The sequence below is a fragment of the Natator depressus genome, chromosome 24 (genome assembly GCF_965152275.1).
Source record: "Natator depressus isolate rNatDep1 chromosome 24, rNatDep2.hap1, whole genome shotgun sequence".
In the NCBI taxonomy this organism is placed as follows: domain Eukaryota; kingdom Metazoa; phylum Chordata; order Testudines; family Cheloniidae; genus Natator; species Natator depressus.
Window position 1 is genome coordinate 13,538,310 of NC_134257.1, and position 144,179 is coordinate 13,682,488.

The following is a 144,179-nucleotide window of genomic DNA, read 5'->3' on the forward strand; positions in this document are numbered from 1 at the left end:
GGCCAAGCTGGTGTCCATTAGGGTGTATGGGATCACACTCACCCTACTGCAAAACAAACAAGGGCTCATCATGGTAAGTCCTCCATATTCTCATGGGCAGAGATTTTATTCTATTCTACACAGGTTTGTTTGCAGTGTGGCCATCTCTCGAAGGCCCCCTCGTGGCAAAGGTTGCTCTGCAGGTAGTCTGCCTCAGCTTCCCCTCTTGGGCTCCTCAATAGCTCAGAAGACAAGTCGAATAACAACCGCCCTCCTTAAGGTCTGGATTATTAAATTAGCAAACATGAAAAATAAAGTTTTCAAGTCCATCCATTTTTCTCCATACCAGGTCACTCCGAGTTCTTTCCTGTCTGTAGTCATGCTCCCCAAATTTCAAGTTTCCCTGCTGGAGTCTATTTGCTCCCATCAGCCTCTTGATTCTCTTCTGTTCTCCCTGAGAACTCTCTCTGCAGGGCCAGCCTCCCATCTTCCTCCTGCTGCTCTTATAGGGGAATCAGGTGATTCGTGCTCCTCAGGTGTGCCTCCTTAGTAATCAGGGTTGGCTGGCCCATTGGCCTTAAAGGACAAGCCACCCTCTTACTAATTCTTATAACATGCACATCCATGTAGTATTTCAGCACTTTCCAGCAACACACTAAATAACTTAACCAACACTCTCATCCTATCCCCAGGAGGAGATGTGCGTACAGGGGAGTGTTTTGCATTCGATTTACTTTTAAAAGATATAAGTGTGCACGCATATTACCTTCTATATATATATGTGTGTGTGTGTGTGTGTGTTTGAGACAGCAGGTCAGAGAAATGCACCTTGCACTTGGGGCGGAAGTGGTGAGTTTTGTCAGGGTCCTTTGTTTCTGAGGGAGTTCATTCCTCAGTCTCGAACTGCTCACCAGTAAAGCTCCATCTCCTGCACAGGCAAACTTTACCCTTATTTTCCCAGAAGGTTTAATTGATCTTTTAGATACCCAGGGGTGAAAGCTTGAACTGAATTCAGTGTTCTCTTTGGAAGGCAGAAGAGGGAGCAGAGGACAGTTTTGATGTAATCTCAGTAGCCAGTGCTGGTGAGGAGACGCTTCTGGAGTGCTGAAGGGTTCATGGTATATCACATTACTGTAGTCCAGAAGAGAGGTGATGAAGGCATGAAATAATTGATGCCAGATCATCATCCATCAGGATGGGACAGAGTCTCCTGGCCAACTGGAGATGGTAGGAAGTATAACTCATGGATGCTGCTATGTCAGAGTTTCATTTGAGCAAGCTGAGCATCCTCTTAGCTCAGCTCAATCTTCTTTGCCTCCCTTCTTGGTTTATACACCATGTTTCTTTGAACTCTCTACACATAATTCACATTTTTGCAAACATGGAATAAACTTCCTCTCCATTTTAACTCCTTTGGCTCTGTGTTAAAGAATTTCTCCCATGATGCATTCCCCTGAGAAGCCTGCAGTCTAACTTGGGACAAATACAACATGTGGTAAATTGGTGGAGATAGGAGAAGAAGGCAAGGGGTGAAGGAATGAGGGTCTTTAGGGGAGAAGGGGAGATAGACAAGAAGTAGGAGAGTATTCTGTGTGCAGGAGCTTGCATGAAAAGGAGGTGCAAGCCAAACATGGTTGGAGAAAATAGCAATGGTAAAGAGAGAGAACTGGGAGGGAGCTGAGGTGATGCAGAGAGGAGAGAAGAGATGTAGACGAGGGCGGCAATGTGAAGACCTTGGAAGGTGAGGACAAGTCATCCCAAAGTGAAATCTGGAGTCATTCTGATTTATGCCATGTGTCAGTGAGAGCAGAATCTTGTCTGTGTCCTTGCTTCCCTGTGCTCACAGGGAATGTTCCCTCTCTTCCAGGTGAATGGGGTGTCCCACAACCTCCCAGTGATTGTGGCTGATGGGCAACTTAGAGCATATCAACATGGCACAAACATTCTGGTGCAAACCAACTTCGGCCTCACTGTGAGCTACGACCTAGTTTACCAGGCCAGGGTCACCATCCCAGGAAGCTACGAGGGCCAGACGTGCGGCCTGTGCGGGAACTACAATGGACGGGAAGACGAGGAGTTCCTGCTCCCCAATGGCAGGACAGCCCCTGATGAGGCAGCATTTGGCTCTGCTTGGGAAGTCGAGATCCCAGGAGCATCCTGTACAGACAGATGTGCTGGAAACAGCTGTCCAGTTTGTGAAGAGAAGAAGAAGGAGGTCTTCAAAGGGCGCAACTACTGTGGGCTGCTCACAGACTCCGACGGCCCCTTCGCAGCCTGCCACGGCGCAGTCAGCCCCAGCGTGTATCTGAGCAACTGCCTGTATGATGTGTGCCTGGGAAACGGGGACTCCCAGGTTCTGTGCCAGAGCATCCACAGCTACGTGACAGCCTGCCAAGAGGCCGGGGCCCCCATCCAGCCCTGGAGGAGCGCTTCCTTCTGCCGTAAGTGCGCGGACAATGTAGGAGCTCTGGGACGCACTGGGAGGAGAGGGAGGGGGGGTCAATATTGCTGAGCATCTTGTTCCAGGCCTCTGGGCTTCTTCTGGAACTCTTCTCGGTGGGAACCAACAATCTCATGTTCCCTTCTAAAGGTGCCCTGTTCCTCTCCTCCCTGTCCTGCTGTTCTCTCCTTTTGTGTCTGTCCCTCTATGCTGTGGTGTGAGATCTTTCCAGGCACATTTATTTCTCTCTCTATTTAAGCTGTGAGCTGCCCTGCCAACAGCCACTACGAGGTCTGTGCTGACCTCTGTACCACCACCTGCTCTGGAGACATCATGGACTGCCCAGAGACCTGTGCTGAAGGCTGCCAGTGTGACGAGGGCTTCTTCTTCGATGGCCAGGGCTGTGTGACTCTGCAGAGCTGTGGGTGCATCGAGCGAGGGAGATATTACAAGGTACCGCCCCCTGCTGGAGTGTCTGGTCTGATCTAATTTTTGCTCTATCCACATCTTAATCCCTACACTGGTCAAGAGTATAGGATTTGCTATTCTCGATCAGAACATTGGTCCATCCAGGCTGGCTTCCCTCTCTGCTAGTATCTAATGCTCAAAGTGCCAAAAAAGGCCAGAAGATTTAATGCCCAGATGAGCGCAGTGACTTACTCAAGGCCACCTAGTGAATGAGTAGCAGATGGGAGGTTAAAACCTAGGAATTTGTTCCTGGCCTTAAGCCCAGTCCTTAGCCCATTAGACAGCCTTTCTCTCTAAAGGCAAGAGGAAATAATATTATGACACAATGGACATTTTTATAGATACATAGATTCTAAGGCCAGAAGGGTCCATTGTGATCATCTAGTCTGCCCTCCTGTATAACACAGGCCAGAGAGCTGCCCCGATATCATTCCGAGAGCACATCTGTTAGAAAAAGACATCCACAGCTCTGGGTTTGGTGCTGTCAAAAATTATTTTAAATAATTGTTTCCAGTTACATTCTGTTATTTCCTGTTTTCCAAACTTTCCATCAGCCCAATGAGACGGTCCTGATGAACGAGTGCCAGCAAAGCTGCACGTGTGTTCCTGCCCGAGGGGTGACCTGTAAAGCCCATGGCTGCTCCCGAGAAGAAATCTGCCAGATTAGAGATGGCGTCAGGGCCTGCATCAGCATAGGTACAGGACAGTCACTGTTTGAAACGTGCCCGGAAGGGTTATTGTACAGGAGCGAGTAAGTAGCTGTGGTTGTGTCTCCGCACCCTTCTCACTCTCCCCCTTCATTTAGCCTGGAACTTTGACCCATAATATTGCAGAATTTCGACTGGAAAGATGGGAAGACTTGTTGGGTCTCTCCAGCAGAGCCAGGTGGGCAGCTGTCAGGGATCTGTGCACATTCCATGATTCTCTCTCCTGGAGCAGGCTGGGGGCTGCTATAAACAGAACACCCTGGCTACAGACCCATAGGGACCATCAGTCATCTGGGCAGTGTCAGAGCCCATCACCTCTCAGCCACTCTCCTTGTCTGCTCCACGCTAGAGGTCTGCTTGGGCCTAATTTCTGAGGAGCCCAAGCCCAAGAAGGTCATGTCATTTTCTGACCCAGCCTGACTCTTCCAATGAAAGTGAATGAGTGCCAGGGCCACCTCCCGCCCATGGGGTTGGCATGGCGGTGGCTATGTACCTGTTCCTGCCATCCGCCATCCCTGGCTGCAGTGTCTGCGCTCTGGGGCAGCTCCCTCACTCCACAGTATGCATAATGCAGCCAGGTGGCAGTGCTAGTAGGAGCTGGGCATGCACCTACCTCCGCGCTCACCCCACAGGTAGGGTGGCCAACTGTCTCATTTGTGAAAACTGGACACTGAGCATCGGAACCTCCCCTGCTTCCTGCTCCACCTCTTCTCCCAAGGCCCTGTCCCCTGTTCCTCTTTCCCCACCCACTGTTGCTCACTGCTCTCTCCACCACCCTGCCTCTGACCGCTGAGCAGGGCTCCAGGGGTGGAAGGGTGACTGGAGCAGGATGTTGGAGAGAAAGCAGAGCTCTGAGGTTGATGGGGTGACTGGGGCAGGGTTGGGGAGGGAGAGCCATGCTCAAGGCAGGATGGGGAGCCGCTGGTACGCCGGTACCTTTCTCCGCCGGAGCTGTTGCTGAGTGCTTCTCCAGGCTCCAGCAGTAGCTTCTGCTCTCCCCATTCCCTGGGTGGCGGAGGCTGGTTACTGTAGGTAACTGGACTTTTAGTGTCCGGTCTGCAGTGATGACTGGACACTGCCAGGTTCCCTTTTCGACCAGACTTTCCAGGCAAAAAAAACGGAGACCTGGCAACCCTAGCCACAGGCAGAAGGAGAACAGCTGACTTGACCCAAGCCCAAGAGAGTCCCGTTGATTTCCTACTCAACCTGACCCAGACTTGACACTTGCTGTCGGCTCCCATCAGGTTTGGGTTGCATTGCAGGGCTCTGCTCCATACTGCCTGTCACGTGGCTCTCTGTGTTCAGCAGCTGCACGAGAGGCTGTGGGGAGGGTGATATAGGAGGTGGCTCTGCTGGCTCAAAGACTGCTGTGGTCTCATCCCTGCAGAGAGATTTCCCAGCAGAGGACTTGTGGGAGGTTTGGGAACTGTCCATGGGAAATATGTATGGGGATGGATGGCTAGATAGATAGATAGATAGATCATTTGCTCCATTTCACAAACAGGCTAGATTAAGAAGTAGGATTCCAATGACACTAAATATCATCCCAATTTTCACACCACCCTCAGCCCCCTCTCCGCTCTCATATATAACTGATTAGTCTGGTGTCTCTTGTCTTTCTATTGTCTTTCCCCACTAGTCATTCCAAAGCCATCGTGCAGTGTGGTCCGCTGCAGAGAAGGAACTATTTGCAAGTTGATAAATGGGCAGCCAGAGTGTGTGCCAGTCTCTCAGGCCACGTGCTGGGCTGGGGGTTACTTGCATTACCACACCTTCGATGGACGGGTGTATGATTTCCACGGCACCTGCAACTACACGGTGGCCAAGACCTGCAGGGATGACTCCGTCCTGCCCTCCTTCCACGTCATAGCCGAGAGCGAGAACAGTGGAAACACAGAGGTCTTCTACATTGGGTTGGTGACTGTCCAGGTGGATGGAGTCACCATCACAGCAGCCAGGGCTGAGGTCGGCTTTGTGGGGGTAAGTGCTGGGCATGGTCAGTACTTTGATAGGATACCTTGAAAATATTTACCCAAGCTGTTGCAGGGGGTAGAATTGTTTAAGTAGTAGATGGTGCTCTCCTCCTGAATTGGTGCTGTCCCTGAAGCCATGGCACTGTACTAGGGGGTGCTGTACTACGGTCAGATGTACAGGTATCCCAGTAGGGTGCACTCTCCCCTTGGAGTCAGTGCTGACCCCAATTCCCATCATGGCAATACCAGGTGCTGTGTGTCATAGAATGGGGCAGGTGGCCAGCAGGGGGCACTGACCCAATTCCAAAGCTCTGTGCTTGGGGCTACCGTCAGCAACTGGGACATGGGCGGTCAGACCTCCTGGCTGGAGCTAGTAGCCAGATCTGGAGTCAGGAACCAGGAGTCAGAGACAAGGGTCAAAACTAGGGTGACCAGATGAAACGGACAAATATCGGGACACATGGGAAAAAAAAAAAAAGCGGCCGGAGCAGCCAAAGCCGCAATATCGGGACAAATGGTGTCCTGACTGCGCATCAGTCGGGATGCAGGACAAAGAACTAAAAATAGGGACAGTCCTATCATAGAATCATAGAATCATAGAATATCAGGGTTGGAAGGGACCCCAGAAGGTCATCTAGTCCAACCCCCTGCTCGAAGCAGGACCAATTCCCAGTTAAATCATCCCAGCCAGGGCTTTGTCAAGCCTGACCTTAAAAACCTCTAAGGAAGGAGATTCTACCACCTCCCTAGGTAACGCATTCCAGTGTTTCACCACCCTCTTAGTGAAAAAGTTTTTCCTAATATCCAATCTAAACCTCCCCCATTGCAACTTGAGACCATTACTCCTCGTTCTGTCATCTGCTACCATTGAGAACAGTCTAGAGCCATCCTCTTTGGAACCCTCTTTCAGGTAGTTGAAAGCAGCTATCAAATCCCCCCTCATTCTTCTCTTCTGCAGACTAAACAATCCCAGCTCCCTCAGCCTCTCTTCATAAGTCATGTGCTCTAGACCCCTAATCATTTTTGTTGCCCTTCGCTGGACTCTCTCCAATTTATCCACATCCTTCTTGTAGTGTGGGGCCCAAAACTGGACACAGTACTCCAGATGAGGCCTCACCAGTGTCGAATAGAGGGGAACGATCACGTCCCTCGATCTGCTCGCTATGCCCCTACTTATACATCCCAAAATGCCATTGGCCTTCTTGGCAACAAGGGCACACTGTTGACTCATATCCAGCTTCTCGTCCACTGTCACCCCTAGGTCCTTTTCCGCAGAACTGCTGCCTAGCCATTCGGTCCCTAGTCTGTAGCGGTGCATTGGATTCTTCCATCCTAAGTGCAGGAGCCTGCACTTATCCTTATTGAACCTCATTAGATTTCTTTTGGCCCAATCCTCCAATTTGTCTAGGTCCTTCTGTATCCTATCCCTCCCCTCCAGCGTATCTACCACTCCTCCCAGTTTAGTATCATCTGCAAATTTGCTGAGAGTGCAATCCACACCATCCTCCAGATCATTTATGAAGATATTGAACAAAACCGGCCCCACGACCAACCCCTGGGGCACTCCACTTGACACCGGCTGCCAACTAGACATGGAGCCATTGATCACTACCCGTTGAGCCCGACAATCTAGCCAGCTTTCTACCCACCTTATAGTGCATTCATCCAGCCCATACTTCCTTAACTTGCTGACAAGAATACTGTGGGAGACCGTGTCAAAAGCTTTGCTAAAGTCAAGAAACAATACATCCACTGCTTTCCCTTCATCCACAGAACCAGTAATCTCATCATAAAAGGCGATTAGATTAGTCAGGCATGACCTTCCCTTGGTGAATCCATGCTGACTGTTCCTGATCACTTTCCTCTCATGTAAGTGCTTCAGGATTGATTCTTTGAGGACCTGCTCCATGATTTTTCCAGGGACTGAGGTGAGGCTGACTGGCCTGTAGTTCCCAGGATCCTCCTTCTTCCCTTTTTTAAAGATTGGCACTACATTAGCCTTTTTCCAGTCATCCGGGACTTCCCCCGTTCGCCACGAGTTTTCAAAGATAATGGCCAAAGGCTCTGCAATCACAGCCGCCAATTCCTTCAGCACTCTCGGATGTAACTCGTCCGGCCCCATGGACTTGTGCACGTCCAGCTTTTCTAAATAGTCCCTAACCACCTCTATCTCCACAGAGGGCTGGCCATCTCTTCCCCATTCTGTGATGCCCAGCGCAGCAGTCTGGGAGCTGACCTTGTTAGTGAAAACAGAGGCAAAAAAAGCATTGAGTACATTAGCTTTTTCCACATCCTCTGTCACTAGGTTGCCTCCCTCATTCAGTAAGGGGCCCACACTTTCCTTGGCTTTCTTCTTTTTGCCAACGTACCTGAAGAAACCCTTCTTGTTACTCTTGACATCTCTTGCTAGCTGCAGCTCCAGGTGCGATTTGGCCCTCCTGATATCTTTCCTACATGCCCGAGCAATATTTTTATACTCTTCCCTGGTCATATGTCCAACCTTCCACTTCTTGTAAGCTTCTTTTTTATGTTTAAGATCCGCTAGGATTTCACCATTAAGCCAAGCTGGTCGCCTGCCATATTTACTATTCTTTCGACTCATCGGGATGGTTTGTCCCTGTAACCTCAACAGGGATTCCTTGAAATACAGCCAGCTCTCCTGGACTCCCTTCCCCTTCATGTTAGTCCCCCAGGGGATCCTGGCCATCTGTTCCTGATTTTATCGGGACAGCTGTTCACCCTAATCAAAACAACCTTCCATCACTCCCCGACGGCTCTGTCCCACGCGGCCCCCTCCCCCACAGGAGCCACTCCCTGACGGCTCTGTCCCACGCGGCCCCCTCCCCCCGCGGGAGCCGCTCCCCGACGGCTCTGTCCCACGCGGCCCCCTCCCCCACGGGAGCCACTCCCTGACGGCTCTGTCCCACGCAGCCCCCTCCCCCACGGGAGCCACTCCCTGACGGCTCTGTCCCACGCGGCTTCCTCCCCCCACGGGAGCCGCTCCCCGATGGCTCTGTCCCACGCGGCCCCCTCCCCCACGGGAGCCACTCCCCGATGGCTCTGTCCCACGCAGCCCCCTCCCCCACGGGAGCCGCTCTTCGACGGCTCTAACTGATGCGCTCGGGTTGCCAGGCCTCCGGTTTTCAGTCTGAACACCTGGTCGAAAAGGGACCCTGGCGGCTCTGGTCAGCACAGCTCACTGGACTGCTAAAAGTCTGGTTGGCCGCAGAGGGGCAGGCAGGCACCGTGCCCAGCTCAGCTCAGCTCCTGGGAAGCAGCCGGCATGTCCCTCCGGCTCCTACGCGGAAGGGCAGCAAGGGGGGCTCCGCACACTGCCCCCGCCTGCAGGCGCCGCCCCGAGCACCGGCTCTGTAGCTCCCTTTGACAGAGAACCGTGGCCAATGGGAGCTGCGGGGGCAGCGCCTGCAGGCAGGGGCAGCACACAGAGCCCCGTGACATGCCGCCATTTTCCGGGAGTCATGCGGACTTCCTCCATCCCTGGGAAATGACAGGGCTGCCTGAGGTCAGTGCCGCCCAGAGCCCACACCCCGAACTCCCTCCCACGCTCCAACCCCCTGCCCCAGCCCTGAGCCCCATCCCGCACCCAAACTCCCTCCTGGTACCCGCACCCCGCAACCCCTCCTGCATCCCAACCCCCTGCCCCATCCCTGAGCCCCCTCCTGCACCAAACTCCCTCCTGGGGCCCGCACCCTGCACCCCCTCCCACACCCCAATCCCCTGCCCCAGCCTGGAGCCCCGTCCTGCACCCTGAACCCCTCATTTCTGACCCCACCCCAAAGCCTACACCCCAGACCAGAGCCCGTACCTCCTCCCACACCCCAATCCCCTGCCCCAGACCGGAGCCCCCTCCCACACGCCAGACCCCCCGGTCCCACCCCCAGCCCAGAGCCACCTCCTGCAGCCCAAACCCCTCATCACTGGCCCCACCCCAGAATACTCACTCCCAGCTGGAGTCCTCACCCCCTCCTGCACCCCAACCCCCTGCCCCAGCCCAGAGCCCTCTCCCACACTCCAAACCCCTTGGCCCCAGCCCAGAGCCCCCTCCTGCACCCCAAATCCCTCATCCCCAGACCCACCCCAGAATCCTCACCCCCAGCTGGAGCTCTCACCCCCTCTGCATCCCAACCCCCTTCTGCAGCCCTGAGCCCCTTCCCACACTCCAAACCCCTTGGCCCCAGCCTGGAGCCCGCTCCTACCCCCAAACCCCCAGCCCACAGCCTTCACCCCCTCCTACACCCCAACCCCCTGCCCCAGCCCGATGAAAATGAGTGAGTGAGCGAGGACGGGAGAGAGCAAGCGACAGAGGGAGGGGGGATGGAGTGGAGCGGGGGCGGAGCCTCTGAGAAGGGGTGGGGACTCAGGGCAGGGAGCAGAACAAGGGTGTTTGGTTTTCTGCAATTAGAAAGTTGGCAACCCTAGACGTGGCCCTCTCCCCTGCAGGAGCCTCTCCCTAATGGCTCTAGGTGACATAGCTCCCTCCCTGTAGCCACTTCCTAATGGCTCTAACTGATGCGGCCCCCTCGCCCTCAAAATTCCAACTTTTGAACTGTTTGCTCTGTCGTGGTCGTCATGCTGGTCCCAGGGACAAGGTGGGAGAGGTAATGTCTTTTATTGGACCAACTTCTGCTGGTGAAAGGGACCAGTCATCCAGCTACCCAGAGCTCTTCTTCAGGTCTGGGAAGGGTACTCAGGGCTGGTCTATGCTAGAGAATTAGATCAACCCAGATGTGTCGCTCAGAGGCACATAGGTGCCAACTTTTTGGTTCCCGGGGGGTGCCCCAACCCCTCTACACCCCTTTCCCCAGCTCCCACCCCTGCCCCGCCTCTTTCCGCCTCCCTCTCCACCACTTTCCCCAAGCCCCTGTCCCCTCTGCACCCCTTCTTGCCCCCTCTCCTCCCCCTCACCCCAGCACCTCCTGCACACCGCGGAACAGCTGATGGCACTGGGCAGGAGGCACTGGGAGGGAGGCGGAGGAGCTGATCCACAGGGCTTCCAGAGGGTGCTCAGCACCCACTATTTGTTTTTTTGTATGTGCTCCAGCCCTATTTGGGGGCATGAAAAATCCATACTCCAAGCAATGTAATTAAGTCATCGTAAGGGCTTGTCTACACTTACAGAGCTGCACCAGTGCGGCTGCACAGCTGTAGCACCGAGTGAAGATGTTACCTAGGCCGACAGGACAGCTTCTCTTGTTGGCGTAGGTACTCCACGCAGTCTGCACGACAGTGCTAGGTCAGTGCAAAGCAGTTCACCTCGACCAATAAGTGTCTCCAGTAAAATTTCGCTCTTGAACATAACAGTCCCTGCTACATCGACTTAATAACTCCACCTCCATAAGAGGTTTAGAGTCAATGTTGATGCAGTTAGGTCGACGCCATGTCAATGTAGATACTGCATGGATTACATGGACTGTTACTGGCTTTCAGAAGCCATCCCACAATGCCCCACACTGACAGTACCATCGGTACAAGTGCTCCTGGTGAGGTTGCATATTGCACAGACGCAGGAGCAAAGAGTAGACATGCACAAGCGATGTAATCACTGAGGTGGCTTTATGCTGACGTAAATCAGGTCAACTTAATTTTGTAGTGTGGCCATGCCCTGACGGGTGGTGCCTATGTCAACAGGTGATGCCCGCCTGTCAACACAGCGCTCCCTGCACCAGGGGATAGGTCAGTATAACTGCGTTGCTCAGGGGTGTGGATTTTCCACAGCTGCAGCGTTCCAAATGTAGACGAGCCCAGAGTGTCATAGCTAAATACAAGGTGGAAGAGATTGTTTAGCATAAGTGGTTAAACCCACTGACATCATAGGACAAAAAGGGTGGGTTATTGAGTTACAGATTGCTGTAATAATCTATAACTCCAGTGTCTTTATTAAAACCATGATTTTTACTGTGCAGCAAAGTTAAGAATTTAGGATCCCAGTCTCGACTTTTGAAAGTGTGGTTCCATTATTAAACAACTTTCAAAACATTGAAATCCTCCAAAAAGAATTACATTTCTCCACCCAGCTCTATTTAATCTGATGTTTTAAAGTAATTCTGGTTCAGATTTGGGTCCAGGTTGCACTGCTTGCTAATCTGAGTAGGGGCCACTTTGCAAATGACAGACTAGTGCACTCAATTGTGACCTTTGCCCTTTCTTTCTCACCATGAAGCTGAATAACACCAGGGCCCACTTACCCATCTCCCTGAACAACGGGGCCCTTCGGCTCTATCAGAGCGGCACCTCCCTCATCCTCCGCACCGACTTCAACCTCAGAGTGTCCTATGACTGGAACAACCACCTGAGGATCACTGTTCCCAGGGTCTTTTTGAACAGCCTGTGCGGCCTGTGCGGCAACTATAATGGGGACCCCTCCGATGACTTCAGGACCCCGGATGGGGACCTGGCTCCCAGTGTCACCGCCCTGGGGAAAAGCTGGGCAGTGGAAGATGAGGATCAGTTTTGCTGGCACGATTGCATTGGAGGTTGCAGGCCCTGTGCCGCCAGCATAGCCAGAAAGTACAAGGAGGAGGCCTCGTGCGGCCTGATAGCCAAGGTCTCAGATGGGCCCTTCAGCCAGTGCCACACCAAGGTGGATCCTACAGTCTACTTGGACAACTGCGTGTACGATCTGTGCCACAGCGACGGCTACAGGAAGGCCCTGTGTGAGGCCCTGAAGGCCTACGCGGACGCGTGCCAGCTGGAGGGGGTCAGGATTGGGGAATGGAGGCAGCTGTCCAGATGCCGTGAGTACAGATTTGAATGCCAAGGTCTATGGTCTGCTGGTTAGACCGGGGAGCCTGGGGCTCAGCACTCTTGAGCTTTAGCCCTGGTGTTGGGAGGGGGCGTGATCGAGCGGTTTGGGATTGAGTAGTGATTGGGAAATCAGGACTCCTGGGTTCTGTTGTACCCACAGTACTTGTTTGTCCCTGGAATTGCTAAGGTGCCTGTCACTTGGAGTATCTAACGTCCACTGATAACACATGGATGGTTGGGGTAAAATGATGCCTGTTTTTGAGTCACTCTTCCTACCATGAACCTGATCCTGTAAGGTGCTAATCACCTCCGGCAGTGTGCTGAGCACCCTAACCTCCTGTTCATGTCACTGGGATTTGAGGGCTCTCAGACCCCACAAGCTACATTCCCCTCTGTCTATTTTAAATACGGTTTTTGCATGGAGAGAAACTTGCTGCTAAATCTGTGGGTCCTTCACTCCCCAGCCATGGAGTGCCCTCTGGAGAACAGCCAGTACCAGCTCTGTGAAACAGCCTGCCCAGCCACGTGTGTGGACCAGTCAGCCCCCAGCAGTTGCAAAGACCCCTGCGTGGAAAGTTGTCAGTGCACGGATGGTTTTGTGCTGAGCCAGGGCAAATGCATCCCCAAGGGCAGCTGTGGGTGCCAGTTTGAGGGGCGTCCCTATGCCCCCAATGAGAGTTTCTGGGTCGACGAGGCATGTGGGACACAGTGCGTGTGCGATGCAGCCACTAGACAGGTTGAATGCGCGGCTGCTATGTGCAAACACTCGGAGAGGTGCGGGCTAGTGAACGGCGTACGGGGCTGTTACCCCTCCAGCTATGCCACCTGCTCTGTGACAAGGAATCTGCACTATTCCACCTTTGATGGACGGAGATACAACTTCAAAGGCACCTGCCACTACCAGCTCACAGCCCTGTGCGAGAAGGCAGAGGGACTGGTGGACTTTGAAGTCAACTTCCAGGCTAACAATACCGCTCCTCTACAGATCAAGGTGTATCAGACCAACCTCAGGATCAGCAATCAATTCCCTGGGAAAGTCCTGGTGAGTTTCTCAAATTGTCTCTAATCTCTCTAAAATATTTGTGGAAAGTCACCTGCGTGATCCAGAAAAGTTGCAGACAGTGCATGGAAGGATTTTGAAATATAGGGTGAATTGTAACCAACAGGGAGCCAATGGAGATATTTAAGGATTGGGGTGATGTGGTTACACTTTGGATGTGTGAGAAAGTGTCTGAATCATAGAATTGTAGGGCTGGAAAGTACCTTGAGAGGTCATCTAGTCAAGTCCCCTGCACTCATGGCAAGATTAAGTATTACCTAGAGCATCCCTGACAGGTTTTTGTCTAACCTGCTCTTAAAAATCTCCAATGATGGATATTCCACAACCTCCCTAGGCAATTTATTCCAGTGATTAACTACCCTGACAGTTAGGAAGTTTTTCCTAACGTCCAACCTAAACCTCCCTTGCTGCAATTTAAGCCCATTGCTTTTTGTCCTATCCTCAGAGGTTAAGGAGAAATTTTTTTCACCCTCCTCCTTGTAACAACCTTTTATATACTTGAAAACTGTCATCATGTCCCCTCTCAGTCTTCTCTTCTCCAGACTAAAAGAACCCATTTTTTCAATCTTTTCTCATAGGTCATGTTTTCTAGACCTTTAATCATGTTTGTTGCTCTTCTCTGGACTTTCTCCAATTTGACCACATCTTTCCTGAAATGTGGCACCCAGAACTGGACAAAATACTCCAACTGAGTCCTAATCAGCACAGAGAAGAGCAGAAGAATTACTTCTTGTGCCTTGCTTACAACACTCCTGATAATACATCCCAGAGTGATGTTTGCTTTTTTTGCAACAGTGTTACACTGTTCAGTCATATTTAGCTTGTGATCCATTATGACCCCCAAATCCCTTTGTACAGTACTCCTTCCTAGGCAGTCATTTCCCATTTTCTATGTGTGCAACTGATTGTTCTTTCCTAAATGGAGCACTTTGCATTTGTTACTCCTGGGGAAATTCTCGCATAATTAGAAAAGGAGGATTTGTGGCACCTTAGAGACTAACAAATTTATTTGAGCATAAGCTTTCGTGAACTACAGCTCACTTCATCAGATGCATTCAGTGGAATATTGGTAAAAAAATTATCAAAATAATTGACAGGTTTCAGAGTATAGCAGCCATGTTAGTCTGTATTCGCAAAAAGAAAAGGAGGACTTGTGGTACCTTAGAGACTAACCAATTTATTTGAGCATAAGCTTTCGTGAGCTACAGCTCACTTCATCGTATTTTCTCAATGTATTTTATCAATGTATTTTATGCGGGAAAATACTAAATTCTAAGCCCAGTGCTTCAGAACTGCCCCATGAGCAGAACCTTGCCCATGGAGCCAATTTAGGACAGAGTGGGGCACACAGGGCTGCTGGGGCGCGTCACAGACTGGGGTTCAGAATGACTTGTGGGGGAGACAGACTGGAGCGTGGGCTCAGGAGCTAGTTGAGTGACAGTGTTGAGCCTGGGGTTGTGGGAGGGGGGCTGCAGAGACCCATGGGGATGAGGAGTGTGGGGACAGGGGCAGACATGCCTGACTGAATGAGAGAGGCTTGGGGTCATCCGGGGTCTTCATGGGGGAGGCTTCCCAACACCCTAACAATCTCACCCCCCACAAAGAAAAACCTCCCACCCACACCCAACACCCTCCAGGGTCACTCCTAGGCTCCTTCTCTCTCCCTGAGGTCCTCTGTTACCCCTGACTCCCCCAAGTCTTTGCATTGCTTCTGACAGGTGCAGAAAATACAGTTCTGTATTGTAATTTAAGTGAATTACACAGAGTTCTGTATGAATATGCCTAGTAAGGAATCTATTTGTCAAAAAATAATTTACCAGAATCCTTTTTTAGCACTTTCAATCCCTCCCAACTTGGTATCATGAGAAACTTTATACGTGTAGTCTCTATGCCATTATCTAAATCACTGATGAAGATATTGAATAGAACCAGACCAAAAACTGATCCTTGAAGGATCCCTCTTGATATGCCCTTCCAGCTTGACAGTGATCCACTGATATCTATTCTCTGGGAATGGTTTTCCAACCAGTTATGCACCCACCTTATAGTAGCTCCATCGAGGTAGTATTTTCCTAGTTTGTTTGAGAAGGTCATGTGAGACAGTATCAAAAGACTTACTAAAGTCAAGATATACCACATCTACCTCTTCCCTCCCATCCGCAAGTGTCCACACTTTCACAGTGTGCTCTCATCCCCAATGGGGCACCTCCTTGTGGCCGCAGCCTGGAATTAGCTCTGCCTTTCTGAAGCCCCACCTGCGCGTGCTCACTCTATGATACTCTCTCTCTACCCGGACTCAATGGCACCCTCCTTGTGGCTTGGCTCTCCGGCTAGGTCACGGTAGTTTCTCCTTTCTGGGAGGTTTGTGTACCAAGTGTCCCCAACTGTCCCAGGCAGTCTTCCAATTCACTGCCCCTCAATGGTGCCACATCCCCACTGGCTGGTAGGGGAACGTGGGCTCACCCTCATCTTTGGGTTCCAGCCCATGGACCCTAAAACCAGCAGCTAAGGTCTACCCTGTCCCATGCCTTGTTTCTGTTTCCTTGGATTGCTTCCTATGTTGTCTCTATCAGTCTCCTTCTCTACCCTTCCCTTCCCTCCTGGCCAAGCCCCTGCTCTCCCTAGCCTGAGAGAGTGACTGCAGACCTCCTCTCTGCAGCCCCCTTCTGCCCTCAGCTACCTTGCTTTATACCAGCCCACCTGTTCCTATTCAGGTGAGCTTCAGCCTTTAATTAGTTCTCATTGCTCCCTGGCTCCTCCTCCAGATGCATCTTAGATGCTTAATTGGCCTGTCTAGCCACCTTAACCCTTTCAAGGGCAGGTGTGGGGTGAGCACTCCTTCACAGTGTCAATAGCATCCAGCAGAGGTGTGAACCTGGGGCACTGGGGGACAGAGAGGAGGGAACTGCAATAGCTAATGCCAGGGGAAATACAAGTCTGGTTAGAGCTTGGATTCAGGCCAGCTGTAGGGAAGGAAGCAGGCCAGACTGGATGAAGATTTGAACAGAGGTGGATTATTATTGTAATCATGGGCCAGAGCTCTGTGCTGGGGTGAGAGGTTCCACCACAGGCGAGCAATGTTTCATATCTCATGTGTCTTGCTTTAACAGGTGAACAGTTTTCTGATGAATCTTCCCTTCAACCTCATTGATAAGAAAATCACTGTGTATAGAAAGGGCTGGGCCACAGTAATCCAGGTAGACTTTGGTCTCACTGTTACCTATGCTGGGTGGTCAGGACGCATCACGGTCACTCTGCCAGTCACCTACGCAGGAGCCGTGTGTGGTCTGTGTGGCAACTTCAACACTGACGGGGAGGACGACATGCTCATGAGGGATGGTACGCTGGCACCAAGCCCAGTCAGCTTTGGCCAGAGCTGGAAGGTGGGCGACCTCCCAGGATGCTCTGCAGTAACGATACCCCCATGTGCAAGTGTAGAGGCTATTGAAAAACAACAACGAGGTAGCAGAGGACAGTGTGGGCTCATCCTCCACAAGAGTGGCCCTTTCAGAGGATGTCACAGCAAAGTGGACCCCCATGGATACTTCGTAGACTGCGTGTACGGCTATTGCATCCTCAGTGGGCGGGAGAGTAACATCTGCCAGGCCCTTGCTGGCTATTCCGAGGCATGTCAGGAAGCTGGAGCTGTGGTGCATCCCTGGAGGACGACGAAATTCTGCTGTGAGTCCCCCGTGCTCATCGCTGCCCCTTGGGGATCCCTGTTCCAAGTTGGCTGGTAGATGTTGGTTTAAATGCTGAGCTCATCAAGTGACGTAGAACATTTCTTCATGGTCACAGGAGCCCAAAGTATGGGCACAGCACAGGCACTGGCCCTAGGAGCTGCCCCCTCACCGTGCCCCTACCCACGTGCTGCACCCCAGGCCAGAGAGGCGCTGTCCGGGGATGTAGTGGTGCCCTTCATAGCCCATCTAGTTCTTGGCTTATCTGCTGAGACTGGGACATAATTAGAGCTGGGACATGGTGGTGACTCACTAATTGAGATGTCTGTCCACTAGGAACAGGTCTGGGAACCCACCGACTCATCTCCCATAAACCGTCATCTGGGAAGGAGTTTTAGGCACGACTGACCTGTATTCTAAACAAAAAGCTCGTGGTGAAAAGCTCTGCAGAACACTCCCAGGTCCGTGGGCCCTCCACTTCCTACACCTTGACCTTGGTCCAAATTGGAAGGCTAGCTTTAGGAAAGAGATTATCTGTATCCCACTGCCTGGTTTCTTTGGAGCAACCAGTTAACCAGACCTGGAACTGGATTACACATGCTGCCTTTTATTAATTAACCAAACCAAGGAAATAGAAAATTAGGAGCTTAAATGAAATTGCATGTTCTGTGATGGTTCGTTGTGCACATTGCCAATGCACGATGTGAGCTAACTCTTTGTTCTAATTACAGATCCGTCCTGTCCCCTGAACAGTCACTATGAATTCTGCAGCAGCAGCTGCGATCTGACATGCAGCAACCTCTATGCCCCGGTGCAATGCACAACCCAGTGTAAGGAAGGCTGCGTGTGTGATGAGGGCTTTGTTCTCAGTGGCGAGCTCTGCATCCCCATTTCCCAGTGCGGATGCCTCCACAGGGGACTTTACTACCAGGCCGGGGAGACCTTCCACCCGAGCGGTTCATGCAAGGAGCAGTGTGTGTGTCAGGCGGGTGGGGAAGTTGTATGTAAGGCTTTCTCCTGCGGCGCTGGTGAGGAATGCGGGGTGGTGGACGGCATCCAGAAATGCCACCCATTTGGATTTGCGACCTGTTCTGCCTCTGGCCATCCCCACTACCTCTCTTTCGACGGGGTCCCCTTTGACTTCCAAGGCACCTGCACCTACATCCTGGCCAAGACCTGCACCGATTCCAGCCACCTTACACCATTTACTATCAGCGTAGAGAAAGAATCCTTGGGCAGTGGGAATGTGTCCATGGCCAAGCTGGTGTCCATCCAGGTGTATGGGATCACACTCACCCTGCTGCAGAGCAAACAGGGGCTCATCATGGTAAGTCCTTCTCCAGATCCTCATTTAGATCATTCTGAGTGTCCCTTTGTGGCCCGAGGTTTCTGCATGTGGCCTGCCTCAGCTTCCCCTCTTGGAGTCAACAATTCACAAAATTTTTTTAATAGTCCAATAGCAACAGCCCTCCTAAGGGTCTCATTCAAATAGGAGTTTTCACATACAGCCAGTCACCGCCTTATCTGGTCATTCCCAGGCATTGTCTGACTGCCGTCTCACTCCCCTACTTTCAGGTTTCCGTGCAGGAGCCTACTCACTGCCAGCAGCCTCTCTATTCCCCTCTTTCTCCCTGAGAACTCTCTCTGCTGGACCAGGAACCTGGCTTCTTCCTCCTTTTCTTTCAGGGGACACATATGATTCCTGCTCAGACGTGCCTACTTAGCAATAAGGGTTGGCTGGCCCCAGGCAGCGAGTCACTGAGAGGCAGGCTACCGTGCCAGAAGGTTCATATACCAAGCTCATCCACATGGTATTTGAGCCCCTCCCAGAAATACATTAAGCAACGTGACTAACATCTGCCACATGTTTGTTCTCTTCTCCTCTCCCCAGGAAAGATGTGTGTGCAGTGGGGTGTTTTGTTGTGGATTTTTTTATAATGATAAATGTATACGCATGTTGCCATATATATGTTGGAGAAAGGTGGTCGAAGAACACACCTTACGCTTGGAAAGGAGGGTGGTCAGGTTTGTGAGGGTCCTTACTTCCTGAGACGGTTCATTCCCTAGACTTGGACCAACTCCTAATAAAGCTTCATCTCCAGCAGAGACAAAGTTTATCCTTATTGATGTGATTTCCATTGTGCCAATGGAAAGAAGTTGTCAACCACAGTCTTCTACCTGAAAATTTAAATGATCTTTTAGATAGCCTGGGCCCAGGCCATTGTGCACCTTGGGATAAGGACTGAGGACTTGAACTGGATTCCTTGTTCTATGGAGAACCAGGGTAGGGAGTGGAGGACAGGTTTGATGTGTACAGCAGCCAGTGTTGCTGAGGAGGCATGCTGCAGAGTTGTGTAGCACTTGAATATTCCTAAGTGCTGAATGCTTCATGCCCGGGTATACCACCTTGCAATATAGTCCAGCCGGGAAGCGACAAAGCCGTGAATGGTTGAAGCCAGGTCATCTTCTGTCAGAATGGGTAGAAATGGTAGAAAGTGCTACTCATGGATGCTGCTATGTCAAAGCTTCTCTTGGGTGAGATGAGCATCCTCCAGCATGCCTCCCTTGTTGATTATACCCCTATTTATGAGTATTAATTATTTGGTGAACCCCCTCCACATACCTCACATTTTGCAAACATAGGGTAAAATTCCTCCCCATTATATCTCCATTGGCCTCTGTGTTGAAGAATCTGTCCCATGGCATAGTGCCCTGTGAAGCCTGCAGTCTAATTTGGGGCAAATTGAACACAATGCATAGGAAATTGTTTGAGATAGCAGAGGGAGGGGAAGGAGGTGTCACCAGGGAAGTAGGTTTTTAGGAGCGGGGGAGATGGAGAAGAAGTGGGAGACTGTTCTGAGTCCAGGAGTTGGCATGAGAAGGAGCAGACCAAATATGGGTTGAGAAGTTGGGGAAGATAGAGAGAGAGGATCAGGAGGGAGGGAGGTGCCTGGGAGATGAGATCAGAAATGTAGGTCAGGGTGACAATGTCAAGAGCTTGGAAGGTGAGGACAAACCATTGCAAAGTGAAATCGGGAGTCATGAGTCATTCTGGATTTAACCCATGGTGTCAGTGAGAACTGAATCTCAAAACTTGTCCATAGCCCCTACCCACAAAGCAGTGTCCATCCTACCTGCTCATAGGGGAATGTGCTGTCTTTTCCAGGTGGACGGGGTATCCCGCAATCTCCCCGTGATAATGGTCAATGGGCAGCTCCGAGCATATCAGCACGGCACTAATGTCCTGGTGCAAACTGACTTTGGCCTCAGTGTGAGCTACGACTTGGTTTACCAGGCCAGAATCACCATCCCAGGGACCTACCAGGGCCAGACGTGTGGCCTGTGCGGGAACTACAATGGACAGCAGGACGAGGAGTTCCTGCTCCCCAGTGGCAGGACAGCCCCTGATGTGGCAGCATTTGGCTCTGCTTGGGAAGTCGAGATCCCAGGAGCATCCTGTACAGACAGATGTGCTGGAAACAGCTGTCCAGTTTGCGAAGAGAAGAAGAAGGACGTCTTCAAAGGGCGCAACTACTGTGGGCTGCTCACAGACCCTGACGGCCCCTTCACGGCCTGCCACGACGTGGTCAGCCCCAGCGTGTATCAGAGCAACTGTCTGTACGATGTGTGCCTGGGAAACGGGGACTCCCAGGTCCTGTGCCAGAGCATCCACAGCTACGTGATGGCCTGCCAAGAGGCTAAGGTGTTCATCGAGCCCTGGAGGAGCGCCTCCTTCTGCGGTAAATGCACTGACAATGTAGGAGCTCTGGGACGCACTGGGGAAGGGAGGGGGTCAGTGTTACCGGGCATCTTGTTCCAGGCCTCTGGGCTTCTTCTGGAACTCTTCTGGGTGGGAGCCAACAATCTCATGTTCTCTTACAAAGGTGCCCTGTTCCTCTCCTCCCTGTCCTGCTGTCCTCTCCTTCATGTCTGTCCCTCTAGGCTGTGGTGTGAGATCTTTCCATCAATCCTTTATTTCTCTCTCTATTTAAGCTGTGAGCTGCCCGGTTAACAGCCACTACGAGGTCTGCTCTGACCTCTGTACCACCACCTGCACTGGAGACATCATGGACTGCCCAGAGACCTGTGCTGAAGGCTGCCAGTGTGATGAGGGCTTCCGCTTCGATGGCCAGGGCTGTGTGACTCCAGAGAACTGCGGGTGCTTTGAACAGGGGAGATACTACAAGGTACAGATTCAAGCAGTCTGGGTCTGATCTAAATTTTTTTCTCACATATCTTAATCCCTACACTAGTCAGGAATAGGGTTTGCTATAGTGGATCAGAGCATTGGCCTATCCAGCCTGGCATTCCGGCTCTGTTAATGCCCAAAGCACCAAGAAAGGCAAGAAGATTTAATTCCCTTTCTCCGTTGTGGGGAAACTGAGGCACAGAGCGGGGCAGTGACTTGCTCAAGACCCACCCAGTGAGTCAGTAGGAGATGGGAGGTTAAAACCTAGGCATTGTCCTGTCCCTCAGCCAAATTCTTAGCTCTTTAGAAAGCCTCTCTCTTTAATGTTAACAGAAATAATATTAGAATCATAGAATCATAGAATATCAGGGTTGGAAGGAACCTCAGGAGGTCATCTAGTCCAATGACACAATAGTTTTTCACACGCCTCACCACACAGCTCTGAGTTTAGCACCGCCAGGAATTATTATAAATCACCATTTCCACTTACGTTGCGTTATTTCCTCCTTCCCAAACATCCCATCAGCCGAGTGAGACGGTCCTGAGAAATGAGTGCCAGCAAAGCTGCACCTGCATTCCTGCCCGAGGGGTGACTTGCAAAGCTCACAGCTGCACCAGTGGAGACACCTGCCAGATCAGAGACGGTCTCATGGACTGCATCGACGAAGGTAAAGGAGAGTCACTGATTGAAACATGTTCTGAGGGGTTATTCCATCAGCAGTGAGTAAAGTCATTTCAATTATGTCTCCTCACCCTTCTCACTCACTCTCTCTCTCCCCTTTTATTTAGCCTGGAACCCTGATCCATAATATTACAGAATTTTGACTTGAAAGATGGAAACACTTGTTGGAAACACTCATCTCTGCTGCATCCATCTTCTGATGTGCACAGCAGAGTCAAGTGGGCAGCTGTCAGGGAGCTGATCACACTCGTAGATCTTCTCCCTGGCTGTAGACTAGGAGCTGCTCTAAATTGGAGCCCACTGGCTGTGGGGGCCATCAGTCAGCTGGGCACTGTCAGTGCCCATCACATCCCAGCCACAATCCTTTGCCTGATCGATGCTGGCAACATGCCCACAGGTGTTGAACCACTTCTGCCGCACATTGCGGGGAAGGAGACATAGGATCCGGTTTTGCTGTTGTCACACACATGCAGAGATTTCCTCAGCATGGGACTCGCGGGAGGTTTGTGAATAATGCAAAGGAAGTGTGTATGGGGATAGGTTTCAGAGTAGCAGCCGTGTTAGTCTGTATTCGCAAAAAGAAAAGGAGTACCTGTGGCACCTTAGAGACTAACAAATTTATTTGAGCATAAGCTTTCGTGAGCTACAGCTCACTTCATCGGATGCATACACAGAGGAAGAGAGACAGAGGAGTGCATGGTGATAGATAGATATAACGATGAGTGTGGGGGGAGAGATAGAAAGATAGATAGATGTTACTGATTAGTCTGCTGTTTCTTGTCTCTCTATTGTCTTTCCCCACTAGTTATTCCAAAGCCATCGTGCAGTGTGGTCCGCTGCAGGGAAGGAACTATTTGTAAGACGATAAATGAGCAGCCAAAGTGTGTGCCAGTCTCTCGGGGCACGTGCAGGGCTGGGGGTTACTTTCATTACCACACCTTCGATGGACGGGCGTATGATTTCCATGGCAACTGCACCTACACCGTGGCCAAGACCTGCAGGGATGCCTCCGGCCTGTCCTCCTTCCATGTCATGGCCAAGAGCGAGAACAGTGGGAACACACAGGTTTTCTATGTTGGGTCGGTGACTGTCCAGGTGGATGGAGTCACTGTCACAGCAGCCAGGGCTGAAGCCGGCTTTGTGTGGGTGAGTGCTGGGCGCGCACGTCCACCCTACTCCTATATCCATCCTGTAGGCTTTGCTAAATAGAGGGCAGGAAACTGCAGCTCACTGATGGGGCATGTTGTGGGTAGGACAGAGCAGGCAAAGGAGAGTGGCTGGGAGGTGATGGGCCCTGACAGTGCCCAGCTGGCCAATGCCCCCTATGGGTCCACAGCCAGTAGGCTCCATTTAAAGCAGCCCCCAGGCTGTGCCCAACGTAGACAAGGCCCAGTGTGGTCAGTAGTTAGATAGGCTGCCTTTTCAATGAAGTAATCCAAGGCATTGCAGTGGGGCGTCTTGCTGAAGTAGTAGGGTGAGCTCTGCTGCTGAGTCAGTGCTGTTCCTTAAGTCCCAACACTGTGTTAGTGGATGGGTAGGCTTCCTAATGGGGGCACCCTGTGCTCGGAGTCAGTGCCGACACCAATGGCCAGCAGCCACTGTGGTGAGCTGCAGGGAGCGGGGTGGGCCACCTAAAAGGGAACATTGTCCCCGCAAGTCATTGCTGACCCCAATACCTATCTAGCAGGTGCTGTGTGGCAGGGAGTGATGTGGGGGGCGGGGGTCAGTCGAGGGCGCTATCCCTCAGGGTCACAGCATGGCGCTACAGGGTGCTGTACTGAAAGGCTTGCCTGACTCAGTGTGAGGAGCTGTCAGCTCTGTCTCAAGCACATGGGATCTGCATGCCAGATAAAGTGTAGACCTGAGCATTTGGTCATTACCTATCCCCAGTGCATCATTCAAGAGCAGGGCCAATATTTCAGCTATTGTGGGCAAATCCCAGCTCCGCTGAGTCCATCCTACCACAAATTCCCCAGCAGTTTCTAATGTAACAGGGATCCCTCTGAGACCCCACCTGAGGAGAATCCCCACTCCTGGATCCGGGAGGACATTGCCTGAACTCTAAGATATGGGGAAACTGAGGCACATCTAGGCAGCTCAGGGTTCTGCCCTACAGAGCCTGCTCCAACCGGAGGAACCTCAGGGGCCCTGGAACATTGTAGTCAGCTCCTTGAGACCTCTTACCCCTCAAGTGCTCCTCCTAAGGGCTCTCACCCATGCAGCACTGTCCCCACAAGAGCCGCTCCCTAATGGTTCTAACCAATGCAGACCCCATCCCCTAGCGTACCTCCCACTCATTCGTCCCCTCACTCCTTTTGTCTACAACAGGCTACAACACAATCATGGATATAATATAGGACCTGGTTAGAAAAATCCTATGAATAGCAATGGGGCCAAATCACAATTTCCAGTGACTCTGGACACAAACTGGAACCAAATTTGAATTAAAACATCACATTAGATAGAGCTGGCCTGAGAAAGCTAATTCCATTGGCAGAAAGATTTCAATATTTTGAAAATTAGCTTCATTCCAATATGGAATGAAACTCATAAATTACTACATTTTCTGTGAAGACGAATGGAGCCCCAGCTCCAGGTCAGTCCGCCCGGCAGGCTGCTGAGGAGCTGGTGGCAGGAAAAAACAGGCAGGTTTTGAAATTGGCCTTGTTTCCATCAGAACTCCTTGGAAAAGGAACAATCTTCTCAAACCCCTTTTGATTTTGATGAATAGGCAAATACTAGTGAAAAACTATATCAGAGTAGAGCTCAGTATGTAAATGACAGACCTGTGCACTCAGTTGTGACCTTTGCCCTTTCTTTCTCACTGCAAAGGTGAATAACACCAGGGCCCACTTACCCATCTCCCTGAACAATGGGACCCTTCGGCTCTATCAGAGCGGCACCTCCCTCGTCCTCCGCACCGACTTCAACCTCAGGGTGTCCTATGACTGGAACAACCACCTGAGGGTCACCGTCCCTAATGACTTCTCCGACAGCCTGTGTGGCCTGTGTGGCAACTATAATGGGGACCCCTCCAATGACTTCCAGACCCCAGACGGGGACCTGGCTCCCAGTGTCACCGCCCTGGGGAAAAGCTGGGCAGTGGAAGATGAGGATCAGTTTTGCTGGCACGATTGCATTGGAGGTTGCAGGCCCTGTGCCGCCAGCATAGCCAGAAAGTACAAGGAAGAGGCCTCGTGCGGCCTGATAGCCAAGGTCTCAGATGGGCCCTTCAGCCAGTGCCACACCAAGGTGGATCCTACAGTCTACTTGGACAACTGCGTGTACGATCTGTGCCACAGCGACGGCTACAGGAAGGCCCTGTGTGAGGCCCTGAAGGCCTACGCGGAGGCCTGCCAGCTGGAGGGGGTCAGGATTGGGGAATGGAGGCAGCTGGCCAGATGCCGTGAGTACAGATTTGTATGCCAAGGTCTATGGTCTGCTGTTTAGACCGGGAAGCCTGGGGCTCAGCACTCTTGAGTTCTAGCCCTGGTGTTGGGAGGGGGCGTGATCGAGTGGTTTGGGATTGAGCAGTGATTGGGAAATCAGGACTCTGGGTTCTATTGTACCCACAGTACTTGTCTGTCTGGAATTGCTAAGGTGCCTGTCACTTGGAGTATCTAACGTCCACTGATAACACATGGGAGCTGGGGTAAGATGGTGACAGTTTAAGACACTCATAGAATCATAGATTCGAAGGCAGTGGTTCTCAACCTATTTACCATTGTGGGCCGCACATGCAGCTCTCTAGTGTTATATGTGCTGCATCCACACAATATATATACTACCTGTATGGCTGAGAGGATGTCACATGGGCCACAATGACCTGTGGACCTTGGGTTGAGAACCACTGCTCTAAGGTCCGAAGGGACCATGATGTTAATCTAGTCTGACCTCTTGCACGTTGCAGCCCACAGAACCTCTCCCACCCACTCCTGTAACCGACTCCTAACCTCTGGCTGAGTTACTGACATCCTCAAAACTTGATTTAAAAACTTCAAATTACAGAGAATCCGCCATTTACACTTGTTTAAACCAGCAAGTGACCTGTCGCTCAAGATGCAGCGGAAGGCAAATAATCTCTAGGGTCTGCCAATCTGACCTGTGGGGAAAATTCCTTCCTGACCTCAAATATGGCAATCAGCTGGACCCTGGTCATGTGGGTGAGACCCATCAGCCAGACACCTGGGAAAGAATTCTCTGTTGTAACTCAGAACCCTCCCCATCGAGTGTCCCATCCCTGGCTGTTGGAGACATTGCTGCTACCACTCACAGATCAGCTACATGCCATTGTGGGCAGTCTCATCACACCATCCCCTCCATAAACTTATCAAGCTCAGTCTGGAAGCCAGTAAGGTGTTTTGTCCTTATTGCTTCCCTTGGAATGCTGTTCCAGAACTTCACTCCTGTGATGGGTATCATCTAATTTCAAGGCTAAACTTGTTGATGACCAGTTGATGTCCATTTGTTTTTGTGTCAACATTGGTGCTTAATTTAAGTAACTCCTCTCCCTCTCTGGTGTTTATCCCTCTTGTGTATTTATAGAGAGCAATCATATCTCCCTTCAGCCTTCTTTTGGTTAGGCTAAACAAGCCACGCTCTTTGAATCTTGTCTCATAAGGTAGGTTTTCCATTCCTTGGATCATCCTAGTCGCCCTTCTCTGCACCTGTTCTAGTTTGAATTAATCTTTCTTAAACATGGGAGACCCGAATGGCACACAGTATTCCAGATGAGGTCTCACCGGTGCCATGTATAATGGTACTAACACTTCCCTGTCTCTACTGGCAATACCTCTCCTGACTGCATTAGCCTTTTTTCACAGCCGCATGACATTGGTGGCTCTTAGCCATCCTGTGCTCAACTAATACACCCAGGTCTTTCTCCTTCTCTGTCACTTCCAACTGATACATCCCCAGTTTATAACAAAAATTCTTGTTGTTAGTTCCTAAATGCATGACCTTGCACTTTGCACTATTAAATTTCATCCCATTTCTATTACTCCAGTTTTCAAGGTCATCTAGATCTTCTCGTATGATATTCCGGTTCTCCTCCATATTGGTAATACCCCCCCAATCTTGTGTCATCTGCAAATTTTGTTACTGCACTCCTACTTTTTGTGCCAAAATGTGGCCAAAATGTAAAATAAGATTGATCCCAAGACCAATCCCTGAGGAACTCCACTATTAACCTTCCTCCAACCTGACAATTCACCTTTCAATATGTCTTGTTGTAGTACCCTCTTTAACCAGTTGCTTATCCACCTTACAATTCTCATATTAATCCCCATCTTCTCCAATTTAACTAATAATTTCCCATATGGAACAGTATCAAATGCCTTACTGAAATTCAGGTACATAAGATCTACTGCATTTCCTTTGGCTAAAAAATCAGTTATCTCAGAGAAGGAGATCAGGTTGGCCAGGCATGATCTACATTTTGTAAAACCATGTTATATTTTATCACAATTACCATTTACCTCTGTTTCCTTACTGCTTTCTTTTTCAAAGACCCGCATACAACTGAGATCAAACAAACGGGCCTGTAGTTTCCTGGATCACTTTTCTCCCTTTCTTAAAAATAGGACCAATATTAGAAATTCTTCCCCAAATTTACAGATTCATTAAAAATCCTTGCCATTGGGCTTGCAATTTCATGTGCGAGTTGCCTTAATATTCTTCGATGGAGATTATCCAGGCCCCCCGATTTAGTCCCATTAAGCTCTTTGAGTTTGACTTCGACCTCAGATACCATAATTTCTACTTCCATATACTTGTTCGCATTAGCTACCCTGCCACTACCCCAAAACTCTTCATTACCCTTATTAAAAACTGAGGCAAAATATTCGTTTAGGTGTTGGGCCATACCTGGATTATCTTTACTCTCCACCCCATCCTCAGTGCTTAGTGGTCCCACTTCTTCTTTCCTTTTTATTTATATGCCTATAGAAAATTTTACTCTTGGTTTTAATTTCGTTTGCGAGGTCCAACTTTGCTTGGCTTTTGGCAATTCTCACTTTATCCCTACACTTTCTGACCCTCAACTAGTAGCTTTCCTTCCTGATCCATCCCTTCTTCCATTCCTTGTAGGCTTTCCGCTTTCTCTTAATCACCTGTTTGAGACTTTTGCTCATCCAGCTTGGTCTGCAATCCTTCCCTATAAATTTTTTCCCCTTGCTTGGAATGCCGACTTCAGATTGTTTCTGAAACTCCAAGCCTCCTCCACATTCAGATCCTTGAGTTCTTCAGTCCAGTCTCCTTCCTGGACCCTAACTAATTCCCTTATTTTTTTAAAGTTTGACCTTTTGAAATCAAGGAACCTAGTTGCAGATCTATTTTTGTTTATCCTTCCATTTAAACTGAATTAGTTCATGATCACTTGAACCCAGGTTGTCCCCTACAACCAGTACTTCTAGGAGGTCCTCACTACTCACCAATACCAAACCTAAAATGGCATCACATCTTGTTGGTTCAGTGAGTGTTTGGTGAAGAACTCTGCCAGCTATCCCATCCAGGAAAATCTGGGCCATGCTGTTTTTGGTAGTACTTTTCCTCCGGTCTATATCTGGGAAGTTAAAATTTCCCATAATCACACAATTCCGAACAGTATTTATTCATTACAGCCCCACAAGATACATCCCCCTCTGTCTATTTTAAATACTGTTTTTGCTTGGAGAGAACTTGCTGCTAAATCTGTGGGTCCTTCACTCTCCAGCCATGGAGTGCCCCCTGGAGAACAGCCAGTACCAGCTCTGTGGAACAGCCTGCCCAGCCACGTGTGTGGACCAGTCAGCCCCCAGCAGCTGCCAAGACCCCTGTGTGGAAAGCTGCCAGTGCAAGGACGGTTTTGTGCTGAGCCAGGGCAAATGCATCCCCAAGAGTGGCTGTGGGTGCCAGTTTGAAGGACGCCCCTATGCCCCCAATGAGAGCTTCTGGGTCGATGAGATATGTGGGACACAGTGCACGTGCAATGCAGCCACTAGACAGGTCGAATGTGTGGCTGCTACGTGCAAACACTCCGAGAAGTGTGGGCTAGTGAATGGCGTACGGGGCTGTTACCCCTCCAGCTATGCCACCTGCTCTGTGACAAGGAATCTGCACTACACCACCTTTGATGGACAGAGATACGACTTCCAAGGCACCTGCCGCTACCAGCTCACGGCCCTGTGCAAGAAGGCGGAGGGACTGGTGGACTTTGAGGTCTACTTCCAGGAGAACAATACCGCTCCTCTACAGATTAAGGTTTATCAGACCAAACTCAGGATCAGCAATCAATTCCCTGGGAAAGTCCTGGTGAGTTTCTCAAATTGTCTCTAGTCTCTCTAAAACATTTCTAGAAAGTCACCTGTGTCATCAACACAGGTTACAGACAGTGCATGGAAGGACTGTGAAATATAGAATGAAAGGGAACTGGATTCTTCTATGAACAGGGAGCTGATGGAGATATTTAAGGATCGGGGTGCTGCCATTTCACTTGAGATGGGTCAGAAAGTGTCAGTAGCATCCAGCGTTTGTGGGAACCTGGGGAGCTGGGGCTCAGGTAGAACAGAGAGGAGGGAACTGCAATAGCCAAAGCCAGAGGTAATGAAAGTCTGGTTGGAGGATCCTGCCCAGTCTGGAGAGCTGAGATTCAGGCAAGTTGTAGGGAAGGGAGCAAGGCAGACTGGACAAAAGTTAAACAGAGGTGGATTTTTATTATAATTATGGGCAGGAGCTCTGTTCCGGAGTGAGAGGCTCCACCATGAGCGAGCGATGTTTCATATCCTGAATGATTTGCTCTTACAGATGAACGGTTTCCTGATTAACCTTCCCTTCAACCTCAATGATAAGAAAATCACTGTGTATAGAAAAGGCTGGGCCACAGTGATCCAGGCAGACTTTGGACTCATTGTTACCTATGCTGGGTGGTCAGGACGCATCACGGTCACTCTGCCAGTCACCTACACGGGAGCCGTGTGTGGTCTGTGTGGCAACTTCAACAGGGACAGGGAGGACGACTTGCTCATGAGGGATGGCACGCTGGCACCAAGCCCAGTCAGCTTTGGCCAGAGCTGGAAGGTGGGCGACCTCCGGGGATGCTCTGCAGTAACGATACCCCCATGCGCAAGTGTAGAGGCTATTGAAAAACAACAACGAGGTAGCAGAGGACAGTGTGGGCTCATCCTAGACAAGAATGGCCCCTTCAGAGGATGTCACAGCAAAGTGGACCCCCATGGATACTTCATAGACTGCGTGTACAGCTACTGCATCCTCAGTGGGCAGGAGAGTAACGTCTGCCAGGCCGTTGCTGACTATTCCGAGGCATGTCAGGAAGCTGGAGCTATGGTGCATCCCTGGAGGATGATGAAGTTCTGCTGTGAGTCGCCTCTGTCCACTACTGATTGCCCCATGGGGCTTGTTAGTTTTTGTTGGCTGGTAGTTGTTGATCTAAATGCTCAGCTTATCCTGTTCTGCAAAATGTTTCTTAAGTGACAAAGAAGCCCTGTCTCCAAACGATGGGTACAGTCATAGGAGCTGCCCCCTCACCATGCCCTATCAATGTGATGCACCCCAGGCCAGAGAGGCACTGTCTGGGAATGTAGTAGTTCCCTCCATGGTCCATCCAGTCCTTGGCTTCCCTGCTGAGACTGGACATAATCAGAGCTGGGAGTCAGTGGAGTCTTAGTAATTGAGATGTCTGTCCATTAGGAACTGGGCTGGGAACCCACCAACTCATCTCCCATAAGCCATCACCTGGGAGTGAGTTTTACGCACTACTGACCTGGACTCAAAGCAAAAAGCTAGTGGTGAAAAGCTCTACAGAACAATTCCAGGCCCATGAGCCCTCCACTCCCTACACCCTGATCTTGGACCAGATTAGAAGCCTAACCCATGGAGAGAGATTGTCTATATCCCATTACCTGGTGTCTCTGGGACACCCAGTCCCCAGACCTGGGACCGAATTAGAGAGGTTGCCCTTTTATTAATTAACCAAACTAAGGAAATAGAAAATTAGGAGCTTGAATGAAATTGCATGTTCTGTGATGGTTCATTGCGCACATTGCTTAGGCACGATGTGAGCTAACTCTTTGTTCTAATTACAGCTCCGTCCTGTCCCCCGAACAGTCACTACGAATTCTGCAGGAGCAGCTGCGATCTGACATGCAGCAACCTCTATGCCCCGGTGCAATGTACGACCCAGTGTAAGGAAGGCTGCGTGTGTGACGAGGGCTTTGTTCTCAGTGGTGACCACTGCGTCCCCTTTTCCCAGTGCGGATGCCTCCACTGGGGACTTTACTACCAGGCCGGGGAGACCTTCCACCCGAGCGGTTCATGCGAGGAGCAGTGCGTGTGTCTGGCTGGTGGGGAGGTTGTGTGTAAGGCATTCTCCTGTGGCACTGGTGAGGAATGCGGGGTCGTGGACGGCATCCAGAAATGTCGCCCATTTGGATCTGCGACCTGTTCTGCCTCTGGCCATCCCCACTACCTCTCTTTCGACGGGGTCCCCTTTGACTTCCAAGGCACCTGCACCTACATCCTGGCCAAGACCTGCACCGATGCCAGTCACCTTACACCGTTCACTATCAGTGTAGAGAAAGAAGATTGGGGCACCAGGAATGTGTCCATGGCCAAGCTGGTATCCATCCAGGTGTATGGCATCACACTCACCCTGCTGCAGAGCAAACAGGGGCTCATCATGGTAAGTCCTTCTTTGCTTACTCTGGCTCATCATGGTAAGTCCTTCTTTGCTTACTCTGGCTCATCATGGTAAGTCCTAGATCGTTCTTGATTCCTTTTGGACAGGAGAGATTCTCTTCTTTTCTATACTGGTTTGTTCTCTCGTGGCCAGAGGTCACTCTATAGGTGGCCTTCCTCAGTTTACCCTCTTGGACCTCTGAATAACTTTTACAACTTTTAATAATAGTAGCCCTCCTAGGGGTCTGGTTTGTTAAATTAACACACATTATGAATAAAGTTTTCACATCCACCCATTTACCTCTTTATCTGGTCACTCCCAGGCTTTTTCTGCCTGTCTTTTCACTTCCCAAGTTGCAGGTTTCCCTGCTGGAGCGTACTGGTCTGCAGCAGCCTCTGCACTCTCTTCTCTTTTCCCTGAGAACTCTTTGTGCTGGGCCATCAGCCTGGCTTCCACCATCTGCTCTTATAGGGGAATCATGTGATTGGTGTGCCTACTTAGTAATAAGGGTTGGCTGACCTCAGGCCACTAGCCCTTAAGGGGCAAGCCACCCTGTTACAAGGTTCTTATTCCATGCTCATCACTGGACTATTTGAGCATCTTCCAGTAATATACTAAGCAATGTGACTCACTTCTGTCTCCTATTTGTTCTCTCCTCCTCTCCCCAGGGGAAGTTGTATGTTCAGTGGGGTGTTTTGTTGTGGATTTTTCTTAATATTCCGCTCCCTCCCCCGAGCGTTCTGCGTCCTTGCTCAGGGCCGGCCTGCAACATTTTGGCACCTGAGGCGGGGAGCTCAAATGACACCCCCATACCCCGTTGCTTGGGCCAAAACTTTGAAAGGTCTCAATTCTGCCCTCTTCCTGTTCTACTCCTCTCATAGTACTGCTCTGCTACCTACCCCAATAAAGGAGAACTAACAACTTAAAATGCCTTGTTCAAAAATGTTAAGTAACACTTAACTTTCAAACGTCTGAACAGCAAACGTCTTGTCTGCATAGTAAACACGGGCATTTTTATCTGTTTGAATAATCAAAGTGGTGCTTTCCGTGCCTTCCTGGTTGCAAAGATTTGAACTGCTTCCTGAAGGTCAACAGTCTGGGCCAGCTCATGCTCTACTGAGATGGTTGCAAGGCTGACCAGCCTCTCCTGTGTCATTGTGGAGCGTAGATGTGTTTTTATGAACTTTAGCTTGGAGAAGCTGAGTTCTTCAGTGGCAACTGTTACAAGAAGTGTTAGAAGTATGCGCAGAGCAACAAAAGCATTTGGAAAGAGGGTGGTCATCTTATTTGTGCACATAGATTCCAGAACAGCCTTTGGAGTTGATCTGCTGAAATGTATCTTTGAAAGGGCTTTCAGTACATCACCTAAATCACTCACATCAATATCACGCCATGTCATCATGTGTCAATGCTGTCTCTAGTGCCCTGCATTGCTGGTGTAGATCTTCTTCAGATATAGTAAGGAGTTTTGGAATATCATGCACCATCCCAAATATACTGCTGTGTTCCTTGAGCTGCATGAAACGTTCTTCAACTGACTGTATTGAACAATCTAGCACCTGTTTAAAGAATTCAACTTTGAATTGTTGTTTGGGGTCTCTTATGGGATTATCCTGTGCCTCGTAATCAAAGTGTCTTTTTCTTCGGTGACTCTTGTGTTCTTGAATGGGTGGGAAAATAGCTTCAGTGTGAAGTTCCTCTGCCAAGTTCTGCGCACTCTTCAGAATGTTTTGAAATCCCTCATCTGACTGGTAAGACTGTAGGTCTGACTTTGCTTTGTCCAGTTGTTCCATTGCTCCAGATATATCAAGGTCAACACCTTGGAGTTTCTTGCTTACAACATTTATTTCAAACAGTTTGTCATGCCACAACACTAAGCCACACAGAAATTTGAAGTTAGGTATGTTTCTGGTGATTCCACTTCCCCCTGCCACTGTTCTCCCATGAACAGTTCCTGTCATAGCATTATCCTCCATAATGGCAACTATGGCATCATCTATCTTCCCAATTTGGTGTTTGATAGGCTTTATCGCCTCCACTCGACTTTCCCATTGTGTTGCACTCAGTGGTTTCAGTGTCAGAGAGGATGTTCCCAGATGTTGCTTCAAAACTTGCCATCGATGAGTTGATGCTGAGAAAAATACACAGGTGCTTTGAATTACATTAAAAAATTCAGCAGCCTCACTAGAAGCTGATGCTGCATCACTGACCACCAAGTTCAGTGAATGAGAACTGCATGGGACAAAAAAAGCTCGAGAGTTTAACTCTCGGATCCGTGTCTGCACTCCTCTGTTCTTTCCTCTCATGTTGGCACCATTGTCGTAGCCCTGACCTCTCATGTCAGCTATCGCAATTCCCATATCTTCCAGCTTTTTCAGAAGCACATTTGTCAAATGTGACATAGAATCATAGAATATCAGGGTTGGAAGGGACCTCAGGAGGTCATCTAGTCCAACCCCCTGCTCAAAGCAGGACCAATCCCCAATTAAATCATCCCAGCCAGGGCTTTGTCAAGCCTGACCTTAAAAACTTCTAAGGAAGGAGATTCTACCACCTCCCTAGGTAACGCATTCCAGTGTTTCACCACCCTCCTAGTGAAAAAGTTTTTCCTAATATCCAACCTAAACCTCCCCCACTGCAACTTGAGACCATTACTCCTTGTCCTGTCATCTTTTACCACTGAGAATAGTCTGGAACCATCCTCTTTGGAACCACCTCTCAGGTAGTTGAAAGCAGCTATCAAATCCCCCCTCATTCTTCTCTTCTGCAGACTAAACAATCCCAGTTCCCTCAGCCTCTCCTCATAAGTCATGTGTTCCAGACCCCTAATCATTTTTGTTGCCCTTCGCTGGACTCTCTCCAATTTATCCACATCCTTCTTGTAGTGTGGGGTCCAAAACTGGACACAGTACTCCAGATGAGGCCTCACCAATGTCGAATAGAGGGGAACGATCACGTCCCTCGATCTGCTCGCTATGCCCCTACTTATACATCCCAAAATGCCATTGGCCTTCTTGGCAACAAGGGCACACTGCTGACTCATATCCAGCTTCTCGTCCACTGTAACCCCTAGGTCCTTTTCCGCAGAACTGCTGCCTAGCCATTCGGTCCCTAGTCTGTAGCTGTGCATTGGGTTCTTCCGTCCTAAGTGCAGGACCCTGCACTTATCCTTATTGAACCTCATCAGGTTTCTTTTGGCCCAATCCTCCAATTTGTCTAGGTCCCTCTGTATCCTATCTCTGCCCTCCAATGTATCGACCACTCCTCCCAGTTTAGTATCATCCGCAAATTTGCTAAGAGTGCAATCCACACCATCCTCCAGATCATTTATGAAGATATTGAACAAAACCGGCCCCAGGACCGACCCCTGGGGCACTCCACTTGACACCGGCTGCCAACTAGACATGAAGCCATTGATCACTACCCGTTGAGCCCGACAATCTAGCCAACTTTCTACCCACCTTATATTACATTCAACCAGCCCATACTTCTTTAACTTGCTGACAAGAATACTGTGGGAGACCGTGTCAAAAGCTTTGCTAAAGTCAAGAAACAATACATCCACTGCTTTCCCTTCATCCACAGAATCAGTAATCTCATCATAGAAGGCGATTAGATTAGTAAGGCATGACCTTCCCTTGGTGAATCCATGCTGACTGTTCCTGATCACTTTCCTCTCATGTAAGTGCTTCAGGATTGATTCCTTGAGGACCTGCTCCATGATTTTTCCAGGGACTGAGGTGAGGCTGACTGGCCTGTAGTTCCCAGGATCCTCCTTCTTCCCTTTTTAAAAGATGGGCACTACATTAGCCTTTTTCCAGTCATCTGGGACTTCCCCCGTTCGCCATGAGTTTTCAAAGATAATGGCCAATGGCTCTGCAATCACATCCGCCAATTCCTTTAGCACTCTCGGATGCAACTCGTCCGGCCCCATGGACTTGTGCACGTCCAGCTTTTCTAAATAGTCCCTAACCACCTCTTTCTCCACAGAGGGCTGGCCATCTACTCCCCATGTTGCGATGCCCAGCGCAGCAGTCTGGGAGCTGTCCTTGTTAGTGAAGACAGAGGCAAAAAAAGCATTGAGCACATTAGCTTTTTCCACATCCTCTGTCACTAGGTTGCCTCCCTCATTCAGTAAGGGGCCCACACTTTCCTTGGCTTTCTTCTTGTTGCCAACATACCTGAAGAAACCCTTCTTGTTACTCTTGACATCTCTTGCTAGCTGCAGCTCCAGGTGCGATTTGGCCCTCCTGATTTCATTCCTACATGCCCGAGCAATATTTTTATACTCTTCCCTGGTCATATGTCCAACCTTCCACTTCTTGTAAGCTTCTTTTTTATGTTTAAGATCCGCTAGGATTTCACCATTAAGCCAAGCTGGTCGCCTGCCATATTTACTATTCTTTCGACTCATCGGGATGGTTTGTCCCTGTAACCTCAACAGGGATTCCTTGAAATACAGCCAGCTCTCCTGGACTCCTTTCCCCTTCATGTTAGTCCCCCAGGGGATCCTACCCATCCGCTCCCTGAGGGAGTCGAAGTCTGCTTTCCTGAAGTCCAGGGTCCGTATCCTGCTGCTTACCTTTCTTCCCTGTGTCAGGATCCTGAACTCGACCATCTCATGGTCACTGCCTCCCAGATTCCCATCCACTTTTGCTTCCCCCACTAATTCTTCCCTGTTTGTGAGCAGCAGGTCAAGAAAAGCTCCCCCCCTAGTTGGCTCATCTAGCACTTGCACCAGGAAATTGTCCCCTACGCTTTCCAAAAACTTCCTGGATTGTCTATGCACCGCTGTATTGCTCTCCCAGCAAATATCAGGAAAATTAAAGTCACCCATGAGAACCAGGGCGTGCGATCTAGTAGCTTCTGCGAGTTGCCGGAAGAAAGCCTCATCCACCTCATCCCCCTGATCCGGTGGTCTATAGCAGACTCCCACCACTACATCACTCTTATTACTCACACTTCTAAACTTAATCCAGAGACACTCAGGTTTTTCTGCAGTTTCGTACCGGAGCTCTGAGCAGTCATACTGCTCCCTTACATACAGTGCTACTCCCCCAACTTTTCTGCCCTGCCTGTCCTTCCTGAACAGTTTATAACCATCCATGACAGTACTTCAGTCATGTGAGTTATCCCACCAAGTCTCTGTTATTCCAATCACGTCACAATTCCCTGACATCACCAGGACCTCCAGTTCTCCCTGCTTGTTTCCAAGGCTTTGTGCATTCGTATATAAGCACTTGAGAGAACCTGCTGATCGCCCCTCATTCTCAGTATGAGGCAGGAGCCCTCCCCTCACAGACGTTCCTGCCTGTCCTTCCTCCCGGTATCCCGTTTTCCCACTTACCTCAGGGCTTTGGTCTCCTTCCCCCCGGTGAACCTAGTTTAAAGCCCTCCTTACTAGGTTAGCCAGCCTGTTCGCAAAGATGCTCTTCCCTCTCTTCGTAAGATGGAGCCCGTCTCTGCCCAGCACTCCTCCTTCATGGAACACCATCCCATGGTCAAAGAATCCAAAGCCTTCTCTCCGACACCACCTGGGTAGCCATTTGTTGACTTCCATGATTCGACGGTCCCTGCCCTGGCCTTTTCCTTCCACGGGGAGGATGGACGAGAACACCACTTGCGCCTCAATCTCCTTTATCCTTCTTCCCAGAGCCACGTAGTCCGCAGTGATCTGCTCAAGGTCATTCTTGGCAGTATCATTGGTGCCCACGTGGAGAAGCAGGAAGGGGTAGCGATCCGAGGGCTTGATGAGTCTCGGCAGTCTCTCCGTCACATCGCGAATCTTAGCCCCTGGCAAGCAGCAGACTTCTCGGTTTTCCCGGTCAGGGCGGCAGATAGATGACTCAGTCCCCTGGAGGAGAGAGTCCCTGACCACCACCACCCGCCTCCTTCTCTTGGGAGTGGTGGTCGTGGAACCCCCAACCTCAGGACATCGCATCTCATGCCTTCCAACCAGCGGAGTCTCCTTCTGCTTTCTCCCCCCAGACGTATCGTCTGGTCCACTCTCCGCAATGGTACCTGTGGAGAGAACATGAAAGCGGTTAGTTACCTGTGTCTGCGTTGCTGGAACCCGGACATTCCCCCTTCTTCTTCTGGAGGTCACATGTTGCCAAGCTTCTTCACTGGCCTCTTGGCTCCGCTGTGCAACCTGCTCTAAATCTTTAGAGCTTTGCGCCCGTAGAAGCATATCCTGACTTTTGTCCAGAAAATCCTCAGATTCTCGTATGCAACGGAGGGTCGTTATCTGTTGCTCCAGACCTTGAACCTTCTCTTCCAATATGGAGACCAGCTTGCACTTTGTACAGACAAAGTCGCTTCTGTCCTGTGGAAGAAAGACAAACATTGCACATCCAGTGCAGGTCACAACAGCTGAACCCCCCCCCCCTTCCATATCACTTTCCTACTATGAGCTTCCTCAGAGAAGTTGACAAGATGTAAGCCTCACTGGGCTCACTCCAGGCGAACTCCCAGGCAAACTCCTGCTGTGTGCTGCTCTGCTGTCCCCCGCTGCTCAGCTGGTTCGCGAAGCTCTGGCTATTTTTAAACAGCCAGGCTTCCCTGAAACAAACAAACAGACAGCCCCAAGGCCCGCCCCCTGCAGGCTACCAGCCAATCAGGCACTCGCTCAGGCTCTCACACTGCCCTCCCAGCAAACACACACACACTCGGATATCAATGTCAATAAATTCTAGAAAATGCTCTCTGACAGTCACCATTGCAGGGACATTTTTACTCGGTTCTGTTGTTGTTACAAAACGCACCATTAATGTCATTTTTTCTGTATGGCTGATGTCAGGTGTACAGTCCAGAATAACAGAGTAATATCTTGCTGACTTCAGATCTGCCACAATCTTCTATTTGACTTTTGTTGCCAGTAACTGGATGATCTCATTTTGAATTGTTTTTCCAAGGTAGTGGTGTGTGTACATTTCTTGGGTGGTGACTCTTCTTAGATGCTCCTGGAGTACAGCATCAAACTCAGGCATCAGCTCCACAATTTTAAGGAAGTTTCCTTTGTTTGGCACACACAGCTGATCTGAAGTGCCACGCAGTGCTAGGTTTTGGGTAGCAAGCATTCTCACAATGGCAATGAGCCTTTTCAGAACATTTTGACAGTAAAGAGACTCTGATGCAATCTTCTCTTGATGCTGATCATCTATGGTGGCCTTTAACCTTAGTCTCATCTCAAGCTCTTTCCACCTATGGAATGCTATCTGGTGATTTCCTGCCTTCTTATGGAATGCCAGATTTCTAGCCAGATTTTTCCAGTCCTTTGTTCCTGTAGAACCCAATGTGGCTGGAACATTAGACTGGAAGAGTTTGCAACAACAACAACAAAAAAATGCAGTATTCTGGGTTTTGGAGTACGTAAGCCATGGCCTGTCCACTTTGTCCCCATTGGGGATTTCACACCAGTAATGTGTGGGATGGAATCTTCTATTTCCATTGTCTTTGGGGAACGTGAAGTTTTTCACTTGCTGTGGCCTATGCAGTCCCTCAGGCTACTGCTCAAGAGTCAAGTGGGTACACAGACCTGGATCATCTAGACTTAAGGAACTAAACTCAGCAGCAGCTGTTTCTTGTACCTCCACCACACTCTTCTCTGATCTACACTTTTCTTCAGGACTGTGCCTGGTTACATCCATTTGAGATGGAGATATGGATGCTGCAGTAGCTGCCAGGTCACCTGCCCTCTGACTAACTGGAAGATCAGGCATCTCCTCACCACTCACATCCTCACTGGGGCCAGAAGGCTCACCCTGAACATTTGTGTCCGTGTATCTCAGGAGAGCTCCTTTCTGCTTAGATAGAAAAGCTTCCTTTGCTTTCTTTCTTTTTCTGAATGCTGCCCCAGAGGGGCGTTTTCTTCTTTCACTCCTGACTGCTGTTCTGTGCCAGCGATAGTTGTTCTCAATGCTCAGTTGAAGGGGACAAATAAGCAGGCTGGTAGCAGGGCCTGAGTGAGGGAAGATATCAGCGTCTTAAGGGCCTAACTGGCTCCTACTACTTCAGTTGACTGCCTGTTCTCCTCAAGTGGGTTCAGGGAAGCAGCAGGAAACCGGAAGCTCCCTGAGAAGCTGGTGTTAACAGTCCAGGCTCCTGGGGGTGCTCGAGAGGTACATAAGAGGCTCCTCCTCCTCTCTTTCCCTGCAGCTCCTGCTGCTTTCTGTTATTCCCGCTCCCCTTTTCTCCTGCCTCCCTGTTATGTCTCTTGTGCCCTCCTTCCTCCAGCACAGCACTCCACCATCTCTGTGCATCTAGAGCAGAGAGAATTCACCAGCAGCAGACACAATTTTCTACACTCTGGATCCTAGTGGCCTCCCCCTCCCCGCCCCCCGCCGCCAGTCTGGCACCTGAGGCGGCCGCCTCAGTTCGCCTCATGGTAAGGCCAGCCCTGTCCTTGCGCCTCCCCACTTCCTCCCAGCCTCCTGCACACTGTGAAACAGCTGTTCGCGGCGGGCGGGTGGCGCGGGGAGAGAGGGGGAGGCACTGATCTGCGGGGCCTGCCAATGGAAGGGAGGCAGTGGGGGAGGGAGGGAATTTGGCTGCCAGTGGGTGCTAAGCACCCACCATTTTTTCCCCATGGGCACTCCAGCCTCGGAGCACCCACGGAGTCGGCACCTATGGTCCCACACCAGATCTAAGGCTCAGCGTCTGGTTACCAGTGATTTCAGCTCTAGAGATGATTGAACAGTACAGCGGAGAGTCAAATGCTGTCTAGGACTCTCACCGTTCTTTCACTGGGATCTGACCTCTCTACCCCCTGCTTAGCAAGTGAGCTTCAGTTTAGGGGAAACTCCTCAATCAGTCAGGCCTGGGTAAGTACCGTTCTGCTCATACAATCAGGATAACATTTCATTACCCCTCCACTCAAATTTAAAAATATTATTAAAGCAGATGTTAAAAAAATTATATAATACACAGGTTAAGAAAAGAGTGTCTGTACAAGTGATTTGTAACCCAACACCAGCAAAATTGAGCACTTTGGCAAAGCAGCCCCCTCTACTGAATACCTAGGCAGAGTAGGTATGTTTATGCAAATACCATGTGTTCCTGGAGTCCTTTCCCCAAGCTCATTCAGACCCTGCTTACACATGATTTTCATCCCCAAAGTGTAGCTGATCTTTTAGATACCCTGGGCTCAGGCCATTGAGTACCTTGAAGATAAGGACAGAGAACTTCAGTGCTCTCTGGAAAGCCATCATAGGGACAGGTTGGATGTCTTCACAGCAGCCGGTGTTGCTGAGGAGATGTGTTGCAGAATTGTGTACCAGCAGAAGTTTTCTAAGTGCTAAGGGCTTCATGTCTGGTTATAGCCTACTGCTGTAATCATGTCAAGAGCTGACAAAAGCATGAGTAACTAAGGACAGGTCATCATCCAGGTGGATGGGACTGAGTCTCATAGCCAACAGGAGATGATGGAGAGCATTACTCATGGATGCTGCTATGTGAGAGCTTCTCGTGGGCACAGGGAGCATCCTCCAGCTCAGCTCCATCTTCTCTGCTTCCATTCCTGGTTCATAACTCATGGGATTTTAGGGGAGGGAGGACCTGGACAAGAAGTAGGAGATAGTTCTGAATGTAGGTGTGGGCATGAAGCAGAGCTACAGGCCAAATGTGGGTGGAGGAGATGGGGATGGTAAAGAGAGAGGATCATAGAATCATAGAATCATAGAATATCAGGGTTGGAAGGGACCCCAGAAGGTCATCTAGTCCAACCCCCTGCTCGAAGCAGGACCAATTCCCAGTTAAATCATCCCAGCCAGGGCTTTGTCAAGCCTGACCTTAAAAACCTCTAAGGAAGGAGATTCTACCACCTCCCTAGGTAACGCATTCCAGTGTTTCACCACCCTCTTAGTGAAAAAGTTTTTCCTAATATCCAACCTAAACCTCCCCCACTGCAACTTGAGACCATTACTCCTTGTCCTGTCATCTGCTACCATTGAGAACAGTCTAGAGCCATCCTCTTTGGAACCACCTCTCAGGTAGTTGAAAGCAGCTATCAAATCCCCCCTCATTCTTCTCTTCTGCAGACTAAACAATCCCAGTTCCCTCAGCCTCTCCTCATAAGTCATGTGTTCCAGACCCCTAATCATTTTTGTTGCCCTTCGCTGGACTCTCTCCAATTTATCCACATCCTTCTTGTAGTGTGGGGTCCAAAACTGGACACAGTACTCCAGATGAGGCCTCACCAATGTCGAATAGAGGGGAACGATCACATCCCTCGATCTGCTCGCTATGCCCCTACTTATACATCCCAAAATGCCATTGGCCTTCTTGGCAACAAGGGCACACTGCTGACTCATATCCAGCTTCTCGTCCACTGTAACCCCTAGGTCCTTTTCCGCAGAACTGCTACCTAGCCATTCGGTCCCTAGTCTGTAGCTGTGCATTGGGTTCTTCCGTCCTAAGTGCAGGACCCTGCACTTATCCTTATTGAACCTCATCAGGTTTCTTTTGGCCCAATCCTCCAATTTGTCTAGGTCCCTCTGTATCCTATCTCTGCCCTCCAATGTATCGACCACTCCTCCCAGTTTAGTATCATCCGCAAATTTGCTAAGAGTGCAATCCACACCATCCTCCAGATCATTTATGAAGATATTGAACAAAACCGACCCCAGGACCGACCCCTGGGGCACTCCACTTGACACCGGCTGCCAACTAGACATGAAGCCATTGATCACTACCCGTTGAGCCCAACAATCTAGCCAACTTTCTACCCACCTTATATTACATTCAACCAGCCCATACTTCTTTAACTTGCGGACAAGAATACTGTGGGAGACCGTGTCAAAAGCTTTGCTAAAGTCAAGAAACAATACATGCACTGCTTTCCCTTCATCCACAGAATCAGTAATCTCATCATAGACGGCGATTAGATTAGTCAGGCATGACCTTCCCTTGGTGAATCCATGCTGACTGTTCCTGATCACTTTCCTCTCATGTAAGTGCTTCAGGATTGATTCCTTGAGGACCTGCTCCATGATTTTTCCAGGGACTGAGGTGAGGCTGACTGGCCTGTAGTTCCCAGGATCCTCCTTCTTCCCTTTTTAAAAGATGGGCACTACATTAGCCTTTTTCCAGTCATCTGGGACTTCCCCCGTTCGCCACGAGTTTTCAAAGATAATGGCCAATGGCTCTGCAATCACATCCGCCAATTCCTTTAGCACTCTCGGATGCAACTCGTCCGGCCCCATGGACTTGTGCACGTCCAGCTTTTCTAAATAGTCCCTAACCACCTCTTTCTCCACAGAGGGCTGGCCATCTACTCCCCATGTTGCGATGCCCAGCGCAGCAGTCTGGGAGCTGTCCTTGTTAGTGAAGACAGAGGCAAAAAAAGCATTGAGCACATTAGCTTTTTCCACATCCTCTGTCACTAGGTTGCCTCCCTCATTCAGTAAGGGGCCCACACTTTCCTTGGCTTTCTTCTTGTTGCCAACATACCTGAAGAAACCCTTCTTGTTACTCTTGACATCTCTTGCTAGCTGCAGCTCCAGGTGCGATTTGGCCCTCCTTATATCTTTCCTACATGCCCGAGCAATATTTTTATACTCTTCCCTGGTCATATGTCCAACCTTCCACTTCTTGTAAGCTTCTTTTTTATGTTTAAGATCCGCTAGGATTTCACCATTAAGCCAAGCTGATCGCTTGCCATGTTTACTATTCTTTCGACTCATCGGGATGGTTTGTCCCTGTAACCTCAACAGGGATTCCTTGAAATACAGCCAGCTCTCCTGGACTCCCTTCCCCTTCATGATAGTCCCCCAGGGGATCCTACCCATCCGTTCCCTGAGGGAGTCGAAGTCTGCTTTCCTGAAGTCCAGGGTCCGTATCCTGCTGCTTACCTTTCTTCCCTGCGTCAGGATCCTGAACTCAACCAACTCATGGTCACTGCCTCCCAGATTCCCATCCACTTTTGCTTCCCCCACTAATTCTACCCGGTTTGTGAGCAGCAGGTCAAGAAAAGCGCCCCCCCTAGTTGGCTCCCCTAGCACTTGCGCCAGGAAATTGCAGGATCAGGGAGGAGGTGGGTGGTTAGCAAAAGGGGAGCAGAGAGATAGGCCAGGGTGACGAGCTTGGAACATATGGACAAGAAGTTTCCCCTTGAAGATTTGTCTCCATTTTTTCTAACCTGGGTATTGACTTTGAACCTGAACTCTCCTTCTCCTCCTAAACCTCCTCTTGTTGCAAATCTGCCTGTCAGCAATGGCATCATTATCCTTCTCTGCCACTGTTTGTACTCAGCCTGTGCTGAAACCCTCCCCTGGCCTCCATCTCCTCTCCCCTTGACTCTGTGGGTCTCATCAGCGCAGCAGGATGGGAACATATCGGTGGGGAGTGATTCGAGTGGGAATAGCGGTGCTGATGATCTCTGAGGACCTAACAAAAATCACATTACACTTGCACAAGGGGAACAGCTGAGATGCGGTGAAGTCAGCTCCCAAACAGGTGCATGTGAAGAGCAGGGTAAGAAGATGGAGGGAGTGGGAAAGAGAAAGATCAGGAGTGAGGTGAGGGGCAGAGGGAGATGTGGGCCAGCGTGATCATGCGATACAGTGATCAGGGCTTTTACTGCCTAATTTATTGCAGGCCTGGAACCAGATTCTGATCTGGCACTGGTGTAAATCTGGAGTTATTCTAAAGTGAGATCTGGAGTCATACTGGATTTACGCTACAGTGTCAGTGAGAACAGAATCTCAAAACTCACTGCCCATAACCCAAACCCTACAGTATCCACTCCCCACAGCTCACACAGGATGCTCTGTCTCTCCCAGGTGGACGGGGTGTCCCACAACCTGCCTGTGATCGTGGCTGATGGGCGGCTCCGGGCATATCAGCACAGCGGGAACGTACTGGTGCAAACTGACTTTGGCCTCACTGTGAGCTTCGACCTGGTTTATCAGGCCAGAGTCACCATCCCAGGGACCTACCAGGGCCAGACGTGTGGCCTGTGCGGGAACTACAATGGACGGGAAGATGAGGAGTTCCTGCTCCCCAATGGCAGGACAGCCCCTGATGTGGCAGCATTTGGCTCTGCTTGGGAAGTCGAGATCCCAGGAGCATCCTGTACAGACAGATGTGCTGGAAACAGCTGTCCAGTTTGCGAAGAGAAGAAGAAGGACGTCTTCAAAGGGCGCAACTACTGTGGGCTGCTCACAGACCCCGACGGCCCCTTCGCGGCCTGCCACGGTGCGGTCAGCCCCAGCGTGTATCAGAGCAACTGCCTGTATGATGTGTGCCTGGGAAACGGGGACTCCCAGGTCCTGTGCCAGAGCATCCACAGCTATGTGACGGCCTGCCAAGAGGCCAAGGTCACCATCCAGCTCTGGAGGAGCGCCTCCTTCTGCCGTAAGTGCTGTGATGCTGATGGAGCTCTGGGACACACTGGGGAGGGTCATAATTTCAAGGCATCTCATTCCAAACCTCTGGGTTTCTTCAGAAACTCTTCTGGATGGAAACTAACCTTAAATAAGTGTCCTTGTCCTCTCCTCCCAGCCCAGCTCTCTTCCCCTTCATATCTCTGTACCTCTGGTTCATGGTGTGAGATCTTTCCTGCCCTAAATTAATTCTCTCTCTATTTAAGCTCTGACCTGCCCAACCAACAGCCACTATGAGGTCTGTGCCAACCTCTGCACCACCACCTGCACTGGAGACATCATGGACTGCCCGGAGACCTGTGCTGAAGGCTGCCAGTGTGACAAGGGCTTCTTCTTCGATGGCCAGGGCTGTGTGACTCTGGAGAGCTGTGGGTGCTTCGAGCATGGGAGATACTACAAGGTACCTCCTCAAGCAGTCTGCGTCTGATCTAATTTTTGCTCTATCCACATCTTAATCCCTACACTAGCCAGGAATAGGGTTAGCTATAGTAGATCAGAGCTTTGGCCTATCTGGCCTGGCACCCCACTCTGCTAGTACCCAATGCCCAAAGTGCCAAGAAAGGCAAGTTTATTTAATTCCCTTTGTCCGTTGTAGGGAAACTGAGGCACAGAGAGAGGCAGTGACTTGCTCACGGCCACATAGTGAGTCACGAACAGATGGGAGGTTAAAACCTAGGCACTATTTCTGGCCCTTGGCTCAGTGCTGAGCCCATGAGACAGCCTTTCTCTTTAACATTAAGAGCAAATAATATGACAACAGAACAGACATTTTCACACACATCACCACACATTTCTGGGTTTAGCAATGTCACGGAGTCACTGGGCGATGCTCTGGAACTACTCTATACAAAGCCAGTCAAGACTCTGGGGGAGACTCCTCTCTCTGAGCTACACTGTCTCCAGGGCAAGAAGCTTACACAGCTTTGACCTTCCTGGGTCTGACCTCGGAGCATTCAGCATCTCCTTCCACACTGTGTGCTTCCTGCAGCGAGTCTGCCAAGGCAGGGCTCCTGGGGAAGCCAGAGAGCCCTGCACCCCAACTCCACAGTCAGACGTGACTCTCAGCCAGCCGGTAAAACAGAAGGTTTAGTAGTAGACAGGAATACAGCATAGAACAGAACTTGCTATTACAGACATCAGTGACTTTCAGCCAAGTCCATCTTGGAAATCCTGGGCCAGACGCCCTGGATTCCCCCTCTTCCAGTCCCCCCACGCAGACTGCCAATCTCCAGTTACCCGACCTCCTATGCCCCCCTTGATGCTCCTCCTCCTTCTCTTTGTCTTGCTCCCTGGGCAAAAGGTGTCAGCTGATCGCATCCCCACTCCTGGGTCTCAGGTTACACAGGTGCAAATAGCTGGGCAGCCTCACCTGCCCTGAGGGCCTCAGCAAAATCATAGAATCATAGAATCATAGAATATCAGGGTTTGGAAGGGACCCCAGAAGGTCATCTAGTCCAACCCCCTGCTTGAAGCAGGACCAATTCCCAGTTAAATCATCCCAGCCAGGGCTTTGTCAAGCCTGACCTTAAAAACCTCTAAGGAAGGAGATTCTACCACCTCCCTAGGTAACGCATTCCAGTGTTTCACCACCCTCTTAGTGAAAAAGTTTTTCCTAATATCCAATCTAAACCTCCCCCATTGCAACTTGAGACCATTACTCCTCGTTCTGTCATCTGCTACCATTGAGAACAGTCTAGAGCCATCCTCTTTGGAACCCCCTTTCAGGTAGTTGAAAGCAGCTATCAAATCCCCCCTCATTCTTCTCTTCTGCAGACTAAACAATCCCAGCTCCCTCAGCCTCTCTTCATAAGTCATGTGCTCTAGACCCCTAATCATTTTTGTTGCCCTTCGCTGGACTCTCTCCAATTTATCCACATCCTTCTTGTAGTGTGGGGCCCAAAACTGGACACAGTACTCCAGATGAGGTCTCACCAGTGTCGAATAGAGGGGAACGATCACGTCCCTCGATCTGCTCGCTATGCCCCTACTTATACATCCCAAAATGCCATTGGCCTTCTTGGCAACAAGGGCACACTGCTGACTCATATCCAGCTTCTCGTCCACTGTCACCCCTAGGTCCTTTTCCGCAGAACTGCTGCCTAGCCATTCGGTCCCTAGTCTGTAGCGGTGCATTGGATTCTTCCATCCTAAGTGCAGGACCCTGCACTTATCCTTATTGAACCTCATCAGATTTCTTTTGGCCCAATCCTCCAATTTGTCTAGGTCCCTCTGTATCCTATCCCTGCCCTCCAGCGTATCTACCACTCCTCCCAGTTTAGTATCATCTGCAAATTTGCTGAGAGTGCAATCCACACCATCCTCCAGATCATTTATGAAGATATTGAACAAAACCGGCCCCACGACCGACCCCTGGGGCACTCCACTTGACACCGGCTGCCAACTAGACATGGAGCCATTGATCACTACCCGTTGAGCCCGACAATCTAGCCAGCTTTCTACCCACCTTATAGTGCATTCATCCAGCCCATAGTTCCTTAACTTGCTGACAAGAATACTGTGGGAGACTGTGTCAAAAGCTTTGCTAAAGTCAAGAAACAATACATCCACTGCTTTCCCTTCATCCACAGAACCAGTAATCTCATCATAAAAGGCGATTAGATTAGTCAGGCATGACCTTCCCTTGGTGAATCCATGCTGACTGTTCCTGATCACTTTCCTCTCATGTAAGTGCTTCAGGATTGATGCCTGACTAATCTAATCGCCTTTTATGATGAGATTACTGGTTCTGTGGATGAAGGGAAAGCAGTGGATGTATTGTTTCTTGACTTTAGCAAAGCTTTTGACACGGTCTCCCACAGTATTCTTGTCAGCAAGTTAAGGAAGTATGGGCTAGATGAATGCACTATAAGGTGGGTAGAAAGCTGGCTAGATTGTCGGGCTCAACGGGTAGTGATAAATGGCTCCATGTCTAGTTGGCAGCCGGTGTCAAGTGGAGTGCCCCAGGGGTCGGTCCTGGGGCCGGTTTTGTTCAATATCTTCATAAATGATCTGGAGGATGGTGTGGATTGCACTCTCAGCAAATTTGCAGATGATACTAAACTGGGAGGAGTGGTAGATACGCTGGAGGGGAGGGATAGGATACAGAAGGACCTAGACAAATTGGAGGATTGGGCCAAAAGAAATCTAATGAGGTTCAATAAGGATAAGTGCAGGCTCCTGCACTTAGGATGGAAGAATCCAATGCACCGCTACAGACTAGGGACCGAATGGCTAGGCAGCAGTTCTGCGGAAAAGGACCTAGGGGTGACAGTGGACGAGAAGCTGGATATGAGTCAACAGTGTGCCCTTGTTGCCAAGAAGGCCAATGGCATTTTGGGATGTATAAGTAGGGGCATAGCGAGCAGATCGAGGGACGTGATCGTTCCCCTCTATTCGACACTGGTGAGGCCTCATCTGGAGTACTGTGTCCAGTTTTGGACCCCACACTACAAGAAGGATGTGGATAAATTGGAGAGAGTCCAGCGAAGGGCAACAAAAATGATTAGGGGTCTAGAGCACATGACTTATGAAGAGAGGCTGAGGGAGCTGGGATTGTTTAGTCTGCAGAAGAGAAGAATGAGGGGGGATTTGATAGCTGCTTTCAACTACCTGAAAGGGGGTTCCAAAGAGGATGGCTCTAGACTGTTCTCAATGGTAGCAGATGACAGAACGAGGAGTAATGGTCTCAAGTTGCAATGGGGGAGGTTTAGATTGGATATTAGGAAAAACTTTTTCACTAAGAGGGTGGTGAAACACTGGAATGCGTTACCTAGGGAGGTGGTAGAATCTCCTTCCTTAGAGGAAGGAATTGCCTTAACTGGGAATTGGTCCTGCTTCGAGCAGGGGGTTGGACTAGATGACCTTCTGGGGTCCCTTCCAACCCTGATATTCTATGATTCTATGATTCTATGATTCTTTGAGGACCTGCTCCATGATTTTTCCAGGGACTGAGGTGAGGCTGACTGGCCTGTAGTTCCCAGGATCCTCCTTCTTCCCTTTTTTAAAGATTGGCACTACATTAGCCTTTTTCCAGTCATCCGGGACTTCCCCCGTTCGCCACGAGTTTTCAAAGATAATGGCCAAGGGCTCTGCAATCACAGCCGCCAATTCCTTCAGCACTCTCGGATGTAACTCGTCCGGCCCCATGGACTTGTGCACGTCCAGCTTTTCTAAATAGTCCCTAACCACCTCTATCTCCACAGAGGGCTGGCCATCTCTTCCCCATTCTGTGATGCCCAGCGCAGCAGTCTGGGAGCTGACCTTGTTAGTGAAAACAGAGGCAAAAAAAGCATTGAGTACATTAGCTTTTTCCACATCCTCTATCACTAGGTTGCCTCCCTCATTCAGTAAGGGGCCCACACTTTCCTTGGCTTTCTTCTTGTTGCCAACATACCTGAAGAAACCCTTCTTGTTACTCACTTCTTGTAAATCACACACCCAATTCCCACCACCGAAGTATTCATGCAGTACACAGGGAAACTAAGGTACACACAGTATTAGTACAGGACACTAAGAATCACATGCAACATAAGAAGATGAATAAAACCCCACTTCATCACAAGCACGGCCAGAAATTATTATAAATAATCTTTTCTTCATTACATTGTGTTATTTCCCCTTTTCCAAACATCCCCTCAGCCCAGAGAGATCATCCTGACGAACAAGTGCCAGCAGAGCTGCATCTGCGTTCCCGCCCGAGGGGTGACCTGCAAAGCCCACAACTGCACCAGAGAAGAAACCTGCCAGATCAGAGCCGGTACCATGGGCTGCATCAGCAAAGGTGAAGGAGAATCACTGATTGAAATATGCCCCGAGGGGTTACTGTGGGAGGAATAACTGAGGTAGGGATGGGAGAAACCAGTTTACCACAGATTATTTATTAAGCTTATTTTCCCTCAAGAAATACCCTTCTGCTAACTAACCAGCCTGATCCTGCTTAGCTAATCATAGACAGAGATAGCCAATTTGCAATTCAGCAAGAAGTCTGATTATTACAGAGGTTCCCAGGGTGCAACCTGGACTGTGGGACTGCTGAGCCCTCTGTCCAACCTGGGGCATAAGCGCTGACTTCATGGGTGCTCTGGGGCTGGAGCACCCACGGGGAAAAATTAGTGGGTGCTCTGCACCCACTGGCAGCCAAGCTCCCCTCACTCCCCACCCCACCTCAGCCTCCTCCTCCCCTGAGCGCGCCGCCTCCCTGCTCCTCCGCCTAACTCCCAGCGCTTCCTGCCCAGCTGCCGCCAAACAGCTGTTTGGCTGTGTAGCAAGCTCCGGGAGGGAGGGGGAGGAGTGGGAACGTGGCACGCTCAGGGGAGGAGGTGGGGAAGAGGCAGGGCCAGGGCGGAAATTTGGGGAAGGGGTTGGAATGGGGGCGGGGAGGGGTGGAAAGGGGCAGGACAGGGGCAGGGCCTCATGGAAAGGGTGGAGTGGGGGCGGGGCTGGGGCTGGGGGTGAAAGGTGAGCACTCAGGGGAAAGTGGGGAAGTCGGTGCCTATGACCTGGAGTATCCCTCTCACTGTGATGCTGTTGGCAAGCTACAACCTCTGGCAGGTACTACACTTACACAGACATCTACAGGCAGGGACACGCCCAACCGAGGTACATGAATGCTTCTCCTAGCCTTTCATGAACCAACAATAGGGAGGCTCCAGCCAATTCCCCCCAGCTCCCCAGCCTTGCACCTAGGATGACCAGATGTCCCGATTTTATAGGGACAGTCCCAATATTTGGGGCTTTTTCTTATATAGACTCCTATTACTCCCCACCCCCATTCCGATTTTTCACACTTGCTGTCTGGTTACCCTACTTGTGCCCCAGAACAGTACCATCTTGCCTTGGTCAGAAGCCTGACCAGTGTAAGTTCATTTCCCAGTCTGTCCCTCCTTTGATGTGGAGAGGACACACACTAGCCTTTATAAAGTGAGCTGGTGGACTTCAGAGTGAAGCAGCACAAGAACTGAACTGTGGGGAGTTAGGAGGGGAGGGATATCTCTGAGATGAACTTTTCCTCCCACGGGAGTCACAGGCGCTTAGCACCTCTTAGCGTTTGACCATTAGCACCTGCAGCTCTCATTGATTTATGGACTGAATTCCCTCTCCCAATGGAATCACTGGGAGTTAGCCAATGACAGGGGTGCTGGAACAGTTTTTACAGTGGGGATGCTGAGAGCCATTGAACCTAACTGTAAACGTTACATACACTGGAATCCACTTCAAGCCAGGAGGTGCAGCAGCACCCCCAGCACTCCCAGTTCCAGCACCTATGACTAATGACTTCCGTGCCATAGCAATGCGTTATTGAGGGTGTGCCGCACTTTGCTGGATCAGAGCCATAGGCATTTGTGCATATGCATAACTTTAAGCATGTGTATAGCCTCACTGATTTCAACTGAACTCACTTGATTAAGTGTTTCGATAGAGTGGAACCAGAGCTTCCAGCAAACCAAGTGTTGTTGAGTATCCCGGACTTCCCAACTTCTCAGTGTCCTCTGGCTAGCTCAGCTGGTTCTGTGTGAATGCTGTGTCCATGTAAGGGCTGGATCTCCCAACCTAGACACTGGACTTGAGTTCCCTACCCTGTTGATAGAACTGGGTTTTCTCCTTTCAGATCCCTGCAAAACCCTGAAATGCCGGATCAAGGAGAGATGCAAAATTGAAGATGGCCAAGAGGCATGTGTTCCTGCCTACACTGGAATCTGCCTGGGCTCAGGGGATGCACAGTACCAAACTTTTGATGGCCTGAAGTTTGACTTGCAGGGCACCTGTAAGTACACCATCGCTAAATACTGTGGCAGTGACCCTACCCTGGAGTCCTTCACTGTTGATGAGAAGAATGACAAAAGGGGGAACCAGGATATCTCCTTTTGGCAGGTGACCAATATCTACGTCTATGGGTACAACATCTCCATCTACAAGAGGGAAGTTGGCAAAGTCCGGGTGAGTTTCCCAGCTCAGGGCTCTGTGCCTTTTCTGCTTATAACAAACAGTATTTTTTGTGTAGTATCTCTCACACAAATGGAATCCTAGATACAGGCGACATGAGCTGAATGTATCATATGGGCAATACAAGTACATAAATGCAACTCGTCTTGTGTGTTTAACATGGTTGTGATAGATAGATAGATAGATAGATAGATAGATAGATAGATAGATAGATAGATAGAGAATTATGCAGACAAATAGAAGCTGGTAGATATCATAGCTAGATAAATACTGTGTTTATTCAGGGAAAGTCACATTGATTTCAGTGATTCTTTTACATGCCACTGGTTAAAGTGACAATGATTTACAGCTGAAATGAGTGGCAAGGTGACAGTTGCAATAAGAACAAGTGAGGATGAAAGAGCAATAACACCTATCATACCTCCCCCGTCCTCTCTGTCTCTAGCTGAACAGTGTGATCACCAGTCTCCCAGTGATGCTGAAAGATGGTAAAATCAGACTGTACCAGAAAGACCTCAGCACCGTCCTGCAGACGGACTTCGGCCTCCAGATCACATATGACAAAAATTGGCATGTAGTGATCACCCTCCCCAGCAGCTATTATGGGGCCACGTGCGGCCTATGTGGGAACTTCAACCAGAATCCAGAAGATGACATGGCATCATCCAATGGCACCAGAGTCTCCTCCATCGTGGGCTGGGCTGCCAGTTGGAAAGTCCAAGACCTGGACCCCTTGTGCTGGGATTATTGCCAAGACACTTGTCCAATGTGTGATGAGAGCAAGAGAGATCTGTATGGGGATGACAGTCACTGTGGGTTGATCAGTAAAGCATCGGGAGGGCCCTTCAGAGAGTGTCAGTCCAGGGTGAGCGCCGATGACTTCTTTGACAGCTGCATCTATGACATGTGTCTGAATGAGGGGGACAAGAGCATTCTGTGTGAGGCGCTGGAGGCCTATGCAAATGCCTGCAGGAAGCATGGGGTCAGTGTTGGTGACTGGAGGACGCCATCCAGTTGTGGTGAGTCTGGCATCTTGGTTTCTTATTGACCGTGGTAGCAGTAGTCAATCTGTTTATCTTGTTGATGAGCATGGGGATGGAAATATCCAGGATCCCTGGGGTACTTGGGTCAGCACTGACTCTTAGGGTAGAGTTCCCTCTAGCAGTCATTGGGCCAAGAGCTAACCCGCCTGGCCCTGTTAGTTAATGAGATCTAAAACAATCACTGATTCAGGTGGCTAGGGTACATGTACACAGCAGCTGGGAGGCATAATTCTCAGCTCAGGTGGACATTCACAAACTCACTCGGCTTGAGATAGATATCTAAAAATATCAGTGTGGATGCAAAGTCACAGGTGACAGTGTAGGCTAGCTGCCCAAGTCTCCTATGTATATATACCCTATAAGTGTGATGTATCTAGCAAGCTGACAATGGTGGAGTTCAGTGTTTCTCAGTGTCCATGGAGTATAGGGGGCTGTGGAAATTTTTTGGTGGTCTTCAGAGTGAAGCAGCTATAGACAATTGTGGAGTTAAGAGGGGAAGCAGCTCCATGAGATGTTCTTCTCCCAGTGAAAGGCATGGGATCTGTAGGTGCTTAAACCTCTCAGAATTTGACTCTTAGCACCTGCAGCCCTTGCTGACTTATGGACTGAAATCCTATTCCCACTGGAGTCAATGGGGATTCACCAATGAATTCAGTGCCACAGAAACAGCTAATTGAGGGTGCTCAGTGTGTTGCTGGATCAGAGACATATGCACTTAGGCACATGAATAACGTTAAGCGTGTGAGTAGCCTCATTGATTTCAATGGAACTACTCACATGGTTAAGTTCTTTGCTGGATTGGGACTATAACTCGCAGCAAGCCAGGTTCTGTTGACTATCATGGACTTGCCACCCACTCAGCATGCAATGGGTGTCTAAGCTGGTTCTGCGTGAAGGTTGTGCTCATGACCAGTCTGGCTCTCCCATGTTATTATTATTGTTATTAATTGATAACCCACAGCTTTGCCACTGACGTTTATTGTTTGAAGGCAAGTCTAAATATAGGTGGGCAAGTGTTTGTGTTGTGCTGAGAAATTTTGGAAGGTGGTAAAAGAGGAGTGTGTGCTGTGGTGAAGAGCTATGTGTTTGGGGTTATCATGTTCTGACTGTGCTGTTGTGTTGGTGGTTGTGTTAATTTGTATCGGGGGACTGGGCTGAAGAATTTTGTGTTGAATTGTGTGGGTGACAAATGAGGGGTGTGTGTCTGGGGGATCATGTTTGGGGATTTTGTGTTGATTTGTTTGGGCATGTGGACTGCAGTGGAGAGTTTGTGTTAAGTTGCACAGGTGGTGAATCAATCTTTAAAGAACTGTGGGACAGTTCCCTTATATCGCTGACTCATTTCAACCAATGAAATTGTTGAATACAAACTAGGGGTAGCGTAAGGGTGGGGTTGGTTGAGATACCTCTAACTCACAATGGTCTAGGAGTCTTGGCATGGCATAGCTACATGCCTTACTGCTTTATTATATATAGATTATTATTGTTATTTTATTTATACTACTGTAGCACTTAGGAGCCTAGATACTGGACTTGAGTTCCCTGCCATGCTGATATGACCAAGAGTTTTTCTTTCAGATCCCTGCGAAGCTCTGAAATGCCGGACCAAAGAGACATGCCGGACTGAGGATGGCCACACAGCGTGTATTCCTGACTACAAGGGAACCTGCTTGGGCTCAGGGAACATGCACTACCAAACTTTTGATGGTCTGAAGTTTGACTTCCAGGGCACCTGCACCTACACCCTGGCCAAATACTGTGGGAGCGATGCCACCCTGGAGCCTTTCACCATTGATGAGAAGAATGACAATAGGGAGAGCCAGGATATCTCCTTTCTGCGGGTGACCAACATCTACATCTATGGGTACAACATCTCCATCTACAAGAGGGAAGTTGGCAAAGTCCGGGTGAGTCTCCCAGCTCAGGGCTCTGGCACTTTTTGACTTACAAGGCACAGTACTTTTGTGTAGTGTCTCGCACAAACAGAATCCCAGACAGATGCCGTCAGCTGAATATGTCCTGTGGGCAATACAAGTACATAAATACCTCTGATCGGTATGATCTGTATGTTTGAAAAACGTATGATAGATAGATAGATAGATAGATAGATAGATAGATAGCAAAAACAAGACTTTGTGGCTAGATTGATAGATATTTCAGGTAGGTAGAATCTATATAGATATATAGGGATTTCTGGAAACAGATACCTTAGGTAGATAGTGAAGCTAGATAAATACTGTGTTTATTCCGGGACTTTGGATTGATTTCAGTTGTTCTTCTTGAGTTAGGAATGGGTAAACAGTGATTTAGGATTTGACCATTATTTTACTTGCTGCTGGTTAGAGTGACAATGAATAACAGCCAAAATGAATGGTGAGGCTACATTTGGAGTAAGAGCAAGTGAGGATGAAAGAAGAATAATGCCCATCGTGTTCCTCCCCTCCTGTCTGTCACTAGCTAAACGGTGTGATCACCAGTCTCCCGGTGATGCTGAAAGATGGTAAAATCAGACTGTACCAGAAAGGCCTCAGCACCGTTATGCAGACGGACATTGGTCTCCGGGTGGGGTATAACAAGAACTGGCATCTGGAAATCACCCTCCCCAGCAGCTATTATGGTGCCATGTGCGGTCTTTGTGGGAACTTCAACCAGAACCCAGAAGACGACATGATGTCCTCCAACGGCATCAACGTCTTCTCCATCATGGGCTGGGCTGCCAGTTGGAAAGTCCAAGACCGGGACCCCTTTTGCTGGGATTATTGCCAAGAGACTTGCCCAATGTGTGATGAGAACAAGAGAGATCTGTATGGGGATGACAGTCACTGTGGGGTGATCAGTAAAGCACCAGGAGGGCCCTTCAGAGAGTGTCACTCCAGGGTGAGCCCCGACGACGTATTTGACAACTGTATTTATGACGTGTGTCTGAATGAGGGGAACAAGACCATTCTGTGTGAGGCGCTGGAGAGCTACGAGGACTCCTGCAGGGACCATGGAGTCACTGTCTATGACTGGAGAACACCGTCCAGTTGTGATGAATCTGGAGGTTGGTATTCTGTTGAAACAGGTGGCAATGGGACTAATCCGACAGTTTACCCTGTTGATGGAGGGGATGGTGAGTGACCTGAGCATGGGGATGGGAATATCCAGGTTCGTGGGGCATTGGGGTCTGCTCTGATTCTTAGGGTTGAGCTCCCCCTATTCTGCAGGGTTTCCTTTGTTTGGTTAAGTGTACCCTAGTAGTCTCCTCCTAAAGAACTCACAATCCTGAAAGAATGCAGAAAACAGTGGACGAGAAGTTGGATATGAGTCAACAGTGTGCCCTTCTTGCCAAGAAGGCCAATGGCATTTTGGGCTGTATAAGTAGGGGCATTGACAGCAGATCAAGGGACGTGATCATTCCCCTCTATTCGACATTGGTGAGGCCTCATCTGGAGTACTGTGTCCAGTTTTGGGCCCCACACTACAAGAAAGATGTGAAAAAACTGGAAAACATCCAGTGGAGAGCAACAAAAATGATTAGGGGACTGGGACACATGACTTATGAGGAGAGGCTGAGGGAACTGGGATTGTTTAGTCTGCAAGAAGAGAAGAGTGAGGGGGGATTTGATAGGTGCTTTGAACTACCTGAAAGGGGGTTCCAAAGAGGATGGCTCTAGACTGTTCTCAGTGGTAGCAGATGACAGAACAAGGAGTAATGGTCTCAAGTTGCAGTGAGGGAGGTTTAGGTTGGATATTAGGAAAAACTTTTTCACTAGGAGGGTGGTGAAGCACTGGAGTGTGTTACCTAGGGAGGTGGTGGAATCTCCTTCCTTAGAAGTTTTTAAGGTCAGGTTTGACAAAGCCCTGGCTGGGATGATTTAGTTGGAGATTGGTCCTGCTTTGAGCAGGGGCTTGGACTAGATGACCTCCTGAGGTCCCTTCCAACCCTGATATTCTGTGTTTCAACCCCCTGCTCAAAGCAGGACCAATCCCCAATTATTTTTGCTCCAGATCCCTAAATGGCCCCCTCAGGGATTGAACTCACAACCCTGGGTTTAGCAGGCGAATGCTCAAACCACTGAGCTATCCCTCCCGCCGAAACAACTGTGGCCCAAACAGGGCTCGAACCCGTGACCTTGGCGTTATTAGCACCACGCTCTAACCAGCTGAGGTAACTAGCCATGTGCTTATCTATGTGATGTTGAGTATCTTCAGAACGCCTTGGTTGGTTCAGTTGGGTCTGCATGAATGCTGTGCTCATGGCAGATCTTGCTCCCCGGCCTAGACATTTGACTTGAGTCCCACACTCTGTTGATGTGACTGGGCTTTCTCCTTTCAGAAACCTGCAAATCCCTGAAATGCCGGACCAAGGAGACGTGCAAGACAGAGGATGGCCACGCAACATGTGTTCCCGACTACGTGGGAATTTGCTGGGGTTGGGGGGACCCGCATTATCACACCTTTGATGGCCTGAAGTTTGACTTCCAGGGCACCTGCACCTACACCATCGCCAAGTACTGTGGCCACGACCACTCCCTGGAACCCTTTACCATCGATGAAAAGAATGATAACAGGGGCAGCCAGGCCATCTCCTTTCTGCGAGTGACTAACATCTATGTCTATGGGTACAACATCTCCATCTACAAGAGGGAAGTTGGCAAAGTCCGGGTAAGTCTCCAATTTCAGGACTGCACCTTTTGGACTTATAACACACAGTGATTTGGCATAGTGTCTATCCCACAGAAATGGTATCCTAGAATCAGGAGATGTGAGAGAGAAAGACACAGGCAACTGGGAAGAAAGGTGTTTTCAGGTGACATTTCTAACCTTGACAAGGTGGGGCTGTTGTTTCAGGTGTTAGAAGATGCATGGGAGAAGGCTCTCCCTCCTATAGAAGGGACAGAGAAAGAAAGGAGTGTTCGATAGGTAGATACTGGAGATGAAATGATGACTCCATTGAAATCAATGGGAGTAGGTGGCATAGATCACACGTCTCAGTAGAGGACTGAATTCTACATTTAGTTATGGTGCATGTGTCAAGTGTAAATTCAGGACTATATACTCCCCAATATGCACAGCAGAATGGCCTGTCAGAAGTTTGCACAGAGATCAAAGGGAGAATATAGTCTCCACACCTGGAATACTGTGTGCAGTTCTGAATGCCCCATCTCAAAGAGTTATATTAGAATTGGAAAAGGTACAGAGAAGGGCAACAAAAATTATTAGAAGTATGGAACAGCTTCCAAATGAGGAGCGATTAAAAAGACTGGGACTTTTCAGCATGGAAAAGAGACGACTAAGGAGGGATATGATGGAGGTCTATAAAATCATGACTGGTGTGGAGAAAGTGAATAAGGAAGTGTTATTTATTCCTTCACATAACACAAGTACCAGAGGTCACCCAATGAAATTAATAGGCAGCAGGTTTAAAACAAACAAAAGGAAATACTTCTTCACACAGCGCACAGTCAACCTGTGGAACTCATTGCCAGAGGATGATGGCCAAAACTATAATGGGGTTCAAAAAAGAGATAGAAAAGTTCCTGGCGTATAGGTCCATCAATGACTATTAGCCAAGATGATCAGGAATGCAACCCCATGCTCTGGGTATCCCTAGTCTCTGACTACCAGAAGTTGGGAGTGGACGATGGGATGGTTCACTCAATGATTGTCCTTTTCTGTTCATTCACTCTGAAGCACCTGTCATTGGCCACTGTGGAAAGAGAGGATATCTGGCTAGATGGACCATTGGTCTGACTCACTATGTCCGTTCTTCTGTTCTTAACCAGAGCTGGGCAATACTTTTCATCCAAAATATTTGTTTGGCGAAAAATGCAGATTCTGTGCACTGAAACCTTTCATGAATTTGCATCTGTTTCAACAACTTATTTTGGCTGAGGAAAAAAAATCTAAAAAAACTGAAAGGTTTTGTTTCAACATTTTTGAAATAAAACGTTTCAGTTTTTTAATTTGAAATGATGTTTTGTTTCAAAACTTCCTTTAATTTTTTTTTTCAAATTGAAAATATTTTAAAAAATGCTTGAAATTGGACTGAAATCGTTTGTTCAACCTGAAACAATTTTCTTTCCACTTTTCACCAAAAAATGTGAATTTTTTTTTCAGTTCAACTGAAACAATTTTTTTCCTACTTTTTTCGTAATTACTAATCTATTATTTGCACATCTCTAGAAGGAACTAAATTTCTATTTATGTATTTATTGTTCATTTCCTTCCTGTTCCGTTCGTTGTACAGTGAGAAAACTTGCTCCATTTGAGGCTCAGATATATTTCTGCCCTTTTTTCCTTTTTTCCTCTATTTTCAGCATTTTCCTTTTTCTGATTCTCTTTTCCTGGCCTGTCTGTGTGAATCTCCTTCATCCTTTTCTTTGTATCTCATTCTCTGTAGCAACCCTCAGTTCTCTACACAAGATGCTTCCGCCCCAGTGCTTGCCCCATTTGGTCTGTTAAAATGACCAGGGTGTGATGGGACGCTTATCCCACACAAAGAATCATAAAGCCATAGAGTTAGAAGGGACCTCAAGGATCATCTAGTCTAACTCCCTGCCATGATGCAGGATTTGTTGGGTCTAAACCATCCAAGAGAGATGAAAACTTTTGAAAACTTTCTGTGAAGGAGATTCCACAACCTTGCTAAACAGTCTGTTGCATTGTCCTACTCTTCTTTCGGTTAGGGAATTTTTCCTGATTTAATCTAAATCTGCTCTGCTGTAGTTTGAACGCATTGCCTCTTGTCCTGCCCTCTGTGGCAAGAAATAACAACTTTTCTCCCTCTTTTTTAGGAAGCCTTTAAAGTATTTGAAGGTGGCTATCATATTCCCCCTTGATCTCCTCTTTTGCAAAGGAAACATACCCAGTTCCTTCAGCCTTTGCTCATATGTAAGACTGCGAATCATTCACGGAGGTCACAGAAGTCATGGCTTCCGTGACTTTCCATGACCTCTGTGAATTTTGCAGGACTGGTGCAGCTGACCCCAGGACCACCCAGCAGCTGGGGAAGCACTGGGGCCAGCCGCACGAGGCGCTGCTCTGGGAGCCCCAGGCAACTGGTCCCCAGTGCTGCCCTGGTGCAGTGGTCCGGGACCAGCGGTGGTGGCAGCGGGGCCCCAGTCCTCCCCCGCTCGGACCAGCAGCGGTGGGACCCCAGGCCGCACCCCCCTCCAGCTGTAGCAGGGCCTTTCTCCACCCCCGAGCCAAAATATTGCCCTGCGCTGCTTCCTCCAGCAGCTCCCCCCAGCTGCAGTCTTCAGGAGCGCCCCCCTCCCAGCAGGTAAGACTTAGTCACAGGTATTTTTTATAAAAGCCATGGACAGGTCAGGGGGCCGTGACTTTTTGTTTATTGCCCATGACCTGTCCATGACTTTTACTAAAAATCCTAAAATGTAGCCTTACTCATATGACTTGCATTCCATCCCTTTGATTATCTTTGTCGCTCGCCTCTGGATCCTTTCCAGTTTCTCTACATCCTTCCTATACAGCAGTGACCAAAATTGGATGCAGTACTCCAGCTGAGGCCTAACCAGTGCCAAGTAGAGTGATACTATCCCCGCCCGGGATTTGCATGCTATGCCTCTGTTAATGCAACCCAAAATTGCATTTGTACATGCCACGATTCACTGCTGCAAAAAAAAGCAAACATTCTAGGATGTATTAGCAGAAGCATTGTAAGCAAGACACAAGAAGTAATTATTTGGCCTTGTCTACACAGGCAAGTTACTGCGCAGTAAAGCAGCTTTCTGCGATGTAACTCCCCAGCTGCACACACGGCCAAGCCTCTTAGTGCGCAGAAACTCCTCAGCTGCAGCATTGCAAAAAAACCGCCTCAACGAGAGTCGTAAGCCTTAAAGCAAAGCAGCTCCAGCGCTGTATGGGCAGTGTAAACACATTACAGCGCAGAAAACAATCGATTGGCCTCTGGAAGTGTCCCATAATCCCTCAAGGGGCTGCTCTCCTCATTGATTTGAACTCGGCTGCCCTGGAGACATGCACCCCTCTCCTTACAAAGCTCCATTTCTGACAGCCCTTGCGTGCTGTGCTGAGCAAACCATTAATGTGGAATGCTCCTGCTGTTGAAGACAGCGGTGTGTGTGTGTGTGTGAGAGAGAGAGAGACAGACAGATTGCGTGCAGAGAGCTGGGGAGGGAGGAAAGGGCTGATGTCAGGGGTTTCCCCCTCCCCCTGCCTCAGGACTGGTTGCTTCCTGCTACTGTCTGAACTTACAAGACAGCATGCTGACACACTCTCTGTCCCCCAAAACACACTGTCCCCCCTCCACACACACACACACACACACACACACACTGCGTCTTCCCCAGTTCAGTTGAAAAGCTGCTGGCAGTGTAGTAGGATGCCCATGGAACAATGGGATTGGGAAACCTGCATCATGTGACGCTGTGCCAGCTGCATGAGGCATTGCAAACCCTTCCCAAAGCACCCTCTGGCCAGTTGCACAGTGGGATATCTACCACAATGCACTGCTCTCTTTGCCATTGCAAGAGCTGCTAATGTGGATGCGCTCCACTGTCCTGAGGAGCACAGTGTGGACACGCAACAGCGGTTTAATTCCAGCACTTTAATAAAAGCGGTATAACTTGTTGCGTAGAAACTTGCCAGTATGGACATTCCCTTACACTCTACTCCGCACTGATTAGGCCTCAACTGGAGTATTGTGTCCAGTTCTGGGCACCACATTTCAGGAAAGATGTGGACAAATTGGAGAAAGCCCACAGAAGAGCAACAAACATGATTAAAGGTCTAGAAAACATGACCTATGAGGGAAGATTTAAAAAATTGGATTTGTTTAGTCTGGAGAAGAGAAGGCTGAGAGGGGACATAACAGTTTTCAAGAATAATAAAAGCTTGTTAGAAGGAGGAGGCAGATAAATTGTTCTCGTTAACATCTGAAGACAGGACAAGAAGCAATGGGTTTCATAGAATCATAGAATCATAGAATATCAGGGTTGGAAGGGACCTCAGGAGGTCATCCAGTCCAACCCTCTGCTCAAAGCAGGACCGATCCCCAATTAAATCATCCCAGCCAGGGCTTTGTCAAGCCTGACCTTAAAAGCTTCTAAGGAAGGAGATTCCACCACCTCCCTAGGTAACGCATTCCAGTGTTTCCACCACCCTCCTAGTGAAAAAGTTTTTCCTAATATCCAACCTAAATCTCCCCCACTGCAACTTGAGACCATTACTCCTTGTTCTGTCATCTGCTACCACTGAGAACAGTCTAGAGCCATCCTCTTTGGAACCCCCTTTCAGGTAGTTCAAAGCAGCAATCAAATCCCCCCTCATTCTTCTCTTCCGCAGACTAAACATCCCCGGTTCCCTCAGCCTCTCCTCATAAGTCATGTGTTCCAGTCCCCTAATCATTTTTGTTGCCCTCTGCTGGACTCTTTCCAATTTTTCCACATCCTTCTTGTAGTGTGGGGCCCAAAACTGGACACAGTACTCCAGATGAGGCCTCACCAGTGTCGAATAGAGGGGAACGATCACGTCCCTCGATCTGCTGTCAATGCCCCTACTTATACATCCCAAAATGCCATTGGCCTTCTTGGCAACAAGGGCGCACTGTTGACTCATATCCAGCTTCTCGTCCACTGTAACCCCTAGGTCCTTTTCTGCAGAACTGATGCCGAGCCATTCGGTCCCTAGTCTGTAGTGCTGCATTGGATTCTTCCGTCCCAAGTGCAGGACTCTGCACTTGTCCCTGTTGAACCTCATCAGATTTCTTTTGGTCCAATCCTCCAATTTGTCTAGGTCCCTCTGTATGCTATCCCTACCCTCCAGCGTATCTACCTCTCCTCCCAGTTTAGTGTCATTTGCAAACTTGCTGAGGGTGCAATCCACACCATCCTCCAGATCATTTATGAAGATATTGAACAAAACCGGCCCCAGGACTGACCCTTGGGCACCCCACTTGGTACCGGCTGCCAACTAGACATGGAGCCATTGATCACTACCTGTTGAGCCCGACAATCTAGCCAGCTTTCTATCCACCTTATAGTCCATTCATCCAGCCCATACTTCTTTAACTTGCTGGCAAGAATACTGTGGGAGACCGTGTCAAAAGCTTTGCTAAAGTCAAGGAACAACACGTCCACTGCTTTCCCTTCATCCACAGAGCCAGTTATCTCGTCATAGAAGGCAATTAGATTAGTCAGGCATGACTTGCCCTTGGTGAATCCATGCTGACTGTTCCTGATCACTTTCCTCTCCTCTAAGTGCTTCAGAATTGATTCCTTGAGGACCTGCTCCATGATTTTCCCAGGGACTGAGGTGAGGCTGACTGGCTTGTAGTTCCCAGGATCCTTCCCTTTTTTAAAGATGGGCACTACATTAGCCTTTTTCCAGTTGTCTGGGACTTCCCCCGATCGCCATGAGTTTTCAAAGATGATGGCCAATGGCTCTGCAATCACATCCGCCAACTCCTTTACCACTCTCGGATGCAACACATCGGGCCCCATGGACTTGTGCACGTCCAGGTTTTCTAAATAGTCCCGAACCACTTCTTTCTCCACAGAGGGCTGGTCATCTCCTCCCCATGCTGTGCTGCCCAGTGCAGCAGTCTGAGAGCTGACCTTGTTCGTGAAGACAGAGGCAAAAAAAGCATTGAGTACATTAGCTTTTTCCACATCCTCTGTCACTAGGTTGCCTCCCTCATTCAGTAAGGGGCCCATACTTTCCTTGACTTTCTTCTTGTTGCTAACATACCTGAAGAAACCCTTCTTGTTACTCTTAACATCTCTTGCTAGCTGCAACTCCAGGTGTGATTTGGCCTTCCTCATTTCACTCCTGTATCCCCGAGCAATATTTTTATACTCATCCCTGGTCATTTGTCCAATCTTCCACTTCTTGTAAGCTTCTTTTTTGTATTTAAGATCAGCAAGGATTTCACTGTTAAGCCAAGCTGGTCGCCTGCCATATTTACTATTCTTTCTACACATCGGGATGGTTTGTCCCTGTAACCTCAATAAGGATTCTTTAAAATACAGCCAGCTCTCCTGGATTCCTTTCCCCCTCATGTTATACTCCCAGGGGATCTTGCCCATCAGTTCCCTGAGGGAGTCAAAGTCTGCTTTTCTGAAGTCCAGGGTCCATATTCTGCTGCTTTCCTTTCTTCCTTGTGTCAGGATCCTGAACTCGACCATCTCATGGTCACTGCCTCCCAGGTTCCCATCCACTTTTGCTTCCCCTACTAATTCTTCCTGGTTTGTGAGCAGCAGGACAAGAAGAGCTCTGCCCCTACTTGGTTCTTCCAGCACTTGCACCAGGAAATTGTCCCCTACATTTTCCAAAAACTTCCTGGATTGTCTGTGCACCGCTGTATTGCTCTCCAGCAGATATCAGGGTAATTGAAGTCTCCCATGAGAACTAGGGCCTGCGATCTAGTAACTTCTGCGAGTTGCTGGAAGAAAGCCTGGTCCACCTCATCCCCCTGGTCTGGTGGTCTATAGTCGACTCCCACCACGACATCACCCTTGTTGCTCACACTTCTAAACTTAATCCAGAGACTCTCAAGTTTTTCTGCAGTTTCATACTTGAGCTCTGAGCAGTCATACTGCTCTCTTACATACAGTGCAACTCCCCCACCTTTTCTGCCCTGCCTGTCCTTCCTGAACAGCTTATATCCATCCATGATAGTACTCCAGTCATGTGAGTTATCCCACCAAGTCTCTGTTATTCCAATCACATCATAATTCCTTGACTTTGCCAGGACTTCCAGTTCTCCCTGCTTGTTTCCCAGGCTTCATGCATTTGTGTATAGGCACTTGAGATAACCTGCTGATCGCCCCTCTTTCTCAGTATGAGGCAGGAGCCCTCCCCTCTCATGCGCTTCTGCTCGTGCTTCCTCCCGGTATCCCACTTCCCCACTTACCTCAGGGCTTTGGTCTCCTTCCCCCGGTGAACCTAGTTTAAAGCCCTCCTCACTAGGTTAGCCAGCCTGCTTGCGAAGATGCTCTTCCCTCTCTTCGTTAGGTGGAGCCCGTCTCTGCCTAGCACTCCTTCTTGGAACACCATCCCATGGTCAAAGAATCCAAAGCCTTCTCTCCGACACCACCTGCATAGCCATTCGTTGACTTCCACGATTCGACGGTTTCTACCCAGGCCTTTTCCTTCCATGGGGAGGATGGACGAGAACACCACTTGCACCTCAAACTCCTTTATCCTTCTTCCCAGAGCCACGTAGTCTGCAGTGATCCGCTCAAGGTCATTCTTGGCAGTATCATTGGTGCCCACGTGGAGAAGCAGGAAGGGATATCGATCCGAGGGCTTGATGAGTCTCGGCAGTCTCTCCGTCACATCTCGAATCTTAGCTCCTGGCAAGCAGCAGACTTCTCGGTTTTCCCGGTCGGGGCGGCAGATAGATGACTCAGTCCCCGTGAGGAGAGAGTCCCCGACCACCACCACCCGCCTCCTTCTCTTGGGAGTGGTGGTCGTAGAACCCCCAACCCTAGGACAGTGCATCTCATGCCTTCCAGTCGGCGGAGTCTCCTTCTGCTCCCTTCCCTCAGATGTATCATCTGGTCCACTCTCGCATTAGTACCTGTGGAGAGAACATGAAAACGGTTACTTACCTGTATCTGCGTTGCTGGTACATGGACGTTCCCCTTTTTTCTTCTGGAGGTCACATGATGCCAAATTTCTTCACCATCCTCCTGTCCCTGATGTGCAGCCTGCTCTGAATCTTCAGAACCTTGTGCCCGTAGAAGCATATCCTGATGTCTGTCCAGGAAATCTTCAGTTTCTCTTATGCAACGCAGGGTCGATACCTGTTGCTCCAGACCTTGAACCTTCTCTTCCAATATGGAGACCAGCTTGCACTTTGTGCAGACAAAGTCGCTTCTGTCCTGTGGAAGACAAACATAGCACATCCAGTGCAGGTCACAACAGCTGAACCCACCCCATCCATATTAAACAAGGGCGGTTTTGGTTGGACATTAGGAAAAACTTCCTAACTGTCAGGGTGGTTAAGTACCGGAATAAATTGCCTAGGGAGGTTGTGGAATCTCGTCATGAGAGATTTTTAAGAGCAGGTTAGACAAACACCTCTCAGGGATGATCTAGATAATACTTAGTCCTGCCATGAGTGCAGGGTACGGGATTAGATGACCTTCGAGGTCCCTTCTAGTCCTATGATTCTATAATTCTGTGGGGGAAGCACTTTTGCCACATAGGACTTAAATAGCTAGTGTTGTCTCTGAAGTGTTATCCATGGGGTTTACAGGTGATGCTCTGATCCACTTAGTATGGGCAGTGCAGTTTACACCATTGGGGGTCATCATTTCAGGCTCTCTGCAGACTCAGGCAGATATTGCCGAACTAGTCACACTTGGGGCACATTTGGAAGGTTTTCCTTGCAGGCATAAAGGCCAAAAAAATTATTTTTAACAAACAAACAAACAATTCAATAAATAAATAAAGAAAGAAAATGAAATTGAAAGCTTAGATTCTGGAGATTCCCAATGTGTCATACAAATATATCAGATGGGTTGCATATTAGACACCTCTAGATAATCAGATATTGTAGGTAGATCCTGTGGGTGGGTATATAATAGAGCTAGATAATGTGGACAGAGAGATCGGTGGGTGGGTCGATTGATTGATGGATGGATGGATGGTTAGATTCTTTGCGTGACTAGTCATATAGCTAGGTAGTGTGGATGGGTAGATAGACATAGAGAATTCTGCAGACAGACAGATACTGTAGGTAGATATTGTAGATAGATAAGTGCTCTATACAGAATTCTAAAAATGTAGGGCCAGAAGGCACCTCCAGAGGTCATCTAAGTCCATCTCCCTGGACTGAGGCAATATTAAGTATAGCGAGACCATCCTTGACAGGTGTTTGTCGAACCTGTTCTTAATATATTCAGGCCAACTCGCATTGATTTCACTGGTTCTTTCTGAGTAAGGAATGGGTAAAAAGTGATGGCTATCAGTCAGGATGAACAGGGAAGGTGTCCTTGCCTCTGTTTGCCAGAAGCTGGGAATGAGCGACTGGGGATGGAGCATTTGATGATTCCCTGTTCTGTTCATTCCCGCTGGGGCACCTGGCATTGGCCACTGTCAGAAGATGGGATACTGGGCTATATGGGCCTTTGGTCTGACCCAGTATGGTCATTCTTATGTTCTTATGATGAAGGATGTGGCTCCCCGTATTGTATATGCCACTGGTTAGAGTGACAATGAGGTACAGTCGCAATGAGTGGTGAGGTGACATATGCAATAAGAACAAGTTAGGATGAAAGAGCAATAACACCCCATCCTGTCCTTGTCTCTAGCTAAACGGCGTGATCACCAGTCTCCCAGTGACACTGTCAGATGGTAAAATCAGAGTGTACCAGAGCGGCTTCCGGGCCGTCCTGCAGACGGACTTTGGTCTCCGGGTGGCGTACAACTGGGACTGGCATCTGATGATCACCCTCCCCAGCAGTTATTATGGGGCCACGTGTGGCCTATGTGGGAACTTCAACCAGAACCCTGAAGATGACATGACGTCAGCCAGCGGCACCAGAGTCTCCTCCATCGTGGGCTGGGCTGCCAGTTGGAAAGTCCAAGACCGGGATCCCTTTTGCTGGGATTCCTGCCAAGAGAACTGCCTGACATGTGATGAGAGCACAAGGGAGCTGTACGGGAGTGACAGTCACTGTGGGTTGATCAGCAAAGCACCGGGAGGGCCCTTCAGAGAGTGTCACTCCAGAGTAAACTCCACTGAGTTCTTTGATAGCTGCATCTATGACGTGTGTCTGAACAGGGGTGCTACAAAAATCTTGTGCCAGGCGCTGGAGGCCTACGCAGCAACCTGCAGAGACCACGGGGTCACCGTCTATGACTGGAGGATGCCATCTGGCTGTGGTGAGTCTGACAGCTTAGTGTTCTTACTGACACAGGCATGATCAGGCTAGAGAAGCCTGGATGTTTTTCATTCCACCAGAGTTTTGAGGAAAAATGTCAAATTCCAAATGTTTAGAAAAAAGTTCAGATTTTGAAAAAATGTAATTTCAAAAAGTGAGACAAAGCGTGTCAACAACATTTCAGGATGGAGCATTTTGATTTTTCATTTTGAAACGACTTTTGACAACAAAATTAATTATTTTTAGATATATAAAACATTTTTTTAAAAGTTTTATCAGGTTGAAACCAGACATTAGTGTTTTGATTTTATCAAAATAAAACACTTTGATCGACCTCCAATAATGTCTGGGACAGGAATTTCATTTCCGTTCCCTTTTGGAACAGAAGAAAATCCAAAATCTTGGTATTTCCCATGAAATGGTAAATCTGGTTTCAGCTCAGTTCCAGAAGCCCATCTGTTCACTCTGTCGGTGGAGGGGATGGTGAATGACCTGAGCATAGAGTTGTGAATGACTGGGTTTCTTGGGCATAGGGATCAACACTGACTCTGAGCACCATCTATTGAGCTCCCTACTCTGCTCCTTGCAGTACAACACCCCCTAGTGTCACCCTTGGGAACTGGGGTCAGCACCGATTCCAAGGAATGAGCATCCCCTACTGAGCCTTCCACCCCACTCCCTGAAGCACAGTGCCCCCTAGTGCAACACTGGAGCATTGGAGTCAGCATGGACTCAAGTGGAGAGCACCTCCTAATCAGACCCGGCTCCTTTGTTTGCAGAACAGTGCCCCCTCGATCCACACTGTGCCATTAAGGTCAGCACTAACTCAAGGGAGAGTACACTTACTGAGCACTCCCTGCAGACCCTAAGTGTTCTTTATACCCAAGAGCTGACCCTGATGATTCACTCATGGCCTGTGAGATTTGGCTGCAGACATATATGGCCTTTTGGTTTCTGAATGCAGAAGTTAATTCTACCGCCCTTTTCCTTATGGCTGTTTCATGCAGGGTGGATAATACACTGCGTGTAAGAATTTGTCTGTAGCTCTCACTGCGTTTAGGCAGGTTGTTTCATTCATTTCCTGTATTTTTAAATCTCCCCTTTCCAAACTTGTCCCAGCCCTGCCCTGCCCTGAGAACAGCCACTATGAGACCTGTGGGAATGCCTGCCCCGCCAGCTGCTCTGACCGAACTGCCCCCTCCTCCTGCCGGGAGCCCTGCGTGGAGACCTGCCAGTGTAATGACGGTTACGTCCTCAGTGCTGACAAGTGCGTCCCCCTGGGGAGCTGCGGCTGTGACTACAACGGCCACTACTACAAACCCAGCGAGGAGTTCTGGGACGATGAGAACTGCCACTCTCGGTGCAGTTGTGACTCCAGCCTGGGCACAGTGGTTTGCAGAAAGACCAGTTGCAAGGCCAAAGAAAGATGCTCCGTGGTCAGTGGGGTCCGTGGCTGCCATACGATCAGCTACTCCACCTGCACAGGTACTGGAGACCCTCACTACACCACCTTTGATGGGAAAAAGTATGATTTCATGGGCACCTGCATCTACCAGTTTGCGGCTCTCTGCTCCGAGGACCCCACACTCATCCCGTTCAATGTCAAAGTGGAGAACAACAACCGAGGCAGTAAGGCCGTGTCCTTCACCAAAAGGGTGACCTTAGAGGTCTACAATGTGACCATCAGCTTGAGCCAGGAGCATCCACGCAAGATCCAGGTAGGGATGCAGGATCACTGGGGAACACAGGAAGTCATTTCAATGATCTCTTGTCTGGGCTCTTTGTTGTCTTCTTAGCTCTGGGAGGCAGCTGGGGTCTAGTGGTTGGAGTAGGGGGTGGGAACCAGGACTCCTGGATTCCATCCCTGGCTCTGTGAAGGAAGTGGGGTCCAGTGGTTGGTGCGGGGGGCTGGGAGCCAGGACTCCAAGGTTCTATCACAGCTGTGGGGACTAGAAGGTTAGAGCAGACGGTGCTAAGAACTAGAGCTCCAGCATTCTGCTCCTGGGAAGTAGGGGAAGTGGTTTGAGCTGAGATTCAGACATTTAGGATTTTATTCCTCTCTCTGCCCCTGACTGGCTTAATAACCTAGGGCAAGTCGCTTCCTGTCTTTGTACCTCTGTGAGCAGGTCTACACTTAAAACACTGCACCGATGCAGCTGCACCGCTGTAGCGCTTCGTGAAGACGCTACTACGTTGATGGGAGGGCTTCTCCTGTCGGCGTAGTTAATCTACCTCCGCAAGAGGCAGTGGCTATGTTGACAGGAGAAGTCCTCCCATTGCCAGAGCAATGTCTACACCGGGGGTTAGGTCAGTGTAACTGCGTTGCTCAGGGGGTGGATTTTTCACACACCGGAGCGACGTAGTTATACCGATGTAAGATTATAGGGTAGACCTGGCCTATTTTCCCAGCTCTAAAGGGGTAATAAGACCTTTTCACTTCACAGGGCTGTTGTGAGTAGAGCTAGGCAAATAACTGGTTCTTTGATGCACTTCCAGTTCCGAAAATATTGACAAAAATTCTGTTTAACCTGAAAGGTAACTTTTTGTTTTGTTTCTAGGCAATAAAAAGCCAAGGAAATGACGGGCTAGGTTCATGCAGTCGCCAGCAGTGCTAATGACTCCCTTTAGGCCAGTGGGTGAGCACTCATCTGGGATGTGGAAGACCTGGATTCCATTCCTCCTTCTGCCTGATGGGGAGAAGGAATTCGAATTTGCTGGAGAGTCCCCTAGCTACTGGACTATGGGATATTCTGGGGGAGGGCTACCCGTAAAATTTAGATCAATCTAAGCTATATCTTTCAGGGATGTGAAAAATCCACCCCCCGTCCCCCCGCCCCGAGCACTGTAGTTAAGCCAACCTAACCCCTGGTGCAGATACAGCTAGGTTGACAGAAGAATTCTTCCATCAACGTAGCTACCGCTGCCCAGGGAGGTGGATTACCTACCTCCATTGGAAAAATCCCTTCCATCAACGTAGGATGTGTTTGGACCTTCACACGACAGCAGCACATAGCATCCGTAGTGTAAATATGCCCTCAGTCTCTCCTCTTGAAGCTGTTCCACTTTGTACAAAATACTTGACTAGTCCCTGGCCCAGAGAGCAAGAATAAGAATGATTCTAAACCTGGCTGTTAAGCACTCGGCTGGGGCAGGGGGAGACCCACATTCAAATTCCTGCTCCATTGACTAGTTAGTTATACAAAGTAGAACAGCTTCAGCAGGAGAGACTGAGAATACCATTTCCCTAGAGTGGCCTAGTAGGCTAAATGTGAGACCAAAATTCAATCCTGCTCTGTATCAGGCAGTGGGGGAATTGAACCCTGGTCTACCACATCCTGGGTGAGTGCCCTAAAGACTGGGCTAACGGTTATAAAGGAAACTGCTCGTGCACATACAGTGCCTTGTGCATCCAGCCTGAAATTGTTTTTGCACCACAGCTATCCCTCCAATTTTTATCAAATATGGAAATCGTTTCTGGTCAACGAAAGCTGCATTTATGAGCAAGTACATTATTTGTGTGAGATTTTTCACCCAGCTCTAGTCTTTAATGCTTCAACTGCATCGCACTCCTTTGCTAGAAGGAGCTTTAGAAAAGGAAAGGGCAATAGTAAGGGGCAACGGGATGACATATTAATGCACTGGGTTACCCTCCACCCAATTCAGAAATAGAAATTCTGGAGCCAGACCATCCATGGCAGCTCCGTGGAAATGGAATTATTTCATGTTGAGTGCACTGCGTGAAATCCTTGACAATCTCTACTGTATGTTTTCCAGGTCAATGGTGTCTTTGTGGACCTGCCCTTTTCCCACCAGCACAAGTTCAAGGCCTACATCAGTGGAGTCCACGGCTTTATCCAGACTGATTTCGACCTGAGAGTGAGCTTTGACTGGTACAGCTACGCCAGGATCATCCTACCCAATACGTACGCCAACGCCGTCTGCGGCCTCTGTGGCAATGCCAATCAGGACCCCAGCGATGATCTGACCATGAAGGATGGAACTCAGACATCTGATGAGATTCAGTTCGCAGAGAGCTGGAAGGTGGGGGAGGTCCCAGGGTGCTCGTCTAGCTGCACCGGGGACTGCTCAGTCTGCAGTGAGGCTCAGAAACAACCCTACAAGGGAGACCAGTACTGCGGGGTCCTCACCCGACAGAAAGGACCATTCAGGCAGTGCCACGGGACCATCGACCCAGCTCCCTTCTTCGATGATTGTCTCTATGACACGTGCCAGTACAAGGGTCACCAGGACACTCTGTGCAGCGCCATCAGCGCCTACGTCACATCCTGCCAGGCCAGGGGCATCCGGATAGGGCAGTGGAGATCGGCCTCATTCTGCCGTGAGTGTTGCCGCGGGACTCTGCTTTAGGGACTGGCGGCTGCCCATGTGCACCAACGCCCTCTGCAGGGTGGGGTCAGAATTGTTCACTCACCCAGTTCTGAGTTTTAATTTACAGTGCGACATCTTTGTTACAGATTCTAGACCTAGAAATTTCCACCATGCAATTAAAATTGTAGTCCCTGAAATATTTTTTTCATTCTGTGTCATGTTACTGTGTGGGTGGGGATTTTACACAACCCTGAGCAATGTACTTACACTGAGATAAGTCTGTAGTGTAGACCAAGCCGTACACTTTGCCTTTCCAGAGTAAATTGAATTAATACTTTGGCATTTAGAGAAGTAGAAACATTTTATAACATTCACTAAGTCTTGTAAGTCACTTGGAGGTAGGTAGGTATTGTTATCCCCATTTGATTGGTTGGGAAAATTAGGAAAAGAGCTGTCAAATTATTTGGCCAAAGGTGTCCTCCATAAATAAGTAGCAGAGCTAGGAAAAGAACCCAGGAGTTCTGAGCCCCCCTGCTTGCAACATAATGCAGGAATGCCGACTCCCGCTATTCTAGTCAAGAGGTGACCCTTCATCCCACAGATGGGAATAGAACCCAAGAGTCCTGATGGCCACTCCCCTAATTTAATCGCTAGACTATACTTTTCCCAGAGATGAAGCTAGGACCAGGAGTCCTGATTCCCAGTTCCCTGCTCTAACCATATCCGAACGGATGTGAAAAGAACATTGACCAAGATGATCTGTTAGTTCAACCACATTTCTCCTCACACACAAATTCAAATTCTCTCTGATCTTTTTTCTTCAGGACCCACCTGCCCCCTTAACTCTCACTATGAACTCTGTGGAATCAGCTGCCCTTCCAACTGCAACGACCTGTGGGCTCTAGATCAGTGTGAGAAGCCCTGTGCTGAAGGGTGTTTCTGTGATGCTGGATTCACCCTGAGTGGTGAGAAGTGCATCCCTGTCGCACAGTGCGGCTGTGTGCACAAGGCCGTGTATTACAGCAAGGGAGAGGAGTTCTACCCCAGCGCCTCCTGCCAGGAGCGCTGCCTATGCAAAGACAATGGGGTCGTCGAGTGCCAGGAGGCCTCCTGTGGAGCCAACGAGGAGTGCAGGGTGGAGAACGGAGTCCTGGGCTGCCACGCCACGGGATATGGAACATGCGTCGCATCTGGTGGACCTCACTACATCTCCTTTGACGGACGGGCCTTTGACTTCCAGGGCTCCTGCACTTACACCTTAGCCAAAGTCTGCAGCAGAGACTCTGGACTAGGGAACTTCTCTGTGGTGGTGGAGAATGAGAGCCCTGGTGGTGGCTACATGGCTGTGACGAGGACAGTGGTGGTGTCGCTGCATGGTTACACCATCGCCATGGAGAGGGGGAGGAAGTGGAAGATTGCGGTAAGTCCCTGTTTGCGATTAGTCTTACATAGCACTAATGGTGTGTGTGTGTGTGTGTAAAAAACACACCAGGACACTGCTGAGTCTCCACCAGTGACGGGTGAATTTCTCTCTCATTGGCACAGGTGGGTGGTGAGCTCTTCACCCTCCCACTGGCTACGGATGATGGAAAGCTTTGGATCAACCAAGAGGGGAACAGCATCATTGTCCAATCAGCCTCTGGCCTCAAAATCTTTTACGACACTGCCTCCTACCTCCTAGTGTCCGTCCCCAGCACCTACAAGGGACATGTGTGCGGCTTGTGTGGCAACTTTAACGATGAGAAGAACGATGATCTCCTGCTGCCCGGTGTGAAGAGTACCCCGAATGTGGACGAATTTGTCACCTCCTGGAAGGTGCCTGTTGATGCTGCCACATGCTCTGATGGCTGTGGTGAGAAGTGCCCCGTCTGTGATGCAGCCCAGACAGCGCCGTACCAGACTGAGAGCTCCTGTGGGCTGATCACAGCCACCTCGGGTCCCTTCAGACACTGTCACTCAATAATCAGTCCTGCTGAGTACTTCAACCACTGTCTCTATGACTTGTGTGCCACCAACGGAAGGGGAGAGACCCTCTGCCAGAGCCTGCAGGCCTATGTGGCTGCATGCCAAGCAGCTGGGGCCAAGATGGAGACCTGGAGAACGGCCTCCTTCTGCCGTAAGTCTACAGGACAATCTACAATCTGTACTTCATTAACCCATAGCTGCTGTAATTTTTGTGCTATCCAACCTCCACAATACCCCTCAGACTTCTAGGCTAAGTAGGAGCCCCTGTTTATTTAGGTGGGAGACCTCAGCTTATCTTGGCTTTCTGTCTGTGATGGTCCTAATTTTTCTTCTGTCCTTCCAGCCCTCGCCTGCCCGGCAAACAGCCACTACGAGCTGTGTACCAGATCCTGCGATTTCACCTGTGCCAGCTTGTTTGCCCCTGCCCAATGCACTGGGAAGTGCTTTGAAGGCTGCTGGTGTGATCCAGAATACGTGTCCGACGGAGAGGCCTGCGTCTCCATGGACAGGTGTGGGTGTGTGCACAACGGACGCTACATCAAGGTGGGTGCTGGATTATTGGTCCCTCCGTTCTCCCCAATTCTGCCATTCTCCTCTGGCAATGGGATTCCCAATGCGGATTAGAGTGACTGTAGAGTGGCATGTTCTGTATCCTACTATGTGGCTATACCTAAAACCTAGAGTCAAATCCTGCCCTCAGAGTCAACCATGCAGCTTCCACTGCAGTAAATGGCAGCTGTGCATACAAAACGTGGGGCCCATCATTTCTATTACAGGGATCATAGAATCATAGATGATCAGGGTTGGAAGAGACCTCAGGAGGTCATCTAATCCAACCCCCTGCTCAAAGCAGGACCAACCTCAACTAAATCATCCCAGTCAGGGCTTTGTCAAGCCAGGCCTTAAAAACCTCTGAGGATGGAGATTCCACGACCTCCCTAGGTAACCCATTCCAGGGCTTCACCACCCTCCTAGTGAAATAGTTTTTCCTAATATCCAACCTAAACCTCCCCCACTGCAATTTGAGACCATTGCTCCTTATTCTGTCATCTGCCACCACTGAGAACAGGGATGGTCTTCTATATTCCAGAACAGGCCTTTGGAATAACCAAAGCAAAGGCTGCTCCCAGAAGATCCTTTCCCAGTTTTACACTGAGCTCAGAGCATCCCATGGGGGTGTCAGGTCTTTGGAAGTTTCATTGGTTCTTCGTAATTGCCCATGCAGAGCAGACTTGATCAATGATGCTCACAGGTTATGGACCTCACTAAGCAGCCTCGGTGGCTCGATCTAAGGAACTGACCAGTACCTGAGATGTAATGTGACTCCCAGAAGGTTCTGAGCATGGGCTCAAATCAGACAGGTATCCAGATAGCCCGGTATTGAGATAAAGCTTGTTTGCAGGAGATTGTAAAACAGAGCTGGAAGGAAATACCACGAGGGAATGAAACTGTCCAGCATGTTGGAGACTGAGCAAGTGTAAAGTAGGGAAGTGTCTAGGGAATGGGAAACGGGCCTTTCCCCTCCAGGGGGTCTAACTCTGTTCCAGACTCAGGCTAGGGGGACTGGCTGGCTTAGGGGGCCAGGGGATGGGACACAGGGCCTCGCTCTTCTAGGGGTGCCAGCTCTGAGCCAGCCCCAGGTCAGAGGGACTGCCTGGCTTAGTGGGTTGGGGAAATGGGACACAGGGCCTTTCTCCTCTAGGGGCCTCTGACTCTGATCCAGCCCAGGGTGGGGGGATTGGTTGGCTTAGGTGGCTGGGCAATGCGAGATGGGGCCTTTCCCCTCCAGGGGACCAGCTCCGATCCAGCCTTAGTTCAGGGGGGCAGCGAGTGGAATATGAGGCTCTTCCCCTCCAGTCTGGCTCCTGGGAAACAAGAGCATTGACTGTGTGTAAAGAAGAGTGTTGGTGGGACTTGGCCTAATTTCTGGTTGGCAAATCTGCCTTTCACATGAAAATCAACACTGCAGCCGCCCCCCTTGTTGTCAGACCTTGGGCAGGGGATGTTGGTAGGTGTTGGGTCTTGATGTTATTAGACCTCAGTGTGGAGACTGGTCAATCCGACACCTTGCTTTCTTTCTCTCTGCTGTATCCACCTGCTCTTTCTCTCTGTCATCAGCCTTGCTAAGCTATTGCTTCTGAAAGGTCCTTGATGCCTTCTCTCTATTGATCCTCTCACGGCGGGGCTTTCCCATAGCTCTATATATTGCTGCTCCCAGTCCCTCCTGCCGAGGGGTGAGTCCCTTTGCATTCACTTAACAAAGTTGTTTGTCTGGGTATTTCCCTGCAGGCCAGGGAGAGCTTTGTCTCCAGCAACTGCTCTGAGAAATGCACCTGCCACGCTTCAGGCGAGGTCATCTGTGAGGAAACAAACTGTACCGAAGAGGAGAAATGCATGCTCAGGAATGGGGTGCGCAGCTGCGTGGAGCAGATGGGCCGGTGCACGCTGGCCCCAGGAATATGGTTCACCTCCTTTGATGGTGTCACGAGGGAAGTCCTCCTTGATGGGGTCTACGAAGTGACTTCCCTCTGCGAAGGGGTCAACCTCCCCTGGTTCCGGATGGTGGTCAGTGTGTTCAGAGAAGGTGGCTTGGCCGTTCCTGAAGGCATCTCCGTTTTCTTTGACGAGGGTCTTATCCATGTCAATAAGAAAAAGGAGATTTGGGTAAGAGGAGGCTGAGTTAGCACACCCTAAACCAAGGGTGAGGGGCAAAAATCTGGGGGAGGGGGTGAGTCACTATTAAGATCCCCGCTTTATTGAAGGGAAGTGATCTGCCCAAAGTCATATGGTGAGTTAGTGACTGAGTTGGGAATAGAGTGCAGGACTCCTGTGAGGACGCTGCTCTAATCACTAGATCCAGGGATAGAACCCAGGAGTCCTGGCTCCCATCTCACTAATCTAATCCCATCTAGACCCCACTCCCCTCCCAGGGGTGGGACTAGAACCCATGAGTTCTGAATCTTAGCCCACTCATCTAACCAGTGAATTAAGCACTACATGGAGCTGGGAGTCCCTAACCTCCTCCTCTAATGGTGAGCTTACGCTGCTACCAATAGCAAGGCTGTTCCTGACATGCCAGCAGTCTCACCTGCAGTAGCTGTAGGAAGCTGTGGTGAGCAAAAGGCCTTCACCAGGGTATTTAACCACGCGACCACTGGGAAGAATGTAGACAGAGGAGACCACTCACCTTCGTAAAATGTGTGAGATCTGTGGATCAGGATGATGGTGATTTGAGTAGATCTAGTCCTGATCCAGCCAGAAACAAGGATGAAAAATGCATATCTGTGCTATGGGCAGGATTTTTGACAAATTGTTTTTTGGACAAAAAATGCCTGTTCGTTGAACCCAAAACTTTTTGTGATACAGGCTTGGGTCTGACGGAGCTCCCAAGTGGAAAAAAACTCTGAAAAAGGAGTTCCAAAATGCTCAAAATGAAACATTTCCATCTTTTCAAAATGAAAAATTCTGGTTTTCCATTTCAGAATAACTTTGTGTTTCAAATTTTAAATGAATTAGTCTAAAAATGAAGTTAAAAGGAAAAAGGTCAAAATAGAAATGACCCAACTGTACTGAAACCAAACATTTCAATTGACCCAAAACAAACAAACAAAAATTCAGATTTTTGGTTTGCGAAGCTTTTGAAGACTTTCCATACTGATTCAGGATGAGAAAAAATTTCAAACTCTCAAAAACTTGTGGCAATACTGGAAAACCATTCCACCCCCCTCCAGCTCTAATCTGTGTATTTACAGACCTTAAAACAAACGTGGTTTGAGTTTGGTTCTAAAGACTGAAGAAATATGTTCCGGGGGAGCTTTATATTCTCTGTACCAGTTATTATTATTATTTCTATTAAAGTACGGGGGTGGGAAACTAGGACTCAGGACACCCAAGTGTGGCAGCACAATGGGCCCCAACTGTGATCAGGGCCCCATTATGCCAGGCCTTGCACAGACACACAGTGAGAAACAGTCCCTGCCCCAGCTGAGATCAGGGCCCCATTGTTCTGGGCGCTGCCCAGACACACAGTGAGAAACAGTCCCTGCCCCAGCTGAGATCAGGGCCCCATTGTTCTGGGCGCTGCCCAGACACACAGCGAGAGACAGTCCCTGCCCACCTGAGATCAGGGTCTCTATCACACAGAAAATACAATTAAAGAGACACAAAGGGAGATAGAAGATACATGGACCAACGTCACACAGGAAGTCAGTAGCAGAGCCATGGACAGAACCCAGGTTTCCTGAGTACCAGTTGAATACTTGTTCTGGGTTGGATCTCCCTGCCTCAGTTGACTGATGGCCCCCATTTATTGCCCTTCACAGTCAATATGATTAGCCCTGACCACATTTCTTTTGGCTGAAAATGAAGCATTAGGCTGTAAGCTCATTGGGGCAAAGACTGTGCTTTTGGTCTGTGTTTGTACAGCACTTGGCACAAAGAGGTCCCGAACCACCCCTGGGATTCCTGGGTGCTGATGCAATCGAAATAATGCCACTAACTGCGGAAACGTGAGCTAACGAAGACCATGTTAGCATCAGAAAAAAAGGAGAACTGACTCCCTTAGTCACCCCATGCAATGAGGAGAAGAAGAACTGGAAAGTGATAGGCTCATCTCCCAGAGTGGAGGGGCAGATCCTGCTCTCAGTTACATGAGTCTCAGTGCAGAGTTACTCTCCTGACTGCAATGGATTTACTCGGTTTTACACTTGTTTGAGAGCAAGATCTGACCTAGCAACTCCAGACCCCATTGCCTTGTACTGGGGTCCATAGACTAGCTCTGTCTCACTCCCTCCCATGGTGCCCAGCTTTTCTCTGACCTCCTTATCTGTGCCTTCCAGGTGAGAGGGCACCAAAGGCGGCTCCCAGTGAAGGTATCCGAAACTTTGTCTGTAAGTGAGTCTCAGGGCACCATCATGATTGTCCAGGGCTCTCGAATAAAGATTCTGTTCAGCCTGAGTGGGGAGGTGACGGTGATAGTCAGCGAGAGCCTGGCTAACAATCTGTGTGCACCTTGCGGGAACTTCAATGGCGACATCTCCGATGAGCTGCAGCTGCCCAGCGGGCAGGTCGTGGGGAACATCACGGACGTGTTTGAAGCTTGGAGGGCGCGAGACCTCTCAAGAAGGTAAGGGGCTCTTCAAAGGGCTGCTCTTTCTAAGACAGCATGGCCATTCACTCTCCACAGGTGTGATCGTGTGGTTGGCCTGGTTCATAGATTCCATACGTTCGAAGGCCAAGAAGGGTCATTGCGACCTGCCTCAGAAGAATTCCTGTTAGAGCAGATCTGTTAGAAAGGCATAGGCTTGATTACAGAATGCTGAGTGCTGGAGGATCCACCACTGGTTTTTGGATTTTTGGTTGTCTGATGAAAAAAAAATCAAAAAAGTTCAAGGAAAGCTGATACTCTCCTTGAAAATGGTCATTTAAAGTGAAAACCCGGTTAGTTGTCTGTTGGCACGACAGCTTTGATGGCAATATTTCAACCAGCCCTACAAAATTGCAGTTCCTCCTGTTGGCCCTGTAGATCCAGTGCGGCAGTGGAAGAGTGAGATGGTCCTGTTCTTGTTCCAACCACTTATGCCTGTGCAACCCCCCTGTACCCAATAGGGTTGAACAGGTTCCCCGAAGATGAAGCCAGCCTTGGTGAACCTGTACTGCTGGTGCAACCCACACACTTCCTCGGTGTGGTGTTCTGTCCCATCTAGTGGCACCGAGACCACTTAGGGAGAGATTAATGAGTCTGCTCTACAGCCTTAGCTGAGGGCCATATGGCTTTTAGCTCATGCAGTAGAAGCTCATGCACCAAGCTCCAGAGATCCTAGGTTCAATACTGCCCACTGGTGACAGGGGTCTGTCGGTGTTACACTGGCATTGGTGTCCAAGAAGGAAAGACCCCAGCTTGACTCTCAGGGTATGTCTACACTGCAGTCAGGCGTGATTGCAGCTCGTTTATATGTACCTGAGCTAGCTTGGATCGACCTAGTTTGCTAAAAAGAGCAGTGACTGTAAAAGTAGCCTGGACTACCTGCTCGAGCACCTGTCTAGGGTCAGAGACAGGCTAATGGTCAGGCAGCTAGCTGGTGCCACCACCTCGATCAAAGCTAGCTCAGATAGCCCTAGCCATGCTGGAGTCACCTCTCCCGATTGCAGTGTAGATGTACCCTTGGATCCCAGAAGGAACTTTCAGGGCTGGCAGCTAGGAACCCCCCACCCCCACCCAGCATTTGTGATACGGAAACCACTGGCCATGGCTACCTGCAGTACCACTTTTGTTGGAGTAAAGACAATGGCTCTGCTTCTGTTCTGTGCCACCTTTGCTCTGCTTCTGCTTCAGCCCCTGGCATATATTAGAGAAGCCATGGGCTGCTTTAGTTTATAACAAGGCTGCTTCACAGTCTAGATCCGCCCAGAATTGCTGCAGGTCTGCAGACTGTGAAGACTACCCCTCTTTCTCCATGACCCATACACTGGGGCTTATGAGGTGGACAGCACAGGTCTGCCTCTGCCAGCACAGGTCTGCCCCTGCCAGCCCTACACTGCTCCGTCCCTGGGGCGATTCTTCTTGTGTAACTTTTATGGCCCCAGAGCGAGGTGCGGGGCTGAGGCAGACGCTCTCAGTCATTGTAAGGACTCTGGGGTTCTTGATGACCCCAGTGTCAGTGGAGTGTGATGGGTTGGATCACAGAAAACCCCTTGGGAACTGCCAACTGATGTGCTGAGACTACTTCTAACTCATTTTCCCTTCCAGCTTGAGCCAGACACACTAGCCTGTTACAAACCCAGACCCAGGTCCGAACCATGTCCCCCAACAGCTGCAGGCTTAACTGAAAATAGGTTAAGAAGTGTTCCTGTCTCTAACACTCAGATGCTCAGCTCCCAATGGGGTCCAAACCCCAAATAAATCTGTTTTACGGATTGTTCGCCCTCTATAACACTGATAGACAGGTATTCACCGCTGTTTGCTGCCCCCCCAGGTAGTAATACATACTCTGGGTTAATTAATAAGTAAAAAGTGATTTTATTGACTACAAAAGTAGGATTTAAGTGGTTCCAAGTAATAACAGACAGACCAAAGTAAATTACCAAACAAACTAAAATAAAACATGGAAGTTGTCAAGCTTCCTCCCCCACTCTGAACTCTAGGGTACAGATGTGGGGACCTGCATGAAAACCTCCTAAGCTTACTTTTACCAGCTTAGGTTAAAACTTCCCCAAGGTACAAATTATTTTACCCTTTGCCCTTGGATTTCCACTGCCACCACCAAACTTTATCTGGGTTCCTGAAAAAACGGAGTTTGGACACGTCTTTCCCCCCAAAATCCTCCCAACCCTTGCACCCCACTTCCTGGGGAAGGTTTGGTAAAAATCCTCACCAATTTGCATAGGTGACCACAGACCCAAACCCTTGGATCTTAGAACAATGAAAAAGCATTCAGTTTCCTTACAAGAAGACTTTTAACAGAAGTAAAAAAAAAAGAATCACCTCTGTAAAATCAGGATGGTGAATACCTTACAGGGTAATTAGATTCAAAACATAGAGAATCCCTCTAGGCAAAACCTTAAGTTACAAAAAAGACACACAGACAGGAATATTCATTCTATTCAGCACAGCTATTTTCTCAGCCATTTAAAGAAATCATAATCTAACACATACCTAGCTAGATTACTTACTAAGTTCTAAGACTCCATTCCTGTTCTGTCTCCGGCAAAAGCATCACACAGACAGACACAGACCCTTTGTTTTTCTCCCTCCTCCCAGCTTTTGAAAGTATCTTGTCTCCTCATTGGTCATTTTGGTCAGGTGCCAACAAGGTTACCTTTAGCTTCTTAACCCTTTACAGGTGAGAGGATTTTTCCTCTGGCCAGGTGGGATTTTAAAGGGGTTTACCCTTCCCTTTGTATTTATGACAGAAGTCTAAACCTAATACAGTAAGAAAGTGATTACAGATGAAATCTCACCCTCAGAGATGTTCCAGTAAGCTTCATTTACATACTAGGCTCCTTCTAGTCTGGGTCCAGCAATCACTCACACCACCGTGGTTACTGTCCTTTGTTCCAGTTTCTTTCAGGTATCCTTTGAGGGTGGAGAGCCTCTCTCTTGAGCCAGCTGAAGACAAAATGGAGGGGTTTCCAAGGGCTTAAATAGACTTCCTCTTGTGGGTGGAGACCCCCTCCTCTCTCCTATGCAGAATCCAGCTCCAAGATGGAGTTTTGGAGTCACATGGGCAAGTCACATGTCCATGCATGACGCAGTTTTTACAGGAAGCGGCCATTGCCCACATGCTATCTTGAATTTCTCCAAGAAGACTTCTTATGTGGATTGGAGTCTTCCAGGATCCATTGTCACTTAAGTGTTTTTTGACTGGGCACTTAATTTGCACATTCCTTTCTCAGGAAGCTGACCAAATGCTTTACTAAGGCTACTTAAACTCAAACAAGTACACAGCCAATATTCATAACTTCGAATACAAAAATGATACGTGCATATAAATAGGATGAATGTATTCAGTAGATTATACCCTTTGCAGAGATATGTTACATGGCGTATGTAGCATAAAACATATTCCAGTTATGTCATATTTACATTCATAAGCATATTTCCATGAAGCATTATGGGGTGCAACGTCACATGGAGTTCACTGGATTTCATTCCAGTTTGCTGGAGGGAGCCTCATAAAATATTTTGAGGTGGTTGGATGAGAAGTGCTGTCAATCTCGATCTGCTCTGTGACCCAGCAGGAGGGACTAATTTTTGTCTTTCTCTTTCTCTCCTAGCGATGTTTAAAAGCCACCTGAGTTGCAATGGACCCCCGCCCCCTTTCCCTTCCCTGCATTGGACTGGGCTGGTTACTCAGTAACAGGTCATAGCTTAGCATACAAACGTGTGTTCCTTCACGTAGGGCGCTGCCTGCAGCATGGATGAGTTCAGTGGCGCTGGGTGCGTGATGGAAAATCTCATCTGGACTTGTCAATAGAGAAGTTTTCAAAGGAGTGTCTGAAGCAGCAGGCTCTGGCATGCCTCGGGAAATGGCTTTCGCATTCCACTTGGATCTGACTGCTAAGGTCCCTTCACAACACCCTTTAAGGCCTCTTTATGCTGCCAAAGTGGAATAAAGGAGCCTCAGCATAATGCGACTCAGGCTATTTGTCTCTCTTCTCAGCACTAGAGTGGTATAAAGAGGGCTGGGTAATTGGGAATTCAGGCCTAGGCCTAGTGCTGATACACTGCAGGGACTATGGGCAAAGGTGCCTAACCACAATCTCCCTCTACGTCAGCACTGTGTGATAGGCGATGCCTTTCCTAATCTGCTCTTCCCCTGCGATCCACATGTGGGTCATGCCCACAAATCATCTCCATCACCTCTGGCTTTCCTCACCAGCGAATTAACAGCACCGTCACAGAAAGGTCAGCTCACGCCTTCTGATCGCTGACCAGGAGGCCAACTGGGTGCTCCATTACACTGTCATAATTCCAGGGTCACTCCTGATTTACACAGAGATGAGGAGGAGAAGAATCAGACCCATTTTCCAGACTAAACAAACCCAATTTTTTCCAATCTTCCCTCATAGGTCTTGTTTTCTAGGCCTTTAATCATTTTTGTTGCTCTTCTCTGGACTTTCTCCAATTTGTCCTCATCTTTCCTGAAATGTGGCACCCAGAACTGAACACAATACTTCAGTTGAGGCCTAATCAACGTGGAGTAGTGCGGAAGAATTACATCTCGTGCCTTGCTTATAACATTCCTGCTAATACATCCTGGAATGATTTCTTTTTTTGCAACAGTTCTCTGAAACCAGCCACTCTGTGTGCCGCAGCAGTCATAAAAAGCTAACGGCATGTTAGGAACCATTAGGAAAGGGATAGATAGTAAGACAGAAAATGTCACAATGCCACTATGTAAATCCATGGTAGCCCACACCTTGAATAGTGTGTGCAGTTCTGGTCGCCCCATCTTATAAAAGACATATTAGAATGAGAAAAAGGACAGAGAAGGGCAACAAAGATGATTGGGGTGTGGAACAGTTTCCATATGAGGAGAGGTTAAAAACGTTGGGACTGTTCATCTTGGAAACCAGATGACTAAGGGGGATATGATGGAGGTGTATAAAATCATTCATGGAGTGGAGAAAGTGACAAGGGAAGTGTCATTTACCCCTTCACAGAACACACGAACCAGGGGTCACCTGAGGAAATTACTAGGCAGCAGGTTTAAGACAAACACAAGGAAGAACTTCTTCTCACAGCGCACAGTCAACCTATGGAACTCACCGGCAGGGGATGTTGTGGAGGCCAAAAGTATAACTGGGTTCAAAAAAGAATGAGATCAGCTCCTGGAGGATAGGTACATCAGCGGCTATCAGCTAAGAAGGCCAGCAATGCAACCCCATGCTCTGGGTGTCCCTAACCTCTGACTGCCGGAAGCTGGGACTGGACAGCGATGGATCACTCAGTAATTGCCCTGTTCTGCTCATTCTCTCTGAAGCATCTGGCACCTGGCCACTGTCAGAGACAGGATACTTGGCTATGGACCATTGGTCTGAGCCAGGATGGCCATTCCCAGGCCTGCTGACAGCCCCAGAGCAGAACAGTCAAATGGCCCCCTTGAAAGGGATGTGCCTGCCTGGCTGCCTTCGGCGCCGCCGGTACCACCCCACACGCACCTAGGAGCCAGGGCCGGATTAACCTTTTGTGGGCCTGGTGCCAAACAGATTTGTGGGCCCCCATGGGGGCAATGGAGCATGATGCGGGGAGGTCAGTACCCGGAACGAGGTGCCGGCCAGGGGCAATGGGGCTTGGCATGGAGGGGACGGCCCTGCTCTGCCCTGCCCAGCAGCTGCCAGACGCACATTGGCCCACCCAGCCCTGTGCTGCCAGCATGCCCCTTCCCCTCTGGGGTGGGCACATACCATACCACACAGCCCCCCAACCAACACCCCGCAACTCCCTATACCCAGCCTCCCCCGGACCCGCTTTGCCGAGCACCCCCCGCCCACAGCCCCACCACAACTGCCGAGCGCCCTGGACACCACCATCCCCTCCCAGCACTCCCCCACACCCAGAGCCCCACCAAAACTGCCCAGCACCCCAACACCCACAGATCTCCCCCACCCAATGCCCTCCCACAGCCCCACCACTACAACTACAGAGCACTCCACACAGACCCCTCACTGCCCAGCACCCCAACACACACAGGCCACCCCCACTGCCCAGCACCCCCCAGCAACCCCTCCCCACTGTCTAGCACTCCAAAATACACAAACCTCCCCCACTGCCCAACACCCCCGACCCCTCACAGCCCAGCACCCCCTCGCAGACTCCCCCAGAGACCCACTCCCCCATGTCCTGCCACCCAGCCGGCGCAGACCAGGGATCCCCCCTCCCAGCACAGTCCTAGGGGGCAGAATAGCTGAAGCTTGGGAGCACAGAGCGGTCCCATCCCCCCAGGGCCCCACCCAGCCCTACTTGCCTCGTGCTGGTGCCTGCAGCAGAGAGGAGGCATTTCCTTGCAGGGGCAGCACGGGGCAGCCACCGACTTCCCCAGCCCGCTGCTTCTGCAGAGCAGGCCCTGAGGCCCGCCCGGGCAATTGCCCCCTTTGCTCCCCAGCCTGGTCAGTGGGCCTGGCCATTCCTATGTTATGTTCCTTGCCCTCCCGCAAACATCTACAACCTTGTGATCCACGAATTGCCCAGAATCCACACACTGTCGACGCAGGCAGGGCACATCTTCCTTTTCCCTCAGTGGTCAAGGTACATGCGCTGTCAGTTCTCAGTCTCCATGCTGAGTCTCGGGAAACACCACGCTCATCTGTCCTGAGAGGCAGAAATAGCCACTTACCCCTCCCCCAGAAGCAAGTAAAATACAGATTTTTCTCAAACAACCAGTCTGAGGATGGCCCTCCTTATTTCCGGCCCCCTCTGCCTTTTTACCCCCTCTCCCTGTGCCCCAGTCTCCTCCCCAGCTGATATAGCAAAAATTTAGGTTAGACAGTAAACCTCCCTATCTAATAAACCCACATTATATTATAACATATATAAAATTATGACTGGTGTAGAGAAAATAGATAAGGAAGTGTTGTTTACTACTTCTCATAACACAAGAACTAGGGGTCACCAAATGAAATTAATAGGCAGCAGGTTTAAAACAAACAAAAGGAAGTATTTCTTCACACAACACACAGTCAACCTGTGGAACTCACTGCCAGAGGATGTTGTGAAGGCCAAGACCATAACAGGGTTCAAAAAAGAACTAGATAAATTCATGGAGGATAGGTCCATCAATGGCTATGAGCCAGGGTGGGTAGGAATGGTGTCCCTAACCTCTATTTGCCAGAAGTTGGGAATGAGCGAAAGGGGATGGATCACTTGATCATTACCTGTTTTGTTCATTCCCTCTGGGGCACCTGGTGCTGGCCACTGTTGAGTGGCTGCCCAGAAATCTTCTCACTGGTTTTATTTTTCTTTATGGGCGCATATGCAGTCATCCTTCTAGCCCACACATCCATGCAAGGGAAGGTGCAAACAAATTCTGAAATACCGCTCACAGTTTGGAGCCCCCAAAGATTTGGTGGGTGCCATGCACAACCTTGCGTAAAACTCAACTTGCTGGGGGCCCTTCTCCTGCAATTCCCCTAATACGTCTCCGCTCACAGGAAGCAGTCACATGTCTAATTCCCTGCCTCCCCCACCCTGCCCCACCGTAAATACTTTGATTACAGTCCTCCCAAAATAAAATTCCCACCCATGAGAGGGACACCATTTAGATAGGGCAGAGGTTTTGAATGACATTGCAACCAGATGCATGGGGCCGCAGCAAGACCCAGATTTGGCCCAGCTTCCTCTCCCTCATACAATGCCTATCTATGGGGCTGCATCCTCCATATCTCCAAATATAGGGGGCTCTTCCCCTTGAGCGCTGCTGAAAATTGTCCCCCCGTTGAAATCTGAAAAGAGACCCTCAACCTGTAACTCACAAATTGTAGCAACCTCTAGCCACTCAGTTAAAAAGCTAGGGTGGTTTGATTAACTTATCCATAGTTATGTTAATTGAAGGGTGAGTTCACACCCATCAATCTTAATGAGGTCTGTGGTCCAGCCAGTCCAGTGGTCCCCAAACTGTGGAGCGTGCCCCTATAGGGGGTGTGGAAGAACGTCCAGTGTGTGTGTGTGTGTGAGTAGGCCTGGTCCAGCCCCTGCGCGGGGTGAGGAGAGAGCACCACACAGCCCTGATCTGCCCCCAGCTCCACTCCAGCCCCGAACCCAGCCCCAGTTCCTGGCTGCAGCTGTGGCCCCAGCTCTGCTCCCAGTCCCTGGCCCCCAACTCCTCTTCCATTCACAGCACCCATCCACAGCTCAGCCCCTTGCCCCCAGCCATGGCTCTGCTCCCAGCCCTGGCTGCGGCCATGACTCTGCTCCCAGCCTGTGGGGGTTGCAGACACATTCCATTACTGGAAAAGTGTGTGGGGGGGCACAAGAGGAAAAGTTTGGGCACCACTGATCCAGTCATAGTACCTCTCAGTTTAACAGTACAAGGCAGCAGAAGAAAACTGGTTTTATGTGGGGAGCAGTAACTCAGGAAGTCCTGGGTCAAATGACCTCAAATTTGGATCACTAATGCTGCCCTGCATCTCCATGAGGTGCACCAAATTTCAGAGCAATCCAAGTCAACATTCAGATTGTAGAGCACTTACAAGAGTTGAGATTTAAAGCATAAAAATGGAGGGAATGGAAACATGCTCGCTGGTTTTCAGAACCAGCCCATGCACACTGTAAAAACGTACATTATCTTAAATAGTGTTCTCAGTTTGGATCCCCTAAAGATTTAGTGGGTGTCATGCACTACCCTGGGTAAAACTCAGCAGACTGAGACCATTTTGACCTGGATGGCATCAGTAGTTTGATCTCTAGCTCTGAGCAAAAAAATTCACCCTCCTAGAAACATTATGAAAAATGGTGATTTTTTCCAGGGCTTTTATCTCCACAACCACTAGGTGAATGGACCCCAAATTTGGATCCCTAACCCTACTCTGCACTCTGCTGAGACACACCACATTTCAAAGGCATCTGATTCAGCTAGTTGATTTAAGAGGACTTAGAAATGTTGAGTTTTCAACAGAACTTGTGATGCAACGGGCTGCACCTCTCTAACGTATGGACCACGCTTCTGCTCCAGTGAAGCAATGACGTTCCTCCAGGTACGTCAACCCCAAATCTCTTATCTTCAGCCCCTCGGTGTTTCAATTTACCTCTGGGAAGCAGCAAGAGAGAGATTTGTCCTGCCTCCCTCTCTCTGTCTCTGCTTCTTTCCTTTGCACCAAGAGCAATTGCCAGGCTCTAGTTCTGCAGGACTCACTAGCTAAACTCCTGTTGACACTAAGCGAGACCAGGGTTCCTAGAGCCAACCTAGATCCGAACAATGGGAGAAGTGAAACCAAGAGTGCCCCGAGCTGTCGCCCCTTGAGTTAACTGGGATCCTGTAGGTTGTGCACACGTTAGATACTGTACAATGTCTAGTCCTCTGCAGGCCAGTGGTAATTTACCAGGCCAGTGAAAATAAGTTATTTCCTTCTCTGGGGTTCCCAAGAACTCAGTATCTCTGGGATTCAACTGGTGAAATGTCTTTTGTAGTTGTTTGGCAAGTGGGGGTCCAAGCCGGGGTGTGTTGGCTAATCAGGACTTGGCAGAATTTACAAAATTTACCAGAAATTAGTCAGCACCTGAGAAGTCATTGGCTTCAATTCAAACAGCACAGCAATTTAGCTGGGTTTGCTAATGTTTCAGATTAGAGTTCAAACATGCAAATATCTGCAAAGAAGAAGCTCTGGGATCCCCTTGTTTGTCTCTTTGGGTATGTCTACACTGTAACAGAACACCCATGGCTGGCCCATCTCAGCTAACGCGGGTTCATGGGGCTATCAAATCGCAGTGTAGATATTTGGGGTCTCGGTCCCCGTGGGGGGGAGGGTCCCAGAGCCCAGGCTCCAGCCCATGCTGGAATGTCTACACTGCAGTTGTACAGCCCTGCAGTCCAAACCCAAGTCAGCTGACCCGGGCCAGCCGCAGGTCTTTTATTGCCACATAGACATGCCCTTTGAGAGAACCAAGGCCTGGCTCCGTCACTAATTAACCGGAGAGCCAAGTACACTCATAGCTTGGCAGGATGGCATGGGGTCTGAATGGAAACATGTTTTCTGAAAACTCAGTGAGAAAAGCAATCACCAGCATCTACGGCCTGGCAGTTGCTCTTGATATAAAGGAAAGAAGCAGAGACAGAGAGAGGGAGATTGGAAAAATCTCTCCCTCGTTGCTTCTCAGAGGTTAATTGGGAAGCACTGAGGGGCGGAAGATAAGAGATTTGGGGTTGTTCTCTGGTATTTCAGTACCTGCTGTTGTTTAATAGCTGGAGGAATGTAATTGTTTCACTGGATCAGAAACATGGTCCATAGAATATAGTGATGCTGCCAAGGTTCAATCACCAGCGCTAACTCTTTCCGAGCCCCATCTGAGGACTCGCTCTGGCTAATCTAGTTTTGGGGCAGAGAGGAGAGTGTGCAGAGTACGGGAAAGAGGGTAGTGGGCCTTTAAATGGCTGGCTAGCCCCACAACAGTGCTCACTGTGTTGTATGATTTGGAAGCTAGCAAAAACCCTATGGAGAAGCCACATAGGCATGGCTAGAGCTCAGGTACTGATGTTCGCTAAATGCACGGTCGAGCTACAGGCACATTGCCGCTCTGGCTGGTTTCTGGCGGCTTCAAACCTCTAGAACGCGGTGAGAGTGTGGTGTTTAGATGTTGCTTGTGTTGTCAGCACCCAGTGCCGAGAGGCTGAACAACAGCTTGAGTGGTTCGTTACCCGCTGTGCTACACCCAATAATCACAACGGGGTGGAGAAGCAGAAAAGTTTATTTGAAGCTTCAAATAGGTACAGGGAGATTTGAATCTCAAATCCTGTACCCAGAGCAGGAAGTTACACAGGCTTTTATACATCCTTTTCCCAGCATACTTATCCAATAGCAAGCTGCCCCAAGTATCCATATAGCCAGCCAATCCAGTTCCCAGCTAGTTCCCTGGTTCTCTGTATCATTTGTTAAACTATACATAAAGCTGCTTTATTCAGCATTGTTCTTCCATATCTGCCCTGTGTGGCCTTGCTTAGTTTCAGGCAGTCTGACTCTGTTGCATATTGTTGCAGATCCTCAGCATAACTGCTGTGTGTGCCTCCAGGCGGGGGGGCCAAGGACACTTGGGCCTAGTACGCAGAGCTGCTGTGAGTGCCTCCAGGCGGGAGGGGGGGCCAAGGACACCTGGGCCTAGTGCGAGGGGGCTTCATCGACACTCGTGGTCTTCCATCCCCTCGAGTTACCTAGTGGCCATGCCCCAGTGTCCCCAACAACTCCCCCCTTTGAGAACACTCAACAGCCTTGGCTCTGAGTTTTCTCACTTGGGCTACTTATTTCTTTACAATAGGACTTTGCCTAAGCACTTTGTGATAGCCCTGAAGAGAATGACTTACTAACTTTTGCAAAAGGGCCCTGACACATGATACTGCACAGCATAATACCAGTAATACAAGCAATACAGGAAAAAGAAGTTTCCATAGCAGGCTAAATAAACCACCAAGCCAAAACGACAACCCCAGCCTGAAAACAAGGTTTGCAACCAATCGCTCTCGGGGGCAGTATAGGGAACCTGTGCTCCGGCTCGGGCATGGGCCTCAGCCTGTACCACCTTGTCATAGATCTCATAACTGCTATCATTTACATATACACAACATCGGGGCCCGACGAGGGTACAAACCCCTCCTTGGGATGCCAAGAGATAGTCCAAAGCCAGCCTGTTTTGGAGGGAAAATGTCCTGAGCTGCTGTACCTCTTTATTTAATGTTTTTACTGCTGATCCTAAATCACTAACCGAGACCTCTAACTCTAAGGCCACCTTCTCAAGTACCATCTGCAGCCTTACAGTATAGCGGCCTATGCATGCCATGGCTGGCCCGGTAAACAGTGGCGCTATTCCCAGTACTGAGCACCCTACAAGCTTCTCGGTTGTGAGGGGATTCTTCATATTGCCCTCCAATGCCGTAGTCAGTCGCCGCAGGATCTTTTCTCGTGACTCAACAGAGGTGTCTCAGGCATTTCTAATCTTTCCTTTGGGCAGTGTGGCAGTTATGGAAAGATGAGGAACTCCATGAGCTATATAACAGCTATCTGTCCAGTTGGCTGGCAGCACCTTGTAAGCCTTTCGTCCACATACGAAATAGTGACCCTGTAGGGCCCACTAAGGACTGTTTCTTAAAGGGATTCCTGGAATATTTAAGGCTGCTTTTCCAAACAGTTCATATGCCCCTGGGGGGGCATCCCATCCTCCTGATTGGGTACAAGTGGGGGCGTTTCTAATTGTGCCGTTCAAATTACACTCGCCATAGGGACCACTACAAACCCACCATTGGCTTGCTACATTGGAGATGTTAACTGGGTGGCAAGTTACATTTCCAAACCCCTCTTTTGTGGTAAGATTATTTGTAAGAGTTTCCCTAAAAGGGGAGGAACCATTACACCCACACTGTTGGCCTCCCCTGTTGGTCTTTATCCAATACCCATCAGCCCACTGTGTAATAACACAGGAGCTTTTTCCCACAGGACGCCCATAGTGATCAGATTGGTTTCGGGTAAAACATAACACTCCCTCAGTGAGTACTGCAACTGAATATTCCTGGTCCTGATAGGTGGCCTGCTGTAAAGAGGTCTTGTTCCAGAACGGCGGGTCCGTTCTTTCCTGCTCTTTGGTGGCGGCTAATTCTGCTAGGGTCAGGGGCAGCATGTCAAGGGGCATTCCCGTTTTGGGGGACAGTGGAGTTGGAGCACATACCCAGCAATCAGTCTGGTTTGTTAAAGTAGCAACATGGTGCGCAAGTGAAACAAAGGAGTTATGCTCCCGATATGCACAGTTTGGAAATACCAATACAGAGAATAACAATGTTACCCAATTAATTATCACCAGAGTCTTCTCAACCCAGGGTCTCCAGTACTTGGGTGGGCCCATTTTAGCATTAAGGTGCCCGCTATTTGTGTCTTTTAAACAGTAGCTTTAGCCCGAGATCGTCACTAGATGAGGAGTCAGCAGGTTGGACGGTCCACTGTTCTGCTGACGAGGGGGCGGGTACTGCCTTCAGACGAGAGTGATGGATCCAGTTTTTGTGTCCAGGTCTTGTGACAAATCGATCTTTGCCGCTGTATGGGAGATCAGCAGGATGGTATAGGGTCCTTTCCACTTTTCCTGGAGAGGCTCGTCTTTCCAGGTACGAACAAGCACAGAGTCACCAGGCTGTAAGGAGTGGACGGGAGTGTCCAAGGGGAGAGGCCGGGAATCCTTGGTATACCTGTGAAGAGACAAGAGAACAGCAGACGGGAAGACATATACTGTGACAAAAAACCATTACCCAACTCCCATTCCCCTGACAGAACCGGGGTGCCATTCATAGGCCATGCCCTTCCAAACATAATTTCAAAGGGACTGAGCCCTAATCTACCCTTTGGGAGAATGCGGATATGGAGTAGGACGAGGAGCAAAGCATCAGTCCATCGCAGTGAGGCTTCTTGGCACACTTTTGAGAGATGCCGTTAAAGGGTCTGATTGGTACGCTCCACTACACCACTGGCTTGCGGTCTCCAGGGCGTATGGAGTTTCCAGGGGATCTGTAAGGCATGTGAGATGCTTTGAATGATTTTTGACGTGAAGTGTGTCCCGTTGTCAGATTCCATCCACAGGGGAAGTCCAAAGCGAGGAATGATCTCCTTAACAAACTTGAGGGCCACTGTTCTGGCAGTGCAATTATGGCATGGGAAGGCTTCTGGCCATCCGCTGAACCGATCCACTATAACAAGGAGATATTTGAACCCTTGGGTCCGGGGAAACTCAGTAAAGTCTATTTGCCACACTTGTCCAGGGCCCGGAGTGGGTTCTAGGGCAGCTGGTGGCACAGGATGTCCCGGTCGGGGGTTATTCTTTTGGCAGACTAAGCAGTCCGCTTGTACCTGGGCAGCCAGGGGTCGGAGTCCGGAAGTGATAAAGTATTTTCCCATTAGCTGGATAAGTGCTTCCCTGCCAGCATGAGTGGTTTGATGTAGTTTCTGCAGCACCGGCTGGATCAGGCCCTTTGGTAAGAGGACCTTCCCTTCTGGGGAATGGAGCCATCCCTCCTTTTCCCGGAGACCGAGTTTGTCAGTTAGCTGTCTCTCCTCCCCAGAGTACTGAGGGGTTGGAAGCTCCCCTACTGATGGGATAAGGGCATGCATATGGGCGTTCTCAGTCTGAGGGGATGGCAGGGTGGCAGCATGCTTAGCCTCTCTATCTGCCTGGGCGTTACCTCTGGCCACATCTTGATCCTCCCTTTGATGGGCTTTACAGTGTACCACCGCCACTTCCGAGGGAAGTTGTACGGCTTCTAGGAGCCGGAGGATTTGGGGCCCGTACTTGACTGGGGAGCCTTGGGCTGTCAGCATTCCCCTTTGCTTCCATAGGCCAGCATGAGCATGTAGCACCCCAAAAGCATACTTTGAATCAGTAAAAATGTTGACCCGCTTTCCTTTTGACAGTTCAAGTGCACGGGTCAGGGCTGTTAGTTCAGCAAGCTGGGCAGAGGTCCCAGCAGGCAAACCTTCAGCTTCCACAGTGTCATGGAGGGTCACAACCTCATAACCCGCCCTCCTTTGCCCATCTATTACAGTACTGCTACCATCAGTGTACCACTCATAATCTGCATTTGGGAGGGGTACATCCTTTAAATCCGGACGGCTGGAGTACTGGGCATCTATGATCTCTAAACAGTCATGTTTCTGTTCCTCTGTTTCTGGCAAGAGGGTGGCTGGGTTAAGGGAGGGGCAAGGCTGTAAGGTGACTTCAGAGTTCTCTAACAGCTTAGCCTGGTACCGAGCAATCCGAGCCTGGGTGAGCCAGAGCCCTCCCTTTGCATCCAATAAGGCTCGGACCATAAGGGGAGTATAGATTTGCATAACCCCTCCCAATGTTAGCTTCTCGGCTTCCTCAAGCACTAGGGCAGTAGCTGCGACCGCCCGTAAACATGCCAGCCAACCCTTTGCAACCTGATCCAATTGCTTAGAAAAATAAGCCACGGGATGTCTCCATGCTCCTAACAGCTGTGTGAGCACTCCTAGGGCCACCCCCCTTCGTTCATGTACATACAACTGAAACGGCTTAGAGAGATCCGGCAGGCCCAGAGCCAGGGCTTCCATCAATTTTCTTTTCAGGATTTTAAATGCCCTGTCAGCCTCTGGGGTCCAATAGAAGGGGTCATGATCAGCTCCTTTTACACAGTCGTACAGGGGTTTAGCCCACAGTCCAAACTCTGGGATCCATATCCTGAAAAAGCCTGCCATACCCAGAAATGCCCTGAGCCGCTTACGGTTACTTGGGGTAGGAACTTGACAGATAGCTTCCTTTCTTTCGCTTGAAAGCTGACGCTCCCCTTGCTGTATGTGAAACCCGAGGTACCGTACCTCTGGGAGGGCAATTTGAGCCTTACTCCATGCTACCTGATATCCCCGGAGTCCAATAAAATTCAGGAGGCTCACGGTAGCTTTAAGGCAGGGGGTTTGGCCCACAGTGGCAATTATCAAATCATCTACATACTGCAGAAGGAGGGCCTCCTCATTATCCCACTCCTCTAGGTCCCTGGCCAGAGCCTGGCCAAAGAGGGTGGGGGAGTTTTTAAATCCCTGGACCAACACTGTCCAGCAAAGTTGCTTTTTAACCCTTTTTCGGTCCTCCCACTCGAAGGAGAAGATCTCTTGTGACGGGGTGGCAACTGGGATGGTAAAGAAAGCATCTTTCAGATCAAAGACTGAAAAATGGGTATACTGTCCCCCTATAGAAGCCAATAAGGTATACAGGTTAGGGACAAGAGGGTGCAGAGTCTTAACCCGTTCATTGACTGCCCTTAGGTCCTTACCAGCCGATACGTGCCATCAGGCTTCTGTACGGGTAGAATGGGAGTGTTCCAGGCTGACTGACATTCCAGGAGAATACCATATATTAGGAATCGATCTATAGTTTCCTGTAAACCTTCTCTGGCTTCCCTCTTGATTGGATACTGTTTTACTTGCACTGGGCCTTTCCCTGGTATGAGCTGAATAGTAATGGGGGTCTGGTGGGTGGCCTTTCCTGGAATCCCTGATGCCCACACGAGGGGGTACACCTGTTCTTCCCACGGGCTCCATTCTGGGGCTTGCATGGCTGAGGGCTCAACTGCAAGGTTGATCCATGCATTCTCAGGGGTAAGGTAAGGGTTATTTCGTCCTCAGTAAAATGCAGGGTGGCACCGAGGTGACAAAGCAGATCCCGTCCCAGCAGAGGTGCTGGACACTCAGGGAGGGATACCAGCTTGTGGGATATAGTCCTGTTTCCCAAAGCGCATTCCGCTGGGGCATACACTGGGCACTTGGTGTCCCTGCCTGTGGCTCCCACCACGGTGAGGGAATCTGCTACTGGCAACTGAAGAGGCTGATTTACGGCAGTTCGGGCCGCTCCAGAGTCCACTAAAAAATCTATTTCTGAGCTTCCCACCCGCATCTTTACTCGGGGTTCCGGGGGTAGGGTGGTCCGTCTCCCCTGACACCCCTATTCCTGCTCCGCCATCGCCATCATAGGAGCACCCCCCTTTTCTTTCCTCTTTGGGCACTCATTTTTCCAGTGTCCCTCCTGTAGACACAGAGCACACTGGTTGCGACCCAATCGTCTCTCCTGCGGGCCCGGACGGTCGCGTCCACGGCCCCTTCTTCCCCGGCCACTTCTCTTAGTGCCGGCCTGTACCGCTGTTACCATCAATCTCACTTGCTTTCTCTCCTTCTCTGTCTCTCTCAGACTATAAGTTTGGTTTGCAGTCTCTAAGATTTGTGCCGTGGTCATGCCCATTAAATCCTCCTTTTTTTGTAACTTTCTCTTAATATCAGGGGCTGGTCTGCTCGTAAAAATTCCCTTAATAATTGACTCAGTTGCCTGATCATCGGGGTCTGCATTAGTGTTCTGTCGAATGGTGTCCCGAATACGCTGTAGAAAGGGCCCTGGGCTTTCTTTTAAATCCTGCATTACTTCATAGGGCTTTGCCCAATTATTATGTTGGACAGCCGAGTGACGGAGTCCATGCAAAAGCAACTCCTTATAGGAGGTAAGGCGGGTCATATCCCCATGATCATTTAGATCCCACCTGGGGTCTGCTCGGGGGACTTGTGCATCCAGGTCAGGGACATTAATACGATCCCGGTCGTACCGTTTCTGTGCCTCCTCCCTTGCCTTGGACACAACCTGTTGTCTTTCAACCTCAGACAATAGGGTTCGCAGGAGGATGTTACAATCATCCCAGTCTGGCTTGTGACTACTGAGGCACCCCTCAAAGACTGATATAAACCTGCTTAGGTTGGTGGAAAACTCTCCTGCCTGTGCTTTGAAAGCAGCCAAATCCACAGGATTAAAGGGCTTATACATGAGTATAAACCTGCATAGTCGTGGCCGGACGCCTGTCCGATCCAGACCGGGAGACTTTAGTTTCGGTGATTAAGGGGTATAGGCCAACCATTGGGGACTTGCAAGGTGTGGGTGTAGGGGCCGAAGGGGACACCGGCTCTGCCATTACAGTGGGGGTGGGGGTCTGGGGACTAACATTAGCTGCTACCGAACCAGTCAGAGTCAGATTACAGTGCTGTAAAATATCTGGTCGAGTACATAAAGTCAGAAACAAATGCGCATACATATGTTCATTCCATTTCCTTGTTCTCTGACAGAACAGGAGTAACTGAAGGATCGTGTTGTAATTAATTGACCCTCCTGGTGGCCACCACTCCTGGTCCCCTAGTTGATATTGAGGCCAGTCAACTGTACAGAATCGTTTTAATTGGCTCTTAGTCATCGGATCTGCACCAAATACCTTCCAGTTTTCTAGAATGCATTCTAGGGGCGTACACCGTGCCCTAACCCCCGAGCTCTGTCCCTGTCCCATACCTACAGGGTAACTCTGGGTATTCCCAGGTTCCAACAGAGCATACAATCTGGATTTCAAAAGGTTCCTACCTTATCCAAGGGACCAGTTCTTCACCGTCGTCCACAACTGCAAGGGACCAGTTCTTCACCGTTGTCTACCACAACTGCTTCTCCACTGCGTTGCACCGTTGTGCCCTCCGGGGTCGATCAAATCGCGTCTCCTCCGAGGCCCTGGTGAACTCACCGGTGCGCACTGGGCGTCGGTTCTTGCCGCAATCCTCGACCTCCAGGAGGGGTCCGGGCAAGGCTAAATTGCAGCCTCGTCGCCCACCGAGGGACGCCAAAAGCTGTTGCCGGCACCCAGTGCCGAGAGGCTGAACAACAGCTTGAGTGGTTCGTTACCCGCTGTGCTACACCCAATAATCACAACGGGGTGGAGAAGCAGAAAAGTTTATTTGAAGCTTCAAATAGGTACAGGGAGATTTGAATCTCAAATCCTGTACCCAGAGCAGGAAGTTACACAGGCTTTTATACATCCTTTTTCCCAGCATACTTATCCAATAGCAAGCTGCCCCAAGTATCCACAGAGCCAGCCAATCCAGTTCCCAGCTAGTTCCCTGGTTCTCTGTATCATTTCTTAAACTATACATAAAGCTGATTTATTCAGCATTGTTCTTCCATATCTGCCCTGTGTGGCCTTGCTTAGTTTCAGGCAGTCTGACTCTGCAGCATATTGTTGCAGATCCTCAGCATAACTGCTGCGAGTGCCTCCAGGCGGGGGGCCAAGGACACTTGGGCCTAGTATGCAGAGCTGCTGCGAGTGCCTCCAGGCGGGAGGGGGGGCCAAGGACACCTGGGCCTAGTGCGAGGGGGCTTCATTGACACTCGTGGTCTTCCATCCCCTCGAGTTACCTAGTGGCCATGCCCCAGTGTCCCCAACACTTGTAATTATTAGACTTGGGAGCACTGGCTGTTGGGAGTCTGAAAGGACAGGAAACAGAAAGGAGTGGGGAGGAGTTGAGAGGCTGGGAGAAAGCTACAGAGGGTGCAGCAGCAGCTTGGTAAAGAGGTTTCCACTTTGAAAATAAAATCCGGTTGAAGCTTGTTAGTACCTTGCCTGGTTGATACAACAGAGCGCTGCTGGAACTATTGCAAGGGCTGCCACCCTATTCCGATACACCACAGTGAATGCTGCTGTTGTTGGGTAAAGAACAATGGACACAACGGTATGACCCACCTGAGGTCGCTGACCCCCTCTGAACCAAATACCAGGCTATTGCAAGAGGGACCCAGGAGTGTAAGCCAGTGGTAGAGTCGACAGACAACAGGAGCATCTGGTCAAAGAGGCAGTGCCGTGTACTAGGCAGCGATGTTGGTTCTGTTCCCAGCCCCAGGAGGGTGGTGTAGGAGAGACTGGTCTAGCGGGTTACAGAAGGAGCTTAAGAAAAAAGACTCCTAGGTTCTGCTTCCGATGGAGAGCTGAGTCACAGTGTGAGGGTAGGAACAGGCCCCTTAGCAGTTCTGTGCCTTAGTTTCCTTTCCTAGGAAATAAGAATATGAGTAGTGCCTTGTGGGAATTGTAGTATCTTGGTCCAGAAGTTCTTTCGAATGGTTAGAGCGGGGGGCTGGGAGCCAGGACTCCTGGGTTCTATCCCCAGCTCTGGGAGGAAAGTGGGGTGTGGTGGTTAGAGCTGGGGGTGGCCTGGACAGCTTTGGGCAGGGGGGCAACTGGGTTGTCAAAAATTCAGGCTCTGCAAAGTTTGCCCCATGCTCCAGGTGTCCCTGGATGACAAGTCAGTAATTTTTGTCTTCCTGCCAGTTAAACCAGGAGGGAAGCTGCCTACGGTGGAGACACAGGTATCAGGAGCTGCCAGCGGAGGCCATGACCCCGAGTTTAGGGGCAGAGATATCCAGACCTCTCAATTGTCAGTGGGGGCTGCAGGCAGGAAGGGCAGAATCTGGCAGGACCGGTGCACTGCCAGGGGATCCTGAGACCCATGAAATAGCTGCTCAGAGATAGCCACTCCCTGTGCATTAGCGAGGAGGCTGCTTTCACAGTGAAAACATGGGTAGAAACTTCCAGCCCTTCACTTCCCTTGGAGCCTGCCTGTGCAGAGCGAGTTGGCCACTGGGGACAGGACCATGTTGCTCCCTTTCCCACTGCAGTGTCCTGCTCTGCGGGCCTTGGGACAGATATTGCAGCCCAATGCAACATCTCTGGGGACCTTATTGTTCCTTGGATGGGTGGGGGAAAGCGTCATTCCGTCTGTGGTCAGTGGGGCCCACCTGCCGACTGATGCCCAGCGCAGTGCTGGAAAGGCCAGCTGTGCCCCGAACTCAATGAACCTCCGGAGGGAGGGAGCCCCACAGCCGGTCCGCCAATGGGTTGTCATGGTTGTGGTGAGCCGTGCACGCCCCAAACCACCAGCCACATGCTGCAGTGCGCACCATTGAGAGCAGACTCATTCGAGCGGAGCGGACAGGGGTAGTTACTGGGAAGATATTCACTGGACGGAGAGACACTGGGACAGCTACGATGTAGTTAAGCCCCATGCCGTGAAACCCCATTAAATGCTTCCGGGTGTGAAATGTGGGTTACAGTCCCTCCGCCTACAGCACAGCGGTCAATGTAGCCCCAGGAGGGGTCAGGGTCCGGCTGTAGGTGCCTTGCCAGGTAGTCCTGATATGTGCTGTTTGGCAATGGGATTATGGCTTTAAGAGCCGAATAGGGCAATCAGACCCCCTCCATTAACCAACATGCAAATGGAATAGCTCACAGAGTTTGGGGGGGTTGCACCCCATAATGCTTTATAGAAATATGCTTATGAATGTAAATATGACATAACTGGAATATGTTTTATGCTACATACGCCATGTAACATATCTCTGCAAAGGTTATGTTCTACTGAATGTATTCTTCCTATTTGTATGCATGAATCATTTTTTATATCTGAACTTATGAGCGTTGGCTCTATGCTTGTATTTAAAGTGTTTGCTGTAGAAAGCACCTAAGGCAGATTTGGTCAACTTAGTGTGAAGGGGTTATTCAAGTAATTGGAAGTACTTGGCCAACAATGGACCTTATAGACGTCAGTAGACATCTGAGCTTTCCTGGAAACGTTCGGGCTAACTTGGCGTCAGTCTGTAAAGAACTGAGTCATGCATGGACATGTGACTTGCCCATGGGACTCCAAAACTCCATTTTGTAGCTGTGATTCTACACAGGGGGAGAGAGGGGTTTCTACCCACAAGAGAGAGACTATATAACCCCTTGGGAAACCCCTCCATTTTGTCTTCAGCTGGCTCAAGAGATAGCCTCTCCACCCCAAGGAGCTGCCTGAAAGAAACTGGAACAAAGGGGTGTGAGTGACTACAGGGGTGTGAGTGATTGCTGGACCCAGACTAGAAGGAAGCTAGTCTGTCAAAGAAGCTTATTGGAACATCTCTGAGGGTGAGATTTACCTGCATTTAGTTTCCTACTGTATTAGGCATAGACTTGCATGTTTTATTTTTATTTTGTTTGGTAATTTACTTTGTTCTGTCTGTTATTACTTGGAACCACTTAAATCCTACTTTTTGTATTTAATAGAATGACTGTTTACTTATTAATTAACCCAGAATAAGTATTAATACCTGGGGGGGAGGGGCAAACAGCTGTGCATATCTCTCTATCAGTGTTATAGAGGGTGAACAATTTATGAGTTTATCTTGTATAAGCTTTATACAGGGTAAAAAGGATTTATTTGGGGGTTGGACCCCATTGGGAGCTGGGTATCTGAGTGCTGGAGACAGGAACACTTAAGCTGTTTTCAGTTAAGCCTGCAGCATGTGGGGGACGTGCTTCAGACTTGGATCTGTTTGCAGCAGGCAAGCGTGTCTGGCTCAAACAAGGCAAGGTACTGAAGTCCCAAGCTGGCAGGGAAAACAGGCTCAGAAGTAGTCTAGGCACATCAGTGGCAGTCCCAAAGGGAGTTTCTGTGACCCAACCCGTCACAGGGGGGCTTTTATGCCCCATATCAGTATCAGAGAGGAGATCCAGGGCCGGCTCCAGGCACCAGCTTTCCAAGCAGGTGCTTGGGGCGGCAATGAGAATGGGGCGGCAGTCCATGTCCCGCAGCGGCAATTCGGTGGCAGCTCGCCCGCTCTTCCGGGGGCGGCGGCAATTCGGCGGTAGTGCCGTCACTGTTGCTGCAGCGGCAATTCGGCGGTGACTGCTTGGGAAGGCAAAATTGGTAGAGCCGCCCCTGACAGGTACCTCCTCAGCTTATGAAACCAAACCCCTGAGACTGAGGGAAGGTGGGGGGCGGGGGGAGAGACAGCAACCTCTGTGGGAGCAAGAAGTCTTACTGACTGGAAGGGGAAGCTTCTCTGAGCCCTGATACTCAGGCCAGGGAAATGGTCTCTCTGCCCTCCCATACCTGGGACCAGAAGCAGGAGAGGTGGGTTAGACACGCACTGGGCACGGCTGGTCAGGATAACACTTAGCCTTGCCTCAGGGCTGAGGACTGGTGTAGATCTGTCAAAGTCCCTTCCAGGCCTGCATTCTTGTGGGTCTGTGGTGATGGCAGTGTGGGGACATGAGGCAGCTGCGGGGCCCTGCCCAATCCCCGGCACCCAGCCAAGGGTGGGAAATGCCCAGTCAAAGAGCAGGATGGCTGCTTGGCAGAGGTAACTACAGCCAGGAAAGAAGGGGGATTTCTCCCCGCAGTCGAAGCCTGCCTGTTGGTCTGTGAAAATGTGAAGGACCCTGAGCCGGGTGGGGGAAGAAATGCTGCTTGTCTTGACCCAACCTGGGGGACTCCAAAGGCCACACCAATGGGGTGGGACATCACCATTCTTCTTCCTCCCCCTAGGTGTGGGAAAGCCAAAGGGGTCCCCAGCCCTGACCTCCAAGGAGGTGGCGCAGAGAAAGTAACTGGACAATGGGGCGGTTGGAAGAATCTTCCTGGCCCAACCCATCTGCTGTTAAAAGCTGGGCATGGCTGAGAAATGTTTTGCAGGGAGCCAGCCCTGCCCTATTTCTCCCTTTGGTCCAAAGCACTGCTTCCTGGGACCCCATCCCTCCAAAGAACCAGATGGGAGAAAGGGTGGGAATGGGGGGATAAGTATAATAGTAAAGAATTAAAGTGAACTAATCTTGGTTAAGAAAATATTTGTGTATTGTAAAGACTGGCGAGTATCAGGAAGGCCTTGAAAATAGTAAGTGGTAAGTCCAGAAGGAATGAGGTATGGAGGATATCTGGTTCAAAGAATAACGAATGAGACCCAGAGGCACCGGAACTGGAGAGATCAGGGGGCCATGGCCCTCCTGCTTTTTCACATGGGCATAGTAGCCTCAGGCAGGCATGGAGTGGCAGTGGCAGAAGATGATAAAGGTGATCATCAGCTTCCCCCACCATGAAGCACAGCCCCTGCCAGCGGCACCAGATTCTTCCTGGTGGGGGGCTGAGGTGGGCTTTAGTCTCCCCCTTGCCATGGGGCCCCACTCCCTGCTCTTCCTCTCCCTTCCGAGGCCCCTCCCCCTGGCCAGACCGGAAGCTGGAGCCAAGCTGTGATAAGAGTCACCCAGGGAGCCCCAGGCCACTGTGGGGAGCCCTGGACCCTCCACCTGCCCTGGGTGATGCACCCTGCGGGGTGGAGACATGGGCCAGGGGCTGCTTTCAGGCTCTCAGGCACTGTGGCCCCTTGCCAAGGGCAGGTGGAGGGTCCAGGGCTCCCCACAACGGCCCGAGCTCATTGGGTGGCTCTTACCATGGTCCAGCTCCGGGTTAGGGGGGCAAGAGGAGGAGGAGCAGGGGGTGGGACCACAGTTCTGGCACCGGTGGCCTGCCCCACTTCTACACAGGTTCCGGTGCTCGTGATGAGATCTGGGGAAGTGTCTAAAAAGACTTTGGCCAATGGGGTGTCTGCAGATGGTTTTAAATAAAACAAAGAGACTCTGTCTTAAAATGAGCCGACACCACCCTTCCCCAACCCATACACCAGTGTTCAAGCCTGTGTGAACCCAGGTACAATGGGAAAACTCTTGAACAGCAAGAAGGCAGGGATGAAAAGCCCTGGGGAGAAAGGACCTTGTAAATCTTATCTGGATTCAAACTGGAAATAGGAGTGAACTGTCTCCAACTGGATTTTAGCTGAAGTCAACAATTGGCAACACATCACTTGTTTGTTAAAAGGTGTAAAAAATAAACACCTAAAGGGTCCATAGCTAATAGAATAATAGAATCATAGAAGATTACGGTTGGAAGAGACCTCAGGAGGACGTCTAGTCCAACCCCCTGTTCAAAGCAATACTTGCCCGACCATGCCGGAGCCGACCAGTATGGATCTAAGTGCCCCTGGGTTTAGCCTGTTTGGAAGCCTCTTGATCAAATGCTTATGTAAGCAGAATCTGGATGAGCTCTCTCCTGACATCTAGTGGTGAGCTGTGGAAAAGGACTTCAGAAGCTGATCTCGTTTGCATGGACAACCCACCCTGCTTTGGTGTTCAGCATGATGGGACTGCTTGCCCGAATGATCACTTGTGGCTGGTGTTGGATCCCCAGTCTCCTTGTTATTGGGGCAGAAGTAATAAAGGGTTGCTATCCTTGTTGTGTGAACCAAGGGCAGCAGAACTGTACCTGGCATACCCCAATGGAGCGACTCACCCTCAACGGAACAGCTCTCTCTAGGCAGGGGATATGGGTTCCAAAGCCCAATGAGTGAAGAGAGGGTGGGGGTACATATGTGTGAACTTGTTTAAGGGTCATAGACACTATTTGACTACCCTTTCTATGGAATAATAAAAGAGCTAACTTGGACTTGCTACAGAGCTGAAATCACTGATACTTTGGTCCAAGTATTAGACCTCCTTTGGGATAGTATCTCTGTTGAAAGAGGCTGCCTCACTAACAGCTGAAATCAGTGAGAACTCTGTGTGTGTGGGCAGCTGGTGGAGAGGCATGGCAAGTGGCTAGTAGCGTGGCTGGTGGAGGGGTGTTGCGGGTGGCTGGCAGAGAGGCTGGTGGAGAGAGCCAGAGTAGAGCCCTGCAGAGTTTTGGCAATTGGCTGCTGTGGCAATGAGTGAGTGCCCAAGCAGTGCAGATGTGAGGTGCCTCCTCACCCCCCCCCCCCCCGCCTTACCCCTCCCTGCCTTCACCCTGGGAGGTGAACTCTGTGGATGAACCACTGAACTCTGGGGCTGTACTGGCCAAGGACAGCAACTGAGAGTGGGGTAGAGAGAAGGGACAAGCACGTTAAAGGACTTTTGGGTTGCTGGACATAAGACCCTGAGGGGAAACGGACACTGCCCAACTTACTTGGGGGTGGGTCTTTTGCTCATGGTTTGTGTTTATGAGCCCTAGTTGTGGTGTTTTCCCAAATTAATGCTGAGTTAATTCCCTCCTTTTATTAAAAGTTTTTGCTACACTCAGACTCTGTGCTTGCGAGTGGGAAGTACTGCCTCTCAGAGGCACCCAGGGGTCGGTGTGTAATTGTCCCAGGTCACTGGGTGGGGGCTCGAGCTTGTTTTGTGTTGTATTGTTGAAAAGATACTGATACTAGATACTGAATCCAGCCCTTGTTGCTGCTGGTTCCACCTGGCAGAAGGGTTACACTTATAAATGTTTTGGTACTCTTTGGGTGCAGTAAATTTCTTCTTAGTTAGGCTTTGTAGGCCTGTATAGAACAATTGTATATGTACCATTTGGCCTTTGGATTTAATAAAGGAATTTATGGTTCAATTAGTGTGTGGTGGTTTCCCATATTAATAATTCCAACAGAGGTCGGGTCTTAAGATCATGCCCGAAGGTTTTGGGCGACAGGGGTAAGAGGGGGCTTGCGAGAGCTCTCCCTCCAGATCTGCCCCCTAGGCTCTAAAGAGAGAAAATACACTGGGGTGCTGCACGGCTTGATGAATGTGGTGTGCCAGCTTGTCAGCAGAATGACTGTTATCTGACGAGCTGAAATGTGAAGTTATGAATGGGCACGGCTGAAACGCCATCCATGGAATAAGAGGTGGGGTCCTCTAGGAGGCTGGCTGGGCACCCTAGGTTCACCCCTCCTTTATGGGGGAGAGGTGACGGATATTGCAGCCCCATACAGCTTCTGAATGACAGTAGTAAGTGTACGATTAGCTCATAAATGACTGTGGGCTGGGGACTGCATGCCACTCCAAGAGGGGAGGGTTACCACAGCTCCCCTGGAACCAAAACAGTGGAGGGATAGTTCAGTGGTTTGAGCATTGGCCTGCTAAACCCAGGGTTGTGAGTTCAATCCTTGAGGGGGCCATTTGGGATCTGGGGCAAAAATTGGGGATTGGTCCTGCTTTGAGCAGGGGGTTGGACTAGATGACCTCCTGAGGTCCCTTCCAACCCTGATATTCTATGATTCTATGAAGGTGAACTACACAGCTTGTAAAACCTTCAGAGAGGTACCGACCGCTAGAGAGGCTTGCACAGACTCTATAAACAGGTTTTATCCTATTAGATAAAATGGCCATAACACTCATCCATTGGTAAATCTGGTTTGTTAGATTTCAGCTTTAAAATCTAACTGGCATGTTGGCAAATTCACAGAATTGATCCCCTTCCACGCTTATGCCACCTCCTTTGATTTAACTCTATGCATTCCAGCAAGCAGCCATACAAAACCAAACAAGGGAAACCAAGTCACACATAATGATCAGAAAAAACAATAGTGATGTTTTCTCAGTCCATCACATCTCTCCTCCCTTTGAAAAAGGACTGTGTTCAGGGGGAAAACATGTATACTCTTCCTGAAAGAATGCGCCATTACTTTATTTTGCTTTATTTCTTAGACTCCACCAACCAATTACAGGGAGACCGAAAGCAGACTGCTCCCTAAGTGAGAGAGGCACAACCCAAACTTCCGCTATTACCCCTTTGATTTCAAACCTCGCCCATTCACACGAGAAGCCTTCTCATCACCCAGCTTCCCCACTTCTCATATCTAATGGAGGATTGGAAGGGACCTTGAGAGGTCATCTAGTTCTTCCCACTGTGCTGAGGCAGGACCAGGAATCAAATCAATGTTCAAAATATGTGACAGAACAGTTTAAAAACCCATCAGCTGTACCTTTCCCTCTGGAGCATACTGTGGCTACGTCTCCACTACATGCCACTTTCGGCAGCATGTTGCACACGTGTAGCTAAACACCACAGTGAAAAGCAGGCTGCGTGTGTCACTACATGTGTCAGGGAAAGACTCTGGCAGAGGGGAGGCAGCAGGGAAAGGTCGAGCCGCTTTCCCTCTGCCTGCCAGTGCTGCTGGGCTCTTCCCCTGCAGCGGGGAGCGGCTCCGGCGGCAGAACGCCACGCTGCCAAAAACAGCAGTGCAGACGGGATGGCACGACCTGGGCCAGTAGCCAACATGTAGGGTCTGTACTCTGGGGGTGCACCCCCACACCCTTCAGGCGTGTCTTTACTCCACAGGCTTACTCCTTGCCTCACTGCCTACGCTGCGATTTATACCCATGCTGGGTGGGGTGGGGAAGAGCTGTATGTAAACTACGCGCCACCGAAAGAACCATGCAGTGTAGACGCACCCTATCAGGGCACAAATGGGGAGTTTTTCGTGTGCCTCTGCCCCCCTTGTCACCCCCAAATCTTTGGGTTTAACCCTGTTATATCATTTCCCAATAATCGATCAAAACGAATACCCTCCAATACTCCCGTGATCAGCATCCCCGAGCCTTCTGTGGTGTCCCTAATGACTCGGGCCCTTAGCTGCGCAGCAGGGCTTGACATCGGCAGCCTTCCCCCATGTGTGTTTCCTGCCAGCCCCTGATGTGGACGCATGGCTTGGTCGAGGGCGTGCAGTTCGGCGTCCTGTCGCGCCACAGATTTGCACCTCCCGCTCCTGTTGGGCATCTGGCTGTTTACTACTCTCAGCTACAGCAAGGCATATGCACAGGGGGGTGGGTCTGCACCCAAAGGGATAGCTTGCTGCCCCTATGAAGCAGTGTTCCAGCCGTCTCTGGCCAGGCTAACACAAAGATAACCTGCGACAGTGCATAGCCAGCTCCCTGGTGTATGGCCACAGAGCACTTTGCATATTGATTCACGCTCCCCTGGCAGGGGTAACGCTGCAGATCCCTGTAATCTTTGCTCAGGAGTTGGCATGGGACTGCCACAACCCCTGGTTTAGTTAATTACCACCAGCCTCCTGATTGCTGTGCTCATGGCCCACACACACAGACATTAGAGAACAGCACAAATGCTCTTGGTGGAAGGTTGCAATGTAACACAACTTTCTCTCTTAGAATTCAGAATGATAGCAGACAAGAAATCAACATCAGAGAGAGAAAAAGCAGGCTGCCCCCTAAAGCAGAGAGGCCCTGCTCCCCACACCTTCCTATAAGCTATCTGTCTGGAGACTGATTGCTGCTCCCCGGCACTTCAGAGCCCCATACCCTGCAAGTAGTATCAGGAAAGTGAGAATTTGCAGTCCCAGCATTGTCCTCCACCCCCACACTGACGAATGGATGTTGCCCAATAGGACCTTCCCCACAACCTTTGAGATAAGAGTTGATACCAGCGATGACAGTGCAGAGTTTTGAGACTGATTCCACCTGTCACATTGTTTGGATCTTGGATGTTAGGAGCTCAAACTTTGGTCAGTGGGAGTTTTGCCAGTGAGTTCTGTGGAACTGGGGCTTGCCAATTGCTCTCTGTATAAAGAGGAGAGGCAGAGACAGTGAAAGACAGAGAGGGGGAGATGCAATGGACAAATCCCTCTCTTGCTGCTTCTCAGAGATAAATCAGCAGCACTGAGAGGGGCTGAAGGTAAGAGATTTTGGGCTGTTCTCTAGTATTTCAATAGCTGCTGCTTATTTAAAGGCCAGAGGAACGTAGGAATTGCTGCGATGATGGCTATGATGGCGGGGTGGCCTTACCATGAGGCGAACTGAGGTGGCCACCTCAGGTGCTAGACTGTGGGGGGTGCCACTAGGACCCAGAGTTTCAAAGTTTTGGTCCAAACGAGGGGGTATGGGGGGCGCCATTTGAGTTCCCCACCTCAGGTGCCAAAATGTTGTGGGCCGGCCCTGCATGATGGACAAATATGTCAAAACTGGCCGTTGGGGGAAATTTCATCCTAGCCCTGGTTAGAGAGTAGCTCCCCCAATAAGGCGCTGGTATACTTTATATAATTATGATCCCAACTAGTTTGACTGTGGAAGGTTTTATTGATATCCAGTACTATTCAATACTTCCCCTTACTGATCTCTCTGTCTTAGGTACATATGTGGCCCCCATTACTACAGTACTGGAGCACCTCATAATGTATTTATCCTCACGACACCTGGGAGGTGGGAAACTGGTATTAGCCCCATTTTACAGATGCCAAACTGCAATCCAGAGAGATTAAGCAGCTGGGCGGTGTGATTCCCAGTTTGGGTTGGCACACCTGCCCTCACTCTGCTTGACCCAGTGTGCCAAAAGCAGCGGTGTGGTCGTGGTCAAGCTGCCCATGTCCAATCCTGCCCAACCCCCCCAGGTCAGTACTCTGGCAGCTAGCCTGTTCCAGCGCCCACCATAAGGAGTTAACATGTGTTGCAAGAAACCACTTGAAATCAAGTAGACAATTACCACCTGGCAGGCATGGGACAAAGGAGGGTTAGTAAGTTACAAATTGTTGTAATGAGCCATACAACCAGTGTCTCTGCTGAGTGTCGAGCACAGGTATGGATTTAAATCTCCAGGCTCACTTTTTGAAGACGTTGTGCGGGTTTGCTTTGAGAACAAGGCCTGAGAGCTCAGTTGGGAGAAATCTTTTGTGAATGGCCTCTTCTGGCCTTCAACCAACTCCCCAGCCTTGTCCAGCTCATCATCAGAAGCAAACTCCCCACGGAGCTGGACACTCCAACTCAACGTGGCACCAGCCCCTGCCAGAATAACAGTTGCAAAACCTGCAGACGTATCTCCACTACTACAATGATCAATAGAGCCCTGAAAATCCACGGATATCTGCTTCATATCCACGGATATCTGCGTCCGTGGATGGGGATAGCCATGGACCATTTTTGTGGAGAGTGGATCGGATGCATACACCACCATGCAGGGCTATACTCACCAGCACTGCCTGGCCCGCGGCGTCCAGCTCGGGCAGCCTGGGGGGGCTCAGTACACTTCTTCCCCCCAATTCCCCTCCGCACTGCCCCTTCTCCTCGGGACCTTGACCCCGCACTGCCCCTTACCTCCAATCCCTAGCTACCCTCATGCTGCCTCTTCCCTGCAAGACCCCGCCCCCCACTCGCTCCCTTCCCTCCTCTCCCTCCTCCTCCCCCTCACTAGCCCTTGTGAGATGGCTTGTTGCTGCGGGTGTACCCAGAGGTGGTGGTGGTGTACCCAGAGGTGGATTAAGATTTATTGGGGCCCTGGACGCAAAGAACATTTGGGCCCCCCACACCATGAGGCCCCGGCCCTTGTCCCTCCCTTACCCCCCAAAGCCCCGCCCCCTGGCCTGGCCGGAAGCCGGGCCACTGTGGGGAGTCTGGGACCCTCCACTTGCCCTGGGTGGCACACTCTGGAGAGCAGGGACATGGGCCAGGGGCAGCTCTTGGGCACCCCCGCCCCCCACCCAGGGCAGATGGTGGGTCCAGGGCTCCCCAAAGCTGCCGGGCTCCCTGGGTGGCTCTTACTACAGCCTAGAGTGACTATGCATCTGGTTTTGGCTGGGACAGTCCCCTTTTTAAGCCCTTCCCCGGACGGGTGGGAGCAGAGCGGGGCTTGGGCCAGCTCTGCATTGGGGAGGGAAGAGGAGCTCAGGCCAGCTCCACGTGGTGGGGGAGAGGGGCTAGGGCCAGCTTCATGGTGGGGGGAAGAAGGGCTCGGGCCAGCTCCATGCAGGGTGGGGGGGAAGAGGGGCTCAGGCCAGCTCCATGGTGCGGGAAAGAGGGGCTCTGGCCAGCTCCATTGGGGGGAAGAGGGGCTTGGGCCAGCTCCATGCAGGGTGGGGGAGAAGAGGGGCTCAGGCCAGCTCCATGGTGCGGGAAAGAGGGGCTCTGGCCAGCTCCATTGTGGGGAAGAGGGGCTTGGGCCAGCTCCATGGTGGGGGGGTGGGAAGAGGGGCTCAGGCCAGCTCCATGGTGAGAGGGGGGGAAGAGGGGCTTGGGCCAGTGGCTTGGCCAGCTCTATGCAGTGGGACAGTGGGGGAATATAGTCACTAGGCTCCGGCTTTCAGACTGGCCAAGGGGTGGAAGAGGGGAAGAGGAGGATCAGGGCAGCAGGGTCCCAGGGGAAAGGCGGAGCAGGGGGTGGAGCCCCCTAAACATAGTATGGTATTGTTATAAGCACCTTGACTCTAAAGTACTTGTAGATGTATCTTAATATTCAGTAAAGGTGCAAACAACCTAAGAAAACAGTTATAAGAATTTTATGAATATCTGTTTGTACCTCTTTTCAGAGTAACAGCCATGTTAGTCTGTATTCGCAAAAAGAAAAGGAGGACTTGTGGCACCTTAGAGACTAGCCAATTTATTTGAGCATAAGCTTTCGTGAGCTACAGCATTGCATCCGATGAAGTGAGCTGTAGCTCACGAAAGCTTATGCTCAAATAAATTGGTTAGTCTCTAAGGTGCTACAAGTCCTCCTTTTCTGTTTGTACCTCCATGTTGAGGTCTCTCCCCTACACCACTAACCTACACTATTGCTGTGTGATATACTTGTCAGAACACTTCTGTCAACATTTCAAATGTGACACAAAATGTGTTTGTGTTCTAAATTAATTGCTTTTAAAAAAACCTAAGGTAATTCCCACCAAAATCTTTGTTAAGCTACTTCAGTGGTTACAGATAGGTAACAAATACATTTAACTAACATTATTGGTGGAGGTGGTTAAAATTATTTTTAAATTCCAAATGTTTATGTATTTGATGATTTTTTCCAACCAACTTCCGTGATTAGAATGTTGTAGTTATGAACAAGCCGGTGAAAGATTTACTCACTCAGAGAGTCACTAGGCTGCACTCTTTGTATATAATGCACAGGCCTGGAAACGTCTGTTCACATTTCCCAACGGTACACAAAACGTAGCTGTGTTCTTAACTAATTTCTGATGTATTTTCATTCTGTTTTTAGCCATGGGGTTCGCAAATATCATCCTGCACCTCTGGGCCTGGATATTCATGCTATGCAGTGAGTATTCAACAATATCACAGATATTTGTACGTCTTTCCATATAAATTATCTCTGCATGAAGCTCAGCCTTTTCATGTCATTTATCCCTCCTGAGTTTTGCGATGAAGCCACTGGAACTAGCAACGAACCCAAATCTTAAAGCAAAGCTCACCCAGAGCCATAGATTTTGCCTTGCCACTTTCCACATGATATCACAAATTGGCTAAAACTCATAGAAATTCATCAGATAGGACTAGACATAAGAACAGCCATACTGGGTTAGATCAGTGGTCCCTCTAGCCCAGTATCCTCTCTTCTGACAGTAGCCGGTGCCAGATGCTTCAGAGGGAGTAAACAGAACAGGGCAATTTACTGAGTGATCCACCCCCTGTCATTCAATCCCAGCTTCTGGCAGTCAGAGGTTTAGGGACACCCAGAGGACAGGGTTGTGTCCCTGATCATCTTGGCCAGTAGGCATTGATGGACCTATTCTCCATGAACTTATCTAGCTCTTTATTGAACCCTGTTATACTTTTGGCCTTCACAACATTCCCTGGCAACAATTTCCACAGGTTGACTGTGCATTGTCTGAAAAAGTATTTCCTTATGTCTGTCTTAAACCCACTGCCTATTAATGTCATTGGGTTGCTTCTGGTTTGTGTATTTTATGAAGGGATCAATAACACTTCCTCCTTCACTTTCTCCACACCACTCATGATTTTATAGACCTCTATCATATCCCCCCCAGAGTCGTCTCTTTTCCAAGCTGAAAAGTCCCAGTTTATTACTCTCTCCTCATCTGGAAGTTGTTCCATACACCTCATCATTTTTGTTGCTTTTCTCTGTACTTTTAGCAATTCTCATATACCATTTTTGGAATGGGATGAACAGAACTGCACACAGTATTCAAGGTGTGGGCATACCATGGCTTTATATAGTGGCATTATGTTATTTTCTGTCTTGCTATCTATTCCTCTCCTAATGGCTTCTAACATTCTGTTAGCTTTTTTGACTGCTGCTGCACATTGACTAGACATTTTCAGAGAATTATTCACAATGACTCCAACATCTCTTTCTTGAGTGGTAACAGCTAACTTAGACCCCATCATTTTATATATTTAACTGGGACTATGTTTTACATTTGCGCATTACTTTCCATTTTTCAACATTGAATTTCATCTGCATTTTCTTGTCCAGTCACCCAGTTTTGTGAGATCCCTTTGTAACTCTTTGCAGTCAGCTTTGAACTTAACTATTTTGAGTAATCTTCAAACGTTGCTACCTCGCTGTTTACTCCTTCTTCCAGATCATTTATGAACATGTTGAACAGCACAATACAGATCCTTGGGGAACCCCGCTATTCACCTCTCTCCACTATGAAAACTGTTTATTCCTATCCTTTGTTTCCTATCTTTTAACCATTTACTGATCCATGAGAGGACCTCCCCTTTTATCCCATGACTGCTTACTTTGCTTAAGAGCTTTTGGTGAGAGACCTTGTCAAAGGCTTTCTGAATGTCCAAGTACGCTGTATCCACTTGATCACCCTTGTCCACATGTTTGTTGACCCTCTCAAAAAATTGAATAGATTGATGAGGCATGATTTCCTTTGTAAAAAGCTGTGTCACTCTTCCCCAACATATAATGTTCATCTATGTATGTGATAATTCTGTTCTTTACTATAGTTTCAACCAATTTTCCCAGTACTGAAGTTAGTCTCACCAGGATGTAATTGCCAGGGTTGCCTCTGGAGCCTTTTTAAAAAATTGGCATCACATTGGCTATCTGCCAGTAATCTTGTATAGAGGCTACTTTAAGCTATAGGTTAGTAGTTCTGCAGTTTCATATTCAAGTTCCTTCAGAACTCTGGGGTGAATACCATCTGGTCCTGGTGACTTATTATTGTTTGATTTATCAATTTGTTCCAAAACCTCTGTAACCTCCTGGGTGTGGTGTTATGTCCCAGCCAGTGGCGCCCTGGCTATTTAGAGATTAATGAGTCTGCTCTACAGCCTGGGCTAAGAGGCAGGTGGCTTTTAGCTCATGCAGTAGAGGCTCATGTCTTTAGCTCCAGAGGTCCAGGGTTCAATCCCACCTGCCACCAACTGGGGTCTGTGGGCGTTACACCTTCTCTAGTGACACCTCAATCTGGGAGAGTTCCTCAGATTTATCAGCTAAAAAGAATGGCTCAGGTGTGGGAATCTGCCCCATACCCTCAGCAGTGAAGACTGATGTAAATAATTCATTTAGCTTCTCTACAATAGTTTGGTCCTCCCTGAGTGCTCCTTTAGCACCTTGATCATCCACTGATTGTTTGGCAGGCTTCATGCTTCTGATGTACTTAAACATTTTCTTGCTGCTAGCTTTTGTCTTGTGCTAGCTGTTCTTCAAATTCTGTTTTGGCCTGTCTAATTATACTTTTACACTTGACTTGCCAGAGTCTATGCTCTTTTCTTTTTCCTCAGTAGGATTCAACTTGCAATTTTTAAAGGAGTGAAGTTCTGGAACAACATTCCAAGGGAAGCAGTGGGGGCAAAAGACATATCTGGCTTCAAGACTAAGCTTGATTAGTTTATGGAGGGGATGGTATGATGGGATAGTCTAATTTTGGCAATTAATTGATCTTTGACTATTAGCGGTAAATATGCCCAATGGCCTGTGATGGGATGTTAGATGGGGTGGGATCTGAGTTACTACAGAGAATTCTTTCCTGGCTGGCTGGCTGGCTGGTGAGTTTTGCCCACATGCTCAGGGTTTAGCTGATCACCATATTTGGGGTCAGGAAGGAATTTTCCTCCAGGGCAGATTGGCAGAGGCCCTGGGGGTTTTTGCCTTCCTCTGCAGCGTGGGGCACGGATCACTTGCTGGAGGATTCTCTGCACCTTGAAGTCCTTAAACCATGATTTGAGGACTTCAGTAGCTCAGACATAGGTTAGAGGTTTGTTCCAGGAGTGGGTGGGTGAGATTCTGTGGCCTGCGTTGTGCAGGAGGTCAGACTAGACTATCATAATGGTCCGTTCTGACCTTAAAGTCTATGATTCTATGATTCTTTTTGTCTCTAACTGCCTCTTTCTCTCTGCTGTATAGCCATGGTGGCATTTTTGGTTCTCTTACTGTTTTTTTTATTAGGGGTATACTCAGTGGTGAGCTGGAGCCGGTTCACACCGATTCGCTGGAACTGATTGCTAAATTTAGAAGCCTTTTTAGAACCGGTTGTCCCATGAGGGACAACCGGTTCTAAAAAGGCTTCTGAATTTAACAACCGGCCAAAAATGGCGCCTTAGGTGCTGACTCCGTGGGTAATCTGGGGCTGGAGCACCCACGGGGAAAATTTGGTGGGTGCAGAGCACCCACCGGCAGCTCCCCTCGTCCCCGTCCCCGTCCCCAGCTCACCTCCGCTCTGCCTCCACCCCTGAGTTACGCTCTGCCCCACTCTGCTTCTCCATCCCGCCCCACCGGCTTCCTGCAAATCAGCTGTTTATGCAGGAAGCCTGGGAAGGCTGAGAAGCAAGCGGTGGCTTCGCACTCAGGCCCAAGGAGGCGGAGTGGAGGTGAGCTAGGGTGGTGTGGCGTGAGGAGGGCCGCCCGCACCGCAGCAGGTAACCCGAGGGGGCGGGGGCGCGCAGGGGAACCGCTCCCCACCCCAGCTCACCTCCGCCTCCCTGGGCCTGAGCACGAAGCTGCCACCTGCTTCTCAGCCCTCCCCGGCTTCCCGTGCAAACAGCTGATTCGCGGGAAACCGGGTTTGGGGGGGGGGCGGAGAAGCGGGGCGGGGTGGCGCGTTAAGGGGAGGAGGCAGAGTGGAGGTGAGCTGGGTCTGGGCGTGGGGTGGGGAGCTGCCGGTGGGGGCTCTGCACCCACCAAATTTTCCCCATGGGTGCTCCAGCCTCGGAGCACCTATGGAATCGGTGCCTAAGGCGCCACTTTTGATGTGATCAGTGGGGGGAGCGGCCGCTCCCCCTGCTCCCCCCCAGCTACGTTACCCCGCCCCAGGAGCCAGAGGGAGCCGCCCCAGATAAGCACCACTGGGACTTCCCACCTCGCCCCCTGGCAGGTCCCTCTGGCTCTTAGGGGCGGGGCGGAGTGGGCACCCACTACAGTGGCCCACGAGACCCTCCTGCCTGGTTCCGGGGGCAGTCAGGGGACAGGGGAGGGGGGGTGGATGGGGCAGGGGTCCCGGGGGGGCACGACCCCCTTCTGAGGTGAAGAGGGAACTGGTTGTTAAGATTTTGGCAGCTCATCACTGGGTATACTTATAGTTTTTGCCTCTATCATGGTGTTTTTAAAAAGTTTGCTTGCAGGCATTTCATTCCTATGATGGTTCCTTTGAATTTCATTTTAACTAATGTCCTCATTTTTATGTTGTTTCTCTTTTTGAAGTTAAATGCTACTGTGGCGGGTTTCCTTGGTATTTTACCCCCCAGAAGGATGTTAAATTTAATTTAGTTACTGTTGCTGTTGTCAAGCAGTTCAGCTACAGTCACCTTTTGGATCAGATCCTATGCACCACTTAGGACTAAATCAAGAATTGCCTCTCCCCTTGTGGATTACTCTACCCTAAGTAAGGAGCTGTCATTAATGATGTCTAGACATTTTATCTCTGCTTCCCGTCCTGAAGTGACATGTACCCAGTCAATATGGGGAGAGTTGAAATCCTCCATTTTTATTTGTTTTTCTGTTTTTGTAGCTTCTCTAATCTCCCTGAGCATTTCACAATCACTGTTACCAGGTGGTTGGTAGAGTATTCCTACTCCTATTATTCAAGCATGGAATTTCTCCCCATAGAGATTCTATGATAACTGTTCGATTTATTTAAGATTTTTACTCTATTTGACTCTGTGCTTTCTTTCACATATAGTGCCGCTCCGCCACCAGCTTGACCTACTCTGCCATTCCTGTATATTTTGTACCCTAGTAAAACTGTGTCCTATTGATTATCACCATTCCACCATATTTCTGTGATGCTTATTATATCAACATCCTCATTTAATACCACACACTCAAATTCACTCATCTTATTATTTCGACTTCTTTCATTTGTATATAAGCACTTATAGAATTTGTCAATGTTTAGTTGTCTGGCTTCATGTGATGTAATTGATTGGAACTCTTTTTCATTTGACTCTTTCTCTTCAGTTCCTACCTGTCCTTTATCAACTTCTATTCTCTCCTCTTTACTAGGATATAAAGAATCCCTGTTAATAGTTCCTCTCCTAAGGGATGTCTCTCTCCAAACCGTGTGCTCCTCAGTATCTGTCGGCTTTCCCCCACCCCTTAGTTTAAAAACTCCTTTATGACCTTTTCAATTTTGCATGCCAGCAATCTGGCTCCATTTTGGTTTAAATAATCCCCATCCTTCCTGATTAGGCTCCCTCTTTCCCAAAAGGTTCCCCATTTCCTAATAAACCTAAATCTGTCCTCCCTACACTGTCTCATCCTGCATGTGGAACTGGAAACATATCAGAGAATTCTATCATGGAAGTCCTGGGTTTAAATCTCTTTCCTAGTAGCCTAAATTTGGCCTCTAGGATGTCTCTCACCTACCTTTCTCTATGTCACTGGTACCTACATGCACCGTGACCGTTGGATCCCTCCCAGCACCGCACATAAGTCTAGCTAGATGTCTTCAGATGTTTGCAACTTCACACCCAGCAGGCAATTCACCATGTGGCTCTCCCGATCATCACAATCTCAGCTATCTACATTTCAAAGAATTTAATCCCCCAATACTATTATCTGTCTCTTCCTAATAACAGGGGTTCCCTCCCGCAGAGTGGTATCCTCAGTGCGAGAGGATTCCATGACATCATCTGAAAGGAGGGTCCCAACTATGGGATTATTTCCCTCTGCTCCACTTTGATGTTCTTCTCCCCTGAGACATTCAATCTCCTCAGCACCACAGAGGCTGTCAGACTTGGGCTGGGACCACTCTATTGTGTCCTGGAAAGTCTTGTCTCTGTACCTCCCTGACTCCCTTAGCTCCTCCACTTCAGCCACTCTGGTCTCTGAGGGCCACGAGTTGCTTGCACCAAATGCACACGTACGCCACCAGTCCACAAGGACTTCAGCCTGCACTCTTGCAGGGTTTTTATTTATTTGTTTGTTGTTTTGAGTTTTGTTGGTGGGGGGGGAGGCATTTATTGGTCTAAGTTTAGATAATGTTTGTTAAGTGTATCTGGCAGTCACGCGCCCTCTCTAAACTCACAGACTTTAAGGCCAGAAGGGACCATCATGATCATCTAGTCTGACCCATAGGTGCTGACTTCTAGATTGTCCCAGGAATGCCCCACCTCTGCTCCACCTGAGGCCCGCCCCACTCTGCCTCTTCCCCAAGGCCCTACCCTCACCCATCTCTTCTCACCCTCATCCCTCCCCTTCTCCTGAGGCTCCACCCTTGCCCTTCCTCTTCCCACCCCACTCCACCCCCTCCTCAAGGCCCCTGCCCACCCACCACTCTCTGCCCTTACCTACGCCCCTCCATGAGATGCCAAACAGTTGTTCAGTGGCGTGGCTGAACAGCTGATTGGTGGCAGTGCCGCCAACCTGCTGTGGCTGGTGGGTGCTGAGAACCCACTATTTTTTTTCTGTGGGTGCTTCAGCCCCAGAGCACCCACAGAGTCAGTGCCTATGACTTCCTGCATATCGCAGGCCACAAAACCTCACCCACCCACTCCTGTAATAGACTCAGAACCTCTGACAGTTACTAGAGTCCTCAAACCATGATTTAAAGATTTCCAGTCAAAGAGAAACCACCATTTACTCTAGTTTAAAGCAGGAAGTGACCTTTGCAACATGCTGCAAAGGAAGGTGAAACCCAGCCAGTTCTCTGCCAATCTGACCTGGGGGGAAATTCCTTCCCAATCCCAGATATGGCAATCAGTTGGACCCTGAGCATGTGGGTGAGACCCACCAGCCAGACACCTGGGAAAGAATTCTTTGTAGTAACTCAGAACCCTTCCCATCTACTGTCCCATCACCAGCCATTGGAGATATTTGCTGTTAGTGTAACGCTGACAGACCCCGGTGGTCGGCGGGTAGGATCGAACCAGGGATCTCTGAAGCTTAATGCATGAGCCTCTTCAGCATGAGCTAAAAGCCACCTGGCTGTTAGCTAAGGCTGTAGAGCAGACTCATTTTACCTCTTTCTCTCTAAGTGGTCTCGGTGCCACTAGATGGGACAGAACACTACACCCAGGAGGTGTGTGGGTTACATACTTCCCCTAGCTGAGGAAGCACATCCTAGACTTCAGAGATTTCCCAGCTGAAATCCCAGATGAGCCCCCACTTGTAAAGCCAACAGACCCTGGTCGTCACTGGGCAGGATTGAACTAGGGAGCTCTAGAGGTTAGTGCATGAGCCTCTACAGGATAAGCTAAAAGCCACCCAGCTGTTAGCTAAGGTTGTAGAGCAGACTCATTTTATCGGTCTCAGTGCCACTATATGGGACAGAACACCACACCCAGGAGATGTGTGGGTTACACTAGCAGTCCATCAAGCCAGTATCCTGTCCTCTGACAGTGGCCAGTGGCAGGTGCCCCAAAGGGAATGAACAGACAGGTTATCATCAAGTGATCCATGCCCTGTCACCCAATCCCAGCTTCTAGCAAACAGAGGCTAGGGACACCATTCCTGCCCATCCTGGCTAATAGCCATTGATGGACCTATCTTCCATGAATCTGTCTAGCTCCCGTTTGAACCCCGTTATAGTATTGGCCTTCACAACACCTTCTGGCAAGGAGTTCCAGAGGTTGATGTGAAAAAATACTTTCTTGTGTTTGTTTTAAACCTGCTACCTATTAATTTCATTTGGTGGCCCCTTGTTCTTGTATTATGAGAAGGAGTAAATAACACTTCCTTATTTACTTTGTCTATACCACTCATGATTTTATAGACCTCTATCATATCCCCCCCTTAGTCGTCTCTTTTCCAAGCTGAAAAGTCCCAGCCTTAGTAATCTCTCCTCACAAGGAAGCCATTCTATACCCCTAATCATTTTTGTTGCCCTTTTCTGAACCTTTTCCAATTACAATATATCTTTTTTGCGATGGGGGGACCACATCTGCACACAGTATTCAGGGTGTGGGCATACCATGGATTTATATAGAGGCAATATGTTATTTTCTGTCTTATTATCTATCCCTTTCTTACTGATTCCCTATATTCTGTTCACTTTTTTGACTGCCGCTGCACATTGAGTGGATGATTTCAGAGAACTGTCCACAATGACTCCAAGATCTCTTTCCTGAGTGGTAACAGCTAATTTAGACCCCATTGTTGTATATGTAGAGTTAGGATTATGTTTTCCAATGTGCATTACTTTGCATTTATCAACATTAAATTTCATCTGCCATTTTGTTGCCCAGTCACCCAGTTTTGTGAGATTCTTTTGTAGCTCTTCACAGTCTGCCTGGGACTTAACTCTCTTGAGTAGTTTTGTATCATCTGCAAATTTTGCCACCTCACTGTTTATCCCTTTTTCCAGATCATTTATGAATATGTTAAATAGGACTGAGGCCAGTACAGATCCCTGGGGGACACCACTATTTACCTTTCTCCATTCTGAAAACTGACCATTTATTCCTACCCTTTGCTTCCTATCTTTTAACCAGTTACCAATCCATGAGAGGACCTTCCCTCTTATCCCATGAATGTTCATTTTGCTTAAGAGCCTTTGGTGAGGGACCTTGTCAAAGGCTTTCTGAAAATCTAAAATACACTATATCCACTGGATCTCCTTTGTCCGCGTGCTTGTTGACCCTCTCAAAGAATTCTAGTAGATTGGTGAGGCATGATTTCCCTTTACAAAAAACATGTTGACTATTTCCCAGCAAATTATGTTTATCTATGTGTCTGACAATTTTGTTCTTTACGATAGTTTCAACGAGTTTGCCCGGTACTGAAGTGAGGCTTACTGGCCTGTAGTTGCCAGGGTCACCTCTGGAGCCCTTTTTAAAAATTGGCCTCACATTAGCTATCCTCCAGTCATTTGGTACAGAAGCTGATTTAAATGATAGGTTACAGATGACAGTTAGTAGTACTGCGATTTCACATCTGAGTTCCTTCAGAATTCTTGGGTGAATACCATCCTGGAGACTTATTACTGTTTAGTTTATCAGTTTGTTCCAAAACCTCCTCCTCTAATGACACCTCAATTTGGGACAGTTCCTCAGATCTGTCACCCAAAAAGAATGGCTCAGGTTTGGGAATCTCCCTCACATCCTCAACAGTGAAGAGTGATGCAAAGAATTCATTTAGTTTCTCCGCAATGGCCTTATCGTCTTTGAATGCTCCTTTAGCATCTCGATCGTCCAGTGGCCCCACTGGTGGTTTAGCCGGCTTTCTGCTTCTGATGTATTTTAAAAAATGTTACTATTATTTTTTGAGTCTTTGGCTAGCTGTTCTTCAAATTCTTTTTTGGTCTTTCTAATTATATTTTTACACTTCATTTGCCAGAGTTTATGCTCTTTTCTATTTTCCTCATTAGGATTCATCTTCCACTTTTTAAAGGATGCCTTTTTGCCTCTCACGGCTCTTTTACTTTGTTGTTTAACCATGGTGGCTCTTTTTTGGTTCTCTTACTATGTTTTTTAAATTGGGGTAAACATTTAAGTTGACAGGTTTCAGAGTAGCAGCCGTGTTAGTCTGTATTCGCAAAAAGAAAAGGAGGACTTGTGGCTCACGAAAGCTTATGCTCAAATAAATTGGTTAGTCTCTGAGGTGCATTTAAGTTGAGCCTCTATTACGGTGTCTTTAAAAAGTTTCCACATAGCTTGCAGGGATTTCATGTTTGGCGCTGTACCCTTTAATTTCTCAAAAAGAAAAGGAGTACTTATGGCACCTTAGAGACTAACCAATTTATTTGAGCATATTATTATTATCAGATGCATGCGATGAAGTGAGCTGTAGCTCACGAAAGCTTATGCTCAAATAAATTTTTTAGTCTCTAAGGTGCCACAAGTACTCCTTTTCTTTTTGCGAATACAGACTAACACGGCTGTTACTCTGAAACCTTTAATTTCTGTTTCACTAACCTCCTCATTTTTGTGTAGTTTCCCTTTCTGAAATTAAATGCTACAGTGTTGCGCTGCTGTGGAGTTTTCCCCGCCACAGAGATGTTAAATTTAATTATATTATGGTCACTATTACCAAGTGGTCCAGCTATATTCACCCCTTGAACCTGATCCTGTGCTCCATTTAGGAGTAAATCAAGAATTGCCTCTCCTCTTCTGGGTTCCAGGACTAGCTGCTCCAAGAAGCAGTCACTTAAGGTGTCAAAAAACTTTACCTCAGCATCCCTTCCTGAGGTGACATGTACCCAGTCTTACTGGGTACCAAGGCCACTCTTATTCTACTCAACTTTGTGAGACATTGGAAATTTGTGAACATACTCATGAATGCGAGGAAGTCATCTGAATACTCAGGAAAAAGAACAATGTTAATGGACTGAATAGGGCAGAGAGAATGTGATACTTTTAGTCATGGAAACATCCAAGAGTCAGGTTGTTTCATTTTCAACCCGCTCTAGCCCCTATCGACACACCCATGCAGAAGGGTATTTGACAGGTTTCTTAAGACCCAGCTACTGTCCATTAATGGCTGTTTACCAGGATGGGTAAGGAATGGTGTCCCTAGCTTCTGTCTGTCAGAGGGTGGAGATGGATGGCAGAAGAGAGATCACTTGATCATTACCTGTTAGGTTCACTCCCTCTGGGGCACCTGCCACTGGCCACTGTCAGTAGACAGGATACTGGGCCGGATGGACCTTTGGTCTGATCCAGTGTGGCCGTTCTTATGTTTTTATGTACTGAAATCAATGAATTATAGGAGAATCTCAGGTTCCATTTAAAAAAAAGTGGTTGTGAATAAAACAGTGGAAAAAGTGAGACCTCAGGTTCAGAAAACAGGAGGCAGAGAAACAGAGCACATAAAATTATTTAAAAACAAACCAACTAAGGATTTGAAGCCAAATCTCATGATTTTTTGGCAGATGTCTCAGGATTTTTCCATGTTTAGGGTTGGAACACTGCCATAATAAAGTCTCCATCATAACATTGATACTGAATAAAAACAGGGTGTCTCATAAGGTGGGAGTGTCTCATAAGCTAGGACAGAATTGGGACAGGGTTTTATGCCTATCTTGTCCGTCTTTCTGTCTCTACAGGTGTTGCTAATATCTCCATCGCACTATCATCTGTAGAAATTCCAGATCCCTCTTGCTCAGGCCCCCAAGGGACAGAATTTATCACAGTCTTCATGCAGAACCACTTACCAAGTTATGGCGGTAAAGACTTCCGGTTGTTCATCACTGGCTACACCCCTGGGACGTTGGTCACCATTTCCGTGAACAAAGCAGGTGTTAGGTTCACTATCCGGGCAAATCTGGGAGAGACAAAATGGATACAAATCCCAGAATTTGTGGAGCTGGCAGGAAGCAACATATTTGACCACACAGTCATCGTCCGGGCTGACCATCAGATCGCCATCCTCTCTCTGAACTATAAGACCTATACGGCTGATACCACTGTAGTGTACCCTGTGCAGAGGCTCGGGACAGAGTACTACGTGGTGACTCCAGTGGGGAACCGAGATGGTCTCGACAAGCAATTTGCTGTAGTAGCCTGGAAGGATCCCACCATTGTTGAAGTTTACCTCAAAGGGGCTGTCACTTTCCAAGGAGAAAACTACAGAGCAGGGACAAAACTGGTCATCCCACTTGGAGCTTACCAGGCCGTCCAGCTGCAAAGCCGTGATGACTTATCCGGCACCAGGATCGTGTCCCAGAATCCTGTTGCCGTCTATAGCGGACATGTATGTGTTGCAAAGCACACCAAATGTGACTACGTGAATGAGCAGCTCCTGCCGGTGTCTGTCTGGGGCACCTCGTTCATTGTACCGCCCTTATCCTTCCAGCCCAAATTTGACCTGGTGTATGTGGCTGCTTCCCAACACACTCGCATTGATTATCAGTCTGGGAGGGAGAAATCCAGAAGGAACCTGGTTGCTGGGCAAGTTGTGACATTTGAAATTAAAATCTCTAACCCCTTGTACATCTCTGCTAGTGCTGGGATCCAAGTCGCCTTCTTCTGCACTGGTGGGAGCAAAGGGAAAATCGTGTACGATCCCTTCTTCCTGATGATCCCAGATGTCTCTGGCTATTGCCAGACCTATAACATCCATGGACAGGACCTGTTTGAGAACTATGCCGTGATTGTAGCCAAGATGGCCGAGACTGCTGCTGTTACTATTGATGTGGAACCACTACGTGTTACTCTGTGGAGGCCTATTCCAGGCACAGCATATTCTTGGACTACATACAACTTGCGAAGTGGGTTTAGCAACCACACCATAGAGAACCCCAGCTCCCCATTTGGTGTCCTGAGTGTTGGGATTACAGACAAGGCTGGATATGGCTCAGCAGCTATTGGTGGTAAGTACAATATATTTGATAGTCTTTCTCACCCTCCCAGCCTCCCTTCCACCATCTTTCCCTGTTCCCTTCCTTCCCAACCCCTCCATTGGACAACACTCCCACTCAGAGTCAAAGGACAGAACCCAGGAGACCTGCCTCTCAGTCCTCATGCTCTGAGCACTAGATCGCTAAAAAATAGATACCAAATGTATATTTTGATATGTAACTGAAATACGATTTCTCTGTCCTCCGCTCCAAGTGTATTTTGAACCTGCAGGGGGTGTCTGGTAAACAAATTCCCTGTGAAGCAGGAGGGAACTGGTCCCTCTTCTCTGCCATGGAGATACATCAATAAGGATCACAAATGAGAATCATTAAAAGGAAATGGACCGAACCACCCAGACAGTAACCCCAACCATTCACCTAGATTGCCCAAACTGGTTGTACCACTTTATACTGCTATAGCTAAAGAAACACAACCTCCCTAGTGCAGATATAGTTATGTCAGTATAAAGGTGCTTATCCCAGTTTCTTGTCAGGGACAGGGAATAAGTGTATAAACTTGTCTACATTACAGCGCCTTGACGAGTAAAGCTGTGTTGGAAGAGCCCCCTAGTGGTAACGCAGCAGAAAGAGATCTGCTTTACCACTTTTCTGAATAACATTAGCTATGCAAACAGAAGCACCACTCTATTGGCATAGTTGTAAATCTACACCAGGCGTTTTGTTAGCATAGGTCGGCTAAGTGGTACGATTTTTTTTGCACACTTCTAACTGACAGCTATGCTGGCAAAACTTTGTAGTGTAGACGAGGAGGAAGACACCTTCACGTTGAAAGAACTGTGTCCACGCTAGAGGTTGGTATGACAAATTGGCATAAGAGCCCTAACCAACATTGTTATATCAGTACAAAATCTGTGTGTAGACAAGGGCTTGGATGAAAAGTGGTATTCTGGAGTGTACATTCATCATCAAAACATTCAATGACCAATCTATGAAGGGGGCAGAGTTAAGGGCGTCCACATGATGCCACATGATGCAGGAATTATTGGGTGGATATTTCTGGCCTGTGGTATTCCCCTATTTCTACACAGGAAAGGGAATACGCTATACAGGTCTGAAGCAACTTTTTACAGGTATAACAGGGACGCACACAAAGGGCTGTACTAGTGTAAGTATCTGGGCAAAAAATAAGCTTTACTAGCATCAGGATTTGTCTACACAGGATTTTTTGGTATAACCTGAGGTTTGAATATAAACCAATAAAGTTATACCAATATAATCCCCTGAATGGACACTCTTAGGCAAGGTCTACACTAGGGGCACTTTGCTGGTATAGCTGTACCAATAGGCTATACTAGTGAAGAACTCCGAGGATGGACCCGGATTATACCAACAAAACAGTGCTTTTGCCAGCATAGCTTGTTGCAGACTAGCCTTCGGGCTACTGGACAACAAAAGCTTTTCTGGTGCAGTTTTGCCAGTACAGCCAGACTGGCAAACCCCCTAGTGGTGATGCCGTTTATATTGGCAAAAGGAGTGCTTTTGTTGGTTTAGTTAAACCACCTTCTTGAGCAACATAAGCTATTCAGGCAAAAGGAGTCTTGCCAGTACAAGGTGTGTCTACATCGGGGTTTTTGCTGGCATCGCTAGATCAATTAGGGGTGTGATTTTTGTACACTTCAAGCTGATACACTTATGCCAGCAAAACTCTACACTTTAAACTCTGATCTCCACACTACACTCAGCTATGTCTACACTTAAAACACAACAGTGGCACACTGTAGATCGACAGCAATGGGAGGGGTTCTCCCACTGTTATCAACCTAGCGCTGTCAACACAGGGACTTAGGTTGGCTTAAGTATGTTGCTCAGGGGTGTGGATTTTTCATACCCCTGAGAGACATAGCTGGGTCAATCTAATTTTCTAGTGTAGACCAACCATAGTAGTGTAAATCTGGCCCAAGCGAAATAGCCTGTACCAGCAAACGTGCAGTTTTGTTGGCATAAACTGTATTTACACGAGAGGCTTTTTCTGGCATAGCTATATTCGTCAAGTGTGACACCTCTTCCTACTCCTGACTAACACAGCTATGCAGGCTGAAATCTGTAGTGTAGACATGGCCTTATAGAGTGTCCTTTTTTGGATTATCTAATGTCGCTTGGGAAGGAGTGTAAATGAAACTGAAAGAAGACACTTATTTTGGAATACAGGTGTCCACACTGGCGGGTTACACCAGTAAAATAATACTTGTACAATTGGTAAAACTTTCTCATGTAGACAGGACCTTAGGCATCTTTATATAAGTATAACTGGCTCCAAACAGGGATTATATGCATATAACTCTATTTGTATAAAATCACCCCCGTAACCAAAATAATTATACTGGGACAACCACTGTGTGTAGACTCGGCTGAAGTTTGGCTGCCCTGGAAAATCAGTTGAGGTTGGGGGAAATGCACTTCTCAGGAGAAATGTGGATGGACCTTAGACAAAAGGTAAGACACTCCCAGGCCTGGTCTATGCTAGAGAGTCAGGCCAGTTTAACTACGTGAGTCAGGGATGTGAAAAATCCTCACTCCTGAGTCTCATACGTAAGCTGACCTAAGTCCCTGTGCAGATAGCACTAGGTCTCATATTCATCTGGGGGGTGAATATGAGAGACGAGAGGAAGAGATGGAGGTACAGTTGGCCTTGTAAAATGTACCAGTGACATTCACTCCCAGAGCCAGGGTTAGAAGCCAGGAGCCCCGACTCCCATTCCTGTGTCTGTGCTCCTTGTTATCAGCCCTAGGAAGGCTGGCACCAAACGACAAGAGCAGGTCTCATAAAATGTTGCTGTCCTGGTTTGTGATGCTCTTTTGTATTTGTCTCCTCTACGTAGGCATTTCTAGTGCTGCCCCTACTATTCAACCTCCAGATCTTCCCCATACCTCTTGCTCAGGCCCCCAAGGGACAGAATTTATCACAGTCTTCATGCAGAATCACTTATCACGTTATGGCAGTAAAGACTTCAAGTTATTCATCACTGGCTACATCCCTGGGACGTTTGTCACCATCTCAGTAAATAAAGCAGAGTTTTTGGTCACTATCACTGCAAATCCCGAACAGACAGTATCTGTGATGATCCCAGTGTTTGTGGAGCTGGCTGGAAGCAACAAATTTGACCACACGGTCATCATCCGGGCTGATCATGAGATCTCCATCCTCGCTCTGAACTATAAGACCTATACGGCTGATACCACTGTAGTGTACCCTGTGCAGAGGCTCGGGACAGAGTACTATGTGGTGACTCCACTGGGGAAGCCAGATGGCCTCGATAAGCAATTTGCTGTAGTAGCCTGGAAGGAACCCACCATTGTTGAAGTTTACCTCAAAGGGGCTGTCACTTTCCAAGGAGAAAACTACAGAGCAGGGACAAAACTGGTCATCCCACTTGGAGCTTACCAGGCCGTCCAGCTGCAAAGCCGTGATGACTTATCCGGCACCAGGATCGTGTCCCAGTATCCCGTGGCCGTCTATAGCGGACATGTATGTGTTGCAAAGCACACCAAATGTGACTATGTGAGTGAGCAGCTCCTGCCGGTGTCTGTCTGGGGCACCACATTCATTGTACCGCCCTTATCCTTCCAGCCCAAATTTGACCTGGTGTATGTGGCTGCTTCCCAATACACTCACATTGATTATCAGTCTGGGAGGGTGAGAGCCTCTAAGGACCTGGTTGCTGGGCAGGTTGTGACATTTGAAATCAAATTCCCTAGTCCCTTGTACATCTCTGCTAGTGCTGGGATCCAAGTCGTCTTCTTCTGTGCTGGTGGAAGCAAAGGGAAAATCGTGTACGATCCCTTCTTCCTGATGATCCCAGATGTCTCTGGCTATTGCCGGACCTATAACATCCATGGACAGGACCGGTTTGAGAACTACGCAATGATAACAGCCAAAACATCAGAATCTGGTGGCATCACCATTGATAAGGAACCCTTGGAAAACATTGCATGGAGGCCAATTCCAGGCACAGGGTTCTCTTGGGCTGAATACAACCTTGGCAAAGGGTTTAAGAGAGAAACCGTGGAGCACCCCATATCTCCTTTTGGGCTTCTGAGCATTGGGATTGCATCCAAATCTGGGTATGGCTCACCAGCTATTGGTGCAAGCAGTAAGTAAAGTGATTTTTGTTATGTCTTTTCCCACTTCTCACTCTCTTGCCACCTTTATTTAGCCTTAAACCCCAACCCATAATATTACAGAATCTCAGCTTGAAAGATGGAAAGACTTGTTGGGTCAGAGTCTCGGCGCTGTTGAGCTTCAGGTGTGCCCAGCAGAACAGGATGGGCAGCTGACAGGGAGCTGATCACACTCCGAGATCTTCTCCTTGGGTGTAGCCTGGGGGCTGCTCTAAATTGAGCCCACTGACTGTGGTCCCCTATGGGTCATAAGTCAGCTGAGCACTGTCAGAGCCCATCACATCCCAGGCACTCTCCTTGCCTGCTCTGTGCTGCCCATGACATGCTCCTCTCTGCTCCACCATCTGCATTGGGTGTTGCGGGGACAGAGATGTAGGAACTTGTTCTGCTGGATGTATGCCTGCTATTGTCCCACCCATGCCAGTGACTTCCCAGCAGGGGACTAGTCAGAGGTTTCTGTTTCCTTTGTGCCACCCATGAGGGATGGTCTAGATAATACGTAGTCCTGTCTTGAGTGCCGGGGGCTGGACTAGAAGACCTCTCAAGGTCCCTTCCAGTCCTACAATTCTATGATTCTATGAATGGTGCAAAGGGCATATGTATGGGACTAGATAGATGTTTGTGTGTTGATAGATCAGTATAGAGGGTGTGGTAGGTGATAGATGGATAGACAGATATAAAGGCAGTTGGCAGATAGATATTGATGGATAGGTAGGAAGGGGGTGACAGAAAGATATAGTAAGTGATGTGGGGGGACAGATGGACAGATAGCTATAGAGGGGACACTTTATATTTAGATAGATAGGTGTGGGGGATAGATAGATGTGTGGTGGGGAATAGATAAATAGATTTAGAGGGAGGATGTGGGGATAGATAGGCAGTATAGAGGGGATTGTGAGGGACAGATAGATTGCATCTTCACTCCACAACTACCCCTCTTACCCTCTTCATCCCAGCCCTCTCCCCCTCATCACTTTCTCTTCACTTTTCATACTGCTGATCCCTCCTACATAAACCCACTCAAATGAAATAATAATTAATATCAATAATAAAAATCATGGCACTGACATGCTGTTATTCACTCTGCTTGTACATTATCCCTCGTTCCCCACCCAGTGTCTGTCTTGTCTATTTCAATTGTAAGTCCTTTGGGGCAGGGACCATCTGCTGCTCTGGGTTTGCGCAGCACCTAGCACAGTGGGGTCCCATTCTCAGTTGGGCCTTAGACACTACCCTAATAACCATGATTAATTAAAAAAAAGGAGAGGAAAGAATGATTGATCATCTCATCCTTTTCACAGACAGGCTGTTGGATTCTTTTGAGACTAAATTTAATTCAGATTTTTTCCACCATCCCTCAGCCCTTTTCTGCTTGTAAATGTAACTGATTAGTCTGGTGTTTCTTGTCTTTCAATTGTCTTTCCGGCTAGATATTCCGACGCCATCCTGCAGTGTGGGCCTCTGCGAGAAAGGAACAGTTTGTAAGATGATAGATGGGCAGCCAGAGTGTTTGCCAGTTTCTGCGGCCACGTGCTGGGCTGGGGGTTACTTGCATTACCACACCTTCGATGGCCGACCGTATGACATCCATGGCACCTGCACCTACACCGTGGCCAAGACCTGTGGGTGTGAATGCGGCCCGCACTCCTTTGACATCACGGCTGAGAGTGGGAACAGGGGGTTCGTGCAGGTCTCATACATTGGGTTGGTGACCATCCAGGTGGATGGAATTACCATCACAGTGGCCAGGGCAGAAGTCGGCTTTGTGAGGGTGAGTGCTGGGCGCACATCTCCACCCTGCTGCTACACACAATTTCCCAGTGTGGCACTAGCAGGTGCTGTGTGGCAGGGAGTGGTGTGTGGAGGGGGGTCAGTCGGGGGCGCTGTCCCCTCAGAGTTGCACTGAGCCCAATTCCTCAGTATGGCACCTCAAGGTGCTGTACTGAGGGGAGAGGAGTGGGTGACTCGGTGTGGGGAGCTGTCTGCTCTGTCAGAAGCACATGGGATCTGCTGTACTAGTCCAAATAAATTGTAGACCTGAGGACTTTGGGCATTATGTCTCCCTTGGCGCATCATGCAGGAGCAGGGCCGGTATCCCAGCTACTGTGGGCAAATCCCAGCTCTGCTGAGTCCATCCTTCTGGTAATTTCTAATGTAACAGGGATCCCTCTGAGACCCCACCTGAGGAGAATCCCCACTCCTGGATCCAGAAGAATGTTGACTCAGCTCTAAGATATGGGGAAACTGAGTTACATCTAGACAGGTCAGGGACTCTGCTTTACAGAGCCTGCTCTAACTGAGGTGCCTCAGGTGCCCCAGAACATTCTAGACATCTCCTTGAGACCTCTTGCCCCTCAAGTGCTGCTCCTAACGGCTCTAACTGACATAGAATCATAGAATATCAGGGTTGGAAGGGACCTCAGGAGGTCATCTAGTCCAACCCCCTGCTCAAAGCAGGACCAATCCCCAACTAAATCATCCCAGCCAGGCCTTGTCAATCCTGACCTTAAAAACTTCTAAGGAAGGAGAATCCACCACCTCCCTAGGTAACGCATTCTAGTGCTTCACCACCCTCCAAGTGAAAAAGTTTTTCCTAATATCCAACCTAAACCTTCCCCACTGCAACTTGAGACCATTATTCCTTGTTCTGTCATCTGCTACCACTGAGAACAGAAGAGCCATCCTCTTTGGAACCCCCTTTCAGGTAGCTGAAAGCAGCTATCAAATCCCCCCTCATTCTTTTCTTCCGCAGACTAAACAATCCCAGTTCTCGCAGCCTCTCCTCATAAGTCATGTGTTCCAGTCCCCTAATCATTTTTGTTGCCCTCCACTGGACTCTTTCCAATTTTTCCACATCCTTCTTGTAGTGTGGGGCCCAAAACTGGACACACTACTCCAGATGAGGCCTCACCAATGTCGAATAGAGGGGAACGATCATGTACCTCGATCTGCTGGCAATGCCCCTACATATACATCCCAAAATTCCATTTGCCTTCTTGGCAACAAGGGCACACTGTTGACTCATATCCAGCTTCTCGTCCACTGTAACCCCGAAGTCCTTTTCTGCAGAACTCCTGCCGAGCCATTTGGTCCCTCGTCTGTAGCGGTGCATGAGATTCTTCCGTCCTAAGTGCAGGACTCTGCACTTGTCCTTGTTGAACCTCATCAGATTTCTTTTGGCCCAATCCTAATTTGTCTAGGGTATCCTATCCCTACCCTCCAGCGTATCTACCTCTCCTCCCAGTTTAGTGTCATCTGCAAACTTGCTGAGGGTGCAAGCCACACCATCCTCCAGATCATTTATGAAGATATTGAACAAAACCGGCCCGAGGACCGACCCTTGGGGCACTCCATTTGATACCGGCTGCCAACTAGACATGGAGCCATTGATCACTACCCATTGAGCCCAACAATCTAGCCAACTTTCTCTCCACCTTATAGTGCATTCATCTAGCCCAAATTTTCTTTAACTTGCTGGTAAGAATACTGTGGGAGACCGTGTCAAAAGCTTTGCTAAAGTCAAGGAACATCACGTCCACTGCTTTCCCCTCATCCACAGAGCCAGTTATCTCATCATAGAAGGCAATTAGATTAGTCAGGCATGACTTGCCCTTGGTGAATCCATGCTGACTGTTCCTGATCACTTTCCTCTCCTCTAAGTGCTTCAGAATTGATTCCTTGAGGACCTGCTCCATGATTTTTCCAAGGACTGAGGTGAGGCTGACTGGCCTGTAGTTCCCAGGATCCTTCTTCTTCCCTTTTTTAAAGATGGGCACTACATTAGCCTTTTTCCAGTCGTCCGGGACTTCCCCCGATCGCCATAAGTTTTCAGAGAATGGCCAATTGCTCTGCAATCACATCCGCCAACTCCTTTAGCACTCTCAGATGCAGCGCATCCGGCCCCATGGACTTGTGCACGTCCAACTTTTCTAAATAGAGCCGAACCACTTCTTTCTCCACAGAGGGCTGGTCACCTCCTCCCCATGCTGTGCTGCCCAGTGCAGTAGTCTGGGAGCTGACCTTGTTCGTGAAGACAGAGGCAAAAAAAGCACTGAGTACATTAGCTTTTTCCACATCCTCTGTCACTAGGTTGCCTCCCTCATTCAGTAAGGGGCCCACACTTTCCTTGACTTTCTTCTTGTTGCTAACATACCTGAAGAAACCCTTCTTGTTACTCTTAACATCTCTTGCTAGTTGCACCTCCAGGTGTGATTTGGCCTTCCTGATTTCACTCCTGCATGCCCAAGCAATATTTTTATACTCATCCCTGGTCATTTGTCCAATCTTCCACTTCTTGTAAGCTTCTTTTTTGTATTTAAGAGCAGCAAGGATTTCACTGTTAAGCCAAGCTGGTCGCCTGCCATATTTACTATTCTTTCTACACATCGGGATGGTTTGTCCCTGTAACCTCAATCAGGATTCTTTAAAATACAGCCACCTCTCCTGGACTCCTTTCCCCCTCATGTTATTCTCCCAGGGGATCCTGCCCATCAGTTCCCGGAGGGAGTCAAAGTCTGCTTTTCTGAAGTCCAGGGTCTGTATTCTGCTGCTTTGCTTTCTTCCTTGTGTCAGGATCCTGAACTCGACCATCTCATGGTCACTGCCTCCCAGGTTCCCATCCATTTTTGCTTCCCCTACTAATTCTTCCCGGTTTGTGAGCAGAAGGTCAAGAAGAGCTCTGCCCCTAGTTGGTTCCTGCAGCACTTGGACCAGGAAATTGTCCCCTACACTTTCCAAAAACTTCCTGGATTGTCTGTGCACCGCTGTATTGCTCTCCCAACAGATATCAGGGAGATTGAAATCTCCCATGAGAACCAGGGCCTGCGATCTAGTAACTTCCGTGAGTTGCTGGAAGAAAGCCTCGTCCACCTCATCCCCCTGGTCCAGTGGTCTATAGCAGACTCCCACCACATCACCCTTGTTGCTCACACTTCTAAATTTAATCCAGAGACTCTCAGGTTTTTCTGCAGTTTCACACTGGAGCTCTGAGCAGTCATACTGCTCCCTTACATACAATGCAACTCCCCCACCTTTTCTGCCCTGCCTGTCCTTCCTGAACAGTTTATATCCATCCATGATAGTACTCCAGTCATGTGAGTTATCCCACCAAGTCTCTGTTATTCCAATCACATCATAATTCCTTGACTGTGCCAGGACTTCCAGTTCTCCCTGCTTGTTTCCCAGGCTTCTTGCATTTGTATATAGGCACTTGAGATAACTCGCTGATCGTCCCTCTTTCTCAGTATGAGGCAGGAGTCCTGCCCTCTCGCGCACTCCTGCTCATGCTTCCTCCTGGTATCCCACTTCCCGACTTACCTCAGGGCTTTGGTCTCCTTCCCCCGGTGAACCTAGTTTAAAGCCCTCCTCACTAGGTTAGCCAGCCTGCTTGCGAAGATGCTCTTCCCTCTCTTCGTTAGGTGGAGCCCGTCTCTGCCTAGCACTCCTTCTTGGAACACCATCCCATGGTCAAAGAATCCAAAGCCTTCTCTCCGACACCACCTGCGTAGCCATTCGTTGACTTCCACGATTCGACGGTCTCTACCCAGGCCTTTTCCTTCCACGGGGAGGATGGACGAGAACACCACTTGCGCCTCAAACTCCTTTATCCTTCTTCCCAAAGCCACATAGTCTGCAGTGATCTGCTCAAGGTCATTCTTGGCAGTATCATTGGCGCCCACGTGGAGAAGCAGGAAGGGGTAGCAATCCGAGGGCTTGATGAGTCTTGGCAGTCTCTCCGTCACATCGTTAATTCTAGCTCCTGGCAAGCAGCAGACTTCTCGGTTTTCCCAGTCAGGGCGGCAGATAGATGACTCAGTCCCCCTGAGGAGAGAGTCCCCGACCACCACCACCCACCTTCTTCTCTTGGGAGCGGTGGTCGTGGAACCCCCGTCCCTAGGACAGTGCATTTCATGCCTTCCAATCGGCGGAGTCTCCTTCTGTTCCCTTCCCTCAGATGTATCATCTAGTACACTCTCCGCCTTAGTACCTGTGGAGAGAACATGAAAACAGTTACTTACATGTATCTGTGCTGCTGGTACATGGACGCTCCCCTTTCTTCTTCTGGAGGTCACATGATGCCAAATTGCTTCACCGTCCTCCTGTCCCCGCTGCGCAGCCTGCTCTGAATCTTCAGAACATTGTGCCCGTAGAAGCATATCCTGATGTGTGTCCAGGAAATCTTCAGTTTCTCTTATGCAACACAGGGTCGATATCTGTTGCTCCAGACCTTGAACCTTCTCTTCCAATATGGAGACCAGCTTGCACTTTGTACAGACAAAGTCGCTTCTGTCCTGTGGAAGAAAGACAAATATGGCACATCCAGTGCAGGTCACAACAGCTGAACACTCCCCATCCATATTACCTTCCTTCTACGAGCTTCCTCAGGAGTTGTAGTAACTACTCAGAGAAGCCAGCGAGACGCAAGCCTCGGTGGGCTCTCCCCAGGAGAACTCCCAGGCAAACTCCCTCTGTTAGCCTCTCTGCTGTTCGCTGCTCTGCTGGTTCGCAGCTGAATGGCTTTTTATAACAGTCAGGCCCACTCAAGGCTCACCTGGAACAAAGCACTCCCAATTCACACTTTTCAAACCACCAATCAAGCACACGGTCAAACTGTCAAACTGTCCCCACAACAGACACTCAGATACTCACCAACACAGCCTCCTTAATGCAGCCCTTAGTGTACCTCCTCTCAGGCAGATGCCATGGCCCCCTCCTCACGGGAGCTGATCTCCAATGCCTTTAACTAGCGCAGCTCCCTCCCCCACAGGAGCTGAACCCTAATGGCTCTAACTGACATGGCTCCTTCCCCTGCAGGAACTGCTCCCCAATGGCTCTGTCCAACACAGCCCCCTCCCCGACAGGGGCCGTTCCCCAATGGCTCTAACCGATGCGGCCCCCTCCCCAACAGGAGCTGGCCCCTAATGGCTCTAGCTGACACAGGCCCAGCATTGCCAGTCTTGTGGCTTTTTCACAAGTGCCAGGGTTTTGCCGGGGGCTGGGGTTCGTCTGGTGATGGCACGAGAAGCTCCAGCCCCATGGTGAAGTCCAGCCCCACTGGTAGCCAGCAAAGTCGCTCCTCTCCACCCACCACTATGATTCGGGGGGGATGGGGAGGAAAGATCCGAGCTGCCCAGGGTGGCTCTGCTCCTTCCCTTCCCCTGTCCCATGAGCAACGGGATGGGACAGCTCCTATGCCCTTCCACCCTGCAGCATCCACCCTGGGAAGGGGAAATGGGGGTGAAGAGCCCCAGGAGCTGCCCCCATCCCGTTGCAGGCCTCTCTGGGACTTGGGGTGTGTGTGTGAAGAATCCCAGGAGGAGCAGAGGAGAGGCTGTGGGGGGCTGAATTGAGCAGGTGGGAGTCTGGGACTGATGGGGTGGGGGCAGGGGCTGGGACTGAACTGAGGGGGGATTGATTGATGGAGGTGGGGGCTGGGGTGCTGAACTGAGGGGAGCTGTAGTGATGGGGTGGAGAATGGGGAGCTGAACTGGGGGAGTGGGCTGGGGCCTGGACCAATGGAGGGTGGGCAATGCGGGGGTTACTGAGGTGGCTGAACTGATGGGGTGGGTGGGGAATGGGTGCAGAGAGAACAGAAGGGGGGACTGGGGGACAGGATTAATTATTGCACAGGGGACAGGCAAATGTGGGGGTGACAGCTCCTGCAACAGAGACCAAAATTCCCTTCCCCTGTAAATTTAGGAGAGTGGGCAACACGAATTGTCTCAGACACTCACTGAGAGTTCTAACATCAAAAGACAGTATGAAAATCACAGTGTAGTCTTTTTTCAAAAAGCTCTTTATGTCTTGGGACCGATCTCATGAGTTTTAGGGTCTGACTCATGATTTTTGATCTCTTGAGATTGGCAATACGGTAGACCCTTCCCCGACAGGGGCAGCTCCCTAACAGCTCTAACCCACTCCGTCCCCCTCCCCCATGGATGGCCTCACCAATTCCTAGGCTTAGTCCTTTCGAAATCCCAATTAAATCGTTTTTATTCAGTAGTTGCCAATTTGTCACAATCAAAAGGCTTTGAAGAGATGGTCCAATTTCAATGATGTTTCTGATGGAAACCATGCAAATTCTGAAACCCACCTGGCCTTCTCCCAGATTGCTGACCTGGCTCTTTGGCATCTTGCCAGGAGGACTGCCTCAGAGCTGGGTCTCCATTTCCCTTCAGAGAAAATTTTGCAATTGATTAGATTTATTCTAAATTGGGACAGAACCAATTTTTGAAATACTGAAATCCTCCACCATAAATAATTACTTTTCTCCAGCCAGTTCTATCCAACATGATGCTATAAACAATTTCTGGCTCCGATTTGGGACCAGATTCACTGAAAATTTTGGATGGGGCCCATTGCTAATCTGAGCAGAGGTCAGAATGAAATGTAAATGACAGACTAGTGCACTCGATTGTGACCTTTGCCCTTTCTTTCTCACCACGAAGGTGAATAACACCAGGGCCCACTTACCCATCTCCCTGAACAGTGGGGCCCTTCGGCTCTATCAGAGTGGCACCTCCCTCATCCTCCGCACCGACTTCAACCTCAGGGTGTCCTATGACTGGAACAACCACCTGAGGGTCACCGTCCCTAATGACTTCTCCAACAGCCTGTGCGGCCTGTGTGGCAACTATAATGGGGACCCGTCCGATGACTTCTGGACCCCAGCCGAGGATCCGGATCCCAGTGACATTCTCCAGGAGCAAAGCTGGGCAGTGGAAGATGAGGATCAGTTTTGCTGGCACGATTGCATTGGAGGTTGCAGGCCCTGTGCCACCAGCATAGCTAGAAAGTACAAGGAGGAGGCCTCGTGTGGCCTGATAGCCAAGGTCTCAGATGGGCCCTTCAGCCAGTGCCACACCAAGGTGGATCCTACAGTCTACCTGGACAACTGCGTGTATGATCTGTGCCACAATGACGGCTACAGGAAGGCCCTGTGTGAGGCCCTGAAGGTCTATGCGGATGCCTGCCAGCTGGAGGGGGTCAGGATTGGGGAATGGAGGCAGCTGGCCAGATGTCGTGAGTAAAGATTTGAATGCCAACATTATATAAACGGGTCTGGGGGTCAGCACTCCTGCATTCTATTCTTCTCCTTAGGCGGGAGTGTGACCTAGTGCTTTGAGCAGTGGTTGGGATATGAGGACTCTTGGTTGTACTGTACCTACAGTGTCTCTGCCTATCTGTCTATGTTTCAGAGTAGCAGCCGTGTTAGTCTGTATTCGCAAAAAGAAAAGGAGGACTAGTGGCAATTTAGAGACTAACAATTATTTGACCATAAGCTTTCGTGAGCTACAGCTCACTTCATTGGATGCATTCAGTGGAAAATACAGTGGGGAGATTTATATACATAGAGAACATGAAACAATGGGTGTTACCATACACACTGTAACCAGAGTGATCACTTAAGGTGAGCTATTACCAGCAGGAGAGCGGGGTGGGGGGAAACCTTTTGTAGCGATAATCAAGGTGGGCCATTTCTAGCAGTTGACAAGAACGTCTGAGGAACAGTGGAGGGTGGGGGACGGGGGGGAATAAATATGGGGAAATAGTTTTACTTTGTGTAATGACCCGTCCACTCCCAGTCATTATTTAAGCCTAAGTTAATTGTATCCAGTTTGCAAATTCCAATTCAGCAGTCTCTTGTTGGAGTCTGTTTTTGAAGTTTTTTTGTTGAAGAATAGCAACTTTTAGGTCTGTAATCGAGTGACCAGAGAGATTGAAGTGTTCTGCGACTAGTTTTTGAATGTTATAATTCTTGATGTCTGATTTGTGTCCATTTATTCTTTTATGTAGAGACTGTCCAGTCTGACCAATGTACATGGCAGAGGGGCATTGCTGGCATACGATGGCATATATCACCTTGGTAGATGTGCAGGTGAACGAGCCTCTGATAGTGTGGCTGATGTGACTAGGCCCTATGATGGTGTCCCCTGAATAGATATGTGGACAGAGTTGGCAGCGGGCTTTGTTGCAAGGATAGGTTCCTGGGTTAGTGGTTCTGTTGTGTGGTGTGTGGTTGCTGGTGAGTATTTGCTTCAGGTTGGGGGGCTGTCTGTAAGCAAGGACTGGCCTGTCTCCCAAGATCTGTGAGAGTGATGGGTCGTCCTTCAGGATAGGTTGTAGATCCTTGATGATGCGTTGGAGAGGTTTTAGTTGGGGGCTGAAGGTGATGGCTGGTAATAGCTCACCTTAAGTGTATGGTAACACCCATTGTTTTATGTTCTCTATGTATATAAATCTCCCCACTGTATTTTCCACTGAATGCATCCAATGAAGTGAGCTGTAGCTCACAAAAGCTTATGCTCAAATAAATTTGTTAGTCTCTAAGGTGCCACTAGTACTCCTTGTATCTGTCTATGGTATTTCTAAGATGGCTCTCACTGTGAATATATAACATCTGCCAATGACACATGGGAGTCTGAGATAAGATGATGCCAAATTTTAAGTCAATGATCCCTTTATGGGCCTGATCCTTTAAGGTGCCAGGCACCTCCTGCAATGTGATAAGCATCATTTACTCTTCTTGAGGTGAGTGGGATTGAAGAGCTCTCTGTGCCCCATTAGATATGCCCCTTTCTCTAAATTTTAATTACTGCTTTTTCATGGAGAGGGTTTGCTGCTAAATCTGTGGGTCCTTCACTCCCCAGCCATGGAGTGCCCCCTGGAGAACAGCCAGTACCAGCTCTGTGGAACAGCCTGCCCAGCCACGTGTGTGGACCAGTCAGCCCCAAGCAGCTGCCAAGACCCCTGTGTGGAAAGCTGCCAGTGCAAGGATGGTTTTGTGCTGAGCCAGGGCAAATGCATCCCCAAGAGCAGCTGTGGGTGCCTGTTTGAGGGGCGTCCCTATGCCCCCAACGAGAGCTTCTGGGTTGACGAGGCATGTGGGACATGGTGCAAGTGCAACGCAGCCACTAGACAAGTTGAATGCGTGGCTGCTAAATGCAAACGTTCAGAGAGGTGTGGGCTAGTGAATGGCATAAGGGGCTGTTACCCTTCCAGCTACACCACCTGCTCTGTGACACGGAATCTGCACTACACCACCTTTGATAGACAGGGATACAACTTCCAAGGCACTTGCCATTACCAGCTAACTGCCTTGTGCAAGAAGGCAGAGGGACTGGTGGACTTTGAAGTCTATTTCCAGGAGAACAGTACTACTCCTGTACAGATCAAGGTTTATGAGACCGACATCAGGGTCAGCAATCAATTCCCTGGGAAAATCATGGTGAGTTTCAGAAATCTCATCTAGTCTCTAAAACATTTCTGGAAAGTCGCCTTTGTGATCAGAAGTCGGTTGCAGAAAAAGCATAGAAGGATCTTAAAAAACAGGTCAAATATTAACTGGATTCTGACTTGAATGGACAGGCAGTGGAGAAGCTAGAGGGTTGGGGTGATGTGGTTACACTTTGTCTGTGTGAGAAAGTGTCAATAGCATCCAACATATGTGGGAACCTCAGGAGCTGGGGCTCAGGTAGCACACAGAGGAGGGAACTGCAATAGCCAATGCCAGAGGAAATGAAAGTCTGGTTGGAGAATCCTTCCGAGTCTGGAAAGCAGAGATTCAGGCAGGCCATAGAGGAGAGAGCAGGCCAGATGGGACAAAGATTTCAAGAGGTAGGTTATTATTATAGCCATGGGCCGGAGCTCTGTGCTGGGGCGAGAGGTTCCACCACAGGCGAACGATTTTTCATATGCCATGTGTCTTGCTTTTACAGATGAATGGTTTCCTGATTAATCTTCCCTTCAACCTTGATAAGAAAATCACTATGTATAGAAAGGGCTGGGCCACAGTGATCCAGACAGACTTTGGCCTCAGCGTTACCTATGCCAGGTGGTCAGGACGCACCACGGTGACTCTGCCAGTTACCTACGCGGGAGCCGTGTGTGGTCTGTGTGGCAATTTTAACATGGACAGGAAGGACGACATGCTTATGAGGGATGGCACGCTGGCACCAAACCCCATCAGCTTTGGCCAGAGCTGGAAGGTGGGCGACCTCCCAGGATGCTCTGCAGTAACGATACCCCCATGCGCAAGTGTAGAGGCTATTGAAAAACAACGAGGTAGCAGAGGACAGTGTGGGATCATCCTAGACAAGAGTAGCCCTTTCAGAGGATGTCACAGCAAAGTGCAGCCCCATGGATACTTCATAGACTGCGTGTACGGCTATTGCGTCCTCAGTGGGTGGGAGAGTAACGTTTGTCATGCTGTTGCTGAGTATGCTGAGGCATGTCAGGAAGCTGGAGCTATAGTGCATTCCTGGAGGACTACGAAATTCTGCTGTGAGTCCTCTGTGTTCACTACTGATTGCCCCATGGGGATTGTTAATTCTTGTTGGCTGGTAAATGTTGATCGAAACACTCGCTTATCCTGTTCTGCAGAACATTTTTTAAAGTTGTCCTCTCTGCAAAGGATGGGTACAACACAGGTAGTGGCCATTGGAGCTGTCCCCACTACATGCGCCATCAGTGTGGTGTACCTTGGGCCAGAGAAATACTGTCTAGCGATGTAGTGTACTTCATGGCCCGTCTAGTCCCGGGCTTCCCTGCTGAGACTGGGACATCATAAGAGCCTGGACTGGGTGGCTTGGAATTGTGACGTTTTTCTATTAGGGACTGGGCTGGGAACCCACAACTCATCCCACACAAGCCATCTGTTGGGAATGAATTTTAACCACTACTGACCTGGATTCAAAACAAAAAGCTAGTAGTGAAACCATGAATCCAAGACCCAAACTGGAACCTTAGGCCTTGGAGAGAGATTGTCTGTATCCCATCATCTGATCTCTTGGAGGCAGCCAGTCCTTCAGACCTGGGGCTGGACTGCAGTTGGTGCCTTCAATTATTTAACTAAACCAAGGAAATAGAATATTAGGAGCTGGAATGAAGTTGCATCTTCTCGTGATGGTTCATTGTGCACATTGCTAATGCACGATGTGAGCTAACTCTTTGTTCTAATTACAGATCTGTCCTGTCCCCTGAACAGTCACTACGAATTATGCAGCAGCAGCTGCGATCTGACATGCAGCAACCTCTATGCCCCGGTGCAATGCACGACCCAGTGTAAGGAAGGCTGCGTGTGTGACGAGGGCTTTGTTCTCAGTGGCGACAGCTGCGTCCCCATTTCCCAGTGCGGATGCCTCCACAGAGGATTTTACTACCAGGCCGGGGAGACCTTCCACCCGAGCGGTTCATGCGAGGAGCAGTGCGTGTGTCTGGCTGGTGGAGAGGTTGTGTGTAAGGCATTCTCCTGCGGCACTGGTGAGGAATGCGGCGTGGTGGACGGCATCCAGAAATGCCACCCATTTGGATCTGCGACCTGTTCTGCCTCTGGCCATTCTCACTACCTCTCTTTCGATGGGGTCTCCTTTGACTTCCAAGGCACCTGCACCTACATCCTGGCCAAGACCTGCACTGATGCCAGCCACTTGACACCATTCACAATCAGCATAGAGAAAGAATCCTGGGGCAGTGGGAATGTCTCCATGGCCAAGTTGGTGTCCATTCAGGTGTATGGGATCACACTCACCCTGCTGCAGAACAAACAGGGGCTCATCATGGTAAGGCCTTCTCCAGATCCTGCCTTCTATCTCATGGGGGTAAGCCCAAATGGCTAGTGTCGACATAATTGTCTTTGCCTCTGGGACAGTGTGGCCTAGTGGTCAGAGTGAATTTGGCTGCCCTTCTCTTCAGGGCTAGAAGACCTGATGGAAGGGTTGATACGGATGCCCTCTCTCTCAATGGCCAGAGTCAATAGGACTGCCATGCCTCTCAGGGCTGTGCCACCCAATGCCCAGACTGAGAGAGGTGCCCTCACTTGCGGGGCAATAAGGCCTTGTGGCCAGAGTCGGTAGGGTTGTTCTTACCCATAGGACGGTAAGGCCTTGTGGCCAGAGCCAATGGGGTTGCCCTTATCCACAGGGCAGTAAGGACAAGTGGCCAGAGCCAGTGGGGTTGCCCTTATCCACAGGGCAGTGAGGCCTAGCAGCCAGAGCCAATGGGCAACCATCTGACGGGGCGGGGGAGGGAGTACCAGGGTAGGAGGGCCTCCACCAGGTCCCGGCCCAGGTTCCCTGAGTCAGTGGGGCTCCAACTGAAACATGCTGACTTCCCACAGGACTACAGCTAGTCCCCCAGGGCCACTTCCTTCAGTGTCTCTTAGAGCAGTAGTCAGGGTGTCCTCTGGGTTTCTGGGCTTCTCGGCGCATGCAGTTCCCAGTGACTCTGATCCCTCTTGGGCGTTGGTAGGTATCCAGGCATCTGTCTGGGTCTTGGTGCCTCTGGCTTCCACGGTCAGGGGCTCCAGCTGTTCTTAAAAACCTCCAGTGCTGGAGATTTCATTCCCTCCCTAGGCAATTTATTCTAGTGCTTAACCACCCTGAGAGTTAGGAAGTTTTTCTTAATGTCCAACCTAAACCTCCCTTACTGCAATTTAAGCCCATTGCTTCTTGTCCTATCCTCAGAGATTAAAGAGAACAATTTTCACCCTCCTCCTTGTAACAACCTTTTATGTACTTGAAAACTGTTATCATGTCCCCTCTCAGTCTTCTCTTCTCCAGACTAAACAAACCCAATTTTTTCAATCTTTCCTCATAGGTCATGTTTTCTAGACCTATATTCATTGTTGTTGCTCTCGTCTGGGCTTTTTCCAGTTATTCACATTTTTCTCGAAATGTGGCCCCCCAGAACTGGACACAATATGCCACTTGAGGCCTTATCAGCATGGAATAGAGCGTAAGAATTACTTCTCATCTCTTGCTTACAACACTCCTGCTAATACATCCCAGAATGATGTTCGCTTTTTTTGCAACAGTGTTACACTGTTACCTCATGTTTAGCTTGTGATCCACCATAGCCCTCAGATCCCTTTCCACAGTACTCCTTCCTAGGCAGTCATTTCCCATTTGTAGAAAGTGAAAGTCCAGTTGTGCCAGAGGAGCAAAGCTGTTGATCACAGACTTCATCCTGAAGCTTTTATCAATCTTTAATATACCCTCTACTTCAAGGATCAGCAACACTTGAGTATGATTTTAGATGATGGTGGGGACTTGACCACTCTGGCTTGTACCAAATAGCCACATCTCCTCGAATTAAAGGCATCTCAGAGGAAATGACTAGTTGTATAAGATAAAGGCCAACTGGACCCTGAAAGTGCTAACTATCAACATAAATGACTCTGTCACCAAGAATAAATTTGATAACCTTTATGGCCGCTGAGAGTTTCTATTGATGGCATTAACCTTGTCACGGATGTCATGATCGCTGGAGAAGTGGCCATTGTGGCAGTGTCACAGGGTGCTCTACTCACTGCAGGTGGCGCCTCCTTCTGACTGTTCTGGGAATTAGCTCTCTTCCATGTCTAATGTCTCCCCTTGTGGTCTCTCCCTCTCTCTCACTCTGGGGCCCCGCTCTTGCTCCAGAAGCTGCAGCTTCCTCTTTGTGACTCATCCTCTGGCCAGGTCACTATGTGGTTTCTCCTTCCGGGGTATAGGGTCTCCCTGGACCCGCTGTCCAGGCAATGCCACTCTGTCAGTGGCTGGCAGGAGAACCTGGGCCTTCCCACTACTCTGGGTTCTGGCTCAGGGACTCTACAACATGCAGCCATAGTCTAATCAGTCCCCAGCCTTGCTGCTGTCTCCCTGGGCTGCTTCCTCCTCTGCCTCCCACAATCTTTCTTCTCCATCCTTCTCTCTTCTGGGTATGCGCTTCCCTCAGGGCCAGGCTCCCAGGGTCCAACTCCTTCCCTGGGCTCCCTCCTTCCCGCTCTAATACACAAACTTTCTCACTGCCACCCTTTCTGTTGCCAGCTTCCTGGCTTTATACTAGCCCAGGTCACACCGACTCAGCTGAATTTCATCCTCTAGTCAGAGGTTGCTCCTCCAGCTTAATCCTCTCACGTGTGGCTTATCACACTAATTGGTTCCTTACTCAGCTTCCTTCGCCCTTTTGGGGCTGGTGTGGCAAGAGCACCCCATCACAGGCAGGCTATGGTGATGGTGGCAAAGGTCATGCTCAAGCCTTGAGGAGCTTTGGAAGAAGGGTCTTCATCATGGAAATTGATCCAATTAATTACGTAGTATCTCCCCTTGTTGGAAGGCAGTTGAATATATTGAAGATAAGGACTGAGACCTTGAATGGGATTTGATGTTCTGTGGGGGGCCAATGTAGGGAGTGGAAGAGAGGTGTGATGTGTTCACAGTGGACAGTGCTTCTGAGGAGATAAACTCCAGCATTCTTCACGAGCTGCAGTAAGAGCTGAAGGCTCTTTCCACAGCTGTATCACTTGTTGCAGTCCAGCCAAGAGGTGACAAAGGCGTAAATAACTGAAGCCAAGTCATCCTCTGCCA

At 49.3% G+C, this 144,179-nt stretch overlaps 1 protein-coding gene across 1 annotated transcript; it reads left to right on the forward strand.

The window, feature by feature from the left end:
* Positions 1-4,069: 4,069 nt before the first annotated feature.
* LOC141977507 (IgGFc-binding protein-like) lies at positions 4,070-106,486 on the forward strand. Its single transcript, XM_074939024.1, has 31 exons — positions 4,070-4,226; positions 5,234-5,574; positions 11,749-12,322; positions 12,797-13,374; positions 16,503-17,073; positions 17,804-18,399; positions 20,239-20,812; positions 21,066-21,259; positions 21,788-21,929; positions 22,749-23,089; positions 24,776-25,349; positions 28,656-29,233; positions 29,726-30,296; positions 31,024-31,619; positions 44,396-44,969; positions 45,205-45,398; positions 49,637-49,778; positions 51,606-51,934; positions 52,386-52,959; positions 54,562-54,890; positions 55,441-56,095; positions 57,302-57,630; positions 67,266-67,839; positions 68,958-69,556; positions 71,613-72,177; positions 72,992-73,587; positions 73,713-74,283; positions 74,476-74,675; positions 76,422-76,796; positions 78,971-79,257; positions 106,408-106,486. Exons 1-31 carry the CDS (start codon positions 4,070-4,072, stop codon positions 106,484-106,486), a joined length of 13,359 nt encoding a protein of 4,452 aa, XP_074795125.1.
* Positions 106,487-144,179: the final 37,693 nt, after the last annotated feature.

Excerpts from the sequence above, each read along its gene's own strand:
- LOC141977507 (XM_074939024.1), top strand. The coding sequence starts at position 4,070 with ATGGCGGTGGCTATGTACCTGTTCCTGCCATCCGCCATCCCTGGCTGC. Across the intron at positions 4,227-5,233 it reads CCTCCGCGCTCACCCCACAG|TCATTCCAAAGCCATCGTGC; the intron begins GTAGGGTGGCCA and ends TTTCCCCACTAG. Across the intron at positions 21,260-21,787 it reads AACAGGGGAGATACTACAAG|CCGAGTGAGACGGTCCTGAG; the intron begins GTACAGATTCAA and ends ACATCCCATCAG.